Source organism: Choloepus didactylus, chromosome X, assembly GCF_015220235.1.
Source record: "Choloepus didactylus isolate mChoDid1 chromosome X, mChoDid1.pri, whole genome shotgun sequence".
Lineage (NCBI taxonomy): Eukaryota > Metazoa > Chordata > Mammalia > Pilosa > Megalonychidae > Choloepus > Choloepus didactylus.
In genome coordinates this window covers 38,969,325-39,113,503 of record NC_051334.1, presented here as the reverse complement: position 1 = coordinate 39,113,503, position 144,179 = coordinate 38,969,325, and positions in this window count along the sequence as shown.

The following is a 144,179-nucleotide window of genomic DNA, read 5'->3' as shown; positions in this document are numbered from 1 at the left end:
TCTGTCTGAGAAGAAGACACTAGTCCGTTCTGGAATAAAATCACAGCTCTGATTTATTTCAGAGCTATTTATCTAGCTCTGTGGATCTCCTTCCAGCTTGTCAGGTGAGTAGGACATTGGGGGGGGGGGCATCTTGTTGATTTGGGCCCCAGTGGAAGATCAGTTGCCCCAAGCAGACACTGCTGCTGCCTTGGAGAGTGTGAAGGTTGAGATTCTGAGCTGAGAAGGTGGGCTGCACTACGTTCATCATAGCCAAAGCTAGCCCAAGGTCAAAATTATTATTTTGCTTCAAACTGAGTTGTCCAGGAAATGGTGAGGTGAGCGATGACCGTGTAACTGAGTGGCTGGTGGGAGGGGGAAGAGGTGTGGATTTCAGTAATTTTTGCTCAGGATCCCCAAAGTTTCCAACAATGGCACTGTTAGCAAACATCCGATTTAATTATAACGTCGGTGAAACTTTACTGAGCATTTACTATGAATCCAGTGCTGTGCCACCACCATTTTATATGACTAGTATCTGGGAAGTAGATATTAATATTATTTCCATTTTTCAGAGGAGGAAACTATAGCCTAGAGAATCTAAGCAATTTGTCCAAGATATACAGCTAGGAAGTCAGGAGCCAGGGTCAGGCCTGGGAGTAGGGTGGGGCATGCGAGACACTTAGGGTGCAAAATTTAAGGATGTCTTCATTCTTAGGGTTGTGCAAGTGCCAAATCTTAAGGCACCTCGGCTGCTTCACCCTAGTCCAAACCCCAGTGAGGATTCAAATCCAGGTCTGGGCAACTTCAGCATCCACACTCCTAAATGAGTGCCCAGGGATTTTTCTTCTTTATTGGAGTATTGATTGGGTGGGTGGGTGGAGAAGCAAGAACTTCAACTTGGAATTGGTGGGATAAAGAGGGTAGGAGTGGAAATAATCCCTTTGTACTCCCTAGTGAGGGGCTCATCCCTGGTATTGATATTTTAGGATTATAGTTTTTACTGCAGGGCTCTGTTCTCCCTATGCAGTAACACCTTACCAGCCCCTTGAGTCTGGATACTGGAGGTTCAAGGGTTCTCAACCTATGCCTGTCCAGCCCAGCATCTCAGCAAATAGAGTACTGGGGAGGGAGGACATCTTTGGGGCCATCACCGCAAGCCACCCTTAAACAATATCACTTGCACTGATGATCCGTCATGGTAGTTGGGTCTTCCCAACTGTGTGTAGCTATTTTAAAATTAGGCAAAGACCATTGACTAGGTCTTTTGCCCTATACATTGCTGGTGGAAATGGAAATTGGTTCAACCCCTAGGGAAGGCTGTTTAGCAATATCTGCTAAAGCTAATCCTATACCTACCCTATGACCCAGGAATTCCATTTGTAGGTGTGAAGTCATAGATTGTTCTCAGCAGCTGTATTCATAGTATCCAGAGAACTGGAAACATCTCAGATGTCCATCCATATGAGGATGGAGAAAGAATTTGTGCGGAATACTACACAGTGACGAAAAAGAAGGGATTCCTACAACTTGCAACAGCACAGATGAATCTCAGAGAAACAAACATTGAGCCAAGAAATCGGACCCAAAATAGTACATAACGACTGACTGATTCCTTTCATATTAAATTCAAAAACAGGCAAAACTAATCTGTAGTGATAAAAGTCAAAACAGTCATTACCTTTGGGGGATTATGGCTCAGGAATGGGCACAGGGGAGTTTTCTGGGCTGCTGGCAAGGTTGTATCTCTTAATTCTTATATCTTAAAAGAAACTCATGGGTTTTATCTCTTTTGCATTCAGAGGAATATTCAAATTGCCTCTGCAGTAGCTCAAGTTTCTTGCTTGCAAACAACAGAGTCCACCCTAAATTATATAAGCAGAAAGGGACTTATTAAAGGATATTAAACAGCTAATGAATCCCCAGGAAGACCCAAGAACTGGCCTTGAATGCTTCAGAGCCAGGACAATGCAGCTAGGACGATGCCCACCACATCAAGTGGAATGTTCTGGTGGAAATGTCCCTGACCCCTCTGCCTGCAGCTCTGCCTTTGACCCTCAGGACTGGGAGCCAGAAGCTCTGCCTCAACTGTTCCAAACCAGATGCCTCTGCCAGAACTTTCACCAGAAGATCTGATTGATGTCCTTGAATGGGTCTGATGCCTCACATGGCTCACATCTGCATCCAAATCTTAACTGACTGTGACTGATTGGTGGAATGTAGGTCATATGCATGACCCCTGGTGCTAAAGGATCCTGGGAAATGTAGTTTTTAGCTTCTAGGGCCTGAAATAGAGGAAGGCAAGCTGGGGGGCATTGGAGAGAGTGTCAAGTGAGTCAACTACATCTCCCTTTGCCTTGTTCTTTTTCATGGGGAACTGAGCAGTCAGTACTAGGGAAGTGCTACAGCAAAGTCCTCGTCCCTAGGGGGGAGGCTGGCTGTCCTTTCGCTGTGGGTCTTTTCCACATTGAGCCCCACGTGACTTTCTCCCATTCCCTGAAGCAGGCCTTGACTGGCTCCCGACGAATTCCTCACGCGGTTGGCTCAGAACTACTAAAAGTCACTGAGTTGGAATACACAGTAGAACCACAGGCCAAATTTCACCCACAAGAGAGAATAAGAATAACTCCCAGGACACCTCAGGGAAATTTCAATGAGTATGATCTTCTCTTATTTCCTGAAAAACCCAGGGCCTTTTGAACTTAGAAGCCATATTTGGCAATCACGGCTGGTTTTCGCCAATGCAATAAGATGGATAGATTTTTGTTTGTTAACGTGCTTCTTAGGGAGTGAACTATATTTGTGTGGGAGTGTCTCGAGAAGCCTTTTGAGGTAGAAGCTGAGTTGGAGTGGGGAAGCTACTCTAATGAGAAGAGAGGAATCTATTTGCATCCAAGGGGGAAGGAGGTTTAAGGGAGACAGAAGTGTGCAGAGAGCCAACCAGATGGTGCAGACCGGAAGCTGCCCAATGTAAAATCTTCTGGAACTTTACTAAACCCATGAAGTCGTTGGTGAGAACGAATGGTTTGTGGACTCCCCAGATTCTGATTGTGTAGAAATGAAGGAACCTCAGCATCAGTATTTTAACAAATCTCCCTGGTTATCGTGATGCAGCTGGTTTGGGGAAATAGTGGAATGGAGGTCCTGTAAAAAATATTGGCAGTATTAGAATCCCTGTTAGGCTGACTTGCCTCTAAGATAGTTCCAAGTGCCTTTACTTCCCCTCCAAGGAGTTCTTTAAGAGCCACCCCCAACTACCACCTCTCACGTTTTGTTCAGGGCTTCCCAACTCTCCTCCCTCCAGTAAGGCATTGCAGAGAATGGAGGGGTCCACATTAGTGGATATTTTCCACCAAACAGATGCTTTCCCAGTATATTGTAAGAATGCTTTGGGCTGTAAATAATAGAATAGCAAACTGAAAGTCGTTTAAACAATGAAAACATCTAAGGAGAAGTCTGGTTTTAACATTCCATTAAGCACTGAAGCTCTTCCCATCCTCCTACTTACCATCTTCAGAGTATTTGGTTTTAGCATCACCTTGTCTCCTCTTGATCACAAAACGGCCACCACAGCTCCAGGCATCATATCCTCATCCAATCATGTCCAAGGCAGGGAGGAGCTTCTTTCCCAGAAGCTCTGCAGAAGTCTCCTCCTCAGGTCCCACAGGGTCATATGGCTGTGGTATTGCCATAAGGGAGCCTGGGAAAGTGAACATCTAGTATTTTCTGTCTTTTGAGGTAGGTGGGCTCTGACAGGGAGAAAGAAGTGGGAGGGAAAAGGGTTGTTGAAGAGGCCACCAACGGTGTCTGCAGTAGCTACTTCTTCAGGTACCGATGAAATATTTCAACTGTGCCAGATGGCTGCATTTCCCTGTCTTCCTGAACAGAGATACTGAATCACACCAACCATTTACATATGGATGTAGGTTCAGTCTAGAGAAAAGAGAATACATGTGGCATCAGTGGATTGTGCTCCACTGCCAAGTGGCAGTGAGTCCTTTGAAAAGTCACAACCTCACTCTCCTTTTCTGTGGAATGAAGACCTTTGCAGAACCTCGATTTTTAGGTTTTAACGTTATGACATCCATTTTAGTACTGAGGTTTTACAGTGCATCTGCATTTTAGGGGTGTTTCAGTTTGCTAAAGCTGCCAGAATGCAATATACTAGAAATGGGCTGGCTTTTACAATAGGGATTTATTAACTTACGAATTACATCTCTTAGTCCGTGAAAATGCCCAAATTAAGGCATCGACAGGACAATACCGAGGCTCTGAAGACAGGCTGCCAGCATCTGGGGTTCCTTTGTCACATGGGAAGGCACATGGCCAGTGTCTGCTTGTCCTTCTCTCCTGGGTTTCGTTGCTTTCAGTGTCTGTCTTCAGAGGCTTCCTCTCTGAGCTTCTGTGGGTCTTAGCTTCTCTGGGGCTTTCCTCTGAGTTCTCTGGGCTTTTTCTGTGTGTCCTTTATCTTCTTATAAAGGATTCCAATAAGGGGATTAAGACCCACCTTGAATGGGCTGGGTCACATCTCAATTGAAACAACCTCATCAAAAGGTCCCACCCACCATAGGTCTACACCCTCAGGAATGGATTAAAAGAACATGTCCTTTTCTGGGGAACATAACAGCTTCAAACCAGCACAAGGGGTTTTTCTTTTTTTGTCCCTGTCTTTGATATCCAGCTGTCCCCTCTCATTTCTTCTGTTGTCATTATGCCTGCCACAACCTCCTTCTACTTTTTTATTTCTAATTATATTCTGGGCTCAAACATCAGCTAACCAAGTTTGTTAGAACTCTGTGTTGAATATGAATCAGTAAGGTCTGAATGAGGTACCATCTTCAGCTTTAGTACAGAGTTAATAGTGGCTCACAGGCTCGGAGACATTTTTGAGGGGGTGGGAGGATTTTTTTATTTTTATTTTTAAAAAAACTTTCATTGTGAAAAACATCAAGATTACAGAAAAGTATGAAAGCAGTATAATGCACATCTCATCAAGATATACCCATTCTTAATATTTTACCATATTTCCTTTAGTCTCAGTTCATGCACATATATACGTGCTGTTGTTATTACTATTATTGCTTTTATTTTTATTATTGTTACATTTGAGAGTAAGTTGCAGACATCATGACATTTTAATCCTAACTACTTCCCATGTACCTCTTAGGGAGATGGACATTCTCCTACATAACCACAGTACAATGATCAAATTCAGGAAATTTGACATTGATGCAATACTATTATCTTATAGACCTTATTCAAATCTCAAATCTCGCCCCAATGATGTGCTTTATAGTGTTTTTTTTTTTTTTTTGAACCAGGATCCAAACCCACATCATGCAGAGAATGTAATCAGAGACCTTTCCAAATCATAATTGAGTTGGGAATCTGTATTCCGAGAGCTGAGGGTACCGGGAAACTCATTCCTGGATAATTAGTGCCTCTCTGGGGTTGACATCTATAGAGGACTTTCAACTTTTTAAAAGTTTTTCACTTATTTCGTCTCCCTTGATCCTTACAATGGCCCTGAGAAGTAAGGAGGGCACAGGTTAACATCTCCATTTTCTGGATGAGGAAACAGAGCCCCAGGGGGTCACGCCGCGGGCTGAAGCCAGGAGATCTGTGTGATCGCCCTGGCTTTGCACAAAATGCGTGGACCTTTCCTCCACTCCCAAGCAGATTGACAGGCAGGTGAGAGCTGTGCGAGGCCTCTCCCCTGTGGGGGTTTGGCATTGCCGTGGATGACACAACTTGTCTCCCAGTTGGCGATTTTCCCTCTGATCCCTGGTTCTAGGTGAGCAGATGTCTAGAAGAGTGTCAAAGGAGGGAAGGCAGAGAGAGCCACGGGGAAGAGTCCTTCCCCCAACCCTAACCCTGGCCCCAGTATTTCTCAATTACATTTGAGCACTACAGTGGGGGCCATGACTTGTTCAGGAGCCAGTTTCTCCATCTCCGGCAGGAGAAGGGGCTGGCTGGTTGGCTTTTTGAGGTCCCTTCCTGCCGTAGGAATACGGGATGCTGTGGCTACCCCACCCGTATCCCTTTGGCCGCACTTCCCTGCACTTCCACCTGTCAGTACCTGAATCTACTTGTCCGCACCCGGGCTTTTCTGTGCCCTGCATGCCCAGCGAGAGAGAACGTGTGCCAACCCTCCATTCCTGCTGCTTCTCCCGGGAAGCAAGCCCCAACCCACGTGTTGGTAGATAAAGACCCCCAGCGCCCTCTCTCCCTCGGGTGGGCTAACTCTTGAGGCATGTGTTCCAAGGGTGACCTGTGGAGCCGTGCCAGTTCTGGAACTGTTTAGTGCTGGTCTGCGTGAAGTACAGGAATTCAGAATAAGCCTTCAGGAACTTCTATAGTAACCTGATAGTGCAGTTGTCTGTCTCTTGAATCTAATAATAAAAACTAGGGCCTCATCTTCTGTTGGTCTTTTTTTGTTTGTTTGTTTTGTTTTTCATTTAGTTTCTCTAGTCATTCATTTTTTTTTAATGGTATATTCAAAAGTATCAGGGAGAAAAAAGTAGCAGTCTGCAATGGTTTGGAAATTAAAAAGAAATTTTAAAACACCTCATCCTTCACCACAGCTGGTTTGAGGAGAACTGTTCTACATTGTTACCCAGAGGTCCCCCGTGAATTTAAGCTTCAATTGCCCAGCATTGCATGCCTTGTTGGCTATCTTTCCTTCCCTGTTTCCTTTTCCCACCATCCCACCTCTTCTTGGGGTTTCCTCCTAAATAAACTGTTTACACTCAAATTCTTGTCTCATGGTCTGCTTCTGGGGGAACCCAGCCTAAGACAGTGCCTTGTATTGCTTTCCAATTCCTTCCAGAATCCAGTCACATCCTGTGATTTTTCACATGTTTATAATTTTAAAACTAAACGCTTAAAGTTTCTATATGGAAATAACGTCTTAAAATACCCTGGGACTTTAAGAGTGTTTAGAATACTTTGATGCAGTTTTTTTTTTTTTTATTCCTCTCATGTCTTAATTCATTAAAAAAATATAATAAAGATTCTGAGACTTCCTGAAATGTGATCACCTCTACCTGGCCCCGCCCTCATTTCACCAAAGCATCTAATTGCCCCCCACCTTCTCCTCTCTTTACTCTCCTTCACCCCTACAAAAGGCGCAGGCATCCTGTGTACTTTGCATCTACCTCTTCAGCCCCAGAGGTTCGCAGGAGCCTGGGAAGGGCCTGGACCAGGAAACGGGATCATTTTCATTCTCAGAGTCTTCTAAATACACGGGATTTCAAAGGAGCTGATCGCAAATCAAAGTAAAGAGCCACGGTTTTGGCTTTGTTCCCTGTCTGCTGTTTGTATATTTTATATTATGCATGGGCTGGGGGGCGCCCATGGCGGGGCCTGCTGGTTATAACCACAATCAATCAATCCCAACCTATTTTCAGGACCTGGCAGCAATCGGGACAACTTCCAGAACCATTGGAGCCCTCTTTTCTTTAAAGACTGGCGAAAGGATGCAAAACTACTTAATGAAAGCGTCAGTCTGCTCGAGTGACAGAGCAGCTCAGGGCTCGAGGCCCCGGTTGTCAGAGAGACATCAGCACCTTGGGCTCCGAGGTGGAGCAGGTGGACAGGGCACCCGGCATTGTTTCATTTCTGGCGGTGGGACTGGGCAGTGCTGGGTAAAGCCTCACCGCTCTAGAAGAATGCAGATGTGCCAAAGGGGCCAACGAGACACTTAACATTGCCTTCCCTGCTGCCTTCGCAGTCTAGAGCTTTGTCCCTAGCCAAGGCACATTGGCCAAGAATACAAAACGCTGTCAGCAGTGGTCCAGGGTGATCCCAGGAGTTCCGTGGAGCGCCATGCATGGCCACATAACTCGGAAACAGGGAGCCGTGAAGGTTGCCATAGTCACCTGTGCAGTGCCTCTCTGTGAACAGCCAAAAGTGGTCCACTCCTCTTCTCAGGGCAGGCACACAACTGTCAGTGCCCCAGCAGATGCCCACGGGCTAGGATTGCCAGATAAAATACAGGGCAGCCAGTTACATGTGACTTTCAGGTGAGTAACAAATGATATTTTGGAGTATAAGTATGTCCCAAATATTGCATGGGATAGACTTATGCTTGAAAAAACTATTCATTGTTTATTTGAAATTCACATGTAACTGATTGTCCCGTATTTTTATTGGCTAAATCTGGCAACCGTACCTGGGATCCTTGTTACCATTTCTGCACGCCCCTCCCTGTAGCTTTGGCGTGGTTTTGCTTCCAATGGGCAGCTGCTGTGATTCTTCTTGATAGAACTGCTCTTGGGCTCCTGGAGGTGCTTTGACTGTGGTGTAAAGATGGGGAGAGCCTAGGGGATCACATCCACCACCCCACACTGGAGTGGTCCTTAGCCAATAGCCAATGATTGTCTGGCACCGGAGTCTGAAAGCCCAACTCTCTTTCCTCGGGTGTAGACAGCACTCAGGCTGAGCCTACCCCCTACAGAGCTGGATCTGAAACCGCACACTCGATTGGCTTTTCCCTCTTCCCTGTCTTGCTTCCCCTGCTCCCTCACCAGTTTCTCCCGGGAGTGCTTCCTTCATAAATCACTTGCACGTGAATCCTCATCCCAGGGTCTGCTGCTGGGGAACTCTGCCTAAGACAATGAAGCACTGAAGGGGATTGGGGATGGAATCACCTTCCCCCATAGAAGACATGTTCAGATCCTAGCCCCTGGACCTGCAGGTATGAACTCATTTGTAAAAAGTATCTTTGGGGTGAGTCAGGGTTTTTCAGGTGAACCCATGTGTGAACAGGACCTTGGAAGATGCTATTTAGATGGAGTCAAACTAAATCAGGGAGGGCCTTACTCCATACCACTGGAGTCCTTACAAGCAAAGGAAATTCAGATGCCATCAGTACACTGAAGCCGGAAATCAGAAGCAGCTAGAAATCAGCAGAAACCAGAGGAGCAGAACCAAGGAGAGGGAGATGGCCATGGGATGGAGGTGTGCCAGAAGGCTCCAGACTCTGAAAGAAAGTGAGCCCTGCTGATACCCTGATGCTGGACACTAACCTCCAAAACTGTGACATGACAAATGCCTGCTGTTTAAGTCAACCGGTATGTGTCATTTGTCATAGCAGCCCCGGCAGACTAAGAAAAAGAAGTCCTTATGGGGATGGAAGGATGCAAAGAGGAGGCTTTTAGTGAGTTTTGAAGATGCAATGGGCCTGGCCAGGAACAGGAAAGGCAATGGAGCAGATCTCCGGAGAGTCAGGCCCTCACTCCCTGTGACTCACATGGGAGAGGGGAGGGAGGCAGTGAACGTAAGCTGCCCAGTCTTGGAGTCAGGAGCTGGAGGGTTGCCAGCTAGCCAGTCTCCAGAGAGGGGCCTGGGCACCCGCGTCCTGGCAGGGAACCCACTGCTGCCAGTCGGGCTTCCTGCACGAGCCATGTGGAGAGCCTCTCAGCCAGAGATGGGCCCTCACCCTCCACGGCTGCCTAGCTCAGTTTTGCCACTGATAAGACCTGCATGAGGTCAGCCTGCTGCCTGGCATGCAGAAGGCACTCGGGATATATTGAGGGAATAAATGGCTAAATGAAATTAGTTACCCCGTGCCCTTGCAGGCCCTGCTCTGGGCTTCTCCAAGGCCTACCTGGTTGGACCCAGTCTCTTAATTTTTGCTGCAGATGCACTGAGGTGGAGGACAGGTAACAAGCCTTTGGGTTCTTCTTAAGAGCTGGGGCAGGGTGCTCTGCACAGTGAAGAGTGAAGGCAGGTGTCAGCGAAGAGTGAGGGCAGGTGTCAGCAGGGAGACCCATGCAGGGCCAGCCACAGTCCCTTGGCCGCACACTGGAATCACCTGGGACATCCAGGGTGTCACCCTCTGGGGTTTCTGCTTTAATTGGCCTGGGTGTGGTCTGGGCATGGGGATTTTTTAAAGCTTCCAAGTGATCTTAATATGAGAGCCACTGACCTAGAGAGTTCTGCGCCTGGGTACAATGCCTCAAGGCACTTTAGTTTCAAATAGGATGGTGGTGTTGGAGATGACCAAAGCCTGAGGTTAATTGGGCTCCATCATTTGACCTTCCAAGGTGTCTGCATTTCAGGAACTGAGTGGTTCCTAGATTGAAGGAAGCTGTTCTATTTCAGCAGTTACTGCTGTGGTCCTCAAATGTAATCGCCTGGAGGGCTTGTGCAAACACAGGTTTTGGGGTCTCACCCTCAGAGTTTCTGATTCAGTAGGTCCAGCGTGAAGCCCAGGAATTTGCATTTCTAAGAAGTTTCCAAGTGGTGCATATACTGCTGGTCTGGGGACGACACTTTGAGAGCCACTGAGTTACTGTGAAGTATATATGGGACTGGGTTGGCTCTCTTGAGAATGGGTTTTGCTTTCACTCATTCCCTCATCATCGATTTATCCCTCAAAAGTGTATGTAGGGACTGTGTATTAGTTTTTGCTGTGATCATGCTGTGTAACAAACAATCACCTCCCCTCCAAAAAATATCAGTGACTTACCACTGCAAACCTTTGTTTCATTCAAACCTTAGCCACATTCCATGGGCTAAAGTAATTCACCTGGCCAAGCTCCAAGTCAGAGGATGGGGAGTGTTCTTTTTTGCTAATACTGCCGTTATGCAAAACACCAGAAATGGATTGGCTTTTACAAAGGGGGTTTATTTGGTTACACAGTTACAGTCTTAAGGCCATAAAGCATCCAAGGTAAGGCATCAACAATAGGGTACCTTTAGTGGAGAAAGGCCATTGGCGTCTGGAAAACCTCTGTTAGCTGGGAAGGCGTGTGTCTGGCATCCGCTTGCTCCCAGGTTGTGTTTCAAAATGGAGTTCTCCAAAGTGTCAGTGTCAGCTTCCAACGGCCGTCTTCAAAATGTGTCTCTCAGCTGCAGCTAGCTATGAGTTCCTTCTGTCTGAGCTTTTATAGGACTCCAGTGAACTAATCAAGGCCCACACTGAATGGGCGGGGTCACATCTCCACAGAAACACTCAATCAGAAGGTTCCAACCTAATCAACACTAATACGTCTGCCCCCACAAGATTGGATTAAAAGAATGTGGCTTTTTCTGGGGTACATAATACATCCAAACCGGCACAGGGAGATGCATTCTGCTCACAGGAAACAGTGTCGGAGACAAGGAGGAAAGAAACGATAATGGGCAAATGATATTGCTTATCACAACCTGTTAGGTGTTGGGCTCCCCTATGAAGTTCCCAGGAGACCCAGACAGATGAAACAGGGTCTGAACCTCCGAGAGGCACAGATTGGCAAGACAGACAGTCAAAGATGCAAGGTGGTGCTACAAACGAGACATGGGACAAACACGCAGCATCAGGGGTACCGAGGTAGGAGTGCCTCGTGTTGCTGGGATGTCTGTCTTCCCACACTGTGCAACCAAGGTCCCTCGGAGCTGGGCCCAGGCTGCAGTTCTGGGAGCCAGGATGGGGTGTGGGGGCCGTGGAGCTGGCCCACAGCTCCAAGGCATGGAGCAAAGGGGAGTCGAGTCTGTGCCAGGGCTGGCGCAAGTTTGTTCCAGGAAGTCCAAAGCACCTAGTCCAAAGCGGAGAACAACAGAGAGGGTGAGCTGACTTCTTCTCAAAGGGCTGGTGACAGAAAACAAGAAACAAGAGTGAGCCATTGGGGGGAGTGTAGACTGCAGTGATTTGTGGGGGCTGGGGGCTTGAGGGGGAAGGACTGTTTGATGGGGTGCCTATTGCACTGAGCTGAGGACAGAGAAGGCACTAAGAGAAGTATCAAGCTGGAGGACAGGGAAAGGGAAGTGGATCCAGGCAGCTTTTCCAGAGGAGAGGGCATTCCAACTGGGGCATAGTTGGTGAGTAGGAGTTTGTTTAGCCAAGGGAGGCTAGGTAGTGGGAAGAGGAGTACCAGGGGTGTTAATTCCAGGGGAAGCAAGACTCCTTCCTGTTCCATAAAGTTGCTGCTGTCTCTGGCCCAGTCCACTCCCTCCCCCAAATTGGCATCCAGCCCTGTGCTCCAGACTGCCCTGCTGCCTGCAGCTGTCTGTGTTTTGCAGGCTGCTGAGGTTTCATCACCTCCGCGGTATAAGGATGTAAGGATGTTTTCCCCCCTCGAATAATTACCCTTGCAATTATGTGATTTGATCTCTGAGTGATTACAAAATCTGGAGACCCCCAAACAGCATAACTTAGATGGATTTTTCTGGGGACTGGGCTCCAGAACCAAGATCCCCAGTGCTGGGCTCAAACACAGCATCTGTCTGAATTCTCACTCTTCTACTTCCCTCCCTTGTGTGGCAGGGTGGAGGAAAGCCCTGCCTCCTGGGAGGCCTTGCTCTACTCCACCAGAAGCTGGGTCCTCTATTTTTGGAGAAGCACAGTAAATCCCCCAGGGCAGCACAATTTCACACCCCAAGGCCTTCAACTCATCTTTCAAGGGACCTAGAGGCCCGCCTGAAAATTAGACTTCTGGGATTCTGCCAGGACATCCCTAAGCTCCTGAGTTGGGTGAGCTGATGAGGTCAACAAGACCTCAACTCCATAAAGAAGGTCATTTGAGATGGAAGGACAAGCTTGCTCCAAGGCACGAAGGGGCGAAGGCGTAGGTGGTGTTTGGAGAATGTGCCTGCACAGGGAGGGAGGAGCCAGATGGCTCAGGAGGCTGGGCTTTGTCTCATAGGCAGCGGCAACCATGAAAGCCTTTACAGAGGGTGTCTATGTTTGCCGGAGCTGCTATGACAAATACCCACATGGTGGTTGGCTTAACAGTAGGGATTTACTGGCTCACGGTTTGAGAGGCTAGAAGTCCAAAGTCAAGGCCATGCTCTCTCCCAGGGTCAGCAGCATTCTGGTGTTGACAATCCTCCATCACCTGGTTGTGTCTTTGGTCTCCTCCTGAGTCTTTTGTCTGTGTCTGCATTTCCAGTGACTGACGACATGTGGCTTCTTCCTGTGCCTTTCTCTTGTTTCTGACTCCTCTCTACAGACTAAGACCCATCCTGATTCATGTTGGCTACCCCTAAATTGGATTTTAGAAGCTCTTATTGACAAATGAGTCCACATTTGTGAATACATCTTCAAAGGGCCCTATTCATGAATGGGCTCATGTCCACAGGAACTCGGATCGAGATTAAGAACACGCTTTGTATTGGGCTTCATGGTTCAATCGACCACAGATGGAAAGTGGAGCCTTCCAGATTTTTTCAAGTTTCCACCAAAAGTCCCATGGAAGATGGGCAAGACCAGGGAGACATTAGAGGGAACCCTGGTTAGGCTGACACAGTAGGGAGCTGGGGAGGAGAAGATGAGTTGAATAACTTTGTCTTTTCAGCAGGAGTAGGGCAGGTGAAAAAAGGGAACGAAGAGGGTTAGGTTTCTTTTTTTTCTTTTTTCCCTCATGATGGAGGCTTAGCCAATGTTGGGTCAGGTACAGGAACATCACTCCCATTTTCCTTTCAAGACGTGGCCCTTTTTTCTCCTCATTTTTGATAGAGACGTGGAGATAAGAATGATTTCACTTTCCTCTTCATAGCACCATAGCAGAGCCCCAAAATGACAATGATAAGAAATGATTTGTGGCAACTAATTGCTGGTCTCAATATTAGAGAGTAATAGGGAGCAGTGGGGGTTATGGAAAATTATATAGATCTGTCCATACCTAAAAGGGGGCACTGACTTCTCTACTTCAGTTGATGAGACCAGATTTTCTAATTTTGAAAAAGAAACTGGAAAAAAATGTAGTTTCATATAAAATCTTCCAATTTTTAAGAATCGGCTACTAAATTCACATTTTGTACACTGCTGTAGAGGTTAGGCATGAACTGTGGACCCTCAATCTGCATCTGCTTCCCGGATCTTTCCTGGAAATAGTACCCTTAGAGGTGGGATGGTTGACTTTCCCCAAAAGCAATGCTTTCGAGTCAGACAGGCATGGTCCAAATGGCCAGGCTCTATCAAAGGGTCGGAAGATTGGGTGAGCGTGTTCAAGATCGAAGCCCTCAGAGACTGGAAGAGGGGAGAGGCCTTTTGCCTCTGTGATTTGGGCCATCTACTTTCCCTGGGACTGCTCCCCTCGTAAGAATGCATATTACGCTGAAATCCAGAGCAGTCAGGGGTCCACGGGAGGCCAGGCGGAGGCGCGGCTGAAATGTTCCGGAGCTGCATGGGGGTGTGGGCAGCCAGGCCCACCAGGTTGAATTCCTGACCTGTTCATCCTCAGCTGGACATCTGGGATGGCCAGGCCACTGTCCCATCAGGTCGTGCTGAGCCTCGCCTCCATGTCTCAGGCATGCGTGTGGCACTGATACCCTGGATGGGCAAGAAGGACCCCAGGGCCCTCTGGGGCCAGACCAAGCTGTGGGTGAGGGCTGGAGTGGAGGGGAGCGGCAGCTTGCCCTGTTGGGTGCCTGCTCACTCGGGATGGCTGCTGGTGCTATGCAGGGCATGCGTCACCTGCCCCCGTGGCTTCTGCAGCCTGCGTCAGACCTGCAGGCTGCTACCGCTTTGGAGCTCTGTTCCGACAAGATGAAAGGAACGGCCACGCCACAAGGGCCTCCGTGAAACTCCAGTGGCTGGAGAAGGCTTCACAGGAAGGGGGACAGGGGAGCAAGCAGATTAACCCACTTGGCAAGGCCTTGATTGCTTTGAGGCAAGTCCCCAGAGGCCGAGAGAACCTGTGCCTTGGATGTCCCCTCCATCCCACGTTTGAAAAAACTGCAGACACAGGGCCCTTGCTGCCTGCAAGGCGGCCCAATTCAGTTTTAGACAACTCGAATCTTTATCAAATTCATCCTCATGCTGAGTCAGAACCTGCCTCCCCGGCGCTTCACCCCTTAATCTTGCTTGATCCTCTGGGACCCGGAGTGCAAGTCTAATTCATCAAATCATCAGCTCTCAGAGCCAGAGGTCACCAAGGCTAACCCCGCATCTTAGGCTCCCTCTCTGGCTCCAGATGCCACTTGGAGATGCACCAACCTGGGCCGGAATCATCTGCAGGTTGTATTTGTCTGCCTTTTCCCTGGGTCTTCACAGCATTTATTTTTTTGTTTCTTTGCCAGACTTGGGTGCCCGTTCTCAAAAGTCGGGCTGGCCTGCTCAGCCCAGAGAGGAAAGGAGGGTGGCAAATGGCAAATGTGCTCTATACAGGTATAACAAATGGAAGACTTGGGGCCCAGAGGTTGGAGCAGGCAGGAGATGTTGCTCACCTGCACGTGACCCCTGGCTGCAAACAGCTGCTGCTCTGCCTGCACGTTACCCACCCCTGCCCCTATATAAAAGCACTCCCACCATAGTATTTATAGAACTAGTAAATAAAGAATAAAATGGCAAGTTAAAGTAGGTTCTGATTGCCTACGTGTTGGTAAAACCCAGCTGGAATAATTTGATTCATGCGTGGAAAAAATGCCTCCGAAGCAGGGCCTTTTTTTAGTGTGTTGAAACTGAATCCCTCCAGCCGCAGATATAAATTTCTGCTCCTATAGTTTGGCTCCGAGACTGAGAATTAAAATCTAAAACAAGATTCTGAGCGAACTAATTATTTGGTCCCCTGAAACACGCCAACTGGCCTTTTCCCGATCTTGCAGAGAAAGATCGCTGAATGAAGGAAGTGATTCTAGCATCCGGTTTGGCACCTGGCCTCTCTGTAGGAGGCACGTGCCCACCCCGATGGAAGGAAACAAAGGCGGTCTCATCTGTCAGACTTCTGGACACAGCGCTGTGGCACAGAGGGCTGGGTTTTGAGGCAAAATTAGGCACCATGTGAAGTTGATTTTTATTTCCAGTATCGAGGGGCTGTGACTGATTTTATATTCTGCAAGTGGTTTTTAAGGAATGAAAAATCTATCCGTCCCACCCCCAACCGCCCACTCCCTCAAATAAGGGTTTCCCGTTCCAAAGACGCCAGATTGCTTTGCAGACAATGCCATTCACTTGTTATAGGAGATTCTGTCTGAAGTTGGCATGGCGAAGGCCTCGTTTCCACTGTTCTGGGCTGTTTCTCTGGCTTAACAGACACTGGACTTATCCGTGATCTGTGGCTGCTGACAGCTGTTACTTTTCCTGCTTGCAACGTATCCCGCTCTCACCCCCCAACTCCACAGGAGACCCCAGTCTGGTGACCTTAAGAGTTGGTTTCAAAAATACTTTTCTTTTAGAGACTATGAGGCTATGTGGGCTAGTGGAGAGATGGAAAGAAGCTGTAACAATTAAGGAGTGTGTTTTGGGGAGCTGATCCCAGGAGGCAGAACGATCAGAAAACATTCCTTTACTACTCTTGAGAGGTTTTCTTTCCCTTTAATACATCTACCAATTAGGCATCTGGTTGGATTTATGAGACTTATCTTTAAAAACATGAATACTTCCGAGAGGATGAAGGGCTTCCCAGTCACTCACATTTTAGTGAGAATTAGTCCAATAAAGCTGCTTTCCTCTGAACACATTTCTTGATTCAGCTGACCGGGACACAGATTTGAAATGAGAAAGAGGGGTGATTTTAGCAATAGGGCGCCTCGTGGATGGGTAGAGGCTCACAGAAACAAAGACCCTGGATGAAGGCACAGCGGGAGGGAGGTGAGAAATGGAAAACAGACGAGAGAAAGCCCCAAAGGCAAATTTCCTCTCTCCTCTCTCATTGCTTGGACCCCTACACTTGGCTTTCAGCATTTTTGAGTGTTCAAATGCATTCAGTCCACTCTGGTGGTTTGACCAAAGAGGTTGGTCACCATTTAAAACACAGCTTTCGGGGGGGGAATTTGTTCTCAGTTCTGAATGACAAATGTGCACTTGCATTTTTTTTTCAGCCAATAACACAGACTGCACGAATGACGAATCTGATCTTCAAAAGGGCACAGGTCTCACGTGTGTGGGAGTGAAGAAAGAATTCATTCCTTCGGATACAGGGCACGTGGTGTTACAGATTGGGAAAGGGCTCTTGGTACAAAGATATCCATGGGGATGAGCCTCTGGGGTCACAGGCAAGTGTGGTGTCACTGGATTCTTGTTGTTCCCCTATTCCCTGCCACCCCTTATTTTCTGTTTCACCCTGCCAGGGCGGGGGGTGGTTCTGAGGTACAGCCCAGGCATGCCTGAACCCCTGTCTGCTGCAAAGGACAGTCCTGCAGAGGTTAATTCCCACCATCGGGAGCTTCTGTGGAAACTTAATTGTCCATTCTAACGTGAAGATACTCTTCACTTCTGCATCCGCGCCCACCATCACTCCGGCGGCGACAAAAAGAAGAGGCCCAAACGGCTCACGGGTTGGTTAAGGCTCCACCCAGATGCTTCCCATTTATTTGGCCAAAATGACTCCCGTGGCCTTGAGTAGGTCCAAATCGGGAGGGGGGGCATCCTGTGCAGCCGTGTGCCCAAAAGGAGTGCGGGAATATGCGTGAACAGCCTTAATGATTAACCACTCTGATCTAAAATGTGTTGTAAGAAAACCATAAAGTATTCAGCTCATCCACTCTAAAAATTAAGAGCAAGGAACATAAAACTGTATTCAATAAATACAGGAGATAATAAAAAGAATTTCAGCTCCATGTGATGACCAATTAAGATAGAAAAAGTTAGGGGGAAAAGAGGTTGAAAGAGAGGGAGGGCAAGAAAGTGGGAGAAGTGGAAAAAAGAGTCAGGAAGAAAATGAAAGGGGTTGGTGGTGGGGGGAAGGGAGAGGGCAAAGGTCAAAGGCCAGAGAAAGGTCAGCTTTTTCTGCCAGCTGAACCCCCCACCCCCACCCCCGTCTCATATCATCCCATCCCCACCTCCTGTCCCAGGCAGCCAGCTCCTCAGGGAGCCGGGCAGTCTTCCTATTTTCCCAGCACCCCCATATTTCTGGGGGCTGTTCCCAGTAAACAGCAGGGCCTCCAGTTTCCTGCATGGGGCTCCTTGCAGGAAACTCCCCCCACTGATGCCTTTCATGGGGACAGAAAAGTGACGCTAAAAGCTGGGCATGGCATGTGGCCCAGAGTTCCCACCCCATGTCATTCCCCAGCCTGCCTGACACCAGTGCTCCTTGTGTGTGAAAATCACCTGCACAAAGGCTGCAGATGTACCAAAGTGTGTCAAAAGCAGCAAAGAAAATCTCCTTCCCTAATGCAGTAACTCGATTCAGTGCACGTGTTGAAACTATTACATAAATATGCTAAGCACATATTTTATAATAGAAAAGGCTCATTCTGTCTCTGTACGTCTGCATGTTTTAAAGGCATAAACTAGCCCCAAGGGCAGCACCATCAGAATCTCCCCCACTCCTTTCCCTTGTCTCCTGCTGCAGAACCTTCCCTTTGCCCTAGGAAAGCAAGGCTCATGTGGCTCTCCTCCCAAGGCCGCCCACTACTCCCACTTACTGTCCACTGCTGAGCACTGAAGAACTTGGCTGGGACTCCTCTCTGTGCTCCCTGGAGGAGGGATGAATCTAGCCGAGAGAGAGATCAGACTGGGGGAAGTGTCTGGGGCAAAGGGAGGACTTCTCATGGTAACATAGGGTTGGGATGTCTTCTATTTTCCAGATCAATTTTGGTTCCTTCTTCGCTGCCATTGCTGCCGGGTAAGGGAAGGGGGACTTCACCTTTTAAGAACCACGATCCCTGCTGTCTAACAAACAGTCCCAAGATTTAGCAGTTTAAAAATGACCACCATTTGTTCTTTCTCACTTGACTATGGCTTAGCCAGATGGTTCTGGTCTGGACTGGGCTCCACAGATCTTTGCTAGTGCTTGCCCGAGCTTCCCTCTGCATCAGCTGGTATGTTGGCTGGGACGGGCCGGGGTGTCTCTCTCTGTGCTCTCTCATCTTCCAGCAGGCTAGCCTGGGCTTGTTCACACAGCTGACATGGGGTTCCAAGGACAACAAGAGGGCTAGTCGCAGTGTGCTCAAGTGCTTTTCGAACCTCTGCTTGTGTCTACTCTCTCATTGGCCAAGTAAGTCCCATGGCCAACCCAGATTCAAGGGGTGGAGGAAAATGACACCATCTTGATGGGAGGAACTCTGAAGTCACATTGTAAGGGTGAGTATATAGGGAGGGGAATAGTTTGTGGTCATTTTTAGTCTACCACGCCTGAATCCCAGCCTTTCCACTCTACTTCTTCTCTGGTACATGGTTGTGCTGATGTCCTTCCTCTTGGCCCTATGGACCAAGGCAAACAGCCAGTATAGGGCCAACATGCACAACACTGTGAGAGATTTGGGGTACCCTCACACACAGCCAAAGGGAACCTCTCTGGGTTCGACTCGGCAGTATTTGACAGAAAAACAAATAATAATTCAAAATAACAGTGGGTTTAAGCAAGCCAGAAAGTTCTTTCTCTCAGGTTAAACAGGCAGTTTAGGAACCTTGATGAAATCATCAGGGACTGAGGCTTCTTCCAGCTCACTGACTTACTACCCCCAGACAACTTCCTTTGTCCTCATGGTCTAAGAAGGCTGCTAGAGCTCCGGCCATCACATCTGCAGGCAGCAACATGGAAGAAAGGATGAAAAGCATAGCCCTCTCTTAAAGGAGACCTTCCAGTAGTCTCACTTCTGGTTACATCTCATAAAACAGAAATGAGCCACATGCCTAAGTAAAGTGCAAACCTCCTTGCAAGGGAGGCTCAGAAATGTGAAGCTGGGTGCATTGCTGCTTCAAATAAATTTTCTGTGACTAAGGAGGAGGAGCAGACTGGATGTTGGGCTCTTTGCCAAATGAGGTCTTTCACAAACACATTATATGACTGTGAAATCAGGAGACATCTTTGCATAAGTCTCATTTGCTTAATCATCACACCTGGGATGGATTCATGTTCTCTAGTTAGTTTCATTCAGATAAAGGTACACAATCCCCTATTGCCAACCCAGGCAGGTCATGTTTCCCTTGTGGCCCAGAGGACTGGCTCACCTACTTCAGCCCAGGGTTGAAGTTCATTTAAATTTTTTCCCACCTTTTAATTGAGCTATGATAGATGGCCAGTGAAGTTCACTAAGCTTAAGTGCACAGCTCAGTGGTGAATTCTTGCATATATGTGCACCCATGTAACTGCCACCGAGATCAAGCTGCAAAACATTTTCAGCCTTCCGGAAGGCTCCCTCCTGCCCCTTCTTCCCCATCAATACTCACCCTGGGTGGTAACGGTGATTTTGACTTCTCTCACTATCGGGATGGTAGGTTCTTCCAGTGGAACCCGTGCTGTTTGCCTCTGCCCTCTGCCTGGTTTTCTTCTCTTACCCTGTCTACCAGGCTGCAGAGAATTAAGAAGCAAGGTGGCTGCATCTGGGTTGGAGGGTGGTGGGGAGAGGGGTGACTGGGTATGAACTCTTCCTGCTGAGAGTTAGTAGCACTACCTTTCCACAATGCCCTCCTCCACCGTGCTGTGGTTTAAATGCTCCCTGTCAGCTGTCTGGCTGGGGCCTCCCAAGACCCTGGTTATAAAATAACACGAAGCCGTCACACTTAGCTCTCCAGCCCCTCCGCTCTCTCTTGTCATGCAGCCTTTATTTGCTCTCTGGCTCTGCTCTCACAGGCTCCCAAGGCTCTTCATGTGTCCTGAAGGAATACGGTCTTTCCTTTTTGGCTTCCCCTCCCCTCATCGCGGTCCTGCCCAGTCATGTTCTTGCTGCTGGCAGCCGATCAAAGGGGCCTGATGATTTATAGGACAATTTGACAAGCTCTCTGTGGCCTCCACTGCTGATGGGTGGAAGTTATATGGGGACCCACTTTGGTTCAATAGAAATAACTTTATAGCTTTTGCTACTCAGAGCGCCGTCTCGGGTCCGGCACCATCGGCTTCTCCTGGGAAATTGGAATCTGCATTTTAACAAGGTTCCCAGGGGATCGGTCCGGACATAAAGTATTGGTTGTCGCACCACGAGCTGCTCTAAGGTGGCTTGGGTACTTTCTCGGGAAGTGGGAGCCACAGAAAGCTGGGGGTCTGGGTGGCCCCTTTCTGGGTCTCTGTGCCCTGGGAGGAGCCAGACCGAAGGGCCCCACCTCCAAAGCTGTATTATTCTACGAAGGCTTAGCTACTGCACCCCTATTAGCCTATGACCCCCCGCTCTGGTTTTAGAAACTCTCATTTTCTTACCACCAACCCGCAATCCCTTCTTCACAATGAAAACCCAGAGTTTTTATATGTTTGGCACAAATGTATTTGGCAACAAAACTTGGCTTGAACTGATGTGAGGCTTTTTATAGTCATTATTTATCCCACTTTGTGTGACTATTCATATGCTTCAGCAGAGAAATATTAATGTGTTTGATTACCCGCCAGGGGCATTTCGTAATACGCAGTTTGAACAGGTCTTACCTTTCGAACTGACGAAAACTCCTGAATTTTGAAACTTACCTGGCCCCGAGGGTTTCGGATAAAGGCCTGTGAAGCTTTGTCTCCTGTCCCCCTCCCCCGATCATGCATTCCATTTCTTTAAATTTGCCCCTCACTTTACCTTTTATTATTATCATTATCATTGTTAATTACAAAGGTAAAAGTTCTTTGGAATGTGGCCAGAGAGGACCTGCTCCTCCCCTTGAACACGGCCACGGCTTGCTGTCTGTGCTTCTCTTTTTCTTGGCTTTTATTTGCGTGCACAAATGCAATCACGCTTTGCACAGTCCTCTGTGCCCCCCGCCCCCACCCCAAACACACATACTTAAGCAATATATCCGGGATTTTTTTTTCCACAAGCAAGAAGGGCTGGGGCACCAACAGCCCCGGGCAGCAGCCCTCAACCAATGAGTCTCGGGAGATGGTGTATAATCCCCTCACCCCTGGGTGAGGATAACTCGGAGGCATTTCCCAGAGGTCCTTAGCAGATAAGCTCCAATTACCCACAAGCGGTTCCCCTCTTACTGTCCTATTATCCGACGATTAACGGCGCTGCTAGCTTTTCCGTGTGGCAGAAGACGTGGTAGGAAACCTCCTTGAGCATATATTTTTTGGGGGCGGGCATGAGTGTTTCTGAAAGATTCTTTGAAGTAGAGTGTCAGGGCCAAAAGGGTAAGGCACGTTCAAAATTTCAATAGATACACAGGCATTTTCACTGAAAATCTTTTGGACGTGGTCTCTTTTCCTTTTTCAGTTTGTCTACTCTGTCTGGGTGGGCTTTGTCCTGCTCCTCTGCTTGGAATATCTGTTCTCTTGGGAGCTCATGCCAGAGCATGTTGGCTAGGGTGCCCACTCACAGGACTTTTGGTCCTAAAACTGGGACAGTCCCTGGCAAACCGAGATGGTTATTCACCCAAATCGCAGCTTCTTCAGCCCTGCTCTGGGGTCCCAGAGCTCCTGCTTTCAATTCCTCTATCTTGGGCTCTGCATCCCGGATCTGGATCTCCTGCCCATGCTGCCTCCATGAGCCAGCCCCATCACTAAACACACGCCTGTGTGTCTGCAGTCGTCCCTTGGGCTGTGATTGCCTTGCCCTCTTATGAGTATTTGTTTCGAAGCGCAAAAGTCCGGCCGCCTCCCTTCCAATGGCCCAGTGCCTTTTGACAGATCAGGTGTTAAGGGGAGACATTTCGTGTCCTCCACTCCTTTACCTAATCTGCTCGCTTCTGTCCCCTGCGTGTGGTGTTTGTCTTCCCTTTCCAAAGTATGTTCTAGAAGATGCCCTGTCTCTATCCAGGAGCTGAAACATAGTTTTTATATATCTTCCTGCAAATTCTTTGAATATATCTTCACCTCATGGGATGGGGGTAAAAGGAAGAGAGAGACGAGCTGAGAGATGGAGAGAAGAGCAGATCCCCAAGGAGCTTGTTTAAGCACCTGGAACTAGCCAGACCTGAAGCTTCAGTCCTTGTCTTTGTTTTTGTCCCCCAGCAGCAGACCCTGAGACAAGGATTTGATAGCAAGTAGTTTATTTGTGAAATGATCCTGGGAAGCATGTGTGGGGGAGAGGGGAAATGAGGCAGGGGAGGGAAGGAAGCCAAGAGTGGCTATGTCATCAAGCCAATTATTATGGGGGGCCACCAAGGTTGAATCCAGCTGGGGAACTCTGGGAGCTAGTGTGGAACACAACTTTAAAGTGCTCACCCAAGAGCGAGGAAGCTGGGGGCCTTATCCACTATTGTCGTGGCCATCAGTGGTCCAGGGCTGCTTCTGAAGGCACTGACCCTCCAGCACTTCAGGCTGGCCCTGGGCACAGGCCCAGGGGTCTTCTGTGGCCAGAAAATAAAGCTCCGGGGTTTTTCACGCCATCTTCGGCATGCAGAGCTGAGTGCCACTAGGATATGGGTAGATCACTGACATGTCTGCTCTAGGACTCCTGTCCTTATCAAACACTAAATTCCCTTCATTGCTAGCACCACTGCAAGCTCTGCTTCTGTCACTTGCAACCACGAGAATCCTGATTTACATGCCTTCCCTGCCTGCCCCAGCCCTGGGTACTTGCTCCCTGTTTGACCCCTGTGCACGTGTCATCCATGCCCTTCCTTGGGTTGCTGGTTCTATTTGCCCTCACGGGATGACTGGAATTTTCACATGTGCATCCTCTTTGCCCCTGAGCAGACTGAGGGCCTAATTCACTGTGCACCTACCAGCAACCCTATGAGGTAAGTACTCCAAGTGCATTGGAGAGAGGAGCTCTGGAGAGGTTAGGCAACTTGCTCAAGGTCATGCAACCAGAGCAAGAATTGGACTCAGGTCTGTGTGACCTGAACACCCGTGTTTTTCTGCTTTTCTTACTCCAGTCCTGCTGTCCTCCACCCTCCGGCTCTTCCGAGCCATGGTTGTAACTCCCTAGCATCTTCTCCCTTGTAGGCACCACTCCCTCAAGCTGCTACCTGTCCAGTTGAAAACATTTTGTGTTACCTGATTTCCTTTTCCTGTCCCAGATGATTCCTTTTCCGGATCCCTGAACTCACTTAATCCCCAGCATTTTCCCCATTTGGGTAGATGCTGCTTTCCCAGTTCTGACATCTCCACCTTGGCTGCTTGGAACCCACTTAGAGCAAGAAACAAGTCCTCTTGGCCGCGAACAAGGTAGGGGCTATTATCATTATCCCATGTTACAGATCGGAAAGCAGAGTCCCAGAGAGGTGGCGTGAACTGTGGAGGCCACACAGCACATGGCGGGCCAAGCCTGGCTCAGAACCCAAGTTTGCCTTGAAACCTTGGGGCATCCCCTTAAATACCTCGCCTTTACGAAATGCCTCGTACTCGGACCTGCTGTCCCGATTCCCACGGGCAGAGAGCCACACGTGACCTCACCACTTGGCAAAATGAATGACAGTCGCCCCAGATGTGTCTGTGAAGGGGACTAAGGGAACAGTTCCCTGGGGAGCTGGGAGCCTGAGAAAGGTCTTGCTCCACCTTCCAGTTATCCCCGGCGGATCTGGCTGGCGCAGCCTTTTCTCCAGGATCCAGGCACAAGCCCGTGCTTCTCCAGGCCATGCCTCCCATGGCGGCGTTGATGAACGAAGCCTGCAGAGCCCTCGGAGGGCAGGACCTGTCAGGGGCCCAGGGGCCAGGAAAATGCAGGGCCTGTTGAACTGTCGCCCAGCAACGCCACACACAAACATTCGCTGACAGGAAGAGGCGAGCGGCATTAAAGCCTCCTGACAGGGAGGTGACGGGGCGGCAGGGAGAAAGCGGAGGTAGACAGTATGTAACTGCCAAGCCAGAAGGCTGGCCCGTGGCCAACGCCTTGAGTTTAACCGCCTGTGTCACTGCCCTCCACATCCAAGGAGGACGCTGCCTGTGGCCATGTTTCCAGGCCCAGCGCTCTGTCGTGGTCTGGCCTGGGCTGACCCTGGCACATGGGTGGGGTCAGATTTGGCGTGGATTCCCACCCCACCATCACAGCCTGGGTAACTGTGCCCGTGCGGACGGCCGAAGGAAAGACCCGTCCCCTGCCTTCGTCTGAACCACTGGCCGGTCCTGGGCTTCCTGCCGTCCACTCTGTTGCTCTTACCCTCCTGCCACAAGTGCACTGTTCTGGGAACGGCCTCTGAGGGAGAAATGGGGCCTGTCCAGGGTCTTTTAGCCACCATAACCCCTTTTCCGTGACACTCTCTTAGCAGAAGGCTTACAGGCTCAGCTTAAGCCAGGAGCCAGCACAGGGGATCCTGGGACGGGCAGGTGGGTTTTGACGAGGCAAGACCCCTCTTCCACTGGACGGCTGAGGATTCTCTCCCACCCTGCCCTTTTATTACCCCTCCATCTCCCACCCACCATCACTCAATGAAGCTCCCGCTTAGCCCTAAATTGGCCATGAAGCCCCTTCAAACATGCCCACGGTGACTGCGCGGTGGGGATCCACGATAGCAATGGGGGGGTGGGGTGGATGGAGGGAAAGCTACGCTGTCCCTCCTCCAAAGCCAGCCAGCCCCTTGGCCTAGAGAAGGTCGACCCGACAGCAGGCGGTGAAATCTGATCGCGGACCCGTCGCTTCCAAGAAATAATTATTCCCAGGAAAGCGTTTTCAATTTTTAGATAAACTGCTGTTTAAGAAGCAGAGAGGACAGAGCTCCAACAGTGGCAAACGTTTGTGGCTTCCCCCAGCGGGCCTGTCATTAACCGTTGCTCCCGGAGCAAAAGGCTGCAGCTCTATCCCCAATTAACAGCCGCATTCCGGCGAGCTCCGTGTTTATCAAGGCATTAGTGCTGACATCTGCGGCCGGCGCCTGCCCGGGCCTGCCGGTGGGGAGGACCGCGGCTCCCCTCCATCCACACACAGATGGACGGCTCCGTCCCTCGGTCCCCTGGTCCCCCGGTCCCCCGATCCCCTGGCGAGGGGCAGGCAGGGACGAAGCCACCACGGCCCCCTCCATGGCCGGCTCGTGGTCCCATTGCCGAGTGTGAGCCAGGCAGCCCCTTCCCTGCGGGGGACACGTGGGCCCCTGTGTGACTGTGTGTGTGTGTGTGTGTGTGTGTGTGCGCGCACGTGCGCCCGTGTGTGAGAACCTTCTGTTTCTGGAGAACATGGCGTCTGTGAAGGATTCTCCAAGGAATTCTCTGAGAACAGAAACAATTTCCCTCCCCTTCTCAAGCCCGTGTGTGTGTGTGTGTGTGTGTGTGTATGTGTGTGTGTGTGTGTAGGAGGTGTCAAAGCGCCACCCCCCCTCCTACTTCTCCTGTTCATTACCCCCCTTCTCTTTCTTCCTCTCCAATCATTACCATGCAGGCGTTGATGAAACACCCATCTGTCCCCTTCTTTAGACCAAGTACAAATTCTGTTGGCCCCTAATGCGCTGGTTGGAGTTGCACGAGCTGTGTCGCCCCCAACACACACACACACACCTTGTTAGAGCAGGAAGCCCACCAGCTGCCTTATTCCAAGGACCCGGGACTGGTGGGGTTCAGAAAACATTCATTCTACAGCAACAGCCCTTCCCATGCCACTGTCCCCACCCCCAGCGCTGCTGAGCCCGTTCCCCTTCTCCGTCTGCCTTTCATTACTCCCGCTGAGCTTGCACTGTCTTTGCAGCCATATTCCTTATCTGACCCCCTAAACGTGGGAAAAGCCCAGTTCTGAGCCTTTCTGCTTTCTCTTTCTGCACAAACATCCCAACCCCCACCCCCTACCCCGGGAGCCTGATCAAGCCACTCCCCAGGGGCTCAGCGGCGTGGCCTGTGGTCATTTTCACCTGGTGCTCTCGTGGCACTTCTGATTCAAATGAAGAAAATCAACTTTCACCTCAGAGAGGTCCCCATTTTGTCGGAAACCTCACTAACCTCTCAGCCGGCACTTCGGAATCATGTTTGACTGGCCGGCCCCCTCCTTCACCGGCAGGCTTCCAAATCTGACCAAGTCATCATCCCCTCAGGCTGGAAAACAGTTTCCCCACCCCCAGCCCTCTGGGCTCTCGACCTTTGAGCCCTCCACCACGCAGCTGCTAGATTAATCTCTCCCTGCCCCACCTCTGGGCCTTTGCGTGGACAGTTTTCCCCTGCCTGGAATTGATTTGAGCGAGTTAAGAGATTAGATGGCGTAGGTGCCAGCCCTTTTGCAATCTGTGGCTTTGAGCAAATGCTGGTTACTATTTAAACAAGAGTAGGAGGGGGTGGAGTGGGTCCAAGGCCCCCTTCCTTAGGGAAGGGGCTATTTGCTATTTTGCCTGGCCAGGCGGCAGCCATTCTCCATCGCCTCTCCAGTTTTCCTTTGGGAAGCCACCTCCCTGTCCTTAGTCTGCATGGTTCAAGTGGAGCCAGCCACACACCCTGGGTGCTGAGTGGGCCTTGGCCCAAGCTGGCCAATTCCAGCCAGGGAGCGACAGTCCTGGGGATTTTTCTCGAACAGTTGGGAAAGAGTGCCCTTTCCATCATGGGCATTCTGAAACTGCCGGTGGCCATCTTGTCACCACTTGGGATGAGTGCCTGGATTCAGCTGTGCCTGAAGCTAACACCCTTTTAACTTATCAGTTTCCTGAGCCAATAAATTCTTTTTTTTTCCTTGCTGAGTCTGTTTGAGTTGTGTATCTCTACCTTCCGACAAAAAGAGTCCTGCCCGCCCCAGTTCTGAGTGATCTTTCTCTGTTTGGAGCTGGAGCCCCAGATCCTTGCTCTCTGTGCCTCTCATTTGGCCCTGACCACATTCAGCTTTGCAGTGTTATTTTGCTCTTCACATGGGGACCCACGTCTCCAACTGGAATGGGGCCCATGTCCCCTGGCACTCTGTGTGCCAGCACCCTGAAGGCAATCATTACCGATGGAATTGCAAATGGCCCCCTACAACTTCCAGACAGTTCCCTCCCCCGGACACAGTTATTACGGGCCTGTAACTGTGCCGAGCACTTTACTTATGCTAACTCAGCCCCCACAACAACCCTGCAAGGTGGGGAGCAGTACTGTCCCCATCTCGCAGATAGCGAAACTGAGGCACTGAAAGGTTACATAACTTGACCAAGGTAACACAGTCCATTAGCCGCAGAGGTGAGGTTTGAATCCAGGCAGCTTTGCTTGCTTGTTGCTGAAATATCCCTCCTTTCAAAGCCCCTTCCTACCCCCAGAAATCCAGGGGGCTTTGGGTTTCTCCTATGTCTCCAAAGTTTAACTCGGGATCTGAATTTCTCCTTCTGCCAGACTGGCCCAGGTGCATCGTGTCTGCTCTCAAGACTTGTGTTGGGCGCCTCACTGAGCCTGCTTTGGTACAGCTAGAGGACCTGCATTAATTTTCCTCAGCCATGACCAGTTTCTAAGGGAGGCTGGTCTGATCCTTGAGTCTTGGTTGCCTCACGCAGGGGCCCTCTCACCATTGTACGTGTGCTGCAAAGCAGCTATGATTCCACATTGAACTGCTCTGGTTTTGCTGTCCCTTAGCATCTATACATCTGGGGCTGGAGCTTGCAGGAGAGCTTTTATCTGGTGACTTGGGTGGTCAAACAGTTGGCATTTCCAGGCAATACGGGCTGGCTTTAGGGTTACCCTTGGGATTTGGCAAATTGTCCCTGGCCTGACACTTTGGTGTCTGCCTAATTTTGGAGAACTAGGTAGCCAGAGTATTATGTGCTGAAAGCAATCCCTTAGAGCCACAGACAGACTCCACTGATGGAAACGTTTCCCCATCCCATCTCCAATAATATAACATCGACATCACAACTTACAGGTTTTAAAATAAGATATCATTTAGTCGTCACAACAGCCCCATTTGTTGTTATTATTATTCCCATTATATGGATGGGAAAGGTGAGGCTCAGGGACGCTATAAGCAAGAGATGGCAAGATTGAGACTCAAAGCCATGTTCCCTGGCTCTGGAGGAATGCGTGTGTTAGGTTGACATCACCAGGATTTAGCCCCCTCAGGAAGCTTGTCAAAGTAAGAATGATACACTGGGCATTTTCTATGTGTCTGGCACCATGCTGGGATTTGGGGGTACAGAGATGATCACAGAGCTTGGAGCCTCAGGGGAAGGCAGCAGAAAAACAGTCACATTCTATGTGGTAAGAGCCACAGAGGGAGCACGGAGGAGGAGACTGTGAATTCTCCCAGTTGGTGACAGGGACAGTGTTAAAGAAGGTTCTGAAGAAGTGATAGTCACCTGCTTGCTTTCTGTGATGCACAGACAGGCCAGTTAGTTAAGACACAGATGTGGGCCCCCAGAGGACCTGGAGGGGAAGAGAAAGTTCTAGAGTCTTCTGCAGGCTGGCTCTTACAGTTATTCATCTCCTACGAGTGGGGCCTGCATATACATGCTCTCTTATCCTTACTATATGTGCAAGGTCAGTAGCATACCCATTTCACAGATGAGAAAACCAAAGCTCAGAGAGGTCCAGAGGCTCGGCTCCCTTGTCTCGATGGACGACTATAAAGAGTCACCCCCGCCCCAGAGTTCCCTGAGGGATCCACTGAGACTGTGCTTGTGATTGCATTGCAGGTCAGCTTTACCCGTCAATTCTTCTCTCACTCCCTCCCAAATCTTGATCTTGAGACCACACCCCAATAAAACTCTCCTATGTAAGTTTCCATCTCAGAGTCTGCTTCCTGGGGAACCTGTCTTAAGACACCACGTCACATCTCTTTATTGGTTAGATTTTGGTTGGCTGTGAGTAACAAAAATGCCAGAATTGTGATGACTTAAATAAGCCAGGAATTTATTTTTTTCACATAAAAGTTCAGATGTCGGAAGTCCAGGGCTAGTAAGATGGTTTCACAGTGTAAAGGACACAGGTTCCTTTTATCTTGTTGTTCTGCCCAACATGGCTTCCATTCCCGAGGTTGCCTCATGGTCCAGAACGGCTGCCAGAGCTCATCATCACATCCTCCATTCTAGCTGGCAAGGAGAAAAGGGCTGAAAGGGATGCATTTACCCCTTTCCAGAACACACTCCAGAAGTTGCTTCTGCTTACATCCCGTCGGCCAGGACTTTTGGCCATATGGCCATACCTAGCTGCAAGTTGATGCTGGGAAATGTAGTCTTCAGTGGGAGGAAATCGGGGGTTCTATGACTAACGGACAAGAGGAGGATGGATATTTGCAACAACCAACAGGCTCTGGACATGCCCCCGCCCCCCCCCACTCTCCCCACTCCCTGCCATCAAAGCTATCCAGGGCAGCCCAGACACCCAGGGAGGGCAGAGGCTGTGTGTGTGGACCGGTAAGGATTTGGGGCACTCCTGCCAGTCTTTGGAGCTCACCCCTCATCTCCACACCTCGGTTTGGACCCTTGAGGACAGTCAACTCTTGCTTCAAGGGCTTCTTCACTTTGCTTTATGTCTCCTCGAAGGCCAAATCGGCTCACCCCATCCTCCCAGAGAAGCTTCTGGGGACAGAATGACTTTTCCTCCAGCTTCCCCCCTCCCTTTCTCTTTGATCTTGTCATTCTTTAACCGGGAGGGGGGGAGCTCCTTCCAGTCTCTCCTGGGGCAAAGAGGCATCTCTTGTTTATCCACAAATAATTAACTGCTGTAGTCATTTAACATATACACAGAAGGCATCATCATAATTACAGAAAATATATCACACATCAGGCACATGTAATGGGGGCAATTCACCACGCAGCAGGCCTGGAATCCGAGTTGTATGGCTGCATTGGTTGGCCCTGGGTTTTACGCCTGATCCCTTTGTCCCTTTACAGCTTTCTCTCCACACCCACTTGGAGGACCCTGCTCGTGGCCAAGGACCACCGACTGCACCCCTCAATCAGTGGTCCTTGGCCACGAGCAGGGTCCTCCAAGTGTACATATATTGTAAAATGTGCCTCCCTCCCTTTCCTCTTTGCTAAGGCAGTAGAAAGGGTGGGTGTGGCCAGCGCTGTGCCACTGGCCAGAGGAGAGGAAGCAATGCAGACCTCTGGGTGAAGGGACTGGGGAGAGGGAAGGGGGAAAGGAGGTAGGGAAGACAAGGAATAACTGGGAGGAGCAGAAGAAGTGGCAAAGGGAGTGGAGTGATGGGACCATGAGGTGGGACAATTGAGGGAAACTTCTACAAGGGTGGAGGGATTTGGCTCAGAAATACTACCCTGGGGTATAGACTGGTGGGGAGAGAATAACAGTTGAGATCTAAAAATCAGAGAGCAAGGCTTGTCAAATGTTAATGTGCACATGAATCACCTGGGAGAGGAGGGTAGCCGTGAGCCCCCGAGGGCACGGATTCAGTGGGTCTGAGTGGGGCCTGAGAATCTGCATTTCTACCAAGCTCCCAGGTGATGCGGCTGCTGGTCCAAGGACCACATTTTGAGAGGCAAGAAATTGCGTTAATTTTCAAACCCATTCTCTCCTTTCACCCTCGCAATGACCCTGTTGTACAGAGAGGGAATGATCGAGGCTGTTGGATGCCAAGCCACTTGGGCGAGCTCCCATGGCCATCCAGCCTGTGGCCTCCTGTTTAGTATGGAGAGTTGGGTCTCAGAGTTGCTGAGTAACATTTCTGGCTGTGGGGCCAGGGAGGATGGATCAAGCTCTGAGGATTGGGGGCTGCTTGGGATGTGTCCTGGATGGGAGCCCAGAGGCCTTGTTTTTTCAAGGACCAAGAGGCTGAGACACGCAGAGGAAAGAAATGGCTTGGGATTGAGGGGGGTGGGTGGTGGGGGGAGTGCATAAAACAGGATAGGATTGAAAAGAGGAGTTGAGTACATCAACTGTCAGCCTGGCCCCAAGCTGGACTTTGTTACTAAGCCGTATGCCTGGAATTTCTCAACCTGGGTATCGGTGGTCTCTGGAAAATGCTCACATTTTATAAGATCAGATTATTGCGTTCTGCCTGCAAATTTCTTGATTTGGATTCTCAGTGGAGGAGGGGCTGCGGGTGGTGGAGAGAGTTTTGGCTTGGTGGTAGGGGTACGTGCTAAGAGTTGAGGCATTAAACGAATTAAATGAGCTAATGCTTGTGAAAAGTTTAGCATCGTGATGTGGGCTCTTTGGGCTATAGTTATTGGTGATTATAGTAATTCATCTTAGAGGCATCTTGGAATATGCTGGAAGAGTTTGTTGACAAGAAACTCCCCTGCCGTGGGTCAGCAATACCTCCTGAGAGCCAGAAAAGAGAGGAGCTTTATGTATGTCCTAAGTTCTTACAGAACTTGGAAGCAACCAGAGAGAGGGCAAATTTATAAAGAGGCTCCTAACGTATGAACCAACTGAGGTGTGTCTGCAAGGGGTCCATATTGGCTAGAGCTGGGGTGACCCATCTGGGAAGGCTGCGTTTCGCAGGTGGAGGAGGACCTGGCAATGCCAGGATGGGATTAAATTAGAAAGGATTTATTAGGGAAAATGCCCGTGAGAGCGAACAGGGAGGCTGCTGGAAAAGGTTGGGAGAGCTGTCAGCTGACCATGTGAGTCTAATGGTGAGTGAAGGAGAGAATGGTTGGGTGGGAGGGTCCTAGGCTGTCCACAGGGTAGGGTGGTGGTTTGGCCAGGCCACTGAAGAGTCCTCAAACCAAAGTCAACTCTCAGAAGAGTCCCATATCTCTCAAGGATGGACCTGCCTTAGTGACCACTACACTAAGTCATTGGCTGGGAGCAGCCAACAGGAGGTGTAGCCTTGGCATAAATTCTGGGGTGCATTTCAGAGCTCTGCAGCTGGGACCCTTGGTTGATTTTGCTCCCCACAGTAAGAGGTCTGCAAGGTGCATTCTCATGGCCACCACAGCTTCCACCACAGTAACTTTCTACTTAGTTGCTGATCCATAGGAGAAAGACCTTGAGCTCTATGGGGCCAGGGTCCCCAGTCGATTGCAGTGGCTAGCATGTCGTTGTCACTCAATAACTATTGCTCACTAGGTATTCATTAAGCAACTACAAAGCTGGGACGCTCATGCCTCTACGAGGCCTTTGTTTTCATTTTGCTAAATGCACCCCCTAAAATGAGATGAATTTCTTTATTTCCTAAATGTTTCCCTTTTGCCACATGGCTGTCTTTTCTTGATGAACCAAGTCACCAGGGCCCGGTGCCGCCCGCCGTGAAAGGACTGCAGGGTGAGGGCTGGGCAGCCAGGGGCCGCTCCGCTCTCGGGGCCTTTTGTGCTACGTGTGGATGATCTCACGCCAGGAGAGTCTTGGCCCAGCAGAGCCACCTCGGGGTCAGATTTGCCACGAGACAGGAATCCCAGCAGAGGCTCGCTCGTTGCTAGAGGGAAAGGCCGTGTGCATCTTTCATCCCCGCCGCTCACTCCAGTCCCTGCCCCTCTGTCTGACATGCAGCGCGTTTGTCCCCTTGGAGACGGCGTCCGCAGCAGAAAGCCCGCGGTAGATACAACAGCCAGACGAGGGAGGGAGGGGTCTTTGGAACCGGGCAAGCGCCAGGAGATCGGGCTTGTGATTAGAAGAGAAGTGGCAGTGACCCCTGGGACCCAGCCTCCCAGGCCTCCCAGGCCTCCCGGGGTCAGGCCCCCAGGATCAGCCTCTGCCCCCCCCCCCCCACTTCCCTGGGGGCTGCTGAGCCAGCGCAGACGTGCTCTCCTCTGACATTGCAGGCAGATGCTCTGCATCCATCTTCTACACGTGTGCTTCTGCCTGGAGAGGAAGATAAAGCTGCTTGTTCCTCCTGCACTAATATATTACTGTGGTGTGGCCTGTGGCAAACAAGGACTGATTATTGAGCGCGTGTGTGCACTCACGTGTATGTGTGCATGCATTAAGGAGGGGAGTCAATGCTGAATAGGGAACAGAGTAAGGAAAGCCAAGTTTCTCATGTGAGACTTAGGTCTGTGAGAATAAGCTGAACATTATCTTTTAGTTTCAGTAATGTAGAATCCCCAAACGACAACAGTAATAACAATAATAAGTAGCACTTAAATAGCACTTGCGGTATCCCTGCTTGGAATCCCTGTTCTAAGACCTTTAAGTCTATTAACTCATTGAATTCTGATGATACCTGAAGAAGAAAATCCCTACTACTGCCCCCATTTGACAGGTGGGCAAATGGAGGCCCAGAGAGGCTAAGTAACTTGCTTTAGACCTGCCTTCAGGTCTTTTGCGTGTTCATTACTTCCTGGGAGTTAAATGGTCAGATGATTCTGATCACACAGGCTTTCCAGTTTTCTGGATTGTTTATAAACTGAAATAGGGTCCGGGAGCTGTCGTGGCTTCAACATGTCTCTCTCTGATACCCGGGCACCGTGCTCTGCGATGCCCCAAATGCTTTTTGATCATCAAAGAAAGATTGGATTGCTAAGCCTGCTTTTGGTGTTTACTTTATGTCTTAATTGCATTTTTGCTGTCTTCAGACTCATCGACTTTGAAAACTGTCTTTGTGGACGTGGATGCTGTTCAGGTTCCTGATTGTTGTATAACAAATCACCCCATAACTTCAAGGTCTTAAAAAAAAAAATGACAGGCATTTTGTCATCTCCCATGGTTTCAATGGGCCAGGAATGCAGGACGGGTCAGCTGGTTGGTTCTGGCTTGGGGTGTTGCATGCAGTTGCAGCCAGGAGGTCGCTGGAGCCAGAAGAATGGGGAGGCGGTTGGGCATGGCTCGCTTTGGAGGGGATCCCAAGGCCTCTCCATGTGGCCCTTCTCACAGCATGCTGACCCCAGGGGAGTGAGACTTCTTACATGGTGGATCTGGGCTCCAAGCCCAAGCGTGCCACTGAACCAGGCAGAAGCTGCACCATCTTGTATGACGTGGCCTTGGAAGTCACCAAGCATCACCTCCACCCTAGTTACGAGCCTGCCTAGATTTATGGTAAGGGAACATAAACCTCACCTCTCCATGGAAGGACTGTCCAAGTCATCTTGGAAGACGAGCAGGTGGGCTAGGAGATATTCTTGGAAAGTACAATCTGCCCCAGACAGGGAATGGGGAGGGTCTCCAGGATAGTATGAGAGCTCTGCAGGGATCTCTTAACCCAGACTCTATCCCCACTGGTTACACATTAGGCACCCAGCTTCCCGAGGGACTGCCCAGCAGTGCTAAGTGGGGGTTGAATGGAGACTTGCTTGGAGCAGGAGCCCTGGGAGGTAACGTCACTGCTGAAGGAAGGCAGTGAGTGGTGGGTTCCCAAGGGGCAGGAAGAGCCCAGCAGGAGGCAGCCAAGCAACCAAGAGGAGGTGCCTGAGTTGCAGCCATGCGGGAGGGACAGCAAAGCCTTCCCAGATCAGAGGGGCAGAACGGTGGCTCATGGGGGCCAAACAGCAGCTTGGGGCAAGAGTTGCCAAGCTCATGCTGCCCAGTGGAGACCACAAACCCAGCTGTGGGCAAGGGAAGAGGGCTAAAGGGAGGGTGAGTTAGCATTGAGAATGCCCCTTGCAAGGGGCAGTGGGGAAAGGGCTTTGGTGGGAGGTGGGATTGGGGCCACAGGGTCAGGGCCCTGGACTTTTACACTTGATTGAGCTGGCCCAGCATTACCCCTGCCCTGCCCCCTGCTGCCTGTACCCCAGGCAGATGGAAACATGTCCCCCTTCTGAGGGGTTGCCAAGGACTCCGGGGACAGAGGGGCTGCGTCCTGAAACCCAGCCTCCACGAGAAATTGATTACTTGGCCAACTGGAGCACTTAAGGCCTTGGCAACCGGAGAGTGGAATCCATAAAGCACCGTGCCCCATGCCGGGCGCCTCGGCCGCCTCTGTTTGAAGGTAAATCCATCCATAAGCCTGCCATCACTCCGGGCTTAATGTACATGATTTCTGGCATTTACAGCAGCACAGCTCCAAACGCTGGAAGAAACTCCAGCAGAATAATTTGCCAGGGGAAGGCGAGCGGCATGGCGATTGCTCATGGCACACCCGAACAGCGACGGCTCCTGGGAAAACGAGACCCTGATAACGCACAAGCCCCACTGGTCCCTCTCCAATGGTAAACCAACCCCTTGCCAGCCCTCTGGCTGGAGAGGTTAGGGGACAGTCACCACCCCGAGCTCTGGGAGCTGCCCACTCCCCACTCTGAGTCCCTAAGAAACTTCCCTGGAGCCTTTCTACGGCCTTCTGGCTATTGCTTCTGCAGTCCTCTGCCTCCCTTTCCCCAGCCATACCCCCCCCCCCCCACTGCTTCTGTTTCTCTATCTCTTCTTTTTCTGTCTCTCTCCCTTTGTCTCTCTCTGCCTGCTTTTCTCTATCTCACCATTCTCCCCTTTTACTCTGTGTGTCTCAGCTTCTCTAGTTGTGTCCCCAACTCTCCCTACCTTTCTGGGTCTCTCTCCTCTCTCTCTCTGTCCGTGTTCATTTCCTTGACTCTCCATCTTTCTCTGTCTTTGTCTTTGTCTTTCTCTATCTCTCTTCCATCTCTCTGTCTCTGCCTGTCTCTGTTTATTTGCCTCTGTCTCTGACTCGGTCTCAGCCTGTTTCTCTCCCCTGCTCTGTTTCTCTCTATTTCCTTGTCTCTCTTTCTTGGTCTCTGTCTGTCTCAGTTTCTCCATCTCTGCCTCTCTCCTTGGCTCTCTCTCTCTCCCAGATCCTGTGGCAGTGCACAGACTGACAATGCGTCCCAGGCGGACCGTGGGGCCAGTGAGCCCCGCACAATATTTTGAATTCGCATTCTTTCCCTCACTGAGTAGCTCCCTCAGCCCCACCCAGTCCTTCCTGCCGGGCGGTGAGCAGGGTAGGGGCCTGCCGTCAGAGTGGGCAGCCTTGTCTCTGGGTGCATGGTCTATTTTTATCCTGTTTCACTCCAGGTCTGCTGGCCTGGAGCTTCAGCTCTCTGAGCAGGTTGGAGAGCTGTGTGCAGATGCGTGCACCCTAAAGCAAGGCCTCCCATTGCCCTGCCCCAGGGCCTGGGCACTTTCCTCCTTTAATTATTTGACGTGATGCAAACACAACCCCCTTGATCTGAGTTAGCCTGGTACAAAAAACCTGGTGCCAGTTCCCCCTTCTTTAAAAACCGTTTGGGTCACGTTCCCAGAAGAGCAGACGGTGAGATGAGGATTCCTGTGTAAGCAGATTTATTAAGGAAGTGGCCTCGGGAGAGAAGTGGGACCAGGAAGGAGAAGACAAACAAGGTGTGCTCTCAGGAGGGGTCACTCAGCAGGTACCTGATTCCCAAAGGGAATGCCGGGGAGTAAGTTATGCTTTCGAGTTGTCCCTCCCCAGGCAATGGACCATGGGGCTGTCAGTTAATAGCGGTGTGTGGGGGGGAACATGGGAGGGAGGCATCAAGTCCTAAACATTTTTAGTTCGCAACACTTCGGTGGCCCGAGGGCAGTCCTTTAAAGACACGGGCAGGTGTAGGCCACTGAATTCTGGCTCAAGAGCTGGGGCATAGAAACAGTGACAAGAGATCCCCGGGGCTCTGGGCACATGTCGTCTGCTCTACTAGCCAAGACAGCTTCATTCTGCTCCTTCTTTATCTCCCTCCATCTTTCTCAAATTTTCCTCTAAAGCCTTCTGTTTCACTTCTGCTGTTCTTAAAGAAAACCAAACAAAAGCAAAGCAAAACCAGGGAGCACTAGCTATCCACCTCTCCCAGGGTATGCCCAGACCACCCCCCCACAAATTCCTATGATAATGACGACGACGACGATGAGGCCACATTCACTGTACGTTTCTCTACATGTAACAGTCTCAAATCTAGGTGCTTTATGTGGATGTCCTCGTCCAAACCCCACAACCACCTGAGGAAGTATTTGCTATCATTATTCCCATTTTACTGATGGGGAAAGCTGAGGTAGAGAGAGGTTGAGTAAGTTTCCCCAGGCCATACTAGGATTAAGTGGCAGTGCCGGGATTTGAACCCAGGAAGACTAATTCTGGAACCCACATTCTTAACCACCAAGTTTCCCCTGTCTCCTCTGACGGGGACGAGTGGTTCCGAGCACATGGATGTGATCCCCATACCTCCAGCATTAGAAATGCTGACTTTTCATTCCTCCCCAAGCAGTCCAGTTTTAGGAGTCAACTTGTAGTAATTCTCGCAGTGGTTTTGATGTTTCCAAAAGCCTGCGTTTCACATAGTTTCTGCTCTTAATTTTGCTACTTTTTGGGACAGATGCCAAATAGCCCAGCACTAAAAGAGACCTCAAAAGGAGACGTCTTCCCTGTAAGTCCAGACCCTGAGAAAAGCCCAAGCCTCATAGCCAAGAACGCCAAGAAAAGCTTCTGCCTCGACGGGCAAAGGGTAGGAGTGTGGGACGGAGGCAGTTTGCTTGGAGGCAGCTCCCATGCAGGGGACAAGTGGGGGCAATTGGAAGCCTGTGGCCACCTGACTGGCCTCTCCATGTCTACTCACACCCCTTCTTTGCAAAGCAGCCAGAATTATGCAAATAAAGGTCATAGCCCTGACCTGCTTAAAACTTCCAATGGCTTCCCATCACTCTTGGGCTAAAAGCCACCTTTTGGCTGGTGGCACTGCACGATCTGGCCCCTGCCAACATCTTCAGGCTCATCCTCTACCTCTGGTTCTGCCCCTCGCCCACTGAGCTCCAGCTGTGCTGGCCTTCTCACAAAACCTCAGACTCTCCCGCCTGCCCCAGGACCTTTGCACATACCGTTCTCCCGGTTTGAATCCCCTTTGACCTAGTTAAATGGTTGCAGTGTGGTCTTGGAAGCATTAGCAGCAGTGACAGGTTGTGGCTTATTAGAAATGCAAATCTTCAGGCTCCACTCCAGATCTACTGAATCTGAAATGCTGGGAGTGGGGCCCAGCAATCTGCATTTTAACAAGCCCTCTGTGTGATTCTGCTCCACCACCACTTTTTTTAAATTCATTTTTATTGAGATATATTCACATACCATACAATCATCCAAAGTGTACAATCGATCACATTACCATCATATAGCTGTGCATTCATCATCCCAATCTATTTTTTGAACATTTTCCTTGTACCACAAACAGTGAAAAGAAGAATAAAAAATAAAAGTAAAAAAGAACACCCAAACCATCCCCCCCACCCTATTTTTCATTTACTTTTTGCCCCCATATTTCTACTCATCCATCCATACACTGGATAAAGGCAGTGCGATCCACAAGGCTTTCATAATCACACTGTCACCCCTTGTAAGCTACATTGTTATACAATCGTCTTCAAGAGTCAAGGGCTACTGAGTTGCAATTTGATAGTTTCAGGTATTTACTTCTAGCTATTTCAATACACTAAAACCTAGAAAGGGATAGCTATATAGTGCATCAGAGTGCCCACCAGAGTGACCTCCTGACTCCATTTGCAATCTCTCAGCCACTGAAATTTCATTTTGTTTCATTTTGCATCCTCCCTTTGGTCAAGAAGATGTTCTCAATCCCACGTCCACACCACTTTTTATACACTCAGAGCACCTCTGACCCCTCCCACCCCGAGTGTAGTTTGGGGTCCTTTGCTCTCAGAGGGATTGTTTCTGTTTGAAACCACAGGATCGTTTGCAGGGATATTTGCTTCCAGTGCTTCTCCCTGACTAGATTGTGAGCTCCAGGAAGGCAGGGATTGTGTCAGTTTTACTCAGTACCTAGGTCCCCAGAACTTTGTATAATGCCTGGCATGCAAATGGTACAATGTTAAATGAATAAATGAATGGACGAAGGTTGCATCCTAGCACTGATATTACTGACTTCCAGGAGTCCTAGTCTCTTGGTCTATTACCTAGGGGTGCTGGTACTTGCCCCTGGCCTCGTCAGCACGCCGTGGCGGGGAGAGCCACCGTCACCACTGCCAAGATCGGCTGAGCACTCACCCTGGGCCAGGTGCTGTTCTAAGCACTTTGCAGAAGTTTCTAGATCAGGGCAAGTGCATTGCAAAGTCTGATGCAGATGTTGGGGACTCCTGCTCCTACTGAGCATGTTGGGGAAAGGAAGTGGGAGCTGAAGTTTAGGTGCAGCCTGAGGCCTCCTGTGAGGTTACCAAGTGACCTTGGTACGTGCCATCTTGAAAATCAAAAGCTCTTGAAAGCAGGTGGCATGCGTCCTGCTTTTGATGCACCCTTCAGGGGCTTCCTGGAGGTGCTGGGGGCATCATAGGGGTCTGGATTCATGACCCCTGGGGATGCCGAGCACCTGCATGCTGGGCAGCACGAGTTTTTCCCTCCTATCTCTGCAGGGTAGGGAGCCCCAGCGCAAGAGCGGTCAAGCCTCCTCAGCCGAAAACAATTCCAAAGACTCTCAGTCAATCCATGAAGAGGTCGTCGGTGCCCTCATGACACTTTTGATCATCCCCAGGACCATAAACACTGCCCCAGAGTTCAGAGGATTATGTGACATGGAGACATGGGAAGGTGGAAGGGGCTGCGTCCATGGGCGGTTTTCAGAAAAAGAAAAAGGTGGTGGTGGGGAAACAGCTTCAGAAAAATCAGCTTCATACTGTCTGGGTCTCCTCCTTAGCAGCTTTTGCAGAATCCTGAGGCTCTTAGGGACTGCTGGATAACAGTCTGGGATGGTTTCAAAAGGATAAACACACCCCAAAGAGACTAGGATGAGGTGGGGACAGGAGGACCAGACGTTTTCTTGGGTAGCGGATGCCCCACCTCTCAGACTCTCCCTGGTACTGGTGGCCTGAGATGCTCGGCCTGAGGGTTTGACTGGAAATAGGTCGGGCCTCTGCCTGGATGGAGGTGAATGGGGTTTCCCTGGCAACCTTTGCCTCCAGCCACCTCTTTCTGTCTTACTGTAGCAGACCAGACTTTGGCCATGTTCGCACGCACAAGCTCCCGGTGTGCTGTCACTGCCAACAGCCAGCATGGGTGTCTTTTGTAGGGTCCCGATGTCCGCTCCAACTCCCGTGGGCAAGTGCCTGGGAATTTACGTTTTCCTGGGGGGCAGCCCTTGACCAATAGCTAATTGGCATGTGTGGGTGGGAGGGTGGGGGTGGTTAAATACTACGGCACCCTCGCTCCTGATGGGGACAGCTGAGGTGTCATCTCCACCATCCCCAAAGCTACCCTCCATGGGATGCAACATCACACCTTTGTTTGGCTCCCCTCTCTTCAGTCCCACTCCCTAGCTCCCCTAATGGGTTTTCCTGAGAATACTTAACTAATAAATCACGTTGACGTACATCTTGGTTGCGGGGTCCCCTTCGGAGGTATCCAACCTAAGACACTTAGTTTCACCAGCCGGAATCATTCAGACAACAGCAACAACCACAGCCATTTTCTGGACACTTGCCACGTTCTGAGCTCTTTACAAATCAGCTAGCTCGTCGCCTCCTTGCAGCACCCTGAGAGGTGGTGAAGAAACTGAGGCTTGGAGACAGCTGGTGACCTCATCCAGACTCAGGTATCTACAGCCACAGACATTGAAACCCCACTCCCTCCACTGCACGGGTTCCCTTTTCAACTCCCCCTGCGGGGGATTGTCCGGCTCCTGTTGGAACACTTCATTCATTCAACAAAGCCTCTCTGAGCACCCTCCTGGGAGCCAAGCATTAGGTAGTGGGGTGAGTGGTGGAAAGATATCTGCCTTCAGTTAGTAGGAAAGACAGACAAGCAAATGGATAATTGCAACAGGATAGAAGTCTATGAGAAATTCTAATTTACTATAGGAGTTCATAGGAGTGGTGCATACCATCTGAGAGCATTGAGGGCTTTTGGGGGTGTCAAAAGAGCAAGGCTTCAAGTCTGCCCTTTGAATACTTGGAGAAAGTTATAGTCCACAAACCTAAGGCATCTCTTCAGCTGGTTGCCCCACCAGCCCCCTTCGCCTTTCCTCATTAGACCTGTTTCCCAGACTCCTCAGAATATGTAGGTTGCCTCCTCTGAATACAGTCGTTTGTAAATGTCCCCCCAAAGGGTGAGACCCAGCCTAGCTCATATCCGCAGGTGTGGTCTGATCAGGGCAGAAAGCAGTGGCTGCATGGAATGTCACCTTCCCTGAATGAGACCCCTTGCTCCTATTACTGCATCCCAGAGCTAGCTCACGCTTCTGCATTTTTTTCCCATTGAAATATGTCTCCTTTCCCACGGAAGTGGGTCCCCTTCATTTTGATGCAAATGACTTTCTTGGCTGGAACCATTTCACATTTATTTCTCTTCATCTTGGCGCTCGTTATTCTCCTTTTGCCCCTCTGGATCCCGGCTGTTTTCCCTGTTTGGGGTTCCGGGAGGCTGATTTCTGCAGAAAGCATCCTTGGGCTCCCAGGCCCTCTGGCTTTGTGTTGGGTGTGGCCGCTGGGAGGCACCTGCAGGAGGTAGGAGTGAGGGAGGAGAGTGAAGTTGAGTATCTGTCCCCCCCTTTCCCTGAAATCTCTCCCTTCCAGGTCACAATATTGGCAGTGGCTGCCTTTTTAAACCTATATTTAAAGCTCCCATCTGGAGGCTCCTCTTCTAAGGCCACTATCTTGTGGATACCATTTCTTCTCCATGCCCTTTTAGGCCGAGGAGTAGTAACAGCTTCCTGCTGTTGCTAGCTGCTGGGTGCTTCACCATCCCTTGTTAGTTTCCATAACCCTGCCCCACTTCTGTAAATAGTCCCTTCATTAAACTCTCTTCAATTACACCTTCTGAGTATGTGATTTGGTTCCTGCTGGGCCCCTGACGGATATGATGTAATTTTCCTGACTTCAGCTCATCATTCCAATTTGCTGAAATCTTTTTGAGGGCTTAGTATTTCATCCATCATAATAGTTTTTACTTCCAGCCTTGTCTTTCCTGGGAATTTGATCAACAATCCTTCTTTCCTGTACAAAGACAGCCAAACCCTATGCTGCCCAAATGTCTACAAAAGTTCACGTTCTGCCTAAATACATATCATAACCAGTCCCTGGATAAATCCAAGAAGCACTCTCCCCCTCCCACTCAGGAGAATTGTTCATCTAGTGGGAGGAGAAGAAATAGATGGACAGATAGACAGAAGCAGAGTCCAGGAGAAGACTTGAGTCACATTTAGGACACAGCATCAAGTGGAGATCAGTGAATTCCAGCTGCTCGTGGGAAGGACATGGTCTCTGTGATAATCCAGCCACCGTGGATGTTCTTGACTCTTCTATTGCTGAAATCATCCAGGTCTGTGAGATCTGGCTGTGTGGCTCTCTCTCTCATTGGAGACTTCCAACAAGCTGCCATTACATAAGATAGCCCAAATGAGTTACACCCAATAGGGATAATCAGGCACATTCTCTGTCTTCATTCAAGTCATTGATAAAAATAATGTGGCTTAAGTCAGTGCAAGAGACAGAGTTTGGCTTGCCACCAGAGATCTCCCTAAAGACTGACATCAGCACATATTAATACCCTCACTTCCCAAAGGCCCTTGCTGCTTGGTGGTCCCATCTGATTGAATTCTGGTCAGTGGGTGGAGATGATATACACCATTTCTAGTCCTGGCTTGCAAAAGTCTCCCACCTGAAATTCTGCTCTGTTCCCCTTCTCCAGAAGACTTAGAGGCCATAAATTAAAGATGGTGGCATTATAAGATGGAAGGGCCCCTCTTGCTGACTACTTTGGGCTGTGATGTGAGCAAGCAATTTTATTGTTTAAGGCACTGAGATTTGGGGGTCGTTCATTACAGCAGTTAAGCTACTTTGACTGATACAAGAATGGAGACCAGAAGTGGGGTTTGAACCCACATAGGTGTACAGTTATTTACCTAGCTATTATTCATCAAACTATGTTACCAGACAGCCCACTTTTGCCCATATTTTCCATGAGGATAAGCTGTGAGATTTTGTAAAATGCTTTTCGTAAATCAAGAATCATTATGTGTTCTATTTTTCCCTGATCCACTGGGAGACTTACTCTGATTTATCAATAACAAGAGAGACAATAAGTTTGTCTTGACTTGTGGAGCGTGAATCCATGCTGGGTCCCTAAGGATCTTTCCTCCTTCCCTCCTTCCCTCCTTCCTTCCCTTCTTCCCTTCCTGCCTCTTTTCTTCTCTATCTCTTTCTTTTTTATCATCCAGGTACTCACAGAATACCTTCAAAAGCCAACTTAAATATGTTTTTCTAGGAAACATCCTCAGGTTTACAGTTCTATAAATTCCTCAAAATCTGTATTTCTCCTCTTTTGAAAAGCAAGATATTTGTGTTTTTTTTTCCCAGTAGATTTGGCTTCCTGGAATATAGGAAAAATATGTACTTCCACCACTTCACAGAAAGTGCCAGAATCTTAGGACAATTTAATACCATCTACTCCTGTTGGTGGATTAAATTGTGTCCCCCAGTTTGGACATGTTCTTGGTCTTGGCCCACACTCTGGTGGGTGTTGACCCCTTGAAAATAAGATCTCTTCAAGATGTACCTTCAGTTAAGGTGTGGCCCAACTGAATCAGGTTGGGCTTTAATCCAGATTGCTGGAGTCCTTTAGAAGGAGAGTGAAAGTCAGACAGGGAGAGAAGCCACGGGGAGCAGCCAAAAGACGGAAGTCAGTGGAACCTGGAAGAGAAAGAAGATGCCGCCATGTGCATTGCCATGTGACAGAAAAGCCAAGGACCAAAGGTTGCTGGCAGCCAGTCCCAGAACACCTGTCTTTGGGGAGAAAGCATGGCCTTGCTGAGCACTCGATTTTGGACTTTTCCTAGCCTCAAAACTATAAGCCAACCCATTACGTGGTATTTGTTTTAGCAGCCAAGAAACTAAAACATTCCCCTCCCACCATCCTAACTTATATTTACTGACTGCATTCTACGTGCTCGTGTTTTATACACATATGCGCATTTGTAGTGACGCATTTAATCTTCAATGTAGCCCTATGAGGTTGGTCATTTCTTCTCCCCATTTTGCAGTTGAGAACACTGATGCAATAGAAGTGGAGCAATTTGCTCAGGGGATTCCCAGTTTTATAAGTAGCAGAGCTGGGATTTCAATCCCAGCAGTCTGCCCTCGGAGGCTACATGATCAACTACCATGCCCTACGGTGTCCTCTGCTGATGTCTAGGCTGGGTTTGTTTTGTTTTTTTAATTGTATTTTGCCTCCTTTCCCAAATGTGTCATCTCTGCTTTCCTCTCCCAAGTAGTGTCCTGGTGATCACAGAAAAGGCACTCCAACCCAGCAAGATTCCACCCTAACAAACTGGAAAGGGAAACCTAAGCCACTGGGCATTTTAAGCCAAGTCACCCCCCCCCCACACACACACCCTGCCATGGCAGGAAGAAAGCACCCTTAGTCCTCCCACAACTCCTCAGCTCTGCCATCAGTGGGACCCATCAAAGGCATTCTCACAGACACCCACTCAGTTGCTACCTGGTAACTTCCCTTGGAGCACTTGGGGGGCAAAGGAGAGGGAACACGCCTGCAATGTAATTAACACTATAACAACTTGTTTCCCCCTTGGAGAATTACACCATTAGCTGCTTCAATTGTGCATGAAATATAAATTACATTACTTGGAGGCATCATGTCTGAGCAGACGCGATGCTAAGTGACGAGACGCTCTGCAGTGCATCCCACACTCCAGCCAGTGGGTCAGAAGGAATGTGAGCCCCAAAGCCTAAAGCCCACGTGGATCTGCCCACCCTCTCCCTGGTTGCTCCAGCCTCAGTGTCCACCAGGGAGAAGCTTTCCTGGGCAGTCCAGGAAGCTGGGTGCCCAGAACTTTTTCTACTTTCTTAAAGGGTTTGCAGCCTTGGATTTCTCTCTTCCCAACCCCAAGCAGAAAAGGGGGCTGCTTTCGCTCTTGAAGGGTGTGTGTGTGTGTGTGTGTGTGTTGGAAGGCTGGAAGAGTACGTCCTGAGTATTCTTCTCTCAGGCTGAGCTGGAAGTGGGTGGGCAAATCCACCTGAGAACAGAGGGAGGTAATCCTTCACCAGTCAGATCCAAACTCGGTCCCAGCATTCATTCATCCTTTCAGTCATTAATTTGTCTTGCTGAAAGTGCATCCTACCCTCTTTTTCGTACACCAGCTCTCTGGGTCGCTAACCTAAACCAGCTTAGGATCTTCTGAGTATAATTCAGGCTGGGTTGATGAGCATCTGAGAAATGTGATGCAGGGTTTTGGTCCTTCCCGTAGGGCTAGCGAGGGAACTTTCCAAATCCTGGTGTCCTGAGAAGGCGTCGTTGCTTTCTCCGAAGAGACACAGGTTAATTTGTGTCTGTTTCCTTCTCTGGAGGGGGAAGTGACATTGGGTACAACCAGCAGTGACTATTGTGCCATTTATGAAGGCACCACACCTCCAATCCAGGGGACCCCGTTCTGCCACTCCCCTAGAGCCGGGGTGCCTGGTCCCATGGGTGTCCCTCGGTGGGCTGCCCTTAGGCGATCAGCAGCTGCCGGGAAGGCTCAGAGCCAGTTCCGCTCTCACCAGAGCCCCTGTTAGAGCAGGAAGTTTGGAAACGCAGCCCGAAGCTGCAGGAGAAATTTGTGAAAATATCGTGCAATTACCCTAATGACAGCTGTACAAATCACACAGCCACTCCTCAAATCCCCGGCCGCCGAGCAGCGCCAAACAACAGGAAGAGCCAAAACCCACATATGGATTCAGGGAGACCTCTGGAAGCTGTCCCTGTGGAGGGCCTGGGTGGGGGTGAGGAGGGAGGGGAGCGAGAGCCAAGGAAGCTGGGGGAGTGGACCCCTTCAGGACAGCCCCCTGCCGCTCGAACCCCTTGGGGTCAGACACATCCCGTGGAGTTCCACCGTCTGCCCTCTCTCTGCCCAGCGTCCCGCCTTGCACTCCTGCCCAAACTGTGACAGTAGAGGAGACTTTTTGAACAGGGCAGAGAGGAGAAGGGGTGGCAGCTGTCTGCTCCCGTTATTACCCTGCCTTGGGAAACCTCTTCTGTTCTGTAAATCCAAATATTTTCTTGGCCTTTGATCAAGGCTCAGATCAAGGCTTTCCTCCTCGTTTTCTCAGGGAGCCATCCTCGGCTCCCTCCCACACTCTGGCCAGAAACACCGAAAAACACTCAATAGCACGATGCAGTTTGCCTCTTGCGACCATTTGCCGTGAGAAATCACCAAACTGCCAGATGGGGGGCAGGGAAGTGCTTCTGTTTCAGATCTCTCTCTCTCTCTCTAGTTTGCTCGCTCCCTCTCTCTCTCACTCTGGCTATCTCTGGCTGAACCGTAATTCTAGGCACACGGGGTGTTTAATCGCAGATCTGCCATGCAAGTGGGAAAGGATGGCTCCTCGATTGTCTGACTGTGTAGCATAGGGTTCTGGGGAGACGTGAATGTCTCCATTTTGCAGATGGGAAAACTGAGACCTAAGAGGCACAGAGGTAAATCACATGTATCCAGTGTTTATTGGACACTTGTGCCAGGCTCTGGACTAGGCCCCAGGGATCTGGGTAGGAGTAAGTCATCCTCCCGGCCCCTGGGATGGGGAGGCTTACCACTGCATGCAAAGGTGGGAGACTTGATGTCCTCCTTCCATGTTAAGGCAGAGAGTCAGAATTGCAGAGATGCCTATCCTTGGGGTCCAGCCCCTGGGGGAGGCCAAAACAATTTACTGCAAAGACAAGAGAAGGACGATTCTGGCTCCCAACACTTGGTTGGAAGGGCTGGCCCTTGCCTTGAGATTAGATGAGAGCTGGGTGGGTATTAGAAGCCATCAGTTTAGTGAGGGATCTGAAAACATTGATGATTTTCTCCTAAAGAAGGGGGCTTCCGACGTAATTGATAATGACAATGGCTACCATTTATTGAAAGGTCACCATGTGGCAGACCTGGCACTGAGTCCTTTACCCACGTTACCTTTGTGGCAGAAGAGGGTCATCACTCTGGCTTCTGTTGCCAGGTTGCCCTGGGTAACCAACCCCCCATGCCCACCCCAGTTGTAGCACCCCATGCCCACCCCCTGCTCTATCACCTCCCGGTTTGTGACTTTGGCCACAAATCCCCTTTGCTCTGGCTGTAGAATAGGGTTACCAATAATTCTCACCTCGTTGGTTGTTGGGGGCATCCGATGAATTCATATTATGTAAAGAGCTTAGAACCCCAGTATTCAAAGTGTGTTCTGTGGACCAGCAGTTTCAGCATCACCCCATCACCCAGGGAGCTTGTTAGAAATGCAGAATCTCCATATCTGCATTTTTACAAGATCCCCCGGGGATTCGCACGCCTGGTGGGAAGCACCGGCTGTGAACAGCGCCCAGAACGTAGTGAGTGCTCTATAACTGTTGGCTGCTAATTAGTGTTATTATTTATTATCCCATTTAATCCTCACAGTACACCCACGGGTCAGGCAACCGCGACTAGGAGAAAGTTAAGTACGGTGTCCCCGGCCCCACGGCCGGGAGGAGGCAGGATTCGTGCACAATAGTGTGAGCACTGTCTCGGTTTGCCCAGAACGGAGGGGTTCACAGTGCCAAAACCAGTGCAGCCCCAGGAGGACTGGGACGGTTAGTCACCCTAAGTGCCACTAGCACCTGGGTTCTGGGGAACTGGCCACTAAGGGGCACATAGCCTCATTGCAACAGGCATTTTTAAGCTCCGCTATGTGTTGGGCACTGACAAAACCCTTAAGATCAAGAGAGAAACAATGCTCAGACACCCTTGGACGGCCTCCTGGGTGAGGCCCAGGTCACCCCACGGCTCCCCTTGGGTGCCAGCCTGGGCTGAAGAGCCCCTGTTTCACTTTGCCCCTCTCTGCACCTTCCCTCAGGGAGCTGGAAGGACATTTACTCTAGGCCGAGCCAGCCCCAGAGATGCCTGTGGCTCTGTGAGAGCAACGGACATGTGTTGTGTTCCCAGGTGGGCCATGGGGCCATCAGCATCAGCTGAGTTAAAGGAAGGGGGAAGGAAGACAGTGGGGAGAGGGGTTAGAGTCCATTTCTGGATCCATCCTTGGGGAAGGAGGAGGAACTTCAAAGCAAAAAAAAAAAAAAAAAAGAGGAGCCTGCACCTGTCCCTGAGCGTGCCAGGTGGAGGGCAGAGGGCATATGGCGGCATGTTCCATGTCTGGGTGGGCAGTCACGGTTCAGGGCTTCCTGTGTATCCTTGACCCATTCATGACCTTTGGGAATTCCCCTGATACTTTGGCAGGGACCTCAAGTCCCCTCAAGAACGATGCTGGGTGAAGCCCGTTATGGAGAGGAGGGTGGGTGGGGCCGGGAGAGACCCCCCTCACCCCCCCAGTCTGTGGTGGGGGTGGGTGGGGGGAAGCTGGGCAGCCTCCCTCACCCAAGGCCCCGCAGGGTGGGAACTGGGCTTTGCTGATTCTCTCAGGTCAGAGGCCAGGACGGAGCTAGCAGAGGAGCCGAGGGAGGAAAAGACGAGGAGGAAAGAGAGCTTTTCCTGAAGGAAATAATGACCAGAAGGGCTACAAGTCAGGCCGAGGGGTCTGAGGTACACAGATGCTGCAGCTAAGGCTGTGTGTGACGAACGAAGCCAGAGTGGAGGGCGGGAGGTCGGCGGAGGCCAGCCTCAAAGCTGTCTCGAATAATGTTTTCCACTCCCTGACCCACTGAAGAGGCTAGTGCTTTTCGTTGTTGTTGTTGTTTTTATTTATTTATATATTTTTTGCTTTCTCGCCACTGTAAACACTCCAGCCCTCACCTCCACTGCACACCGAACCCCAAAGTGGGGCCCTTCATCCGTCTGCCCCTCCCACCAACCTGTCCCTGTTGCCATGGAAACTATCTCAGGGGTAAGGTGATCTCTCTTTACTTGCAACCTCCCTGCTTTCAGCACCAATCAATCAAAGCCCCCAACCCCATCTCTGAGGGGGAGGTCCTAGGGGAGCGGAAGGAAGGAGAGAAATTAAACACAGGGAAAAGAACAACAGTAATGAAAAATGAACAAAGAGAGGGGGTGATGTAATCCCGGCTGTTGATCAATTCCTTTTGTCCCCTCCAGCAACCCCACCCTTCCTGTGCTGTACTCCCTGGAAGGAGGAAGGGACTCTCGGTGGGGGGGAGGTTTCCAGAACCTTCCAGCCTGGGCCCAGGGCAGTATTTCTGGCCCTGGAGACCTTCTGAGGCTCTTCCTTTCCAACTTTTCATGCCCCTCCTCTAAAGGAAGGTCACTGGAATGACAAATCAGCCTGGTCATGGGTAATTAGAGGTGGACTGGAGCTTACCTGCCAGTGAGCAGGGCCATAACTGGGTTGACCATTGAGGATTTATTTCCTGTGGCAGATTGCATTTCTCAAAAAATAGCTAAAACAATATTTTCAGCCTTACACACTCTTCCAGAACCTTGTCACTCCTCCATCCAAAGGTGGAGTCTATGGTCTCTCTCCTTGAATGCGGGCAGGCCTTGCGGCTGCCTCTATGAATAAAATATGGCAGAAGTCAGGTTATCAAAGGCAGTACGGTTCCTTCTGGTTGTCTTTCAGGTAACTATGCTTGGACTCCAGCCGCCATGCTATGAGGAAGTCCAGACAACTTGGAGAGGCCACATGGAGATGTTCTGAGAACAAAGCCCACTGTGAGGGTCTAGCTAACAGCCAGTATCAACTACCAGACCCACAGGTGAGGAAGCTTCCAGGGCGACCCCAGCAGCAGTCTCCTGACAAACCATACGGGTGATTCGTCTAGCCGAGCCCAGCCAATGCCCAGAACCACAGGAGAGAATAATAAAAATAATTGATCGTCGCTGTAATTTTAAGCCATTACATTTGGGGTGGCTTGTTTCACAGCAGCAGAAAACTAGAGTGACGTTGGACATTAGGAATTAGAAGTCTGGCTTCTATAGCGAGATTGGCCACAACAAACTCATTTTAGCATCTCAACTTCTCTGCTTCTAAAAGCACAGAGGTTCAATCGTTTCTTGTGACCTGGTTGATGGTTGGTTTTGTACTTGGAGCACAGGGCCATAATCAGTCACTGCTCCGATTGTAAAATGCTGAGAGGGATCAAAGTGAAAATTATGGTCCATGTGACGATTTTGTGCTCCAAAGGATGTCACATTTCCACTGGGCACTTATCTTGGCCATTTGCGCATGGATGTCAGTCAACCATGCCAGCTGACAACCTACAGATTGCCTGTTCTTTGTTAGTTGCAAAACCAATGGACCACCTGTGTGTTCTCCCAATACCTCCTTCTCTCTTTGAAGTGCCGTCCAACTTTCAATCCTAACTGGGTACTGGCTTCCCTGTAGGCAGCCGGCGTATGGCTTCCCATTCACAGGCAAACTTCTTGAAAGTTGTATACCTCCATGGTTCTCATATGTTAGCATGCATTGAAATCACCTGGAGGGCTTGTTAAAACAGATTCCTGGACTCCACCCCCAGAATTTCTAATTCAGTAGGTCTTGAGGGCCACCCAAGATTTTGAATTTCTGATAAGCAGACAGATGGTGCTGATAACTCCTGGCCCACAGACCACACTTTCAGTAGTACTGGTATACATGACCATCTCCATTTATTCTTCTATTTCCTCTTCAACCTCTTACAATGTAGTTTCCCCTCCATTTTTTTTTTCTGTGAAGGTCCCCAATGCTCTCATAATAGTCAAGTCTAATGGCCTCTGCTCCTCCCTTAACCTCCTTTGACATCTATGCATCATTAGATGCCATTGACCGCTTTTCGTTCCGGCAATTTCTTCCTCCCCTGCCTCCAGCTACATGCCTCTTCTAATCCCAAGCATATCTTACTGCTGGCTCTTATCTCTTTCTCTTGCTCCCCTCAGTCTCTCAAGGATATTCGCTAGTCATTCTTCTCTTGATCTTTTCTGACTTGCCTTCTCCACTGTCACATACCGTCAGCACACTAGTGCCTTCCAAATTGATGACTCCAGCTGTGGCCTGTTTTCTGACCTCCAGCCCCATGTTTCCACCAGCCTACTGCGCATCTCCAGTGGGGTGTCCTCCAAGCATTCACCATGGTCAAAACCATCCTCCCATCTCCCTCGATAAACCTGCTTTTTTGTCCCTTATTCCCTCAGGCACACAAACTAGTTCCCTCTCCCTCATATCCAAAAGATCACCCAGTCCTGGCCGTAAATGTTTCCTTAATTTCCATTCTCCTCTCCAGTCTCCCCTTCCCTGTGTCTTTGTTTACATCCCCAGTAGCTCTTGCCGGAACTCTTGCCAGGGCTTCCTAAATGCTTTCCTCATGGCTCGCCTGTTACCTGCCATTACATTTGTTCATGACATTGCCAGTTAGATTTCTGATATAGAACGGAGATCAGATTGTTGATTTCCCTGATTAAAAATTTTTTGTGACCCTCCACGAGTGTAGCAGGCACTGTCAGCCATTTACTCATTGCCCTCCCATCTGTCTACCATTTGTGTGGACATGGGCTTCAGGTGTGCCTTCCCTCCTGATGGCCGGGGACTGGGTCTTTCTGTCAAAGAACTGGCCTTGGGGTGCCAGAACCCCATCTTCGCCTGTGCCATGGAGGATGGATAGCCCAAAGTGCCTGGGGGCTGTCCTTAACCAGTGCTTGATGGGTGGCTGGTATGAGTTCCCCAGCTGCCTTGCTCCCATCTGGAAAATTCTGAGGCATGGTGTATGCTGCCTCCACAGTTCCCTGCGGGATGGAGCTAAAGTTGCCTTTGGGTGGGAAGCTTGGCTTTTGACCCTTCCCTACTCACTTTTAATTTTTCATGGTAACGCCTCCTAATAAATCATTTCCACAGAATCCTTATCCCAGCCTCTGCTTCTCAGGGCCTTGATCTAAGACAAGTACTTATAGGATAAGATTAAAACTCCTTAACCTGAAATTGAAGGCCTTTGGAAATCTGGTCTTAACAATGTTCCTGGAATTGTCTTTCCAGTGTCCCGTCTACCATTACAATAAGGACTTGCATTCCAGAAAATGCCACATGCTTCCAGCCACCTGTGGAACCGATAGGGTGTTGCCCTTTTGGGGAACGCCAATCCAGCAAATCCTCGAAGGTCCAGCACATGTGTTATCTCCTCTGTGAAACCCTCTAAAATCCCTCTTCTGGCAGCACTGTCCCCTGTTCCTTTGGTCCTCATACTTTGTGTATTTCTCTGGTACAATCCTTCTCAAATTAATGGCAGATAAGTCTGTTTCTCATGTTTGAATGTGAACTCCCTAAGGCATGACTACGTTTCGTTAATTTTTGTATTCTCAGCACCTTGCAGAATGCTTGCCCCTTAGGAGGTGCTCAACAAATGTTTGTTGAATGGATGAATTTTAGGTAATGCTTCTTTCACACTCACCACGTGCCAGGCACTAATCTAAGCCCTAAACACATATTAACTCCTTTAATTCTGCCATGAGGCAGGTACTGTTATTATCCCCATCTCACAGAGCAGGAAGTTGAGGCACAGGGAGGTTAAGCAACTTGCCTAAGGTTACACAGCACCTAAGTGGTCGAGTCAGGATTCGAAAGGCAGTCTGATTCCAGAGCCCAAGATCTTGACCACTGAACTACGCCCAATTAAGACAATTCTCATAACCGGGTTTGCAAATGGGGTTCACAGGACAGGTATTACTTTCACTTTGGGTCAGACGAGGAAATGGAGAAGGGCCAAGCTTCTCGGGGGTCCTAAGTGGCAGGGGTGGAAATCACACCCTTTTCTCTGAAGCCAAATCTAATCTCCTTTCCTCAAAGCAGAAGAGATGGGCCTCGAGGGTGTCTCATGATAAATACTCTCGTTTGAGAGTCAATGCCACTCGTCTGGGCACCAGCCAGTAAGAACAGGGCGGAGAGCTGTTGTCAGGGAAAACTGGCTCCTCAGTGGGGAGGACGCTCCGGCGCTGGTTATGGGCTAACAGTGGTCGTGTAAACTCTCCTTCTCGGCGAGTGTAACTTCCATGACGGATGGTCATAGGTAGAATTGCTTGGGCTTTAGATTTGTGGACCTGATGCCCATAAACCACATTTTCGTATAGAATACATGTCTGAGGAGAAGTGGGCATGTTTTAATCTCATGAGTTATGGCACTGCATCTCTCTAAAACCTCTGAGCCAGCCTCCCAGCCTCCCAGCCTCCCTCCCCCACTGCTTCCTCCTCTCGGAGACCAGCATTTATTTACTCTGTAGGAGGGGAGGATGTTCTAATCGTTTTTTAAGGGTCCTTGCTGCCTTGGAGTAGCAAGAAGAGAAGAGATGTGCACGTGCAATTTTGGCCTCTTCAGTCCTGATTCCCAGTGGCTGTTGATGGCTGAGTGGCTCCACAGTGGATTTGGTTGTGAAGGACGACGGTGCCGGCGGTGGTGTACGTGTGTACACGTGGGTGTGTGTTTGTGTGTACTTCTTCCCAACCAAGTCTTTTGAATGCTCGGTTACTTTGGGGTTGGCCTAGCGGGAGGAAAGCAGGCATGCTTGCTGGAAAGCTTCCGGAGGAATGGGGCTTCCTGCCGATGGGCAGAACCTGTTGGCCAACAAAGCACAGAAATCACAAGCCAGTCTTGTGCCAGGAGGGAACACTGCGGGCAGTGCTGATAGGTGATTTGAGGTGGGGGGTAGCTAGTGGGTTCGGAACTGGATGGGAACCAGAGTGAAGTTGGGACAGACACATGCAGTCTGGGACTCGTGGGTGATTGGATGGGGATTGGGCCAGATGGTCGGAGACAGGACACAGGAGGGTGGGGGAGGGGCGGGGGTAGAGAGTGGGGGTGTCTGAGGGCAGGGCATCAAGCAGGAGGATGTTGAAAGGGACAAGGAGCAGGCAACTGGGGGTCCAGGTGTAGCTCTGTCTACAAGGAAAGCCTTGAGGCAGGCAGAAAGATCCCCGAGCAGTTTGCTCTCCCTGGAAAGATTTCCTGATGGTTGTCGTTGTTGGGGGACCTTTCGTGGTATTGTAATTCTCACAGCCCACAAAGCCTTACTCCTAAGGTCACCCCATTCTTCACCTGGCTTGCCAGTCATCCTCATCTCCTGGTTTTTCCCCATCTCTCTGGCCTCCCCTTCTCAGTCTCCTTTGCTGATCACTTCTTACCTTGCTCACTTCTAACCCTTGGAGGGCCCCAGGAGCCCCTCTTAAACCTTTTCTCTGTCTCCACCTCATCCAGTCTCACGGTTTTGAATACCTCTATACCCCGAGGACTGCCGAATTCATCCCTGCAGCACCGAACGGTCCCCTGGTGCTCCTCGGCCACTCCACCTGGTTGCTCAACAGCATCTTGGACCCAACCAAGCTCCCCATCTCCTCCTGGCTCAAGTGCGCTCCACCCACAGTCTTCTGTACCTCAGTTTTGACAGCATCATCCTTCCAATTGCTCAGGTCCAAAACCTTAGCTCCATCTGGAACTTTCTCCTCCCTCATCCATTCCAGTGGTAAATCTTGCTAGCAGCACCTTAACACAGACATGCAGAATCTGTCCACTTCTGGCCCTTTCCTCTGCCACTGCCCCGGTCCCACCACCATCCACTCTCAACAGTAGCCTCCCAACTGAATGCCCTGCTCCCAGCTGTGTCCCCTTACAGCCTCCTCTCCACACAGCAGCTAAAGCGCTCCTTTTAAGAACATAAGTCAGACCATGTCACTCCACTCTGCTCACTACCTTCCAACAGCTCCGTGGCCTCCTTGACCCTACATGGTCTGCCCGCACCCCTGCTGCCCCTCGGGGACTTCATTTCCTCCAGTCCTTCCGGTTGTTCTTTTTGCTCCAGTCACAGCTGCTTCCTTGCCTTTCCTCCAACAGGCAGGGCCTCCACCCTCAGATGGGCCTTTGCACTGGCTTTTCCCTTTGTTTGGAACATTCTTCCCCCAGAAGTCCACATTGCTTGCTTCCTCATCTCCTGCAGCTCTCTACCCCAAATTCACCTTTTTGGTGACATCTTCCCAGGCTACCCTACTAACAATTTTAACCCTGTCACTCTCCCCCTCCTGAATTCTTTTCATCCCTAGTGCTTTACAGACTCACTACACATTGTCCTCTTCCACTGGACTATAAACTCCGTGGGGGCAGGAATTGGGACTGTTGAGTTCACTACCGAACCTATAAGACCTAGAACAGGGCCTGGTACAAAGCAAGGTACTTAATAAAAACTGGTTGGATAAATCAATTTATTAATCTCCTTGGGTCTTCTTCTATCTTGTAACCGGTATATTTTTCTCTTTCTTCCTTCTTCCTTCCCTCCCTCCACTCCTCTCTCCCCTCCTCTTCCCACTTCTTCTCTTTCACTCTCTCTTTTATCCTTAACCATACCTCCAATTTCTCTAGTGCTCTGCAGTTTTTAACACCCTCTCCCACACATGATCTGCCATCTTTCAAACAACAACCTGAGGTCAACTGAGCAAGTCCTTCCATCCTCCTATGACTGAAGGGTCAACCTCGGGCCAAGGGAAATAAAGCAGATGCTATAGATGTCCCACCCCTTCCTCTCTGGGCCCAGGTGGAGGGTTGATCACCCGCAGCTGTGGTGGACATCTTCCAGAATACTGCCAGCTCTCCGCTGCCAGCACCTGCCCCTCCCTGTGTCTCTGCCCTGAGCATGTCCAAGTTAAGTACAGGAGCAAGCAAGTGGGAAGTGCAGTGGAGTTACTGTCCCCAGGGCAACTCTCAGTCATCAGGGGTGGGTGAGTGGCCTCATCTGTCCCCTCCTGGGACATCTCTAAGGCTCTTTCTTCCTGATTTCTGGGAGGTTCTCCCAGGGAGATGGAGCCCTGGTTGTCCACAGGGCTAATCTCATCATTCACGTCCGTTTATCGCCTTCCTTCCCTTCCCAAGCTCATTTCCCTGACCCCTTGCCATGCTTCCTGGGACTCACCTCCCAACCAAAACACCTGCACCCAAGTTCTTTCTCCGGGTTGGCTTTTGGGGGCACCTCAACTGATATCAGAGAGGACCAGGTTTCTTTGTTGATAATGACACCCCTCCATGGCCCTGGTCTAGGGGTGCCAGATTTTGCAAACAGAAATGCAGGGTACCCAGCTAAATTTGGATTTCAGATCAACAGGGGATACGTGTATAGTGAATGTTCAATACAGTATGGGGGATACACATATACCAAAATATTATTTGTTGTTTATCTGAAATTCAAATTTAACCAGACATCGTAAATTTCATCTGGCAACCCCACACCTGAATTCTGGTTGGAAATAAGGGTGAACTAATTAGGAAAACTGGAAATGATTACAGGGGCCTGGATTATATGTGACTCTGGGCTGGATAAGACAGATCTGCAAACCTTTAGCCTTCAACATACCTAATCTGGGAATGGTTTGCATCCCATGATCCCCTTGGGCACCCTATACTGCCCACTGTCTAGGGACGGGTTAAGGGGAGGGCCATGACCCCCAGGTCTGTCTCCTTCGGAGAAAACCCTACTGGCCTTTGAGGCAGTGATGATAAGAAGTTTCCAGGTGGCTGTTGTAGGAGTAGCAGCGGCTCAATTGGTGAAAGCCCTGGGCCTGGGGCCTGTGAGTCATCACAGAGCTGGCAGCGGAAAATGGAAAATTTTAGTCATACCCCTCACCTTTGCCACCAAATGTGTGGAAACAGTAAAATCATGCTGCAGGGGACAGCAAAGTTCTCGTGAGGGTCCAGGCCAGCTGACCAGCCACTGGTCACTTCCCCAGAGAGCCAGTGGCCCTACTGGCCTGAGATCTGTCCTTCCCAGATATCAGCCTAGAGAATGCACTAACAACTCGATGAGGCAAGTACTACGCTTAACTGCATTTTACAGATGGGGAAACTGAGGTGCACGAAGTCACAGAGCTAGGAGGTAGAAGATGCTGTATCGGTGCCCAGGCAGTGTGATCTGGGAGCCTGTGCTCTCAGTCATAATCTACCATACCCCTCCGATCTCTTTCCAGAACCACGAAATAGTGTGCCCAAAGGGCCTAGCCCCAGGTAGATTGTGAAGTGGAAGTCTGACATTATCTGTTCTTGGTACTACTGGCGTTTTAGCATTACTGTTAGCCCCGTCTTCTTGCGTGCCCTGAAGGGAACTGTCCTTGGAGTGATGATACTGCCAGTAGAGTGGCCAGGCTGGTTTGGCTTCTCCCAGGGGATACCTGGGCAGCCCGGAGAGGCTCTTCAATCCCTTGATCTCCCTTGATCACCTGCAGCATCTCCCCCCTCCCCATGCCTCCAAACTTGCAGGCCAACAGTTGATCATGGGTCCAGAAATAGCTGCCACCGGGACCCCAAGGAAACCAACCTGCAGAAGGAAGAAAGAGGAGGCATGCAAATCAAAAGCCCCAGGAGGAGCAAATCAAACCACCCAGGAGGTCAGGGTGGGGGGTGGGGGTGGGGAATAGCCCCTGGGCATGTAGTGCCTTATCAAAGTGACAGTGAGGTGCTGAGGCTGGTTTTGGTTTCTGCTTTCTTTTGAACGGGAGCTTGGTTGCTTCCATTGGAAGCTGAATTCAGATGTGCAGCTGAGCAGCCAAGTCGGTCCTATCCAGTTGTGCGTCCCCATTGACAACTGGTCACTGCACAACCCTGACTGGAGACTGGAGCTCCTTGCTTGTCTGGCCACTCCCCTTTGGCTTTTTTTTTTTTTAATTTATACTTAGTAATTTCTTTTTTTTTTTAAATTCAGTTTTATTGAGACATATTCACAGACCATACAATCAACCATGGTGTACAATCACCTGTTCACAGTACCATCATATAGTTGTGCATTCATCACCCCAATCTGTTTTTGAACATTTTCCTTACACCAGAATCAGAATAAGAATAAAAAATAAAAATAAAAAAATAAAAAAAGAACACCCAAATCACCCCCCCATCCCACACTATTTTTCATTTAGTTTTTGTCCCCCCTTTTCTACTCATACACTGGATAAAGGGAGTGCGACCCACAAGGTCTTCACAGTCACACTGTCACCCCTTGTAATCTACATTGTTAAATACAATCGTCTTCAGGAGTCAAGGCTGATGGATTGGGGTTTGGTGGTTTCTCCCCTCTGGCTTTTGCCCTGCTTTCTGCTCAAGTCCCAGAGTGTTGCTACTGGGGGAAGGATGGAGCAAAGGACTGGGGGTGGGGTGGGGGTAGGGGATCCCCTCTGTGACAGATGCTGTCACCTCCCCCAGCTGACTCCCAGCTGCCAGTATCTGTACCTCTTTGCCCAATGGCTTTCTAGAAACTGCGGATGGCCCTTCCGCCCGTGCACATGGAGGAGGAATTAATGCCACCCCACCCCCAACCCCTACAAACCAGCCCCCTAGGACATAGCCTTCAATCCCCGACCCATGCAAGGTGGTGTATAAATAGCCCAGCTCCCTGGGTGGGATAACTCTGAGGTGTGTGTTCTACACCGGCGCTACTGAAACTGACCTCTGCCGACCACTGGCAGGCTGCGCGATGTTTATTGCCTTGTCCGTTTCAAGAGAAGTACAGAGAGGGAGAGCAAGCGTTTCGAAACTTTTCTAGCAACTTGACATTGCCGTGACATTTTTATTGTATTTTACAAAATGCTCATCTACAATGGATTGATTGAAACACCAAGCAACCTGCTCCCTCCCCACAGATAGCTTGAGAAGCCCTGTTCTCCAGGTTGCCTGGAGTTTTCCCCAATGTGATTAAGCGCCAGTTGCCCCCAGTTCCAGCTGGCTTTGATAAGGTACCCTCTGTTGGCTGCCTTCCCTTCTCTGTCTCTTTTTCCCACTCCCCTCGCAGCCTTTTTTGCATTTTGCAAATAAACTACTTGCACTCCTCTCCTGATCTCAGTCGGGTCGGCTTCTGGGACAACCCCAAAGCAGACACCCTCCCTTCTAAAAGGCAGTTCACGCTGCCATCTGCTGCCCCGGGCGTGTCACTGGTGGCTCCTCTACCTCCCCCCTCCCCCACCAAGGAGTTAAGTAGCCCATTAAGGATGATAAAGTTATCTGCCTACCTCTGCATTTCTTCCTGCTTCCATGGCCTAAGGCCAAGGTCACTGTCCTCACCGCCCCTTGCTTCTTTTGGAGTACCGCAGACTGGTGCGGGCTGATGGAAAACAAGCTTTCGGGCAGCTGGCAGCCAAGCAGCGCCAATATTCTGGCTAATTTCAACACCTCCACCCCCTTCCCCTCCGAGACCGGCTCTTCCAGGGGCAATGCTGCTTTAAGGTAAAGGGCTGGAGCATTAATTTATAGGCCAGAGAGGCAAGTTGGGAAAACCTGTTCTTTTTCTGAAGTCACTTTAGCACGCACGTGGAATGCTTTTGTTCGGATACAAAGCACCCAGGCGCAAGCTTTTATGCCCGAATCATTTCCATGTGGCTCAGAGCCTCCCTTGACTGGAGGGCTATTATCCCTCTGCCCGTTAGCCCCCGCGGCTCTGTCTCCGGGCTGGCTCCTCGGTTGTTTACGGATTTCTCAATCTGCCTGCTCAGGCTGAAAGAGGCCCTGCTGCCCATAAAAACCCCGCGGTTCTAAATCATTTCTCTCTCTTGCTCTCTTTCACTCGACTCAGTCCCCAGGACTCCCAGAGCGCGGAATTAAAACCATCTTGAAATCGAATTTTTACTTCTCCATCTAGCAACTGATTTACCTTTGGCTTTCTGGTGTGCTTCTGCAGGCACTTTAGACGTCCTCGTCTGCCATCAGCCCTCACGCCTGCCCTGCTCAAGGGGCTCTGGCGTGGGGCGGTTCTGTGGAAACTCTTTTACAAACTCTGCCAATAGGATCCTCCTGGCCCAGCCCAGGAGGGGGTCAGTGGGTCAGTTGCACAAACGTGCCCGCTGGAGATTGTGAACGTGGTTGGGGGTTGGGGGTGGCTGGCACAAATGTATGTTCGTTTAGAAATCATGCGATGAGCGTTGGGTGAGCTTTGCACCATGCCAGGGCCCACGGTGGAGCCGAGGAGTGCAGCCCCTCTGTTTCAGTCTGGATGGGGAAGAGTTAATTGGGATAAGAGCTACCAACAGACAGGATACGCTGTGTGCCCCACAGACTCAGCTGCTGCTGATACCCTGGGTTCGAAGCCCATCCTGGCCTGATTGTTAACTGTGTGGCTTTGGCAAGTCACTTCCCTTCTCTGGGCTTTGCTTTCTTCAACTGTGAACAGGTGCCAAGAATAGCACCTACCTCCCGGGGTGGTCCTGCAGACTGAGGAGTTAATATATGCAAAGAGTACATGCTTTATAATTTTGGCTGCTGCTGCTGCTACACTCTGTTCTTAGAGAGAAAAAAATAGTGGTTAAAGTGGACTGCGGTGATCAGAGAAGGCTTCCTGGAAGAGGAGGACTTGCTTTAAGCATTGAAGGGTGTGGGCGAGAGGGTATGAATTGTGGCCAGAGAGTAGAATTTGACTGACTGTATTTTTCCAAAGACGGCAGCCAACAATATCTCGCACCCCTGCTGGCTCTTCTCCAACCTGATGTTGACAGTCCTCCCACTGAGAGGTGGGGTCTATGTCCTTTCTCCTTGGAATATAGGTGTGACTGTTTCAGTTGACAGAATACAGTGGCAGTGATGCTGGGTGACCTCGAGGCCGGATCATGCAGCTTCCACCTTACTCACTGGAACACTCAGGCTCGGAGCCCTGAGCTGCCACGTGAGAAGTCTGACTCTTCTGAGGCTGCTGTGCTGCAAGGAACTTCAAACTACATGGCAGGTGTCCAGCCAGCGGTCCTAATCTTTGCATACCCCCAATCTGATGCCAGACCTGTGAGCAAAGTTCCAGCTATCAAGTTATCCCAGCCTCTGAGTCTTCCCAGCTGAGATTTCAGACATCACAGAGCAGAGGCAAACCATCCTCGCTGGACCTTGTCTGAATTCCTGACCCATGGACTCTGAGAGCATGATAAAACAATCGTTGTTTTAAAGCACTACATTTTGGGGTGACTTGTTACTCAGCGATAGTACCTAGAACAGGAAGTGAAAGGGCACAGGGCAAGTCTGGGGGGAAGGGAAGCTATGAGGCCTGTGTTCTATTCCTTCCCACTCCCACCCAGCACCTTCCCATTACCCTAGAGCAGATAAATATGATCAAGGTGAACCATGGTAGTTTATGAAATCATCGGTGCCAACTGTCGAACATTAACCTTGGTTCAATTCATTCTCTGACAGGGTGCAATTGCAAAGCATCTTTGGCAAGAAATGAACTGAGAAGTCATGATGAACTAACACATAGGGACACTCACCTCCTTCAAGATGTCAATAGCTTGTCCTGAGACTGGGCGCACAAGTCAGTCTACTTGGGTTCAAAGCCTGGCTTTCCCTTCCACTAATAGCTGTGTGACCTTGGGCAGATTACTTAACCTCTCTGAGCCATTTTGATCATGCTGTATATCAGGGCTAGGCAGGGGTGTTGGGGATCCCTGGCACATGAACTGGAAAGGACACAGCCGGATCAGAGTGTTCAGGGCTGATGGCTATGGCTTTCTCTCCATTTTGGGCATCAGAGCAGCTTTGGTTCTAAAAATCTCTCAGCCTGAGCCTTCAGCCCTCACCCAGATTCACAACATCTCTCATCCTCACGATTCATTCAGCTTTGGGTTCTCACACCTCTACTTGGTTGGAGAGGTTGACAAGAGATCAGAGGCCAAACTTTTCCCTTCTTCCTTCTTTCTCCTCCAGTTACAACTCAAATGCTCCTTTCCACATGAATGAGTATTACAGTGAGTGTATGTATAGGGGAGGACATCTGCATTAGCACAACCTGAGCCCCAGGGTAACTGGCCTCCTAAGATTCCCTACTCCAAAGACAATGCTAAGCTCATCTATTTTAGTTATCTACTGTGCATAACCGAATATTCTAAAACTCAGTGACTTAAAAACAGCAATCCATTTATTATTTACCCAAAATTCTGCAACTGGAGCAAGGCTTGGCCAGAACAGCTCGTCCCTGTTCCACATGGCATCAGCCAGAGCTGCTCAAGCAGCTAGAATCCAGCAAGAATGGCTTGACTTGGTTCATATGTCTGGGGCCTCAGTTCTCACTGTTGGCTCAGTTTCTTAATTTTTTTGCATGTAGCCTCTTTATTTGATTAGCTTGAGCTTCCTCACAGCATGGTGGGCTTCAGGACAGTTAGATATTTTCACATGGTGATTGACTTCCCCCAGAGTACAAAAGTCAAAGCTTCCAGGCCTTTTCCGTGGGAGTGGTTCCTGGTAGCTCTTCATTCTACCATCTGACTCACCTTCCCTTTGCCATAATACATTTTAATGTTTGCATCTGAATAGCTTCACCAGCCTACTTCCTCTCCTTAGGAAGCTGAAGGCACAGAGGCCTCTTTTGATTTCAAACAGTCTCTCCTTTTAGTCCAAGCCAATATAATTCCTTTCAAAATGTAGTGGGTTTCCTGTGTATCAAGTTATATTGTACTCCATTAGACAGAAGCCATATCCAGCCATCTCTTTGAGACAAGTCCCTCTCTATTTTAGGCTGCAATTCAGTGTGCTGTGGCAGACCCTTATCATTCATTTTTAGGAAACTTTTTGATTAAAAAAAAAACTTTTTTGATTCAATCTTTTGTGACCTTAACAAATGGTCTTCTGGCTGTACCCTTGACCTGATCTTACTGTGAGGCCATGTTTTACTGGCAGCCTGGAAGCCATTTATTCACTTTGAGACTCTTTTGCCAAGAACTACCAGGGATGAAAAATAGATTAATAGTTGAACCTGGCTCCTTTATATTTTGTCAAAATTCTGCTAAAAAGCTGAACAGTTCCTTCTTTAGCTCTTCTTTCTTCCCCTGTAGTTTATTGCTCTTTATCTATTGTCTAACTTGTTAGTGACTATGATAGTAGAGATTTTAGATATAGCAGAAAGGAGAATGACATTGCAGCCAAAAGGAGCTACCATGGTTAGTTAGGACCCCTTAAATCAATAATTAAATGGTGGCGCACAGGCCATCTGCTTCAGTGTCATTTTTGACGCCTGTTAAACATCTACATTCCCAGGCCTCAGGTCCGACTCATTGAGTCAGAAGGGGCTATGAGGTTGGACTCTGCATTTTCCAGACATTCTTATGCGCCCACTAAATGTGCAAACACTGCCTTACATCAGGATCCCTGGGCATCCATTTCTCTGCCCGTGTGCAGATTCACATCCTAGATCTGCTCTCCCTGGCTTCTTCTTTTGCCCCCAGTATGGATCTGAGTCCCAGCAACATAGAGCTGGCACACTCAAATAGGGCATGAGTTTAATAAAAAGACTGCTTACAATCCTCTGGGCAAGATGTAAAGGCACCAACCAGGGTTGGTTGCACAACCTCGGGCTAAGTAACAGAGGCTTGAAAGGGAAAGTGAGCAGGAGGTTATCTGAGCTTGGAGAAACTCAAGGTCATTTGGCCTGTTCCCTAGAGTTCCTTTAGTGTCCCTGGGTTGTTTCGTGGGAAAGGGGTTCTCACGCTGTACCGTGGGATTCTTATTCAGTGGGACCAGATGGAACGAGACATCTGCATCTTTAACAGACTCTGATGGGGGACTCTGATGAGACACACTGACCCAAATTGTCCTCAGCCTCTCTTGCTGCTGCCCTTTCAGGATTTTTCTGTGTTTTTTTATTTTATATTTTTGGCAGCCCTGGAGACCCTCCCATCTAGGCAGGACAAGGAGCCAATAAATAAATTCACACTAAGGTGCTAGAGAGTGATAACGGTTAATCCCCTCCAAAGGCAATTGCCTTTGGAAAAAAGGATGGCTGATGAAAAAAAAAAAAAAAGAATGATTTAACTCTAAAGAAAGAGCGTCTCCTGGAAGAATAACACACTTTGGAGCTGGGGTGGGAGGAATGTATGGGCAGGGGTGCCTGAAACCCCTTCAAAGCAGCCCCTTCCGCTTTTCTGTGACTCTGGCTTTAAGTGCTTTCCCAAGAGGCTTTCATATGCTTCTCCGTATGGAAGCTGCATGAGGGAAGGGATAGTTTTGTCTCTTTTGTTCACCGCTGTATTCCCAGAGCCCGGTACATAATAGGAGCGCAATCCGAGTCTGTTGAATGAATGTATGAATGTATGAATGAATGAATGTATGAATGAATGAATGAAACCTTCGGTTTGGAGACCTCTCCTCAGGAGCCTGGCTCTGTTCTAAAGTGAGGCACATTTGGTGCCCCCCCTCCCTTTCAGGCTTCCCTGTGGCCTGCCTGGGATTGAGCTGAAAAATGATTTTTCATCCACGTCGCCCTCATTATAACATCATTCCTCAGTGTGAAACTCTGACCACCCAGAAGACCTGTATTTAATGTGATGAAAGGTGATTTAATGGAGTTGAAGAGAGCGAAGCATAAAGTGGACAGACATTTCAGAAAAGCCGAGCTGGCTGTCCCTCCAAGGAAGAAATTTAAAAAAAAGAAAAGAAAAGAAAAGGGGGAAAAAAACATCCAACACCCTCTCCCAGAAGAGATTGGAATAAGAAGACATTTTGGAAAACTCCATGGGAAGGCAAAAAATGAAAGCCAGATAAGCGCAGAGCCATCCTCTCCCCACCAGCAGATAACTAACTTACCATTTATTTACCTTAGAGCTGATTATGTACTGGGTTGAGGCAGGCAGGGAGATTTTATTGACATTTGGTCTCCCTTCACACATTTTTGCAACAGCCAGACATCAGGGACTGAGCTGCAGGATATTAAAGGATTTGGAAAAATTATCAAGGAATGGGACATATTTATCAAAGCCACAGTGATATTAGAAAGCTGGGCTGCGGCTACACCTGGGTCTGTTACTTGATTAAAAAAAAATAATAATAATTCATCCTCTGGCTGACTTTTGCACCTGGGTGAACGCTGAGCACTTCTGCAGGACCACCCTTGCCCAGGGATTCATGCATAATGACCCTCCTTGGGTCCAGCAGAAAATGGTGGGTGATAGATCACACCACGCAGGCACCTGGGCAGGTACACATATGATAAATTAGAGGATGTAAGCTAGAAGCTTATGGAGGTGTTTGACCAGACCTCCCTTGGGCTGGGCCAATTTCCACGGAGAATTTCAAGTACACCTGTATATGCTGAGCATCTTTTATCTCCAAAAGAGAACTATTGAGAGTTGGTTGAGTGACCTAAGGCCTGGTGGGAATTTAGGGACCTAAGGCCCTTGGAAGGGGCCATGTGAAGGGTCCCTAACTTCTTCAACTGTTGCATTTTCGGTGAATAATATTTAGGTAATACAGGAGACTCTCCATCTTCTAACAGCCAGTAAGGAAAAATACACCACTAGTCACCTCTATTTAGCTCTCCCCCAAATTTTTCCACATGAATTATTCAGTGTATGACTGTTTCAATATGTCTGTCTTTAAAAACAAAATGTTGCATGAACTTAAAGCAGCAAGAAGAGGTGCCTGCATTGCAAAAAAAAATTACCTACCTGCATATTTATCTTAAAAGAAAAAGTCTTTAATGCATTTGCTTTGGGGAAAACACCATTAATAGCCAGGACTGCCCAATGGCCACCAGGATCCCAGGGGTTAATCCGGGTTTTGCCATCTGATTCCAATCCATCAGGCCTGGCTATAAATTGCTTATATGTCTGGGTGATAAAAAGCAAATATAAATTTTCAAAAAATTTAACCTTGCATGGTATATAAAGAGAATACATAATATTCTCGGGCATAAATACGTCTCAAGACAAACTCATTGCATATATCCAGAATGCATAATGGAGCTGCCTGGGATATATTTTTCCCCCTAGCAAGAAAAAGCTGGGAATTCTGCAGCCCAATGATTGTGATTTTTGCCACTCTGAGATGTGAGCTGTGTCCCTGGACTTGGGGCTGTTCACACTGGGGAATGGGGATCTCTGAGGACTCTCAAGGCCCTTCTAGAATGATACAAAGTCCAGCCAAGCTGGGAAATGGGAGACCTTCTGGGGAACCTTGGCCAAATCATTTCACAGGACTGGGTTCTGATTTCCGCACCTGTAAATGGAGGAGGCTGATCCAGAAAGCAATGCTTTCTAAGGCGGTGCTTCTCAAATATTAATGTGCAAGCAAATCCCCTGGGCGTCTTGATAAAATGCAGATTCTGATTCGGAAGGTGTCGGTGGGGCTTGGACTTCTGCTTGTCTGACAAGTTCCTGGGTGATGCTGACGCTGCCGGTCCAGGGACCACACTTTGAGTAGCAAAGCTCTGAAGTCCTTTCCAGATCTGATGGGCTATGGCAGTGGCTCTCTACCCTGGCTGCACCTTGGAATTACCTGGGGGAGCTTTAAAAAGTCCCATTGCCCCACCCACATCCCAGGCCAATTAGATAAGAATCTTTGGGGGTGGGACCCAGGCAACAGTATGTATTAAAGCTTCCTAGGCGGTTTCAAGGTGCAGCCAGGGTTCAGTTGAACAGGTAGTAGGCTCTACACTTCTCCATGCACTTTGATGAAGCCAGCTATTTGTGGGAGGTTTGCAGAATTGTCACCCATGTAGGCTTGTCTGTGACAATCCATTAAATAGAGCAGATGCAATTCATTGATATGGTGGTCTGCACCGAGCAACTGTGTCATAGTATCACAACCACCTTCCCGAACAGGTGAGGATGCAAAACCCATTTGTCCAGAAGATCAAGGCTGATGGGGTTCATGAATTTTTGCAGGGGAATGGGCTGACACATGTGGAATCTTTTTTTTTTTTTTTTTTTGAATAATTCTTTACTAAATCCCAGATTAGTAGGTACTTACATGAGCTGGGTGAGGGCCACAAATCATAATCAGGGCTAGGTGTTGGCATATTTAAATACACAGGTATATTATTCCCTTCCTCAAAGAATGCTCTTTTGCATTTTTCTTAAAACGAGTGGCCCACTTTTCCTCTATTTTCCTATTTTCAATAGAGACAGGGGTACCAGAGAAATATTTGTCTACTCCAACAAATAGGGCAAGGGTAGGGGCAACCCAAGTTTTGGTAGGGCATGAGCTTTCTACAAATTGGAGAGCCTTTTTTATTTTTATTTTTTAAAACACAATCATTTTACTGTTGCAAATTTACAAAAATGTATAGCCATGAAAACACATTCCTATCTACATCTTTGGTCATTGAAAGGGGCTTGTGCAAATGAGGGGCCCTGCAGTTTAAGCTTCATTAGCTTCACCAGAAATCCATCTCTGGCACAAGTGGGAGAGAAAAGGACAACACAGGTGGAGTCGTAACACACAGCATGGCACACCTCAGACCCAAAATTTACAGTAAAATCAAACAAACAACAAGACACGGATGAGATGGCTGGGGAAATTTGATCCCAATAATCCCAGGAAAAAGATGAGATCCTGCTCTTTCGTGATCTTGAACTGTGACAACAGCCATGATTAGGACCCAGGAGAGCCTTTGCTACTCACGGTGTGGTGCAAATTAGACATTCACGATCTCACCCCCCCCCCCCGCAGGCCTACAGAATCAGAATCAGAATCTGCTTTTTAACAAGAGCCCTGACCAAGTAAGTGTGCATGTTAGAGGTTGAGGAAATGCCATCGACCAACTTAGAGAACACAGAAAAAGCAAAGACAGGAGGTAGCGCTGAGTCAGCTTGCTCATTAGTTCATTCATTCACTCATTCCTTCCTTCCTTTATGCATTCATTCAACAAATAATTCTTTGAGTGTCTCCTCTGCCAGTAAAGAAATCTGCAGCTGTGATGTAGCACTCCGGCTTTTTCCACCTCCAAATTTGCTCCCCTGACTCCCCCTAACCTCCAAATACACATTTTCACACATACAATCTTATCCCCAAGTACATAACATTTGGTTGGGACAGGAAATAACTTGTTGGACTGTGAAGAGGTACCTGGTGTGTGTGTGTGTGTGTGTGTGTGTATGTGTATTAAATTGCTTAAAGAATTTAGCACAGAGTGTGGGGTTGGGGTGGTGGTGAGAGGACATCCCCCAAAGTTCGTGAACACTTTACAACATCAGCTCTCGGGTAGGTTTTTTGAGAGTCCAAAGGCACTGGGAACTACTGCTCTCTACCCTCAGCCAGCACTAGGTATCTACCCCAGCTCATCTTCTAGATAACTCCTCACCCCTTCATTCCCATGACTCGAAATGCAGGGGCGTGAGGGTTCAGGGTTCAGCATTCAGGCTCTGAGGCCTGATTGCTTGGGCCTTTGGATTGCAGTCCCACCACTTTCTGGATTTGCGACTGTGGGCAATCTAACGTAATCCTCAATTTTCTTTTTTTGTAGTGTGGGCCTGGGAATAGTACTTCTTATGGGCATTACGAAGACGAAATGAGGTCGTGCACAGAGCATCAGGAAAGCAAGCCCCACAGTAAACGTGAGTACTTACTTCCCCAGGGGCTGCTAAAGCCATATTAGTCATTTACAAGTTAGTATGAATTAGAGCTTACAGTGAGGTTTGACTCGGGATGAAGGAAGGGGTGAGGAGTTATCTATGTAGTTATCTGCCTACTGGGGGAGGGCACAGAGATGGACAGAAGGGCCATCTTCTTGCCCATGCCAGTTTTGAGGGGGCTGACCCAGAGAGCAGGATGTGAGGTGCTCTTTGGGAAGGTGAGGGAGAAACAGCAGGCCACAGGATTTCAAAGGCCAGCCTCTGGTATGTTTGCAGCTTGCTGACTCTGTGTTTATCTGATGGAGCATCAAACTTCTGTCCTTTCATTAACCCTTTGTGTCATCTTTGTTCCTGATTTAGAAACCCCATGCTCTGATTATTTTTAGAGCCCTGAGGAGTCAGAAGTCACTTCTCTTTAGAGAGGGGCCCTGGCTGCCTTCAAAGGTGGGAGTGGAGGGTGTCCCCAGACTGCAGGTCCTGCCCTTTGCAATCCATTCTGGGGTGCTTGGCTCGACAGAGGGAAAAACACAAAGGCGAGAAATCTTTTCTTTCTCTTAGATGTTTACTTTCCCTGTGACCTGAGTGAGGTGACACACACACACACACTTTAATGTTTTTCCTGGCGAAGTGGGAAGGAACGAGGCAGCTGCCTTTGTGGGTCAGTGCTTGTGAAAACACCGTGCGTTCCCGTCCTCTCTCGCCAACTTCTTGTTTTCTTCCCAGTTTCTCCCAGAACCCCGAATTGGCAGCACCCACACCCGGCCCGGGGTGAGACCTTGAGTGGCTCTCAGAATTCTGGGAGTTCTTTGGAGGACAATCCCAACCAGATGGCAGGCCTCCCGATTTGAAGAGTGACGACGGTACTACATTCTCACATCCATGGCTAGAAATTTCTGATTTAGTGCTGTAGAACATGGACACTCATCCAACCACTCTGTTTCCCAAATGAAGATGCAGAAGCCCAGAGAGTGGAGAGAACTGTCTGAGGTCACAGAACATGACAGTCATCACCGTGGGTCCTTCTGACCCCCCACAGGGAGCTTTGCACAGAACTGAGCTCTGGGTCACCCCTACGACCCTCGGAAGTGTTAGTAAATGAAGCAGCTTCAAGCACAGTAGGGGACAAGGAAAAGCCACCAGAAAGATGCGGCTGTGTGATTAGTGCTATTTTACGGGGAAGGTAGGTGGGATCAAATTTCTGTTCTGCTGGTGATCAGTTCCCCCAGACAGCAGGGCCCTGAAGCCTCTGTCATTTCCCATCCAGAGAAGTAGGATCTCATGCTCTGCTTAAATTATGGCCGTGCTGGGAACACATCAGGGTGGTTGAATGTGACCAGAAGATTTGAGCACTTCCTTTCAGTGTGTTGTGTCCACGCTGCACCAGGGCAGGGCTCTGGAAGTGATAGACCTGTGGCTCTGAGACCATCTATGTGAGAGAGTTTTTTTTTAAAATTCAGTTTTATTGAGATATATTCACATACCATAAAATCATCCATGGTGTACAATCAACTGTTCACAGTACCATCACATAGTTGTGCATTCATCACCCCAATCTATTTTTGAACATTTTCCTTACACCAGAAAGAATCAGAATAAGAATGAAAAATAAAAGTAAAAAAGAACACCCACATCATCACCCCCCAATCCCACCCTATTTTTCCTTTATTTTTTTGTCCCCATTTTTCTACTCATCCATCTATACACTGGATAAGGGGGAGTGTGATTCACCAGGCTTTCCCAATCACATTGTCACCCCTTGTAAGCTACATTGTTATATATACGTTTTCAAGAGTCAAGGCTACTGGGTTGCAGTTTGTTAGTTTCAGGTATTTACTTCTAGCTATTCCAATACATTAAAACCTAAGAGGTGTTATCTACATAGTGCATAAGAATGTCCACCAGAGTGACCTCTCAACTCCATTTGAAATCTCTCAGCCACTGAAACTATTTTGTCTCATTTTTCATCCCCCTTTTGGTCAAGAAGATACTCTCAGTCCCACGATGCCGGGTCCAGATTCATCCCCAGGAGTCATAACCTGCATTGCCAGGGAGATTTACACCCCTGGGAGTCAGGTCCCATGTAGGGGGGAGGGCAGCGAGTTCACCTGCCGAATTGGCTTAGCTAGAGAGAGAGGGTATGTGGGAGGGTTTTGAAAAGATGCACACACGCACATGCACACACACATGCACACACAAACACGCGCATATATACATGCACACACATGCACCCACACACATGCCTTTTGCGGTCGCAGTTGATTCGTCGGGGGGGGGGGTGGCGGCCGGTTGCTAAATCCTAGGCTCTCAGGATTGCTTGGAGGGTACCGGCGGCGGGGGCTCTTTCCCGGAGGCGAGGGCGAGGCGGGGGACTTGGCCAGGTCCCCGGCGGGGTGGCGTGCAAAGTATGGAGGGCGGCGAGAAAGGAACAGGCGGGACACGGTTCTTTTAGGGTGAAGAAGCCAAGAGAGAGAGAGTTTATTAGGGGAGAGTACAAGCTTATATCGGGCGTTTAGAGGGCGGGGTAGCTGTAGAGGTTAAAGGCTTGGATTGGTTCTGAGAGGGCGCGGAGGTTGATTGAAAAGGGGCGAGAGTTGCTCTGGTAACGGTGTCTGGCAACAATGTATGCGCACTGGTGGTGATGGGAGTTGCACTGGCAACGGGGAGTGTCCGGGCAAGATAAGGGGGTGGGGAAAAGGCGGTTCCCTCCGGCAAGCCTCCCCTAACAGTGGTATTTTGGGTGAGGAAATGGGGCCTGCCTCCGGCCTCACTTTCCCAGGCCCGGGGGGCTGCGGAGGGCGCTGTCGCCCGTGCCCACCACCCTCCCTAGGGGCTGATCAGGTCCCCCAGCCCAGGCCCGCCAAGTTGAAGCACGTAATCAGTGTCCCGCATTTCCCCCTTCTTTTCTAATTAAAGGAAGAAGCTTACCGGAGAGGCCCGCTAAGGGATGAGGGAAGGGGGAGGCCGGGGAGGGGAAAAGGGGTTGACGGTGGCTCAGCGAGGCTGGAGCTCGGCGTTGGTGTGGCGCCCGGGCGCTCGACAGGGGCCTTGCTGCTTGCGGGATGGACGAGGGTGGGGGGTTTAAAGTTGGAGGTTCAGAGAAGCTGGAGCTCGAGGTTGGTGCGATGTTCAGGCGATCGAGAAGGGCCTCGCGGTCGGCGGGTTGACCGGTGGCGGTGAGGTCGCGGAGGGTTGGTTGTCATCTCGGAGTAGGGAGCGTCAGAGGTGGCGAGTCGCTGGTACTGGACTTGCACGAACGAGGAGAAAATAGCATCCGTTTGTTTCCTTACAAGCTGGACAATTCTGCGGATAATGCAGGGTCCTAAGGTGAGAGCTAGAATAATCATTAGTAGGGGGCCGAGGAGAGGGAGGAGGTAAGGGAGGAGGGGGGAAAAGATGTGGGACCAATAGCTGGTGGCTTCACGGTCTCTTTTGCGTTGTTCCAGTCCCTCTCGGACCTTTTTTAGGCTGTCCTCGGCGAGACCCGTGGAATTGGCATATACACAGCACTCTTCTCCTAGGGCGGCGCAAAGGCCTCCTTCTTTGAGGAGGAGAAGGTCGAGACCTCGGCGGTTTTGGAGCACTACCTCAGAGAGGGAATTGACAGAATTTTTAAGATGGGAAATAGCGTCTTGTAGGTGACGAATGTCCTCGTCAACAGCCGCCCGGAGGTGAGTTAGGGCGGAGCCTTGACTGGCTAATGCAGCGATTCCGGTGCCAGCACCTGCAAGACCTAGGAGGGAGGCAATCGTGAGGACGGTGATGGGCTCTCGCTTTTGCAGTGGGGCAGAAGCTGCAGTTGTTTCCAGGCGGAGGAAGAAGTCTTCCTTGCTGTGGTACAGGACCCTAGGGATAAGGACAATTAGGAGGCAAGTTTCATGAGTTGTATTGAGGGTCAGTACGTTAAGGCAGGGGGTAAGCCCTGTAGAGGAGCAGAGCCATTGGGAGGAGTTATGAGGAATGAGAAATTTTGCAGAGCTGCTGGGAGATGAGTAGTCGGCGCAAGCTGTGAGGTTGGGAGAGTTACTTGAGCGAGGGCGGATGCACTTTCCTGTAAAGGAGACTGAATGAAAGGTTAGGGGGACGGCAAAGGTATTCCAATTGCATTCCGAGGGGCTGTCCTCTGTGTTTTCTGAAAAGGAGAGGTTGGAGGCTACTGGCTCATACAGGGGGGAGGAAGTGGAGAGGCAAAGCCAACAAGAGGAGGTAAGATTGGGATAGGAGACATTTAGTGAGGTGAAGGTTGCTTGGATAAGGCTGAAGAGGGGAGAGGAGTAATGAGAGGGGGGTAGAAAAGGTTGGGGTGGTGGGGTTGGCGATGCGCTGTTTGTAGCTGAGGTGCGGTTTCCGGATGCGCTGCTTGTACTTGAAGTGCGGCTGGAGGGCTGTGGAAAAAGGGGGTTAATGACTTGGTTGGGACCTATGCCAGAGGGTGTTCTTAATGCAGTATTTTGGCCTGGTTGGTTTACAGCCTCCTTTTTTATAAGAATAAGTGATCCTCGGTCGGCTCCTTTCTCATAGATTCTGAAGCCCCAAGTTTGACCGAGTAACCAGGAGGGATCAGTGGGGAGCTGCACTGTAAGATTAAGATGTGTGCAGGATTCCTCGCTTTCTTGGCCGAGCCAGTTAACTGTAGGGAGTTTGCACCCTGTAGGGGTCCATTTTAAGGTAAGGTAATGATTAGGAACAGGAGGCTTCCAATTAGTGGCTAATGTTTTACACCCCCAGTATGCACAGTAGTACTCGTTGGGGGAATTACAGTACGATTTTCCAGGATTTGAGGATGGGCACATGTAATATTGGGTCTGGGGATCACTTACCTTCCTGGCGCAGGTTTCTTCGACTCTGGAGACAAAGGTGGCGAAAGGCTCACTCGGCTCCTGGAAGAGCTTGGTGAATTTATTAGGCCGACAGGCAGAGCAGTTGGCAAAAGCTCGCAAGGCGATTCCCCGAAGGATAGGCCAAAAGGTGGCAGGCGCATTAATATAGGCGGATGCATTTATAAACGCTTCCGTGCCCAGGTAAGCCTCGGGGGGATGAGTGGCCCCAGTGGCTGCGTCTTGCTCGCTCTGCCTAGCTGCTTCTGCCTGGAAGTGGGCACGCCAATCAACAAACTGGCCGGGGTTAAGAATGGAACGGGCAAGCGAGGCCCAGTCTTGGGGGAGGCAAAAGTCCATGGCGAGATCCTGCAGTATTTGGGAAGCGTATGGGCTACCTAACCCGTCCTCCTTGACGGCCCTGCGAAGCTGCTTAATAGTATCAGAGTCAATGGGATACCAGTCATACGGTTTCTGTGGTGTGGGGGTAAGGTTAAGAGGAAAGCAGCGAAAAGCACGAGAGAAAGGAGGACGCGCTTGCAGAGGGCTTGGCGCGGGAGTGGGGGTAGGGGGAGCGTTGCCCCAAGGGTTGCCTTGAGGTGTAGAAGGCAGCCAGGGGTTGTTAGTCGGCAGGGTGGGAGGAGCGGGGGCAGCTGCCGGTAGCGGCTCCGAGGGGGAGCTTGACGGAGGGGGAGGCGGAAGTGGGAGGCCCCAAGCGTCGCAAGACGGCGGCGCGGTGGGAGTGGCTAAGGCATAAGATGGTGGACTAGCTCCGCCCTGTGAAAGGGCGGGGTAAAGCGCTTGCGGTTTCCGGCCCAGCTTAGGGCTGACGTCATCGCCGGAGCACTTCCTCCCCTCGATGGAAGAAGAAGGAGGAGGAGGAAGTTCGCCATCTTGGCGAGGCTCAGTGTTATTTTGTTTTTTGGGAGTCACTTCGAGCGCGTTGTTAATCTGCTCGACTAAGGACTCTGTGTCCGAATCGTGGTCTACATTAGTATCGCTGTCTGAATCTGTTGACTGGGTTGATAGGGCCTCCTTGGATTTAATGGGGCCTCGATCAGGGGGGAGGGAGCCTTGAAGGCAGGAGCGGACGGTTATTAAGGTGGGGAGCAAGCCGGGAGGGAAGCGCTTGCTCTCATGTTTCATGGCGTTGGTGACCCGATCAATAAGGCGATCATAAGTAACAGGGTCCCAAAGATGGCAAGTGGTGAGCCATGGGTTAAAGGGCAGCAGGAGGTCCCAGTATACTTGCAGCTGCCGGACAGACACCTTACAGCGATGTGTGTCTAGGAGACCAGCCAGAGCATGAACTTGGGGTGCTTGGCGTGCAGATAGACGATTACCCATAGCGGAGTGAGAAAAGAAAAAGGGGGGTTGATTATTGAGTAAAGAAAATGAGGTAAACCGTGGTCGCGAGGCCGAAGGAGACGGCGAGAATAGAAGGCAGGAGCTTCTAGTAGCGAGAGCAGTTTGGGAGGGGCGGTCGCAAAGAGGCACACCGCGCGAAACAAAGAAACAAAGACACAAAGGACCACAGCAAAGTAATGGAGGGGAAGAGGGAAAGCTACTGGAGGAAGAGTGTTAGGAGGAATGGGGGGACATAGGAAGAGAAGACGAAAGGTAGTTGGGGGTAAGAGTTAGGTTAACACGGGAAAGGAAGAGCGGCCCGGGCGCGGAGCGGCATGGGAGAGGCGGCTCCGGACGTGGAGCGGCGAGGGAGAGGCGGCTCCGCGGGGCGGCGAGGGAGAGGCGGCCCTTACTTTGCAGGCGAGGAGAAGGGGAGCTGGAGAGGCGTCCGGGCGAGCGGGTGGTTTTACTGGACCGCTGCATGGAGAGGACTTTTAATTCCAGGGGCCCCACGTTGGGCGCCAGTTGCGGTCGCAGTTGATTCGTCGGGGGGGGGGGTGGCGGCCGGTTGCTAAATCCTAGGCTCTCAGGATTGCTTGGAGGGTACCGGCGGCGGGGGCTCTTTCCCGGAGGCGAGGGCGAGGCGGGGGACTTGGCCAGGTCCCCGGCGGGGTGGCGTGCAAAGTATGGAGGGCGGCGAGAAAGGAACAGGCGGGACACAGTTCTTTTAGGGTGAAGAAGCCAAGAGAGAGAGAGTTTATTAGGGGAGAGTACAAGCTTATATCGGGCGTTTAGAGGGCGGGGTAGCTGTAGAGGTTAAAGGCTTGGATTGGTTCTGAGAGGGCGCGGAGGTTGATTGAAAAGGGGCGAGAGTTGCTCTGGTAACGGTGTCTGGCAACAATGTATGCGCACTGGTGGTGATGGGAGTTGCACTGGCAACGGGGAGTGTCCGGGCAAGATAAGGGGGTGGGGAAAAGGCGGTTCCCTCCGGCAAGCCTCCCCTAACAGTGGTATTTTGGGTGAGGAAATGGGGCCTGCCTCCGGCCTCACTTTCCCAGGCCCGGGGGGCTGCGGAGGGCGCTGTCGCCCGTGCCCACCACCCTCCCCAGGGGCTGATCAGGTCCCCCAGCCCAGGCCCGCCAAGTTGAAGCACGTAATCAGTGTCCCGCAGCCTTTAAGTGCAAAGAGGCTTGTGCTAATATCCTTGTGGTAGGTTGAATTGTATACCGCAGAAAGAAACATGTTCATACTCTATTTACTCATTGTAAATAGGACCTTTAAAGCTGTTATTTTTCGGTAAGGTGTGGCCCGCTGAATCAGGATGGGTCTCAATCTTATTGCCAGAGGCCTTATAGAGAAAGTGCCATGGGGAGGAGTCAGAAGCCAGAAGTTGGCAAGAACCCAGAAGAGAAAGAAGAGGGCGTGGCCATGTGATAGGAAAGCCAAGGAACCCCAAGGATGGCCAGCCAGCCAGGGTGCTACCGACCCCAGGGGGAAGCAAGCCTCTAAAACCGTGAGCCAGTACATTCCTGTTGTTAAGCCAACCTACTGTGTGGGTGCATAGCAGTTGAAACTAAGACAAACCTGATACGCCAACCCACAGCTCACTTACATTATCACAGCACTGCTGCATGTTCTCCTCCCACCCACCCACGTGTGTGTAATTTGTGCAGGGAAAGCTGTCTCCTGCAGATTTGTAGGTCAAGGTCACAAAACGTCCATCTCAGAAATGGAATCTAATAAAAGCCTACCTATTATGCATAACTTCAGCTATCTGCAGAATCTTCCGAGCCCATCACATCCCAGGCACTGTTATAAGCATTTTCTGTGTTGTAACCCCTTTAAGCTGAGCTGTATTTTCTGCCACACAGTAGCTTCATGATCTTGGGGGAAGTAGCTTAAATCTCTGTACCTCAGTTTCCTCATTTGTAAAATGAGAGTAATAATACATATCTCTTAGTAGCAGGCTGGGGGAGGACTCACATATAAGAATAAGGTCCTTGCTGTGAACACAGCTAACCTGTGCCTGGCACAGGGAAGGAGCTTAACAAATGTCACTTCTTTCCCCTCTCTTGGATAAATTAAGATTGTAAATTGTGTTTCTGGGATATTAAGTTGGATTTTCCATTCTGTTATCTCAATAATTAACTATGCAACTTTGGGGAGGTCACTCTCTCTGTGCTTCAGTTTCCTCATTCATTCATTCTTTTCTTCAGGTAAGCAGGTGATTAATAAATATTCATGGAGTGCCTACTAAGTGCCAGCCATTGTTTTAGGTGCTGGGAATACCGCAGGGAACCAAACAGACAAAATTCTGGCCCCTGTGATGTTTATAAATTGATATAATTAATTATAATTATATATAATTATAATATATAATTAGTTGTAACCCAACCAAGTTGATATTGCTCTCATTAGAAGGGAGGTAGTCTTCAAAGAGTCTAAAAGAAAAGGTTATAGGAATGCATCAGGCTTAATACATCCAGAAAGATGCTGAAGTAAGTTTATTTCTCTATGCAATGATTCATGTTCCTAAGGTTTATCTGTAAGGAATATTATGATTTTAAGTGACAGAAAACTTGGCTAAAACTGACTTAAACCACAATGGAATTTATTGGCCCATGTAACTGAAACGAAGTTGAGGAGCAGGATGGACTTCAGGCAAAGGTTGATCCAGAAGTACAAATTATGCCACCAAGAACTTGTTTTTTCTTCATCTCTCTCGTCTGCATTATTCTGTGTTGGCTCCATTCCCCAGAGTGGCCCCCCACTTGCTCCAGTTATCCCCTTAGGGTAGCAAAATGCTACCCAGAAGCAGATCCTAAGCATCTTCACATCATACTGCCCAGAGGACTTTCTCAGTAGTCCCACCAGATTTATGCTTACATGTCATTCTCCCCATATCCGGAGGTAGAGGTGAGATCCACCCCATCAAACCACAGTGCCTGAAAATGGGGGAGGGGAGTTAATTTCCCAAGGGAAAATCAGGGTATTTTTGATGCAAGGATGGGAAAAAGCCTGCTGGGGAGACAACCAGAGCTGCATAGCCCAAGAGGAAACCAAGCACATGCCTGGGGCACCAACAAAGCAGGAGCAACAAAGGTGATTTTTAAAAAGTAACAATTTTATTTTTAATATGTATTTTTAAAAGCACTGAAGTAGTCATAACGGGAAAAATCGGAACATTGTTTTCACTGCAATTGTTTTAGAGTTGAGTGTTACTTTTATTTTGACTAACACGTGGGATGGTGAAGGGCACCATAATCTTTTTAGCACTTGGGGTTCCTAGAATCTTAATTTAACTATATGAGCATATGACAAGCCCCCCCCCACCCCTCCTCCCACCACTCCTCCTCCCCCCACCCAAGGTAGAGCCCTGGTTTCCAGAGTAAGGCTCCAAGTTCCCTGGGGGTAGGATCACTAGAAAGGGGTAAGAATTAGGAAAGTGGTCTTTGGTTTGATCCATCAGGTTCTCGTGAGTCTGGTTAGTGTGGGTCGGTTCTGCCGAAGCGGATTATCCCTGAGATAACAAAAAGCATTGATTTCTAGTTCAGCCAATTGGAGGCCCTGGCTTTCACCAAGGTGACCACAGGCAGAGACAGACCCAGAGAGAGCTGTCAACCCCCATCTCTCCATCTCCACTCAGTACCCTCTTGGTGACCACAGGACTCCTACTTAACTCTGTCAAAAGGAGGCTCAATAGAAAGAAGTCTGGAAAGAAATACAGTCAAGCTTTAGCAGTGGTTATCTTTGGGTGGTGGGATATGGGTGATTTTCAATTCTTTATTCCTTCATTCTTGCATTGCAAAAAAATATTTATGGAAGGCCTACGTTGTACCAGGCACTATACTGGGGATAGAGCAGGGTCCAAGGCAGTCAAGAACTCTCCCACCTCCATAGGGCTTACATTCAAGTGGAGGCCAATAGAGCATAAACCCAAGAAATGAGGAAAGGTCTATAGTATGGTAGATGGCAATAAGTCTATATAGAAAAGTAGATTGGGGAAAATGGATAGGGAACTTGGGGGAGGGGTATGACGGTTTGGATGTGTTATCTCCCCCAAAACGCCATTATCTTTGATGCAATCTTGTGGGGGCAGACATATTAGTGTTGATTAGATTGGAATCCATTGAGCATTTCCATGGAGATGCGCCCCACCCAACTATAGGTGATAACTGTGATTAGATAATTTCCATGGAGGCGTGGCCCCGCCCATTCAGTGTGGGCCTTGATTAGTTTATTAGAGCACTATATAAGTTCAGACAGGAGTGAGCTTGCTACAGCCAAGAGGGACACTTTGAAGAATGCACAGGAGCTAAGAGAGGAGCTGCAGCTTACAGAGACATTTTGGAGACAGCCATTGAAAGCAGACTTTTGCTCTGGAGAAGCTAAGAGAGGACAAACACCCCAAGAGCAACTAAGAGTGACATTTTTGCAGAGCTGCAGCCTAGGGAGGAACATCCTGGGAGAAAGCCATTTTGAAACCAGAACTCTGGAGCAGACACCAGCCACGTGCCTTCCCAGCTGGCAGAGGTTTTCCGGACACCATAGGCCATCCTCCAGTGAAGGTACCTGATTGTTGATGCTTAATCTTGGACACTTTATGGCCTTCAGACTGTAACTGTGTAACCAAATAAATCCTCTTTATAAAAGCCAATCCATCTCTGGTGTTTTGCATTCCAGCAGCATTAGCAACTAGAACAAGGGGTGACAGTGCAAATTTAAATAGGTGTAAGGGGAAGACCTCACTGAGCAGGTGGCCTTTGAATAAAGGCAAGAAGAAGATGTGGTTGCAGGCCATGTGGCTGTCTGGGGGAACAGTGTTCCAGGCAGGGGAGACAACTGGTGCAAAAGCCCTGAGGCAGGTGTCCCAGGCCTATTCCAGGAACCGCAAGGAGACCAGTGTGGCTGGGGCAGAGTCATGGGTGGGGTTGGGGGTAATAGATGAGGTCAGAGAGGGGAGGGATGGTGGGCAAACTGTGTAGGTCTGGTAGGCCTTGGTAAGGACTTTGGCTTTTGTGTTGAGATGGGGAGCATTGGCGAGTTACGAGCAAGGAGTGCTTTGATCTGGCTTTGGGTTTCAGCAATCCCCCTGGCTGCCTTGTTTAGAAGGGACTACAGAGGGGCAAGGGCAGAAGCAAGGAGACACATCAGGAGGTCTTTTTACAATACAGGAGAGAGACAGTGGAGGTTTTGAGCCAGGGCGGTAGCAGTTGAACCAGTAAGAAAGTTCTGGATCTATTTCCTTCTTGTTCACAATGACATTTTTCAAATTTCCTCCAATGGACATGTAGGGAAAAAAGGACAAATACGAGCTACATTCATGTATTAAAGCATTTATGTAGCATGATTAGTGTTGTGACCACGGAGGCCACAATATTCCGGAACCATGACCCTGGGCCAACCCCCTGACTCTCTTAGAGCAGAGAGGTACAATGGGGACTGGGTCTGTCACTATGCCTCCTCTCTCAGGCTTCTCAGAGGAGATGATGGGGCAGGAGGAGGTGACATGAAAGCAACTGAGTTCTAGCCCCACGGATAAGGTGATGCTGGAGAACAGTGAGCAATGGAAGCAGCTGGACCTATGACCAGCCCTGTCCATGATTCTGCCCCTTTTGCCCGTCAGTGTTCCAGAACTGTCCAAGGACCACCCCTGCAGAGGTTGATCGGCCATCCTTTTGCAAGCTTAATGCTGGATTTCCATCTCTCTGCTGGGGGTGACTGATATAGTAGCCACTAGCCACATGTAACTTTTAAAAATTTCAACATAAATTAGTTACAAATAGACAGATTCAGAAATCCAGTCCCTCCGTTGCACCGGCCACATTTCAAGTGCTCAATAGCCACGTGTGGCTAGTGGCTACCATTTTGGACAGCACTGATATAGAACATTTCCATCACCACAGGAAGTTCTGCTGGATGGCACTGAGTTTATGCATGGGGCAGGCTGTTGGACATTCACTCGCTGATGTTCGCAGCCAACTGGCCACCCAGCAGAAAGCCTGAGGTGGAAAGATCAGTGCCACCCGATCATTCTTCCCCCTTGTACGTGGGCCAACTCAAATGTCACCTTCTCTATGAATGAGCCACTCTGGCTCTGGGCTCCCATAACACTTGCCTTATACGAATAAGATGATATTCCACACTCAGAGTGATGTATAATCATGTACGTTACAGTCTGCCCCATAATGCCTGTGAATCAATCTTAAGGGCAGGGGCTGTGCCTTTTTCAGCTGGATACCCCAAAGTTTAGCACCAGCCTGGCAGGTCATGGATGTTCAATATGAATTTGCTGAAGGAGTGGCTTTGCTGGTGACTTTGCCTGCTCTCCCTCCCACTCTGTGGCTGTGTGTCTTTCCCCAGGTCACTTAACCTCTCTGAGCTCCAGATATGTCATCATTAAAGTGAGGGTGAGGCTGGGCTTGGTGATATCATTGGGGCAGGCAGTCAAAACCATGAATAAGCTTGACAGAATCTTCTTTGGGTGGGACAGCAGCTTTTTTGGGTGATGTCATAATAAGACAAGGTGGACAGATCCTGGCAGCAGCCATGTTCCTGCCACTCACAAGCTGTGTGACCTTGAACACTGCAGCCGGCAGCTCTGAGCCTCTCTATTCGCACCTGTAATGAGGAAATAAGAAGGGTTATTATGAACTGGTGCCTGGCACAGGGGCCCACTTAATATCTGTTAAAACCCAACCTGATGGCAACCAGAGGTGCAGTGTCTCTGGAAACCCAGGGTGGAAGTCCTGAGGCAGCCCAGGACAGGGCTTGGAACAGGGGGCCATGGCTGCTGAGGTGGGGACCCCCAGCCTCCTCTCTTGGAATTCCCTCCCTGTCCCTGTCAGGCGGCCCCCCTGGGAGCTGCTCTTCTCAGTGAGAATAACTCATCCTTGCTCGCCGCTAATGGCTGGTGACATTTTGAAGACGGCCGCCTGGCTTTGGCTTTGGCTTTGCAGACAGCAGGGGGATTTTTTTTTTTTTTTTTTGTCTAAGAAAACTATTTACTTTTTGTATGCAAAGGAAATAAATGTCTATATTTTCAATCCTCTGTGAGCCCCCCCCCCACTTTGACTTTGCAAAATAACCACATGAATGTAATTAATTTCTTTTAAATACTTCCATTTGTTATAACTCGATTTGTGATCCTGAGTTTGGTTTTGTAGATTGTAACTTTCATATTAATTTTTTTTTTTAAGATGTTTAAAGTTTTTATTGTTTGACATTTCCAAACATGAAAAGTAGAAAGTTCAGTAGATTTAACAATTAAAAATATTCAACCATATACGCTTCGCTTAGTTTCTTTGCTGGGTATGGTAAAGTAAATTGAAGACAATGTGGTATTTTTGCCCCTATTGGTTAAGTATCCATGTCTAAAAACTTAGGAACTGTTTCTTACCTAATTGCCATTATCACACCTTACACAGTTACAGTAACTTTTTTTTTTGAGAGAACAATTTCTTGTTACAGTGAACCAGAAATACGAAATTTCACTGAAAGTGGAACAACTGACAGAATATGTTGAACTTAAACCTTTAAGGGAAATAAGTGGGTCAAACAGTCAGTGAGACGGAGAAGCCCAAGTTTGGTTTGGAATCATAAGGATAAGAGCCTTTCAGCATGGGTACCTTCTGGCCCTTCCCAGCATTAGTCTGCCATCGTTTTCTCATCCCTCTCCCTTCTGAAGCATCTGCCAAACCAGATGGCTTCTTCTCCGTGTTGCAGTTGTAAGCTAACCCAGTAGTACCTCTTTGGGCATGTTAGAAAGTCAAGAGGAAAGTTTGTTAATCACATTCAAGGGTAGACAGTACACACACCCAACCCAGCACACCAGTTATCATCTATGTAGTGTCAACATAGTAGTAACTTTAATAACTTTAACCGGATCAGAGCTGCTACCATCTGTAACTTGTTATGTGGCCCTGAAGCTAGTCAATGTTCCCAGTTTTGCTATGCTAAATTATAAACAGCAGTATACATTTTTGAGATTCAGGTTTTTCTATACACTTCTAAGAGGATATTAAAGATGTAGAACAGAACTATACCTCAGAAACCTAGACAGTAGGGAGGCACATTAATCTCCCAGTTACATTGATTGTAAAGTGTACCCTAAATGGCTCTTTCTGGAGGCACAAAGATGAACAGAGGAAACATTAGAATGACAGTACATATGAGGGGAGGCAGGTGGGAAGACACTGTCCTAGGCACAAGACCATACATTTGTATTTAAAGAGAAGTCTAGGCAGAAAAAATATAAATATATAAAATCAAGTCAAAGGAAAAAAGCATTTCATACAACACAGTATCAACAAGTAAAAGGAACAAATTGCACAAATTGGTGGCAAGTCAGTAACAACAGTATCAACAAGTAAAAGGAACAAATTGCACAAATTGGTGGCAAGTCAGTCCATAGCCTGTTGTGATAGGTCTTTCCAGCATTAATCAGAATAGTAACTTCTTAATATGTCTAATACCCAGTCCATATTTAAATTTTTGGATTGTCCCCAAGATGACTGTTACAGATAATTTGTTTTAACCTGATTCTATGCAAAATGCACGTGTTATGTTTGCTTTTGGTTGGGACTTCTAAGACTCTTAATCTAGAATAGTTTTTCCTCTGGCACTACCCACCTCCACTTCTTTTTTCCCTCATCATCTTGATGGGTTGTCATGTATAATGTCCAACCTTCTGGATTTTCTGATTTCTTCCTTGTGTTAAGCTAGTTTTTTTATCCTCTGCATTTTCTATAAAATGGAAGTTAGATCTCAATGTATATTAGATTCAGAGTAATCTTTTTTTAATAAAATTACTTCGTACATGCTGTTGTGTGCTTCATATTATATTATTATAGATAACAGTTGTGCACATTGCATCAGAGAATTGTCTTAAAACATAAAGGATGAAGCAGAACAGCCAAACAGAAATAAGTTTACTCTTGAACAATTCTTTGCAGATTGAGAAAAGTCTGCTAGCTAGCTAATTGTGAACAGGTGGATGAGTATTATTAGAATTCAGCCTAATATAGTGAAGCAAAATGAGATTACACACACAGTGTTGTGTTCTTTATTTTCTTATTATCTTAGAGTGTTTTTTTTTTTAATCTTCATTTTATTGAGATATATTCACATACCACGCAGTCATACAAAACAAATCGTACTTTCGATTGTTTACAGTACCATTACATAGTGGTACATTCATCACCCAAATCAATCCCTGACACCTTCATTAGCACACACACAAAAATAACAAGAATAATAATTAGAGTGAAAAAGAGCAATTGAAGTAAAAAAGAACACTGGGTACCTTTGTCTGTTTGTTTCCTTCCCCTATTTTTCTACTCATCCATCCATAAACTAGACAAAGTGGAGTGTGGTCCTTATGGCTTTCCCAATCCCATTGTCACCCCTCATAAGCTACATTTTTATACAACTGTCTTCGAGATTCATGGGTTCTGGGTTGTAGTTTGATAGTTTCAGGTATCCACCACCAGCTACCCCAATTCTTTAGAACCTAAAAAGGGTTGTCTAAAGTGTGCATAAGAGTGCCCACCAGAGTGACCTCTCGGCTCCTTTTGGATTCTCTCTGCCACTGAAGCTTATTTCATTTCCTTTCACATCCCCCTTTTGGTCAAGAAGATGTTCTCCGTCCCACGATGCCGGGTCTACATTCCTCCCCGGGAGTCATATTCCACGTTGCCAGGGAGATTCACTCCCCTGGGTGTCTGATCCCACGTAGGGGGAGGGCAGTGATTTCACCTTTCAAGTTGGCTTAGCTAGAGAGACAGGGCCACATCTGAGCAACAAAGAGGCATTCGGGAGGAGGCTCTTAGGCACAACCATAGGGAGGCCTAGCCTCTCCTTTGCAGTAACCGTCTTCAGCAGGGGGATTTTTAAATGCCCGATTGATGTTGGGCTCCAAGGAAATACAAACCAGAATTGCACGCAGCACCTGAGAACAGACGCAAAGTCAAGGGAGCGAGCTGTGGGCCGCTCAGACGCGTCCCGCATCCCCTCCCCATGCCCTCCCGAGCCGGCGTGAGGGCCTCATCTGTCCTAGCTGCAGGGACACGCTGAAATGGTGGGTCAATTCGCCACGGAGCCAAGCACTTCGTGGGAACTTGGGGATTAACATTCCACACGCCTGGAATCAATATTCTATGTTTGTGTTATAATTCACTTTGTGAGGGAGAGGACGCAGTTCTCCAAATTCTTGGGGGCAGTAAACCACGCAGCCAAGGGGATCAAGGAGATTTCTGTGCTTGTGGGTCGTGCCCGGCAGTGAATGGGTGGGTGGGTGGGTTGAGAGTGTGGAGCAGAATGGGGAGGGGGGAGGATGGTAGAGGAGATGGGCAGGGGAGGCTCACAGTTTGAATGGCAATGCCTTGATCACGACGTTTCACAGGAGGGCATTGTGCCACCCTGAGTGTCAGACTGACGTGATTTTATAATAGGAAAGACACCCAAAGATGGCCTTATCGGGCATGACTATAAAGTCACTCAGATGGCATAGGTAAGCCCTATCAGCCGTTGGGTCCCTTCCCAACACCAATATAACCTACCGCATCCTACAAGAAAATAAAAATGGAGATCTTTGCAGAATTTTTTTTTCCATTTTAACCCTCAGACTTGCTCCTGAGTGGACGCCTCTGCTTGTTTGGTTTTGTTGCCAGGGAACTAACGTCGATCAGAGCAGGCCTTTTCACACGTGGACAGAGGCAGTTTGGGCTGCCTCCAAGCCCCATGTCTCCCAGTCTTTCTTCTTCCTCCCAGGCTGTCTCTGACACCTCTGTCCCTTGGGGAGAGAAACCTGAGCAGTCGCTCTTCATTGCTTGGCGGAGGTCTGGGTCCCAGGCACGAACTCCATCGGGGGGAAGCCAAGTCCGCCGTCCCAGGGAGGAGTGGCAGTCGCCCAACAGGCTGGGGTGGTTAGCGAAACGGCTTTCCCGGGGTCACCCGTTTCCCCAACGGGTAACCTCTGATGTCACGAAATCCCGTCACAGCGTGGTTAGAAGGCACTGCTTCTCAGGCGGGCCTCAGGGTCCTGGCCCGACGACAGGGTCAGTTCTCAGCTCACCCAGGGAGGAGGTCAAGGCCCACTGGGAAGGAAGCCCCTGTCCCCACTAAGGAAGCAGGAGTTATACCGAATATCCCTGCCAACGCCCCGCCTTCTCCTAACCTTGTCCTGAACCGTGCTTATTTTGTTCAAACAAGAGCTCATGCAGCCCGTCTAACTTTAATGAAAAGCAGACCCTCACCCACCGTTGCCCCTCCTCTAGGAGATAAAAACCGAATGGCATGTCAGATCCTTGATGGCAAACTCGCCAGGAAGACAACATGATCAGGCTAGAGCGGAGGCAGCAGACCGTGTCTGCTTTTGTGCCATAAAATAACATAACCCGATGACCCCCCTCATTTGCTGACGGGGCACTGGGCTGGAAATGCCTGGTTCTCTTGCAAAAGCTCCCGCTGTCCTGGCTGGCTCTGCTCTGAAACAACCTTACTTGGCCTGTCTTCTTCTTCTTCTTTCTAAATTCCCCTCGGGCATTTCAGTCCTCATTTCAATATTCCAAGGCACAAGCCCTTGATGACAACCCGTTTATCACCACACAAATTGTGAGACTCTGACAGGAAAAGGTTCTCAGAAGGTTTCCTAAGTGCAGGCACACACATGCGCATGCATGCACACACACACACACACACACACACACACAAGCACCCCTATTCTACATTTAAAGAAAAAAATTCCCAATTGCCATTAGACAACAAAATCAAAGTCTCTTACCTGTCAAGGCACTGAAGGACTCCTCTGACAATTCACACAACGGTCTTTAATTGCATCCAAGAGATGTTTTGAAAGGACTTCAGATTGAAGAATGGCGAAAGCCATCTTGGAGCAACCCTCTACTCTGACTTGGGTAATGACCCCAGAGGGCTGTCTCAAGTTGAGGGGGCGGCTGCCATGCCTAATTTTCACTTCCTTCTTCTCTCTCTCCTTTCCTTCCACCTTTTGCAAACATTTCTCCAGCACATTCCATGAGCCAATGCCCAAGATAGGCACCGGAGAAAATTCATTGAGCATTACAGAAACGATTCTCGCCTGATTTCTGGGGGGTACCCGTCTGTTGCAGAGGCTGCTACTTGCCCCCCCCCCCAATACCCACTATTCCCTTCTTCTCCAATAATAATCCGCTGATTTTTAGCTTGGCATGTGGCTCTTCAAAAATAAAATTTACATGTCCCGACCTCCCTCGCAACTAGGTGTGACCCTGTGACTATTGTAAGCAGAAGTATTGTGTGAAACCTCCAAGAAGTGTTATTAAAGGGAGGGACACATACCATTTGAGCTATCTTCCTTCTTGTGGGTTGGAATGTGGATATGATGGCCGGAGTTTGAGCAACCATCTAATACCATGAGGTAGAAGTCATGTATGGAGGATGGTTGAGGAGCAAGATAGAGCCTGAAATGATGGAACCACTTTGTGAAACTGGCAGTTTCTTGTAGAATTAATCATATACCTACACCACATCCAGCAATTCCACTCTTAGGTATTTACCCAAATGAAGGCCTATGTCCACAGAAAGATTTGCATGCAAAATTTTTTGAATGTTTACAGCAGCTTTCATTGTGATAGCTCAAAACAATTCAAATGTCCATGAACTGGTGAATGGATAAACAAGTTGTGGTTTATACCAATAGAGTGTTCTGCAGCAATGAAAAGCAATGAGGTCTTCAAAATGCAAAGGCCAGGATGACTCTCAAAATAATTATGGTGAATGAAAGTAACCAGACCAAAAGGAGTATTATTCCATTTATGTCCACAAGTGTTTTGACAGCTTTTTTCATAATAGTCCCAAACCGGAAACCACCCAAATGCCAAACGTTCATCAACAAGTGAATAGATAAACAAACTATGGTGTATTCATATAATGGAATACTACTCAGCAACAAAAAAGAATAAACTACATACAACAACATGGATGAATCCCCAAAATACTATGCTGAGGGAATGAAGTAGGATGCAAAGGACTATAAACTGCATGACTCCATTTCTATGCAATTCTAGAACAGGCAAAACCAGTCCATGGCAATATCAGGGGTGGAGACCAAGTGGAAAGGGACATGAGGCAACTTTCTGAGATGATGAAATGTCCTAGATCTTGATTGGGCTGTTGATCACACAGTGTATACATTTGTCAAAATTCATCCAACTGTATACCTGCTAGAGCTGTGAATTTCACCACATGCAAGTTACATAATAATAATAATAATAATAATAATAATAATAATAATAAATAGCCTGTATTCTGTTGACTTTGCAAAGCCACCCTTTCAGTACTGAACTTCCCACTTCTGAACCTTATTTCTAGGAAGAGAAATAAGCTCTAGCCAGTCTTATTTGGCCTTTTCCATCACTTTTTGCTAATCCTTTCCAGTGGCACAATGTCTTCTCCACACCAGTCACCAGTTGGGTGGCTGACACCTCTCTCTACTCTGGGCATTTGAAGTCAACCAGGGAGCTGGTCCCAGGAGCCAGGTGGGATTTGACAGCAGGCTTAATCCAAGTGCCACAGTTTAGAAAAGACTGCCCCCGTCCTTGTTCCAGGATTTCCCCAGCCTGAGCCCACAGCGGAGGCGCCGTATCCACCCTCCACCCGTCGGGAGGGGGGCTGTCTAGCAATGCTGTTTCCCTCCCCTCACGCCTGCAGCTCATGCAGCAAGCAGGATCCCACTTGGTGGGGCTCACTTTGGTCATTCGATTGTTCTTGAATGCTGGTGCTGGGTCTATTCTTAGCACACCACCAATCCCCAGGAGGCTCTGAAGATGCATGAGGCTGAGTAACAGCTGCTTCGCTGCCATTACCAAGGCTATTATCATCATCATTATTGCGGAGATACGGCTTTTGTGGTATGCCAATCAGGGGAGATTTGGGGACCTTTTCCATAACTGGAAGAATGGGTCCAGGGCATGTGTGGGTTTCCATTCTGAGGGGCTGTGACCTCCGGGGAAGCAGACTTTCCTTGCACGCGGTGGGAGCTGGTGTTTCTGGTGGGCCCGGTAGGGAGCTGCTTGCGCGGAGGGAGGTCAGTCGATTCCCTCCCCTCCCCTCCTCCCTTGCCCAGCCCTGCCACCACAGATTCTACTATTAGAGATTCATTCCTTGGGCTTTGTATTTTCTCTGCTATAAAAATGGAAATCTTCCTGCTGTCTTTCCTAGAAGAGTATTTTCTTTCCATTGTCCCTTTTTAAAAGAAGGAAATGGAATGCCTAAGGGGCAGCAGGAGAGGGCATTAGTGTGGAGCTAAAAGCAGGCAGGCAAGGGAGGTGGGGGCGAGGCCAATGAGGACAAAGGAAGCATAATAAAGGTGAGTGCTTCCTGTGTTCCCGTGGGCCCTGGGTGTTTGCACACCTTATGTTCCTTGCTTCCTGAAGTCTTATTTAACCAAACACTTGGCGCTTACTAGATAACCTGGCCCCATAGTGAGTGCTGTACAAATTGTAACTCATTCAATTCTCATCACAACCCCCATCAGTGGGTATATTATTATCCATATTTGATAGAGGACAAAACTTAGGCACAGAGAAATTCAGGATCTTGCTCCAGGTTACACAGCTGGTAAGGAAGAGAGCTGGGGTCCCAACCACGGCCGCCTGGCTGCAGAGGCCGTGCTCCCAAGAAATGGGAGACACGAAATAGCAAGTCAACCGCTGCATCGTTCCTGGGTGACACTAATTGCCCAGCTAGCTTGCTTTTTCATTCCAATGATATATCCTTCAAATAGATACTTCAAGGCAGATCTTGCTATTCTAATCTTTTCGCCATGAAATGTTTTCCTTTTAAGGATACACCTGCATATTCTCAGCATTTCATTTCCCTCCCAAGGAAAAAAAGACATTGGTAGCTGTTTCCTTTAAAAATGTCTAAAAGCAAAACACAAGGGCAACAGCAAAAAAACAAAAAACAAAAAAAAACAAAAAACACCCTGGCTAGTTGGTGTCATGACATCTTCACAGCTCAGGGACCCTGGGACCCAGGGCACAGCCGAGTCATGTTCCCTGGGATTTTAGGGTGAGGGCTCTTGAATTACAAAGAGGAAGAAACCCACAAATATTGCTTGGCTAGGAGGCACGGCAGAGCCACTGGTGATGAAAGGAGATGCAACGCTGAGAGGTGCAGAAGACAAATAGTCAAGAGTTTTTGATGGAAGAAAAGCTGGCGTGTAGAACAGGTCTCCTGTGTTTGTTGTGGTGGGTGTGGAAGTTGCTGGAAACTCTTGCCCCTCCCCCTCCCTGCACTGACACTATTGCACCCCTGGGCAGTTGGGAGCCTGCCAAGGTGGGGGCGGGGATAAGATTTTGGACAGCAGCAGCCGAAGCCTTTTTTTCCCCCCACCCCAGAGAAATCAAAACCACATGTGTAACTAAGGGAAGCATTTCATTCCACGGAGAATTTCCTGTGCATACCCGAGCAGAATCAGAATCTTCTGTGAACTTGGTTCCTGCCTCCGTGTCCTTATGCTAATGACTGATGTTTCATTGTTTGTGGTTGCCGCGACAGGGGCCTCCGGGGAAAGAGGAAAGAAAGGACGGTCTTGCTTTGGAAAGATGATGGAGGGAGGGGATGAAGGGAAAGAGGGATGCAGATTTGACAGCCTAGAAGCCCATCCCCACCCTAACCCTTTTGCGCCCTAACACTTCCTCCATCTGTGAGATACCGCACCCACCCCCGCTGCCTATCACCACTCTCCCTGGTGGCCGCAGAGTTCAGGGGGGACTTTCTACCCCTTTTTATAGCTGCTCCACCTTTCAGTGCCTGCCCAATCCTATGTGTGAAGCCCTGGTGTCCCGAGTCTAAGGAGCCCTCTTTCTGACTAATAGGGGTTCCAGACTGACTGCACTAATGAATGAATGGACATCTTTGTGGCACCTGGCCAAGGGCAGCAATGATGCACCCACTTTATCTCATCTGATCACCTCTGAGTGATGAGTTGAAACATACCAGATACCTGGGGCTCAGAGAGGTAAGGTGACTTGCCCATGATCTATGGCGACCTTTCCTAAAGTGGGTTCTATCGGACACTAGTGGCATAGTTAAAGAAAACACTAGAAAAACATCACGGGTCATACCCCCCAATTGGAGATTCAGAACGCACAGAATGCAAGCATTAAAGATGCTGAGGACTGTCCCCCCACCCCCTTTATTTGAGACAGCCTTGTCCCAACTTATTTGATCACAGAACATTTTCCCCTGTGCAATTTGTAGTAGATTTAAACTATTACACAGTCAGAATTCACTCCATTGGGAGGGGTAAACTTCCCTGGCCCATAGGTGAAGGGCTTGGCCATGTGACTTGCTTTGGCCAATGGAACAAGGGCAGAGGGGATAGTGTGTCGGTTTCTAGCCTAGGTCTTAAGAGACATTGCGTGTTTCTGTCAGCCTCATTTGTGTTTTTCCATCCTCTGTGTAGAAGAGCCGCAGGTGGCTGCTGCCCCTCTATCCTGGGCCCCAGAATGAGACACATGGAGCAGAGCTTCCACAGCCAACCTGCAAATGAATGAAAAATAAATGCTAATCACTGTATGCCACCAGGTAGCGGGGTTGTTTGTTACACAGCATCATTACTGATGGCAATAGCTAACTGACACACTATTCCTATTTAATATGTCCTGGAATCCTAGCAGTCAATGGAACCCTCTTTTGGAAATTTTGAGTCACATGCAAGTTTTCTCATTCCAAAGCCTGCTTGTCCCACTGCATCAATCTGAGATAAGCAACAACTGGCTCCAAAGTCAAAAAACTATCCCGAGATAGAGTGCTTTGGGGATTTCTTACAGCAAGGAGAAATATAGGTGATGGGGCAGGTGAGGGTCCTAGAGTCTCCAGGTTGTCATTTTGAGGCAGGTTTTGAGCCCTCAGGCAGGGACACCAGAGGCAGGAAACACAGACATGGCTGATGGTGGTGCTGCAATACCATCCCAGGACAAGTCCGTGGAAACACTGGTTGGCAGGGGTTACGGTCTTGGGCTCCATTAGAATTACTTTAAAGTTCTTCCCTTTCTTAAACCTGCAGAAACCACACTGTTTTCCAAGGTCCTTGTCAGTTGCCTAGATTCATACCAATCTGCTGAGTCAGTACAACGTGCAGAATTGATGGTACAGAAAGACATTAAACCACCTACAACCCTTTAGACCATGTCAACAGATCATCCGTAGCCTCAACTGCAGAAACATTTCATTAAATCCTTGCAGTTTCTCCCCAAAGAGCAGAAATGCCCTTCTATCTCTGAAAACCAGATGTAAGCCTGGCAGGATTCTCACCCCAGCTAGGATGGTGGGTTTGCCTGAGCTCAGCTCTAGAGGGGGTTGGTTACTCTTCATTCAAGAAACATGTCACAGACCCCCTAGGCCTTGGAGGGGCCGCAATATCCACCGTGTCTGCAGGTGGTGTGGATTGTCCTGGCCCAGAGGGGAGAGAGGTGGGCCAATGCCAATTATAGGCCAATATGCTCAGGGTTTCTGGGAGCTCTGAGGATTCATCACAGCAGAAAAAGTAACTCTGAGGGGCCACACAGATATGGAGGCAATCGTGAAGCTTCCCTCCACCCCACCAAATAGTGGATATAGGTCTGCTTTCACATTTAGGCAGGCACAATTTGCACAGGATGGGTATGATCACTTATCCATGGGGTGAAGTCCCTCCCAGGGACTGTGAGTGCCTGACAGAGGAAGAAATGAGCCCCCCAAATGCCAATCTGAGCTTGAATGGATGGCGAGAGTGCCCTGGCAGGCAGAATGTGGTAGGAAATGATGAAATGCTAGATTAATAAGCCTTATGCTCTGCCTTGTTTGGTGAAAGTCTGTGGAAAGCCATGGAGGCTTCCAGAAAAGTGAGACCTGGAGGCAGAGGCTGATGGGGCCCACTGGACAACTCCATGGGAGAGAGGGAGAGTCTTGGCTCTGGGTCCTTGACTTGAGCATGCCGATTTCCTGGCCCAGTAACAAAGAGCAGGGATCCTGGGTGAGGCCAGAGAAGCATTTAGGGTCCAAAATTTAAGGGGCATGTGCTCCCAGGGTCATGCAAGTGCAGGGATGGCATTTGAGAGTAAATGCTTCCTTAAAATTTGCACCCAAGGCACCTCACTTGCCTCGCCCTAGTCCTGGCCCCAGCAAAGAGGCTCAAGGCACCAGCTCCAGCTACTTGGGAGTATTTTGAATCTCAGCTCTGTGACCTTAAGCTGGTTCCTAAACTCTCTATAAGCTCTAGTTTCCACATCCATAAAAGAGGGATGCAGTCACAATCTCGGAGAGGGATAAATGATGATGCTTGCAGAGAACCCTCAGTAAGTGGTCATCATTGGTCAGCAAGGTGTCATTTCTGCCAGCAGAGTCCCCATTCTGGCTGATTTGAAAGAAGTTTCTTAGTCTAGGTCCCTCTTTCAGGGACTGCCTCAGCCAAAGAAGCTGCCTCATCCAGGGTCTGCTGTCTTCTCAGGGCAGCCAGTAGCCAGTGACTGATCAATGCAGAGGTACAAAGGGACAACTGTGAAGAGCCAGCATAGGTCCAAAGCACCCCATGGGCTTGGCTGAGGCCTCCACTGGGAATGCATTGAAGTTCAAGTTCCTTCTCTGCCCGATCCTGCTTCCCTCACTCCCCATAGACATTGGCTTGCAGAGCCTTCCTCAATGAATTCCCCGCAGGCAACCTGCTCACCCTGTCTCAGGAGCTGCTCCCCGGGGACCCCAACCAGCCGTGATCACTCCACTTTCTTGCTCTATTCATAAGCTTGCAATATGAACCAGGCTTCTTAGGGTTGTAAATGTAGGCCAAAAAGACCAATGCATCGGATCACAGACTCCCCAGAAAACTGAAAGGTAGGACGAGCAGGAAAAGTGCTGAGATGCCATACCAGGGATTTGAGTGCCACCTGGATGCTTTCCTTCTTTTGTATCTGTGACTCTCTCTGTCTCTGCATGTTATTTGCTCTCACTGCATAGACTGCTTCTTCCACATGCTGGGATCCGTGCTTCTGCATTTTTGCATCTCACATCCCAGGCCACTTGAGAAAAACTCTCTTTCTCATTTTGAGGTTGAAAAGCTCCAGGCAAGAGCTTGGACTGGCCCATCTGGGGTCAGGTGTCACCCTTGGGCCAATTAACAAAGCCCAATGACCCGTATTAAAAAGTGTTCACTCCTTTGGGGACCGCCAGGTTTTGGTGGGGGGCGGGGCAGTTAACAGAGGAAGAGGAGGGAAGGAGAGCTTGGCTGATAAAGTGAAAGGTAGCTATTTGTGGAGAATTTTGTCATATTTTCGGTCACCCGGCTTCTGCATCCCCTTTCTCTGAATCTAGGTAGGAGGTAGAGCCCACCTGTCACTCAAGTGGCTAAAAATGCATATGGCACTTACTGTAGCAGATGCTACTGTGCCCACGCTTAAGCACTTGGCACTTACCACTCCCGAACATGCCAACAATTTCCCACTGTAAGCATGTGGAGCTCTCCGTACGGGGAAGGCTGGCCGGGCAGGAAAGCTAATGTCCCCGGGAGTTAAGGCCATCCTCAACCAATGACAGATGGGAATTGGTGGATCCAAACTCCAGTCTCCTCACTCCTCAGTTGGGACAACTCCAAGATGGCCTGTCCTGACTTCCAGAGATTTCTGGTAAGAACGAGGCCCAGTTGCCTGTGGCGGTGACCAGCTTGGGTCACCCATCCTTTATTGGCTTTCCTATCTCAATACTGCATTCCCCTCTGGGAACTTCCTGGGATCACCTTCCAAGCAAATCACTTGCACCCAAATCCTTATATCGGGGATTTCTCCAGAGGCAACCTAAAGTAAGACACTCGCCTTCCCGACATTCCTGGTTGTTAGGCCAGGTGCACGTGACTTGGACTCAGTCAGTCAGACACGCCTGCCAGAGATTTGAATCTGAAGCTAGAGACAGTGGAGTAACCTTTTTTGGCCGCAACACCCAATTTTCAGCAGACTCCAGCAGAAACCAGTGGACAAAGGAGTCGAGTATCTGTCGTCTGCTGGTGTCCTCGCTGACGTGGATCTGGCTTCCCAGCTGCCCTCTGATCCTACTGCTTTCCAAGGCTAGTTCATCAAGTTTTCCAGCAACTTCATGAACCGCCTTGTCGTGCTTCAACAATTCTTTTAGTGCTTCAATTAGCCAGACTGTTCTAAACACTTAGCTGATGTGGCTGCCCATATCGTTTGCTCATAAGCAGAGAATGAGATCGCCAGGCTGGCGGGAATGTTTGGCATCATTCTGCATCAGTCTTAGTAGTCATCTGGTTTGTATATTTAAGTCTGTCGTGCTGGATCTGTGAGCAAAGTGTGGTGCCGATAGCATCCGATAGCATCCGACTGCCAGGCTGAGGATCTGACTGTCGCCAGCGGTGGATGCACCAAAATGCCACCTCAGAGGAGGGGCAGGGGTGGTTTCTGTCTGTTTCCCAGACATCACTCCGGATCAAGTCCCTTTGTACTTGAAAGAGTGACATTAAGATTCCCACCTGTCACCCCATCAGACTCAAGTGTGAGCTTCCTTTTTCAGAGCAAGACAGCAAGGGCAGTGAGCTGGGGAAGAGGCCAGTAGGAAAATCTTTCTGAAAATATGCCGCAGAGAGGAGAGTAAGGACAGAAAGCTAACTGTGTAGCTTTGAGATGCTGCTAGAACCTCTTTGGTGCGGTGAAGAGAACAAAAAGAAAATATATTTGGTCTCTCTGCCGTCTTCCTGGTATTGATAAAATTAACGCTGCTAAATGCCAGACTCCACTGAAGATGTGCCAAAGAGGCATGGGAAGGGAAGGGAGGGGAAGGGAAAGGAAGGGAAGGGAAGGGAGGAGGGGGAGAGGGAGGGGGGAGGAGGGGAGGGAAGGGGAGGGAAGGGGGGAGGGGAGGGGAGAGCAGAGGAGAGAAGACAAGAGAAGACAAGAGAAGAGAAGAGAGGAGAGAAGAGAAGAGAAGAGAAGAGAAGAGAAGAGAAGAGAAGAGAGAAGGGAGAAGACAATACGCTGACCTTATGATACTCAAACAAAACCTTCTTAGTCTTGTTTTGGGGTTCCTGCATCAACATTCCTGTTCTCCCAGGAAACAAATGCCCTGTAATTTTACCCCCAGAAAGAGGGTGAAAATAGGTACCACAAAAAGGGTGAAAGTTGTTGCCTCGCTGTGACCATGGGAGGTGGGTCAGAGAGGCCCTCGTAGGCTGACGCTCCATTTACACACGGACATGCTCCTCCCTTGTTAATATTTGCATTGAACAAGCCATTTTCTGTGCTGACATTTTGCATCTGGTTAAATGCCAGCAAATCCAGAGAGAGGTGGTTTTGACCTGTGGTTCTGCCCTTTTGGACAAGCCTCTGTTGCTGTGGTACTTTCGTTCTAAACTCTTTTATTCCACGTTTTAGAATTTTTCACCTCAGATATTTTTAAAAACTGGGTGGAATGCTTCAGACTTCATATTATCTCGGCTGAATATTTAATTGAGAAATGTTGTTAAAAAAGCGTTTGGCTTAAATGATCTAAATGTACACCTAGATATTTCTTGTCAGACAGTAAAGTGGCTTTGAATAATTTTTGTTATTAGGGAATTAAAGAAAATTTGCCTTAAAATGTCAAATTTAGGATTGTTTTAGAGATCATGGCTTTGCTAAATTTGAGGGAGAAAGTGCTGCTGAGTATTACATTAACGAGCCTGGTGGGGGGCAGGGTAGTGTAGTGATGTCACTACAGGCACTGGAGGCAAAAAAATGTTCAAACCTCGTGTTCTCCACTCACTACGCCTCAGAGGAAAATGAGGCTCAGAGAAGTGAAGGGCATTTTCTGTGCTCTCACAGCTTGTTGGTGGCAGAGTGGGTAGCGGGGCCAGGGTTTCCAACGCCACGGTTGGTGTTCTGTGACCACTCCCTGTGGCTATAGCCTGGCTGTCAGCTACGTGGACATTTGGCTCCAGCTATGCTCCCTTTCCCAAAACGTTGGAATTGGAACACAGGGAGTTTAGTTGTCTTCTCAGTTGGACGCTTGTCCAGACAGCGGCTGGTGGTCTGGTAGACCAGAAGGCCCTGACCCCTGGCTCTGAATCTCCAAGCTCTTGCCTGCAATTTCTTGGGAAACCTGCCTGTACTGTGTGTCCTTGGGGCCATTGATCTATCTTGGCTTCCTTACCTGAAGCCCCCTTACTATAGCTAGCTCTGGGAGATTCCGTTTTCTGAAATCAAGCAATCTCTGAATAATTCCCAGAGAGCTGTGTACCAAATTGCTCTCAAGCAATTTTCATTACAAAGAAAGAGATATGTTTTCCTAAAAAGAGGAAAAAGGCTTTCAGTAGACTGAGTTGCATGCATTTTGGTTTATGAAACTTTAGAATTCAGGCTATGGAAATCTATGAACAATGTAGGAATGGTCCTTTATTATTTTTTATTTTCATGGATCTGAAAGATTTCTTCTATGCTGACATTCTCCTAGCTACACATTTATAGGTTCTGTAGCTTGACTTTTTACACTATTCATTCAATCATTTATTCATTCATTTGTTCAACAAACCTTGAGTGCCTACTATGCACCTGACATTTTATTGTGCACTGCGGATTCAGAGATTAGTAGGAAAATGTCTCACCCCCAAGGAACTCAGCTATTGGAGGAGACTGACAGGAAATTAATGAGTATAGCAGAATAGAAGTGCTCTGGCTGAGGTGTTTACAGGGTGGTCTGAGAGTCAAGAGAAGGGACATGGAGAATGAGGGAAGAGTGGGTCCCTCCCTCAGCTGAAAAGAGTTGGGGGAAGGTGATCAGGAAATACCTCCAAGTAGTGAAGCTTGAGCTGTGCCCTGACAGCTAAGTATGTCAGCTCAGGTCCTCCAGGAAGCAGATACCAAGACGGAATGAGAGTTGAAGGAGACGTCACACCTGTTGAGGATTGAGGAGGGAAGGAGCAGGATAGGCAGGGAGAGACTTCAGACCACCATGCAGGTGTGAGCCGGGTGAAAGGAGAGGGGGAAGGAAGGAGGCGGATAGGGTAGGAGGAGTCTCTGGTGGCTGCCTGCCTCTGACAACATCTCAGCCAGGCCAATGGGGACCCCAGTCCCAGGTCAGCAGGGATGGCCTGGCTCTCATCTCCCCACCTTGCTGGCTGGGACTGGCCTGGGGAGAGTGTGACCTCGGCAGGAACGCTGCAAAGGATCCCAAATTGTGTAGCTGCCACTGGAGGCTGTAGCTTATGGCACTCCATTGAAGGGAGGGCCAGATGGCACCCTCCCGTGGCTGCCACACTAAATGAAGGTTACCTTGGTGGAGAAGGTGGGGAAAGGTGTTTCCGGAAGGGGGACAGCATGAGCAAAGACCTGATGGCAAGGGTGAGCAGGGCAAGTCCGAGAGGACAGTAGGTTGTTCTGTAGGATGCCTGTGGGCCAGAGGAAGTTTAAACTTTTGTCCCCAAATAAGGGGAGTCACTAAAAGACTAAAAGGAGAATGACGTGATCACATCTTCTTGACCAGGAGTTTAAAATGTCAAAGTTGGGCTGCGAGATTTATACTTTAAGCCCCCAGATGAACTACCTTTTCATCATGGCTAAAGGCTAACATGTATTGAGCATTTCATATGCACTAAATGCTCAGTGTTTCACACGGGAACCAGATGGGAAGAATCGCAATTAGCCATCATTTATTGAGCGCCTAATACATAGCAGGCAGTGTGAAGTCGCTTACGTATAGGAACTCATTTAACCCTCACGACAATCCTGTTGGGAAAGTCCTGTTGTGTCCTCACTTCACAACAGTGGAAACTGAGGCACAGAGAGGTGAAATAACTTGCCTGAGGATGCAAAGCTGAGAAGTGGCAGAGCCCAGATCCAAACCCAGACACATCGTCCCCCAGCCTGCACTCTCAACTACAATGCTTAACTGTTTTGCCTCAAAATGTTGGCTTTCTCGAGAGGGGTGCAAGTGAAAGAATGCCCCACAAACATCTCCCTCCAACTCCCATCAGTCTATGTAAGCGAGCTGCCTAAAAATGTGAGCCATGCTGGGGGCTCTAGTGATCTCACCTGTGAAATGACAGCCTGTCAGAGAGGTACCTGGCAACTCTCTCTTTGGAGATCTGATAGTGAGCTGTGGAGACTTGTGGAACCTGCTCACCTCGGTGCACTGGGCTTTTTGGGAGAGCCTGATTTGTCCCTAGGAGGCTGGGGACATGTACCTGCTTCCTGCTTGGAGAATCTGGAAGGAGGAAGGGTGGCTGGAGTCACCTATGTTGGCAGGTAAGGGAGAGAGGGAGGAAGGGGTAGCAAGTCTGCACATCCAGGACAGGGGGTGGTCAAGATAAAGGAGCTTCCAGAGGACCCAGTGAGTTCTGAGCAGGGTGGCCCTGCTTTGAAGAGACCCTGCCCAAGAGAGCTACCTGCTGGAGAGAGGGGCCCAGCAGGGGGGCGCTGTGGGGTGACCCAGGGTAGGCAGGATTTGAGAGGGTGTCATGTGAGGTCAGCCAGAGGGTGTACCACCCACCTCCAACAGGGCACAGCTTTGGGCCTCGCAGGGCTTCCCACGCACCCACGGATATGTCCCCACAAGAGAGCATCATTTGGGCCTTTTCCTAGAGAGAGCCAGATGGTGGGATTACTGGAGGGCCAGCCAGTTGTGCCTGTATTCTTTTCTCCCACCCCTCTTCTCTGACTCTAAAGTGTCAGGGAAGGAAGGAAGAGCCAGAAACAGCCAAGGAGAGGGAGCAGGAGGAGTGAGAGATGGAGGAGACATGAAAGGACAGGCTGTTCTCCCCCATTCCCAATGGGTCCCCAGATCTCTGCTCAGGCCTGAGCTCTAGAGCCTGGAGTTTAGAATGGGATCAGCCTGGGCAACTGAATCCCCAAAGGTGACTGGAAAGTATGGGAGCTGATGAAGATGTCAAGGGATGGAGAAGGGGGAGCCCATGGTTACAGGTGTGAAGGTGGGTGTTAGAGAAAAATTACCTGTTTCCTATTATTACCCCATCAACTTCAGTCCATTTCATAGGTGTGGTGGTTTGAAGCTATGTACCCTAGAAAAGACCATGCTCTTTTAATCCATTCCTGTGATTGCAGACCTAATGTAGGTGGGACCTTTTGATTAGGTTATTTCAGTTGAGACATGACCCACCCCATTCAAGGTGGGTCTTAATCCCCTTACTGGAGTCCTTTATAAGAGATAAAGTTCAGAGAAGCATACAGAGAAGCTAAGAGAGAGAGAAGCTAAAAGAGAGAAAGACACAAGAGCTCAGAAAGAAAGCCACAGAAAGAGCAGCCCGAAGCTGAAAGCAACGAAACCCAGGAGAGAAGGACCAGCAGATACCGGCCATGTGCCTTCCCGTGTGACAGAGGTGACCCAGATGCCGGCGGCCTGTCTTCAGCGTCCAGATATCGTCCTGTTGATGTTGTTGGACATTTTCACAGCCTAAGAACTATAAATTTGTAAGCTAATAAATCCCTATTGTTAAAAGCCAGTCCATTTCTGGTATATTGCATTCTGGCAGCTTTAGCAAACCAAAACAATAGGCTTGTTTTATGTACATTTATCAACCAGTTACACATATATTTAATTCTTTAAGGAAGGTGATATTATTATCCTTATTTCACAGATGGGGATACTGAAACTCAGAGACTTTAGGGCACTTGCCCCCAATCTTTACATTCCAACCTTTATATTTCATTAAATCATTTCCTTCTTGGTCATCTTCATAATTTTAGAATTCATTATGTCATAAAATAGGCAATGCCAGTCTTATGGAGTCAGTGTGAAGTTGAGGGAGACTCTAAGATGGGGTGGCAGAGGACACCCTGGACAGACAACTGGCTGTGGGGCCCATCTGTGGCAGGTGGGCCATAGGTTGGGGGACAGTCTTACCTGCCTCTTTGATGACTCAGCCTCAGTCAGTGATGGGCACATGGACACATGGAATGACTTCAACTCTGATTTTTGTGGTGACAGATGCCACCGGGCTTTCGGTTGTGGGAGAGGTGTGGTGGTGGTGGGGCACTGTGTGGGATTCATGGCTTCCCTGGCAGCCTGCCTCTCTGCAGGCACCTGGGAGATGAGCCTTTGCCTTCCCTCTTTCCCTTTAGGCTCCTTTGCTATCTGTTATGATGCACATGGATGCACATACACACTTTTGTACACACTAAGGCACACAACTCTAATGCAGACCCACCTGTGCACACATATGCAAGTGCATATGCACACAGATGCAGGCACACACACCTGCACAGACACACATATGCACGTGTGTACACACGTGCATATGCACAGGTGCAGACCCATATCTGCCACACATGCACACACAGGCATGCATATATGTGGGCAGACACTCAGCACAACCCTCCACACACACATGCACCCCCCCATGAATGCACATCCATGCACATGCGTGTACACACACACGCATGCCAATTGATTTTCACTGGAGTCTGGAAATCTGTTTCATTACCTGATAATCAGACCTCCTATATGAGTCGAAGTGACATACTGAGCATACAAGGAGGAATATTTTCCTTCCGGTGGTAGCAGAATGGTTCCCCCTGTGGAAATGATGCAGAAAAATGTTTCCTTCAAAAATCAGAGCATTATTTAAGGGAGATTTCCTGCCAAAATATTTGTTTTCTTGACGTGGAGACAAGTGAAGCAGCCCCCTCACTCCTCGTTGGCTCCTCTTCCTCTTGGCATCTGATTGGGGCAGCTACGCGGTTCTAGGCCCTGGGAGGATGGGCTCCCTCTCTTCCAGAGGCTCTCACAGGGGTCCGCCAGAATGGGTGGCTGTCCCGCTGAGAAAGACCTGGCCATTGAGTAGCCTCCAGCAGGGTCCATGTGGTCATTGAATCCCTCTTCTAGCTCATCTCCTCCCTCATTATTCTCAGATTGACATGGGACTTGAATGTTCTGATGCTCCTTCTCAAAGGAACCCCTCTTCTTCAAACATACCCAAGAAGGATGATCTGAAGCCTGCGGCAGGAACCGAAAACTCCCAAGCCAACTATGGGCATGGCGGCAGCCTCTCTCATGCCAAGGGGGCTGGACCTGGTAGCCAAGGGTTGAACATCAAATATGGACATGAGAGAATAGTCAGTTGGTGGACACTGCTTGCCCACTGTTGAGTAGTTGGCTGCACTTTGAGCAACCAGTCTGGTGGGGGCTCTGCTGCTTTTTCTGGCCTGGAAATCAGTGTGTTCATAAACACACCAGGCTGAGCTGGGAAGGTGCCTCAGACCTGGAGCTCCTCAAGAGAGCTGACCACCCAGCCCATATGTGATACCATTTCTGCTTTGTCCAGGACGCCTTCTTCTGTGTCTATTATACCAAAGATTGTATTTTGAGGTACCAAATATTTCATTATTTCATTGGTTATCATGTAGAAGTCCAACAATTAGGAGAGAGAAAACTTGTTTTAACTCAAGTAACATTTTAAGACTAATAAAGAAATCAATCCAGCATTATTAACAAGAATTGATCAGATTGCCCCATTCTCCTGCTAAACTCTTGAAAGAAAGGGAAAGAAAGGGAAAGAGGGAGAGAGGAAGAAAAGAAGAGGGAAGGGGAGGAGCAGAGAGAGGAAGAGAGGGAAAAGGAGAGAGAAAGGGGGAAGGAAGGAGGGAGGGAGGTGTGAGAACAATCAACATGACCCTCTTTGGTGTGTATTAGAAACAACATAGGATGTTTTCAATGTCCACACACACACAAATGCTAGGTTCCATTTGTCTTGAATACTTGGCCCCCTTGGCCTAGTGTTTTGTTCTCTGGCTTTTGATAAAGACATGGTATCAGGATAAATGTTTTTCTAACTAAAACAAAAACACAAGCAAGAAAAGACAGTCTAGTGGAATCATGTGAATAAATGGCTACAGACAGCCAATCTCAGTGCTAGGGGCAATAGGGAGGGGTAGGGACTATGGCTTAATGGATGCATATCAACCCTACCTAAAGGGGGCAGCACCATTCAGCTGTTGTTGCTTTGAGGGAATACAGGGTCTGTATTGACAAATCTCATTTTGTTCAGAGATACTAAATATGCAGAGTTTCATGTGAAATATCCATAAATATTTTTTAACACATTTCAGGTCAAATAAAACGTATCAGCAGGCCAAATTCATATTGGGGGCTTCTGGCTTGTCCCATGTGCCCTAAAAGGACAAACTGAAAGATAGGAAATGAAATGTGACATTCACTCATCCCCTCAAATCCCTCCTGCCCCTGCTTCCCCTCCAGAGGCTGACATTAGTGGCAGAGACAGGCTGGTTGTTTTACACTTAGCTTGATCAGGGCCTTGAAGTTAAATAAAATGAACAGAATTTTTTTTTTAATTCACAATAACAGTTTTAATATATGAACCCCAGATTCTTTGGCTTTCCTCCCCTCGAAAGTTAGAGTCTGCATCTTCTCCCCTTGAGTCCGGATGGGTTCTGAGACTGCTTTGATAAATACATTATGGAGAAAGTGGCACTACGTGACTTCTGAACCTGGGTCAAAAGAGGTTATGCAGCTTCCACCTGATTCTCTTGGATTGCTTCTAGAACACTTGTTCTTGGAATGCTCAGCTTCGAGTTGCTCCCACTTGGACACTCTCTCAGATTCCAGCCACCGTGCCGCGGGTGGCCCAAGCCACAGGTAGGTGCTGTGGCTCCCAGCCCCAGCCGAGCTCTTGGCCGACAGCCAACACCAGCCCTATGTGTGCGCCATCTTGGACGTCCAGCCACCGGGGCCCTCAGAGGTCTCCAGCCCCAGCCACTATCTGGCTGCAACCACTTGAGAGACCCCGAGTGAGAACAGGTCGGCTGAATCCAGCCAAGATACCATAAGACTTGAACCCAAGAGACAAAACACTTGCTGCTTTGAGCTACTAAGTTTTGGGGTGGTTTGTTACATGGCAATGGTAACTGGAACCAGTGTTGACTGAGTACAAGCATGCAGGGGGTCACTTATTGTTCAATTCTTTGGTCTTTTTTTTTTTTTGGTTGCCCCAATTCTCATAGAGCTGGAGGGAGGAGGGAAGCAGTCTGCAGGCGCCCCAAGCCTCAGCGAGCTGGGAAGGCTGCCAAGCAGACTGTGGGAACCCCAGCTCAGAGCAGCCTCCACGTGAGGCAATTAAAATGTGAAATTTAATCTTTAAGAAAAGAGCCTGACTTTACCTTTGCATCTTGGAGATTTGGGATGCAGAAAACCTGTCAAACCCCTTCCTCTCCCCAGCCCCGATCACATTTCTATCATATGTTTGGACACAGGACTCAGACTTGTGTACACACGGAGGATAGGGGCTGGCGCCAAGTACACAGAGCGGCTCAGAGCTGCGGTTTCTCCTCTTAGGAAAAGATGGCAGGGAAGAAGGAGAAAGAAAAATAGAGGGCAAAGAAGGGAGGGAGGGAAAGAAGAAGGTGGGAAGGAAGGAAGGGAGGGAGGGGGAGAGGGAAGGAAGGAAGGGAGGAAGGAAGGGAGGTGTGAAGGAGGAAGGGCGAAGGGAGAGAAGGAAGGGAGGAAGGAAGAGAAACTAATTGTCAAGGTAGCACTACGCACTTTTATCTCCTGTTTTATTAAGGCATTACCTTCATCAGAAGCAGATGTACTGCATCACGTCAAACTCTACCTAGGCAGGAAGCATTGGTTTAATTTACCCAGGTCATGGGAAATATATTGTCATTCAGCATGTGAAACTGTTTGAACTTACAAGGAGTAACCCGGCAACAGCAATTACCCCACGTGTCCGATGTGCTCTGATGATACAAACGCAACCGGAATGGAGTCTCATAATTTCACAAGGTGACAAAAAATTGGATTCTGATGTTTCACCTCAACCTGAGAATGAGCCGGGGGGGGGGCACAGGGAGGCCACCTGAGTCCACGGGTTCCTTGGGCTCCTGTGCACGGCTCGGAGGCCCGTCTCCACCCTGAGGAGGCCCCTTCCCCTCCTGGCAACCTCAGGACCGCAGCCAAGGCTGGCCTGGCCACCAGCCCCTTCGTGGTCTTTTGTCTGGTGAGAGCACACACCCTGCATTTCTTATCAGATTTACTGTGACAAGGGCTGGGAGAAAAGCAAGATGCTGTTAAGAGCTCGCCAATTCCTACCTCACTATTCAGAAATCTGGATTTATTTTTTTGTCACAGAGAACCAGAACTGATGTTAATCTTTGTGCTACCCTTGAAAAAGAATTCATTCATAATAGTACAACAATAATATATAACATTTGCTCTGCTCTGACTATGAACCAGGGACCGTCTGGAGTGCTTTCTGTGGATGTCTCATTTAATCTCCAAAGTGACCCTGCACAGAAGCTCTTCTTACATTTTCCATTTTGTAGGGCATGATTTCGACGCACAGAGAGGTCAAGGCTGGCCCAAGGTCACACAGCTCTCAAATGGTAGAGCCTAGATTTGAACCCAAGCTGTCTGATGCAAGAGCCACGTTCTTAAGCATATGTGTAAAGGCAACTCCCAGCTCAGACGAGAATTCCAATTGCTTCTAGATAATTTTAACAGTACCCATTTCTGTCCTTGGAAAAAAAAAAAAAGAAAGCGACCCAATCGATGATTCTTATCCATTCATTTAGACAGAGCTGTCCCTCCTCTCGGGAACAACGTGAAATGAATAAAACTTCATTTCTTTCAAAAAAAAAAAATTAAAGACCCTCAAATTCCATCTGGCCACCCTCTTAGACTGGCTTTCACATTATTATTCAAAGTCACTGAGGTTTTTCTCAAAGGCCGGGGAGGCTAGACTAATCATAGCTGCGTTTGAAGGAATCACTGGGGATGGACTCTTTCAAAGCACCATCTAGATTGGCAATCAGGGGCCAGCCCGTGTCATTAGCTGCGGACTCTCAGGGCAGCCCTGGGAAGGGCGGTTGAGAACCCTCGATGCCCACTTGTGCTGATAGGCACATTTGGAGGCCGCTGGGAGTTGGCTTTGAGGCAGCGATTCATCTCGTGCTGGGTCAAGCCAATACGGAGCTGCAGGAGAATGTGGGAAAGAGTGGGGGAAGGGGTTGGGGATTGAGATCCTATATTGGGCCCAGACAAGAGCTGTTCTTGGGTTATAGAAAACATCCCTGGCAGTGAGTTTCAGGCAACTGTGGAGGGATAAAGATGGTCTGCCTGCCAGCGGATGCTAAAACATCCTGGCTCTAAAACCCTGGCAGTGCTTTTCCAGAACTTTGAACTACTACTTTGTCTGGGTGGGCTGGAAATACTAGGGAATTAACACCCACCCCCTGGAGCAGCGCTCAACCAATGACTACTGGAGGTTGGTGCATAAATGCCTCAGCTCCCTCGCCCCTTGGGTGGGATAACTGAAGTGCATGTTCTTTTACACCCTCTCCAAGAGTGTCCCTGGGAGATTAAGCTCCATTCGCCCACGGAAGTAGCTGGATTAGTAATGAACCCATGGTGGGCTGCCTGCCCTTCCTTGTTTCACTGCCCCATGTCACTACTGCTGTTTCCTGCAATTCCCAAATAAACCTGTTGCACTTGAATCCGGTGTCAGGGTCTGCCTTGAAGAGAACCCAAGCTAAGCCCAGGTCTGAATAGCTGTGATGTATATAAAGAAGAAACCCCTGTCTCTGGAGTGCCTTTCAGCACAAACATTACAAGTACGGGGGTGGAATAGTTCTCTGTCCTAGATTTAGGTACCCCATGACCAGTTGGCAAATGCAGGGCCTAGTTAAGGGTTCCCCTTGGTTCCAGAGGGGCCAGGGGAAGAAGACAGAAGAGGTTGTCTGTATCTCTCCATGGCCTGGGGAAAGGCTCTGGCTGCCAGGGTTGATGCTAGCACCAGCCACATTCAGAAAAACCACATTGAGAAAATACTGCTCTGCAATCACATCCAGAAAACATGCAAACCATGTTTAGAAAAATAGAACATGCTGGCTCAAATAATTACAGGGACCATGTTTCTGAATATTCCTTAAATGCAAAATAATGAGCATGCCATTTCCATTTAAGAACACTTTTGTTAAAAGTAAAGTTCAGTTCGGTGATGGGAAGAAACGGGGAAAATTATCTTCCCGTTTCTTTCTTTTTCCTTTTTCCTCCTTCCTTCTCTTTGCTACTTTCCTCTCCTGTCCCTGCAGGATCAGGGTAGAGGACATCACAGTGCTGGGGTCACCATTTAACTCACTCTTGTCCAGTTAGGATGGTGCAATGGAAAGTCCTAATTGGGAATTTTCTCATGAATTCTTTTGACTTAACATGGTAATGGTAAATCCTATTTAGGGAGTCTTAACTTTTGCTATGCCACGGACCCCTTTGGCATCTGGTGAGGCCTACGGACCTATACGGTATACTATAGAATAATAGTTTTAGGTACATAAAATAAAATACAGAGGATCACAAAGGAAACCAATTAAGTTGAAATACAGTGGTAAAAATATTTCAAAACACCAGGTATATCATAAATGCACATTTTACTAATGCACTAGATGGGATCTAGCAGCGGCTCTAATAAGTACCATAATTTCCAAGTAGCGATGAGCATACACTATATTTCAAGATACCTGCAACTATAACGTGATGGGAAAATAGCTATGATTTCTCTTGGTGATAAATTCATTGGTACTGCAAATACAACCATGGACACACTAAATTGCAGCGAGAGGTTAATGAAAATAAATACATGATTTCCCCCCCATGCAACCTGGCAGACCCCCGTGGGGGACCAGTGACCCAAAATTACCCCCCCCCCCCCCCCCCCCCCCCCCCCCCCCCCCAGATATCAGGGGTGGAATGAGAACCGCCATTCCTTTGTTGCCTTCTGGTTTCTAGGGGAGATGTCAGGCTTGAGTCTTTGTGGAAAATTACTCAATTTTCCCTGCAGCCACATTCTTAGCAACCATTTAATGAAGACCTACTGTGTTCCAGACATTTTATTCACTTAAAAGAAGCCTATTTAGTCCCTTGGGTACAGGGAAGTGGTTAGTCAGACACCGCAATTCATAGCACATAACGAACCCTGGGCCATGTGAAGCCCTGTTTGCATTTTATTCCAACCCTGCCCCATCATCTCCAATCCTCACTTTTGTTCCAGCCCCCATCCCATATAGACAACCCCCCTCTGTCCTTGGAAGATATCCTTCTATCTGCATGCATCCATGTAAAATAGACAATGCCATTCTGTGACTGGGCTTTTAGTTTACCTGAATGGTATTGTGCTATAAATCTCATTCATTTTCTTGCCTTTTTTCGCTCTGCACATTGTCAAGAGCCATTGCCATTGCTGTATATCAATTTCGTGCACCGCTTCCTACTGCTGCATGGCATTCCGTAATGTACATACACTTTCTTTTGCGTATCCCTTCCCCTAAGGATACACACCCAGGTTGTCTGCAGCTCTCTACCACAAACAACAGCTCAGTGGACGTGCTGGTTAGGGACCTGTGCCGGGGGCAATTCCTCTGGGCAGGACATCCAGGAGGGGGTCACTAGGTCATAGGGCATGTGCCAACTAAACTTCACCAAAGCCCAGCCCGATGACTTTTCAGAAAAGTGGCAGCGGTTTACACACCCATCTGCAGTACATGAGAGCTCTCCTCGCCCCACATCTTCATCAACACTTGGAATATGCACCTCTCTAATTGTTTGCCATTTTGATGGTCATAAAGGGTCAGGCACTTTACGCCCTGTAGCAGAGGCTTTGGGTGTCCTGTGGCACATCCCAACTGCCCAGCTCTGATAAGTTGCCGTTCTGTGTGAGTTCAGGCTCACGCTTAAATAGTGTCGCAACTCAAGCGTGCAGTGTTCCTCTCCCCGTTTTTTTCTGCCTCTAGGCCTTCTCCAAAGGGTAGGGACCTGCTGAACCTGGAAGCAAAGTCCAGAAATATGGGGAAGGCAACTGTACTGGGGGAAATGCTCAAGTCAACTAATGGGGAATAAAAACCCTAGCCTACTTGGTTTACAGCAGACAATGCTACGAGGCATTCAGTGTTTCTCAGAGGTCCTGGTGGAATTAAGCCCCCCATACCCTACATGAAGGACCTCCATAACACATTCTTATTGTGGGTTCCCCTCCTTCCCCTGTGCCCCCACTCTTGCTGCCTGATATCACTTCTCAAATAAATTACCCATGCCCTTGGGGCAGGCTCGGCTCTCAAGGGCACCCAATCAAAGACATATACTTTGTTCTAGACCTCTACCACAACCTTGGTGAGGTAGATGTTAATTCATTTAACAGAAGAGGAAATAGGCTCAGAAAGAGTAAGTGACTTGCCCAAGGCCACATAGCTGGTAAATGACAGCAATATTCAAGCCCATGCCCTTCATTCAAATATGACTTGCCCTTGTGATGTGGGCTTTAGAGAAGGCCAAAGAAGACTGAGTCTCAGCACCTGAGGAATAATCTTCTTGGGGAAATAAGACAATATATACAAGTCAGAGATAAGTACAATTCTTTCTTCATTTATTCATTCATTTGACAAGGGTGTATTGAGTGTCTACAGTACTCAGCATCAGAGATACAGCAATAAACAAACAAACACATTACTACCCTCACCAAGATAATATTCGAGCAGGGGATATCACTAAATAATTACATTAATAATTACAATTAATTAGCTGGGCATTCTTTCCACTACTTTCCTATCAGTCTGGATAGTGTTTGGCTACATGGAACAGAAACTTGACTTCCATTTAGCCACAAAGGGGTTTACTCTTCATATATAATGAGTCTTGAAATTGGCAGCTTATGCCTGGGCATTCACTCAAGGAAATCATTGAGGATCTCGGCTGCTTCTTGCTTCTTGGTCTGCCAACCTAACGTGGCCACAAGATGGCTGTTCTACCTTCCTACCTTGTGACCATGTTCCAGGCAGGATGACAGTAGAAGATCCAAGGACAAAAGTTAAAGATTTGATGCCTGCTAAGTCTTTCCCCATAAACAAACTAAAAATAAATAAATAAATAAGCTTTCCTGGGAGATCTGTTCATTACCTTCTACCTACATCTCTTTGGCCAAAGTTGGGTCACATGCTTCTGCAGAGCAGCAAGGGAGTCTGGGAGCAAGCAATTTAACCAGGTACCTTTTCACCTCAAACAAAATTGGGACTCTATCAGTAGTAAGAAGGAGAACATGGATATTGGGTAGGCATCTAGCAGGGTCCAGCATGAGTCTCTCTCTCAATTTGCATTTTGAATGAGCACAGAAAAAAGTCACCACTTGTGGGACAAGAGGATGTTTGTACAGCTGGGGACCTCGGCTACTCATCTCTGCTCATGCTGAACCTCCTGCTGCCCTGAAGATTACTTGTCAATAAGTCTGAAGATCTCGGGGTGAAAGGGGTTAAGTGCAGAGCAACACATCTTCAATCAAATGACAGAGAGGGGTTCTTGTCTCTCTAATTACCCTCCAAAGTTACAAGACCATCTCTCTCCAAGATGATGTCAGTGTAGAGGACTCAGTGGACCTCAACTGCCAGGACCTGTGTCTGGTAGCTTGCAGACTCTCTCGGGCTGCTGTAGCTCCCTCTGCTTGAGTAAGCTTGGAGGATTGATGCCCACCCCCTCCCTGGGGCAGCCCTCCACCAATGACCATTGGGAGTTGGTGGATAAATACCCCAGCTTCCTCACCCCTCAGGTAGAATAACTATAAGGTATATCTCCCATACTGTCTCTCAGGGTTCCCTAGTGGGATTAAGCTCCAGTTGCCCACAGTGGTAACTGGCTTGATAATGTACTCTTTATTGGCTGCCTTCCTTTCCTTGTCCTACTTCCCCACTCCTTTATTGGTGTTTCCCAAATAAAACACCAATGCCAAAATTCCTGTCTCAGGATCTGCTTCCAGGGGAACTCAAAGTAAGTCAGACATGTCATCTGCCAACTCATGGACTTGATGGTCATATTTATTATCAGTAAGAATTATAGGAGAGGAGAATCTACACCAGCCCTTTGGGTAGCCATTGAGAGCCACAGCTTAGTTTCCTCACAGCTGTCCCGGACATCAGAACTCACTGTCTCCTTCCCACCAGAAGTCTGCCATTAACGCAACTCAACAACTAACTTCAGTTTCTGGCTGTCTCTGTTCATATTTTGAAGAGAGAGACTCCGGCTCAGTTTTTTATTACGTGTGTGCCCCCTGGGAAGGTCTGCCATGGCCAGGGAAGTGGAGTCAGGTGGAAAAAACATGGCTGCCATGTGCATTGGAAGCAAACCCTGTGGGTGAGGTGGGCGATTTTTAGAGAACAGGGACTGAATAGATACATCAATAAGTGTCTCCTGCACCACCATGCCAATGTTGAAGCTTTCTGCTTATTCTAAAACAGAGCATTATTAGCAATTACAATGACAAAGAACAGGAATGAGGCACTATGTAAATGGGGTTACTTATGGATAAATCCATATCCTTATAAATGTGAAAGGACAACTCTCTGTGAGGATGGACTCGTTGTCAGGAAAGATAAAATTACTGCAGATTTCATCCAAGGAAGGAACCTCCACATATCTGGGCTTCCTGCAAGTGAGAAGTATTATACATAAGGAAATGGAAAGAAAGGTGAAGGAAGTAGTCCCTCTGCATGTGGAGAAAATATTATAAATAGATCTCAAGGCATTCTGTGGGCCTGGGCTTTTATACCTGTTATTATCAAATGTATCTATAATATCTAGAATCCTCTTACACAAAGTTAAGCAGATATGGTCTTTCTCATTTGCCCTCCATGATGTGCTAGTCATCTTTGATGGTGCACATCATGTCGGGACTCTGTAATCAGGTCAATAATTTTTAAATCTTGTATAGCAGTTTAATACTTTTGGGCCTTCTTTTATGGGCAAGCTGTTTTCTCTCCTAGCATCCCATTTGCCATTATGGCCCTGATGAAGGGGACAGGCATGTCCCTTCTTGGGAAGGAAGAGGCTTTGATATGGGGGGACCTCCTTCCAGATAGGAAGGGAAAAAGGTAGGGGATGTGCAGGGTTAGACTCCTGCCTCCCCACTCTTGGCTGAGATCTGGAGGTTGAGGGGAATGACAGTGACGGTGGGACTCTTGTGTTCCCCATTTGGAACTCTGAGGACTGGAGACTCCCAGGCAAGGTGGCCCCATGGCAACTTGCTATAGCTGTGTAGACAACAGCAGGGTGAAAATGGCAATGCAGCCTGATTAGGCAGTGTTCTGATGCTCTACTGCTATGTAACAGAAGCATCCCCAAACTCCGTGGCTTAAAATCATGACAACATTAGTTTTGCTCATAAATCTGCAAGCTGGGCAGGGCTCAGAGGGGACAGCTTGTCTCTGCTCTGCATGGCCTCAGCTGGGGAAGTGTGAAGGCCAGGGGCTAGGATATCTGGAGTTTCATTCCCTTGTATATTTGGCACTTCTTCTAGTTTGCTAATGCTGCCAGAATGCAAAACACCAGAAATGGATCGGCTTTTATAAAGGGGGTTTATTTGGTTACACAGTTACAGTCTTAAGGCCATAAAGTGTTCAAGGTAACACATCAGCAATCGAGTACCTTCACTGGAGGATGGCCAATGGTGTCCGGAAAACCTCTGTTAGCTGGGAAGGCACGTAGCTGGCGTCTCCTCCAGAGTTCTGGTTTCAAAATGGCTTTCTCCCAGGACGTTCCTCTCTAGGCTTCAGTTCCTCAAAAACGTCACTGTTAGTTGCACTTGGGGTATTTGTCCTCTCAGCTTCTCTGGAGCAAGAGTCTGCTTTCAATGGCCGTCTTCAAACTCTCTCATCTACAGCTCCTGTGCTTTCTTCAAAGTGTCCCTCTTGGCTGTAGCAAGCTAGCTCCTTCAGTCTGAGCTTATATAGTGCTCTAGTAAACTAATGGCCCATGCTGAATGGGCAGGGCCACACCTCCATGGAAATTATCCAATCAGAGTCATCACCCACAGTTAGGTGGGGCACATCTCCATGGAAACACTCAAAGAATTACAATCTAATCAGCACTGACATGTCTGCCCACACAAGATTACATCAAAGATAATGGTGGTTAGGGGACATAATGCATTCAAACTGGCTCAGCACTTGATGCTGGCTGTCGGCTGGGAGCTCAGTGGGGACTGTCAACAAGGACATCTACATGTAGCCTCTGCAACGTGGTCCAGGCTTCCTCCCAAAATGGCGGCTGGGTTCCCAGGGCGAGCATCCCTACAGGACCAGGTGGAAGCTGCATTGTCTTCTTATGCCCTCAGAAGCCCTATGCTTGACTTCTGCCAGAGTCATAGGCCTGCCCAGTTTCAAGGGGAGGGCACAGAGACCCTATTTCTTGAAGGATATGAACTTCACATTGTAAGAAGACCATGTGGGAGGGGATACATTGAAAAATATGACCTGCCATAGGCAGAGAAAGAAATGCAGATTGAGCTAGCTCCCAGAGCCACCCTCAACTCCCTGTTGGTGTATAAGGAGCCCATAAGTTCCCACAGGTCCTAATGGGACTTCAGAGGACAACTGAGAGCCAGTCTGGGGAACTGATGCTTGATCTGGGAGCGGAATGGGCATCATGTCATATCTCATGGTGTCTGCAGCACCATCAAAAACTGAGGTTGGGCCCAGTCATCCCTGAGGAGGCGAGGGGTGACTGACTTTCCCGAGAGTTGAAGAAGGCCAAAGGTAGGTATTGAATTGGGGTGGTTAAGGGAGTTGGAGAGATGCAATAAAAACAGTAGGAAGCCCGGGACTGGGGCTGGGGTTGCTAACAGAACACCCAAGCCAAATTCCAGACTAGGAGGTCTGGGGAATCAACCCTGGGCAAAATAGGTGAGAGCAACCCAGTAACAACAGCTCTGGGAGCAGAAAACAGGGAGGAAGAAGGAATAGGATTCTAGCAGGACGGAAAGCTGGAATGGTCCCCCAGGCTGAGTGCTGATGAGCCAGCTTGCTTTGGGGGAGCCCAGGAACTGCCTTCCCGAGAAGAGCTGGTGGTTTTTCAGCATTCCTACTATGTGCAATGCACTTTATACACATCATCTGCCTAAACTCTCTCTCATGCACAAAATTATTGTGAGGCAGGCACAATAACCTCCATTTTACAGATAAGGCAAAGGGAGCTTGGAAAGGTTGTGAAACTCGCCCAAGTTCAGTTACTAAATGGCAAAGCCAGAACTTTTTGCTCTTTCCTTCTCAGCCCTGTCCAATTGAACTTTCCGCAGTGATGGAAATGTTCTGTGTTGGCACTGTCCAATACAAGAGCCGCTAACCACATGTGACTTTGGAGCACTTGAAATGTGGCTAGTGAGCCCAAAGAGGTGAATTTTGAGTTGTATTTAATTTTCATTCATTTAAATGTATAGTCACATGTAGCTAGTGGCTATCATATTGAACAGCACAGTTCTAGATCTTGTAACTTCCTTCAGCAGGGCCCTGCCTGCCTTAGAGGGATAGCATCCTGCATCAGTATCTGATGGTGAGCTTTTAAATATGTTGATACACACTCATACATATATACACATGCACAGACATATATATATATATATATATATATATATACACATGTATATGTACATGTGTACACACACAAGCTTTTTATTTTGAGAAGTAAACTTACAGTAAATTTTCAAGAGTAGCAGACTGAAATTCTAGATACTCTTCACTTAGTGAATACCAATGGCCGATAATTTGCCACACTTCCTTAATTAGTCTCTCTGTATATAGACATAAACATGAACATATACGTATATACTATCTTGGTTCTCCAAAGTTGCTATGACAAATACGGCACAATGGGTTGGCTTAAACAGCAAGCATATATGGTCTCATGATTCTGAAGGCTACCAGTCCAGAATCAAGATGTCCACAAGACCATGCTTTCTCCCAGGGTCAGTTGCATTCTGGTGAAGGCAGTTTTCTGTCACATGGCAACCCCTCTCTCCTCTCTGGCTCCTTCTGACTTCTAACTGCTTCTACTTCTGGCTTCTGCTGACCGACTGCAAGCAAATTTCTTCTCTTTATAAGGTCTCCAGTCACATGAAGGAAGGCCTGCCCTGATTCCATTTGACCTCATCCAAAATAGGGTCTTTGAAGATCTTGTTCACAAAAGAGTCCACACCTTAACAAATAATAACATCATCAAAGGTCCTATTTACAAATGGGTTCACTCCCACAGGAGTGTGGATTAAGACTTGAACAAATCTTTTGTGGGGGTCATGATTCAATTCCCAATATATTCATATATACTTATACTTAACACTTGTTATTATTGTTTTGATGAGAATAAATTGCAGATATCAAGATCCTTTATCCCAAATACTTCAGCATGTATCTCCTAAGAATAAGGACATTTTCTTCTATAGCCACAGTATAATGATCAAATTCAGCAAGTTTAACATTGATGCAATATTATGTAACCTACAGGCCATATTCAAATTTTGCTATTTGCCCCATAATGTTGTTTATGGCAAATTTTTGTTCCTGATCTAAAGAGCCATTCCAGGAGCATCTATTGCATTTAGTTATCATGTCTCTTTAGTTTCATTGGACTTGGAAAAATTCCTCAGCCTTTCTTTGTCTTTCAAGACAGTTTCAGAGAGTTCAGGGCAGTCATTTTGTTGAATGCCCCTCAATTTAGATTTGTCTAATATTTCCTCGTGATTAGAATCAGGTTGTGTAGATTTGGCAGACATACCCCAGAAGTGGTGTCGTGTTCGTCTATCAGGAAGCATGTCATATCAGATTGCCCCATTATTGATGCCGTTAACTTTGACCTCTGATTAAAGTGGTGCCTGCCACATTTCTCCACTGTAGTGTTTTCATTTTTACTTTTATAATTAATAAATAATCCAAGTGGAGATATTTTGAGACTGTGTGACTATCGGGTTCCCCAACAAACTTTCACCCCATAGTTTTGATCATCCAATGAGGATTATGGCTGGAATTAATCATTACTATCATGGTTACAAATTGTTGGTTTTCTAAGCCTATCAATTCTTCTACAATTATTGGTTGCTATTCTATATAAGGAGGAGTCTTCCCTTCTCCCCTTTGCCTTTGTTTGCTTTGTTTGTTTATATCCGTATGGACTCATGGGTTTTTAATTCAATTTATTCAATAATCTATTGCTGCCATTGTGTATAGATTGCCTCACATAAGACCAGAGGGAGTATCTTCAAGCTGGTCTTTTGACACATCTCCATCATTCTTTGAGCACTGCTCCAGATTTATCTTGTACTTTCCCAGCCCCAACCCTAGAATCATCTATTTCTCCATTATATATAATATATAATATATATAATATACGTGTTATATACAGTGTGCACATAATGTATTATGTACATTATATTGTATATTTTGTATATATTATATATACACAATAGATAATATATAAATCACAATCCCAAACATTTTTTATTCTGTCAGTGGTGCATTTGTATCCTCTGGAAAACTGCTTAGAGCAGGTAATCCTGCCTGTATACCTCTTCTATTGCTGCTGGTTTGGAAGGAGCAGCTCTAATATCAAGTCGGGATTGGGACTTGAGAAACTGATCATGAAAGAAAAGAGAAGAATTTGACCGCATTAAAGTTTAATAATAGGTGACAACAGGTAGATGACATCTTGCAAAAGAATGACAGTCTAAACCCAAATTCAGTCTGGAACGTACAAAGCAATCTATGGTGGCTTGAATGACACTCACCCACATGAGTTTCCCTGTTTCTAAGACCAGGCATCAACAACCCTCAAATACTAGGAGGGAGAGAAAGGAAAGGGAAGATGTTCAAAAATCTCAAACTAGAATCATGGCTTAAAAAGCCCCCATATGAGAATGCATACATTCAAAAGAGGAGTGCCTTTCCAAGGAAGAATTCTAGAAATGCTGAAAGCAATAGCAGCATCCTTGTGGAAAGTGCAGCGATTCACTTGAGTGTTTCATTTCATTTATTTATTGACTTACTTAAAATGCAGGACTATTGCTTTAACTTTACAACTTTTATTTATTAAAAATAAATTAACATCGCTTGATCAACAACATAAACCCTGGGACATGTCGGAAAACAGCAGTTATTAGAAACTCCGGGCCAAGCTTACCTAAAGACAGCCACATCTGATGCAAACAGATCAAATTTTCAGCAACTCCATACATCGCACAGCTTGTCCAGTGATGCTTCCCTCAGCTTGAGCTCCTTCTCTAGATCTTGCAAACAACAGATTTTCAAAGCAGCAGAACTGTTATGCTTTTCTCTGCCATGTCCAGATGATATCATTTGCCCTGCCAGCCTCCCCCTTGCCTTGCTGTCCCAGACTGCTTGTGGAAGAAATATGAAATGGTCCTAAAGATAAGACCACAGACAGAGAAAGACCCAAGAAATATGGAGAAAATTAAGGCAGGGACCTGGGCTGGTTATACTTGGTTGAAGACTGGGGTGCAATCTCAGGGCTGAACTTGGATGCAAACAGGAACTTGTACAAGTCAGGACCCATGAAGTTCTTGAGTAACTTGAAAACCAAGTCAGAAGGGCCGAAGAAAAAAGAAAATGCATGGGCTAATGAAATTAGGGTGTTTGGTGGTAGATCATCAAGAATAGCTGGATCCAGGCAGTCAATTGATGTCATCACACTTCCTTCCCTTTCCTTTCAGCTCTCTGTGCTGGTTTGGATGTATTATGTCCCCCAAAACACCATGTTCTTTAATGCAATCTTGTGGGGGTGATGTATTAGTGTTGATTAGGTTGGAAACTTGGATTAGTCTGTTTCCATGGAGATGTGACCCACCCAACTGTGGGTAATACCTGTGATTAGATTATTTTCATAGAGGTGTGGCCCCACCCATTCAGTGTGGGTTTTGATTAGTTTACTGGAGTCCTGTGAAAGCTCACAAACAGAAGGACCTCAGAGCTGCTGCGGCTTTGAGAGACATTTTGGAGACAGCCATTGAAAGCAGACTTTTGCTGATGCTTTGAAGATACCAGCCCAGAGTTTGCCCTGAGAAGCTAAGACCAGAGACATTTTGGAGAACACCAATTCTGAAGCACAACCTGGGAGCAAGCAGACACCAGCCAAGTGCTTTCCCAGCTAACAGAGGTTTTCCAGACTCCAATGGCCTTTCTCCAGTGAAGGTACCCTATTGTTGATGCCTTACCTTGGACACTTTATGACCTTAAGACTGTAACTTTGTAACCAAATAAACCCCCTTTATAAAAGCCGATCCATTTCTGGTGTTTTGCATAGCGGCAGCATTAGCAAACTGGAACACTCTGTTTCCTTCTGATTTTCGGGCAGGCTCTTTCTCCCTGGTGGCAGCCACAGTCTTATGACCCAAGCTTAGAAAGCGTTTTGAAAGAGACATTTTCCTACCTAATTGTTTTTACTGAAAATTTCCATGATTAGAGCTCATTGACCTAGGTGGGATCATATACAAAATCTGACCTATTCCCTTTGGCCAGAAGGATGGACTGCTCTGCTGGCCAGATTTGGAGCTGGGGGATGGAGTCAGCCCCAACAACATGATGGGGATGGAGAGTGGGGGAGGGGTGATCTGCCCAATAAAATCCACTTGCCATTATAGGGAGAAGGGAGAATGGATGCTGTATCAGTAGGCTATTGCCACAATAATGCTGCTTAGCAAGCCACCCTGAAATTCAAGAGCTTAAAAAAGCAATTCTTTCGACTCAGTCTCATGGAGGAGATCAACCATAACTCGGCACTTCCTGGTCCAAGTGTTGGAAGATGGAACACCATGTGCAAAGGCCTTGAGGCAGGAGAGCTCCTGGTGTGTTTGACAAACCAAAAGAAGACTAATGTTGGGGGAGGGTAGTGGTAGCAGGGAGAGGGTTTGCAGTGAGAGTCATTGAAGACCTTTAAGCAAGAAGTGACTTTTCCAGATTTCTGTCTTAGAGGTATCCCTCTATCTGCTGGGTGGAGGACTGGCTAAGAGATTAGAGTGGGGAAAGGAGAGGGGTTCTGGCCCCATAGTTGAGGCAGGGAACCAACTGGGGCAGCAGAGATGGTGTGAAGTAGAGCAATTCAAGATGTGTTTTGGAGGAATCAGGGGCAAGAGTTGCTGACTGGGATTGGTAGCAGAGGGGCAAGGCAGGGACACCTGTGGTTCTGGGCACCAGCGCTAAGACCGGGATGCCAGAGAAGCTGGTGGGGCACGGGAGAATTGCACACTCCTGGGGGATGGTGGGAGGCTTAATTAGTTCATATTTGTCTGCATCGTCTCAGATAAAAGAGGCTTTCTAATCCTCAAATGAAGCATGAAATTTTGAGCTGAAAGACGCCATGTAGTGCACCGAGGATGGCGATGGTTGGGATGGGTGGGCCGAGGTTATTAGTGAATTACGAGGAGCTCGGACGGATCTGGTCAGTGCCTTTCAGAGAGTGGGCAAGTCTGGTGGCCCCAGAGGGTCTTTTCTTTTAATGACCAACCTTGCACTCCAGCTGAGATGAGTTCTTTCATTTCATCCTTAAAATCAAAGCCCTTTCGGTGAAGACAGTGCCTGCCGTCGGGTTAATTCCTTCAAAAAGGAAGGAAAAACCAAAAGGAAAGACTAAAGATTTAAGGGATCTTAGGCAGACTATCAGACTCATTAAAACTTCGTTTAAACCTGAGGCAGCTTCAACGTTATTCAGAGATGTTCTCCCAGCTGCGTGTGCGGTGGAGGCGGCTGGAGATAGGGGGTGGGCTGGAGGGCCTGGGGGCAGGTGAGGGGTGCAGATGGGAGGTAGCAAAAAATATATAATAATCTTCCCCTGGAGCAATTCCGGTGGACCAAGATGAGATACAAGTTTCATCTTCTGAACATTTGATGTCTGCCCCTCTCTTTTATCCAAACATTCTTTCCAGGTTGTTCAGAGGAAGCATCAGAAATTATATTAAAATGCTAGTTAGGAAACATCACCCCCAACAAACCCCGTCCATCAAAATGTTTGCGCTCTCTCCGGGGACCCTGCGTTCAGTTTGTCAACAAGCTGAAGCCGTTGAGCTGGGGCTCCGTGAGACCCAGGAGCATGATTTAATTAATATCCTACCCATAATGCCTTGCTGGGTTTATGGAAACAAAGCCCTGTCACTCCTCACCTCAGGATTTACCCTCTCCTTGAAGCAAGCATTTATTTACACACAGTTTGACCTCCTGATGGTGTTCAGCAGATGTGGATCTTACTTATTTGCATTGTTTGGTGACAGTTGCAAAATTCATTAGTGGCTCAGGGATAAATCCTCTGTGGACTGCCCCAAAGATAGGTGAAGTAAGAGGCTTCCCGCTAATTAGTCCCCCCTTTTCCACAATGCTGGATATTGATGATAACGTCGTGTCCTTTCAGAAGCTGCCTGTGTGAGTTTAACAATCAGGGGGTCACAAGTGATAGGAATGGTCTCTTGGCTAACTTGGGCAAAAAAGGGGATGCTGTGGGATGATGGTGGGAGATGGGGTCGATGATGGGAAGGCAGGAATCCTGGAGAGTTTCAGGGCTGGGAAGTAGGCACCCTGGAAGTTGGAACAGGGTACCTCTCTTAGGGCAAATCGATGCCCTCTCAGCCTTCCTCTGGCTTCCTGTCACTCTGCTCATCACTCCCAGGCCCTCCCAGAAGGTCGGGTCACGTGACTTCCCCTTCATGGCTCAAGGTAGTGAAGGAAAGCTGTCTTTGGCTTCCATGGGAGTGAGATTACTCCCATCCCACCCACATAGCATGACAGGGGAGAGGAAATTCCCTGACAGCAAACTGGAGGGCTGCTAGAAAAGGGAAGAGGTCCTCATGGCCAAAGTCTGACAAATTTCCAGCACACGGCATGCTGTCTGTGAATCAATGCCAGTTTCCAAGTTCTGCAGGCATCAGATGCTTTGCTACAAATGTCAGATCTAAGGAAGGATGAGGGAAACTGGGATTATTCCCTTCAATAAAGAAAATGCAGGATGGGGAGCGGGTTAATGATGGCGTGTGAGCCCATCCAGAAAAGCAAGAGCGTTGTCGGGCAGGTGGTGTAGGGTTGTCATCTTGCTTTATGCAAATGAGGAAGATGGGCCACTCTGCCCATGTGTTTCCACTCTGTAGCAAGTTACTGTTCTGTGAGGAACTTTCAATGGACAAGTACTTGCCTGGAACATAATGGCCGGCTTGTTTTCATCTATGCTGACAGGTAAAATCAAAGAGTTGGGTTTTACAACAGGCATGCCAATCAGGCCACCAAGTGATAAAATGACCTCATATGTTCAACACACATTTGCAGCATGTCTACCACCTGCAGCCTAGAGATTAGCGGTGGAGTGTTTGATGGGCAGCATTCTGGAATTAGGCAGGTGGCGGGAGTGTCTTCATGAGCCTCGTCTTCCAGAGTCCCTGGATTGCCCTGGGACAGGCACCTCTTCCTTCTCTGACATGGTCGATCACCAGCGCAGAGGGTTTTGACTGTAAAGGGGTTGGGGCACAAGGATTACTGGAAAGACTCATCAGACAAGGGTCTTTTGGTTGGAGGGTGTTTCGGTTTCCTAATGGTGCCATTATGCAAAATACCAGAAATGGATTGACTTTTATAAAGGAGATTTATTGAGTTACAAATTTACAGTTTTAAGGCCATAGAAGTGTCCAATCTGAGGCATCAAACAGATGATACCTTCACTGAAGGATGACCGATGGCGTGCGGAAAACCTCTGTTAGCTGGGAAGGCACGTGGCTGGAATCTGTTCATCCCAGGCTGTGTTCCAGCTCCTCTCTCAGCTCCTGTGTGTTCTTGGTTCTTTCTCCCAGGACATTTCTCTTTAAGCACCTGGGGGTCCTGTCTTAGCATATCCCAGGGCAAACTCTGGGCTTCAACTCATAGCTAAACGTCCTTCTGTCTGCATCTCCAAGTATCTCTAAGCGTCAATGTCAGCAAGCATCTGGGTCTGTGTAGCTCTTTTGAAAGGACTCCAGTAAACTAATCAAGACTCACCTTGAAGGGGCGGGGCCAAATCTCCATGGAAACATTCAATCAAGGGGTCACACCCTAATCAAAAATATTAATAAATCTACCCCCCACAAGATTGCATTAAAGAATACAGCTTTTTCGGGTGGGCATAATGTTTCCAAACCAGCAAAGAGGGCAAGGCTGAGGTTGGGATGAGGGAGTATAAGGACCTTGAAGTCCCCAAAGCAGAAAGAGCAGGGCTGGGTGGACCCTGGACACACTCCATCTCCTTTCCGCCTGAGAAGACTTCATAGAGGGAAATCAGGTTTTAGAAGCTTTGGGGTGCAAAGGAGTAAGAAGACATAGCAGATAGCCCAGAGGGAAGGGGACAGTTCCTTAAAGCCTCCTTGTCAACTCCTGGGGCTTCTGATACCCTTGGCATGTGGATGACTTCCAAATGTGTATCTCCTGGCCAGACCTCTCTATGACTCCAGACCTGTATATCTAAACAGTCTCAAAAATCTATATGTCCAAAACTGGGCTCTTGATCTTTACCCCCCAGTCAATTACTTTTCCAATACTCACCATCTTAGCAAATGGCAAACCCCTCCACCCACTGCTCACCCCTGACAAATCCCTTTCCAACAGGCTCCTCCCTTGAAGATCTAATCCATCATGAAGCGCCACTGATTGTCCCTCTCCAAACACCTAAGGGCATCTAGAATGTGGTCACTTCTCTCCCCTGCCATGGCCACCACCCTGGAGCCAGCCCCCTTTAGCTCCCACTGTGATGAGCTACAGTTTCTCATAACTTCATTCTGGTTCCCACTGACCCATTCTCCATGCAGCAATTAGAATGAATTTTTAAAAGCCTTTCAATGTCTTCCCAATGCACTTGGGATAAAATCCAAACTCCCAACAAGTCACACTTGGTGTCCTAGTCCATGTCACATCACAAAGAACTCTCCCTCCATTTGCCGTGCTCCAAGCAAGATGATCTTTCTGCAGGTTGTCTAATGAGTATGACAAGCTCTCACCTGCCTTGAGGCCTATCCCAAGTTGAGTTCTCTGGAAAGCAGTCGCTGAGATGGAGTTAGGAGTGCCTGAGTTTACTGGGGAGTAGCATCTGTGAAAGGAAAAGGCAGGGGGAGCTAGGAGACCACAGGGCAGGTCTTCCAACATCTCTGCCAGTCTAGCAGGGATCAATGAGCAAAGAGTTGCCCAGGAACTTATCCTGACACTGCCTCTAATTATGTGACCCTATTGCATCTCTACTTACAGTAAAAGAATAAACCCCAAAGTGGGGCAATTGTGATGAAGATCCATTATGTGGTTTGAAAACACAAGGAAGCCAGAGAAGAATTCTGGTCATCTTCATGTGGATTTGTTTGGGGTTGCAAGGATCATGTGGAGAAGTACCCAGAAAACCAATGGAGACTTTTGAAGGACATGGCATTCACCCGAAGTAAAGCTATTACTCATGAACGAATCTAGGCAAAGGATGAACGTGTGGAAAGCCGTGCTGAGAATTCCAGTCCACTTCCACCCCGGATGATACCCACGAGAAACCATTTTTGTAAACATGCTTCACAAATTAAGTTTGCATAATGATTTAGTTTTAAAAAGTCATCTGAGAAACAGTGAAAGTGAGAAACCATGTACAAATAATGAAGGTGGAAGACTTCCCAGAATGGCTCCTTCTCCAACTTGCAAGGAAATAAATCCTATAAATTGTTGAGTACTGTTCAATCTTTTAACCAGGGCACAACCCTAGGTATACTGTGGAAATTCATATAGAAAGAAAACATTTGAATGCAAAAGATGTGGAATCCCTTTAGGAACAACAGAGAATTCCTACTGAAGAGACTCAATGTACATATAGCAGAAACTTCCAGAGGTCAAGCCCTGCTCTATTGCAGAGAAACCCTACAGATGCAAGCAATGGGAAATCCTTTCTTATACTTTCCCCTCCGAACTCTGTATTTTCTTTGTTTTCTACCATTTCTCGAATTGCCTCTTCCAGTTCACATTTCATCCCCTTTGTCTCCCCACCTCCTCCATGAGCTCTCCTGTCTATCTCCTGCCCTTGAGATTTAGGCTTCATTACATTTTAGTCATTGATGGTGAAATATTTAATATCAGTTTTTGTTACTGTGGAAAGGAATGAATGAATGAATGAAGGAAGGAAGGAAAGAAAGAAAAGAGGAACCCAATGTTGGTTGGAAATGGCCAGGCCCGAATATCCCCACCTTGCTCAGCCATTGGCCAGGAGCCACCCCGAGGGAACTGTGTCCTTGGCAAAAGCTGACGTAGCCCCTGATGAAGCCGACAGCTAGAGACTGACAGCTGACCGCACTTCTCATAGTTGGGCAACAAAGCCTTTCTTGAAGGGAGAGCTGATCAGTGTTTCTCCATGTCTGCCACAGGCACTTGACACATGCTTTTTCTCTCCCTCCCTTCCCTCCAGTTAATACCTGGCCCTCCAATAGACTGTCAGCTTCAGGGGAGTGTATGGCCAGTGCCTAGCACAGTGCTTGGCTCCTAGTAGGTGCCCAACAAATATCTGTCCAAATAACTAAGGAAAGGAGGGAGAGAACAAGGGATGGAAGGAAGGAGAAAGAGAGGGAAAGAGGGAAGGCGAGAACAGACGTATCGGCAACTGAAGGGGATCCAAGTTCATGATGGCAATCCTTGACCTTCTCTTTCCCCACCACATCTGCCCCCAGGCTCCATGTTCTCCCAGCTCTGGACCTTTGCACATGGTTTTCTCTCAGCCTAGAACACATTAACCTGCGCTCTTTGTTCCCTCATCATTCAGGTATCGGCTTCATCTCATTTTCACAGGGAAGCCTGCCCCTGAGCCCCTTATCTGTTAGGATAAGGTTCATTTGCAACAGAAACTCAACGTAATGTGATTTAAACAAGGCAGAGGTGCATTCTACTCTTGCACAAATGTCCAGAAGTAGGCGGTGTATAATAGGTTGGGCAGTTCTCCAAGAAATCCTTGGGGACCCAGGCTCCTCCTACCTTGTTTCATCCTGAGTGGTCTCCATATTAAGGTCACTTTATGGTACAATATGGCTGCTCATGCTCCAGTTATCACATTCCTATTCCAGTCAGAAGGAATGATGGGGGCAGTGGGGACAAGGGCATGCTCCTTCTCTGTAAGGATACTTCCTGAAAGTTATATACATCATTTCCACTTACATCTATTGGCCAGAACTTGGTCAGTCATTTTAGGTAGCTGCAAGGGAGGCTGGGAAATGTCTTTATCTCAGGTAGCCATGTGGTCAGTTAAAAGTGCGGTTCTGACCATTCAAAAGGAGAGAAAGGATATTGGGGCACAGCCCCTAGGAGTCTCTGCCAAGCCCCAATCTAAATAAGGTACTCCTCTTATTTGTTTCCACATCTTCTTCCACCCCTCTTTCTAGAATTCATCCCAGTTATGATTGTTCAAAGTCTGCTTTCACTACTAGAGTTTTGAGTTGCATGAGAACAGCAATCTGTTTATTCCTCTCTTCCCTGCCAATGCACACAGTAGACATGAAGTAAATATTTGTTGAATGAATGGATAAAAGAATGGAAACTGCCTCTCATATGTAAGACATACTTATGGTATAGAACCCCCTGCAATGTACTATTTTTAATGCCATTTTATTGAGATATACACACACCATACAATCCATCCAGGGTATATAATCAATGGCTCATAGTATCATCACATAGTTGTGCATTCATCACCACAATGTAGTATTTTTTAAATTGAGTTTTTATGTTAAAAGTAATAATACATGCCTATCATTTAAAAATCAATCATGCAGATATTTCACCATGAAATCTGAAGCTCTCTGGGGTAGATCTGATTATCAGATACAATTCTTCACCCCTTCTGTATCCCTCCCTACCTTTTGCTGAGCTCCTTAACTTTGGGGGAGAGCCTTGTGACCTGCTTCAGTCAATGGGATGTCGGCAGAAATGAAGTAAGCAGCACCTTGAAATGTGCTTGCATGTTTGGGCTTGCCTTCTTGTGTCTCTGTCATCACCACAAGAGTGGTTTCCCCCAGAAAATGGGTGCCCCTTCAGCCTAACCCTAGGAAAAAACACATGATTAGCAGACCTGAGCCCATCCCACAGTGAGGACCCAAGCTCAGCTGATTTGCGGGGCCTAGGCCTGATCAGCCAACCCACAGCCAATCCGCAGATGTGTGAGCAAGAATTGTTGTTTTAAGTCACTGAGGTTTTGGGTTGGTTGTTATGGCAGCAACAGCTGACTGATACACTCCCCTTTCTCTCACTCCATTTCTACCCCCTAAAAGTAATTGTGTTTCTGTCTTCTCAGACCTTTACTCTGTTCATGTGCGTATATTTCTGGGTACATAATCACCTCTGCTCCTAGATGGTGAACTTCTTAAAAGCTGGAACTGGGTTCATATTAATTTTTGCCTTTTACCCTTAGAACAGTGGTTGAAAATGCAATGGAGTGGGAAGACAGGCTTTGGTATTTGCCATTTCTACTCAGTAACGTACTAGCTGAGTGACCTTGGTTAAACTGTGAGCCTGCTGTATCTCATCTTTCTTATCTGTAAAGTGGAAACATTCAGATCTACCTGACATGCTTGTGGAGATGATTTGATTTGATAAGTGTAAATGTCCTAGCTGAGTGCCTGGCCTAGAGCACACATTAAAAAGCTGGCTTTCATGGTTGATACGGAATACAGGTCTATCATTGCTTGAGTACATGCCTCTGGGATTAGCAAGGAGCTGATGTGGGCAATGAGGGTTTTAGGGTCCCTGTGATGGGAAGTTACTGCCCCCCACCCCTTGAATGCCCTCCTTGTCCTGTCTCTGTCCTCTGCTTTGAGCGCAACTAACCTCACAGTCAAGTGTGATAGGAGGACGAGCAGCTTGACCTCTGGCTCCCAGTTTGTGGAGTGGAAAGTGCACACCAGTCCAGCAATCCAAAGACCTGGGTTCTGGGTGCTGCTTTGGTCCACTGGGCAGACCACTCAGCTGTCATTGCCTGAACCCCACACCAACCCGTGGGCCCCAGTGATGTCGTTTCTCCTCCATTTTGCAGACAAGGAGACTGAGGTACAAGAAAGGTTTAATGACTTCCCAAAGAATGCAGTGTGTCAATTACTGGCAGAGACAAATGTTGACTCTTAATCTAGTGCTCTTTTAGTCTACCACACTGCCTCCTGGACTGTCAGAAAAATGATGTAATCAGACCTAAGAATTCTCCTCTGGAAGCTCCCCGCCATACCCCCAACCCCACGCCTGTCTTATCTGAAGATGAAAACAACCACAAATTCAGTTTACATCTTCCTTTAATCCCTAGCCTGTTTGAGCCCAGGCCGAATGGTGCCAATTTGCCTGTGGTGGTTTTTATGGCGTGGGCTGGGATCACTGGGGACTGTTCTGAAACCATCAAGTTCATTTCAATTAGAAGTGTAACTTAATGTCCAATTTTCCAAACCAGATTCCCTAGGTAAAAGGAGGCCATTTTGTTTGCGGCACAGCCTTGACCCGATGAATGGTATATCTGGGTATGGGTGACTCCCAATCGTGCGCTCCGGATGGAGTATTTTTTTTTCTCAAAGTTAACAGAAGGTGCGACTCAGTCCAAAGGGGGATGGGAGAGTCAGTATGGAAACCGGGAGGATGTGTGAAATTTGGACCAGTAGAGATCATCCCAGAACACTGCCCAGGGATTCCTAAAAAAGAACCCAGGGAAAAATAAAGACAGCTCCTCCCTATTAACACTCCAAGCCCTTAAATGAGTCCCGATGTTAATCCCTAAGAGATGCCTAAATGCCTATTTGAAATTGCTGCCCCACTTGTCTTATAAAACAACTTGTACTTCTTTTTATTCTCTCCATGTTCAAAAATAAAGGAAATTCCTTTTGCAGTCTAGGGCCAAGGAGCAACCCAGGCCTGACTTTGATTACTGAAAGCTGGAGAATTTTGAGTGAAAGCTGCAGCCGGCTGCCAGCCTTGTTATTAGCAATAAGCGTCAAGCCGTTCTCGGGAGAGCAGGAGCCTTTTGAGAATGTCAGACAGCAGCCTGCACCTCCCCTTTACAGCACCTGCAGTCACTGCTGGAGGTACAAGCCTGTCCAGAACTCCATTTCCCCTTGGCTGAATCAGCAGCCGTAATCAACAGAGAAATAACCCCTTATATTTATATAATATCTACCTACAAGCAGCTCCAATTGCCATGCTCCTGTTTAAGATTCTACAATGGCCGCCTATTGTCCCTCAGACCAAATCCAAATGCCTGAGCTTATTGTCCCCGTTCTTGTGACAACAGACCCTACCTTAGTTATGCAGGAGCTGTTTTTTCCCCTCCCCCTTTCTTTTTTTCTTTTGGAACAGCTTTCCAACCCAGGCATTCTTCTGCAGCCTAAGAGGGTTCTTATGGAGATAGTGGAAAGATCTTTAAACCTGGAAGACTTGTGACAAACCCCAGCTCTACCCCAACTACAGGACTGGGGCAGGCAACTACTCAACCTACCCAGGATTTGTTCTTTGTTTTTTTTTTTTTTTTCATTTATATAATGATATATTTGGAGTAGATGATCTAATCTCACGTGTCCTTTTGAGTCTGAAATCTTCTAATTTTTCACTCCATCAACAGCCATTTCCAATCCTTTTCTCCCCTCCCTTCCTCTAGGCTAGAAGCTGGAAGAGCTAAAATGCTCACTTCCCAGCTTCTCCTGTACCCAGCAGTGGCCAAGTGAGACAATTTTGACCAATAAGACATGGGGAAGTCTGCTGGTGTGGCAGATGGCTGTGGCGCCCAGTGTCACATGCCTTCTGCCCAGCTCTGACTTGAGTTCCAGCAGTGGTGGACAGTTCCTTGAGGGCTCAGGCTGGCCTGAGGTGGGTACTGCTCATCTTCCTGCCCCCTGCCTTTTCCAACACCATGTGATCCCACAGGGCCTGCACACTAGCAAAGCCTGGGCGTGTGGGATCCGTGCCTTTGAGATCAACCCTTAATCAATGGGGGACAGGACCTAGTGGGTAGATGTCCCAACCACCTGTCCTTCAGAGGTACAATTCTGGGAGGCATTGCATATGCTTCTCTGGAAGTCTGGGGGTTTTTCAAGGCAGCGACTTAAATTGCCTTTTTTTTCTTTCCTGTTTCACTTTGTTGCTTCTTCTCCAGGTTCCAGGAATTTGTTGCCAAATAAACTATGTGCACCCAAGTGTTTGTTTCAGGCTCTGCTTTTGGAGGAAACCAAACTGAAAAAGCTTGCATTACCTTCCCTCTTTCTGCTTTCTATCTTGAATGCAGACACAGATGTGAGGGCTAGAGCTGAGCAGCCATGTTGTGACCAGTAGGAAGGAAAGCCAAGACAGTGGCGGAAATGCTATCTCTGACATCCTTGAGTGACCAAATCAACACCAGCAGTCCGCAACTTCTAGATTTCTTATTATATGAAACTAACCCCTATTTGTTTAAGCTACTAGGGTGTTTTCTTACTCGCAAGTGAACATCTTCCTAATTGATACATTAATTGTGACCCAACATACTATGGTCATTCTTAACCTCCGTGTCTTTACCTGAAGCATCCTTGCCACTCCTTTTTGTTTCTCTAAATTGCCTTTTTTTTTTCATCACCTAAATCAATACTCATCATGACTTCCTAAGGTCTTCCTTCAAAAGAACCACTGTCTTTTGCATTCTATGAAATTCTTCGATATCTGTCTATGTGAAGAAAAAATGCAATCTTGCATTCATCCCTAGGTAGCTCTAGAATTGCTCTGAGTCATGGTTTTCAGGCTGAACTCACTTAAATGGAGAGTTTCCTCAAAGTCAGGGTCTGCAGTTTCTTGCTTCTTCCAAAACTTTCCACACTAGCTAAAAAATCCTTGTATAAATACAGCAGAGTCCAATTACACATGCATTTTATTTAAGCAAAGGAAACCACACGTGTGCACATATTTGTGAGAGAGAGGGAGAATGATTTCAGTAGTGTGGATGATTCCACACATATTGTCTGAGCTGGGAGAGGTTCCCAGGCTCACCGTTGCTTCCTGCATTTCTCTCCCCATCTCCTCATGTGACTGTCTCCTTCCACTGAATATGACTTTAACATCAAAAGCTACACCATTTCTCATATAACATATGAACGACTCATTGCCAGGCAACGACCTTATCTGGTGGCCCATGGAATAAATAGCCATCTCTTCCCACACAGCGTGGACGATAGCTGTGTTAAACTTTCCAAGAGAAAGAATACTGCTCTCCAAGCAGCTGCACTTCTATAAGCCCTATCTTGATGGCACATGATCTTACTCACCGACTCAAGAAACTGAGCCCCATGCGCAATGGAACCCCACTTTTCTCATACCCTCTTTTTTCAATTATAGCCTTCTCCCTGGGCCATTCCATCCATTCTCAAACTTGGACTCTTCTCCTAAGCCTTGCTCCACGTTGTCAGGTCCCTGTGGCTATTTCCCACATGGCCCCAGCCATTGGACTAAAAAATATGGAGGGACTTGGTCAACTCTTCCCTCTTTTGGTCCCTGTGTCAGTTTGAATTTATTATGTTCCCCCAAACGCCATTATCTTTGATGTAATCTTGTGTGGGCAGACCTATTGGTGTTAATTAGATTGTAATTCTTTGAGTGTTTCCATGGAGATGCACCATGCCCAACTGTGGGTGATGACTCTGATTGGATGATTTCCATGGAGGTGTTGGCCCACCCATTTGGGGTGGGTCTGAATTAAATTACTGGTGCACTATATAAGCTCAGACAGAAGGAGCGAGCTTGCTACAGCCAAGAGGGACACTTTTGAAGAAAGCACAGGAGCTGCAGACGAGAGACAGTTTGAAGATGGCTGTTGAAAGCAGACTCTTGCTCTGCAGAAGGTGAGAGAGGGCAAACACCCCAAGAGCAACTGAGAGTGACATTTTTGAGGAACTGCAGCCAAGAGAGGAACATCCTGGGAGAAAGCCATTTTGAAACCAGAACTTTGGAGCAGACGCCAGCCACGTGACTTCCCAGCTAACAGAGGTTTTCTGGATACCATTGGCCATCCTCCAGTGAAGGTGCCCGATTGCTGATGTGTTACCTTGGACACTTTATGGCCTTAAGACTGTAACTGTGTAACCAAATAAACCCCCTTTTATAAAAGACAATCTATCTCTGGTGTTTCGCATTCCGGCAGCATTAGCAAACTAGAACAGTCCCTTTGCCCATGTGTGCCACCTCATGAGTTATCACTTGGTTCTCCCTCCATAATGTGGCTCAAGTGGATCGGTCTTTGTTTATATCCCTACAACTCCTGACCTAGATGAGACCCTCACTGCCTCTTGTCAGGGCTACTGCAATACCTCCTGACTGCTCGCCTTGCCTCCCCTCTTTCTCCATGCATCAAGCCATCCCACACACCAACAAGTTATCTTTCAAAGGGAGGAGCTGTGCAAGACGCTGACTTGCTGGAAAACTTTCAGTGACTTACCTTTTCCCACATAATAAAGTACAGATATCTTCTTTATTTTATTTTATTTATTTGCTAGCCAAAACAAACACTTCACTATTGTAAGAAGATGCTTTCTACTTGCACACTTATAGATCTTAGTTTGCCTGAGCTGCTAAGACAAATACCACACAGCGGGGTGGCTTAAACAATGGGAACTTATTGGCTCATGTTTTGAGGCTCAGAGAAGTCCAAAATCAAGATATCAGCAAGCTTGCTTTTCCCCCAAAGACTGTAGCGTTCTAGTGCTGGCTGCCAGCAATCCTTGGGGTTCCTTGACTTTTCTGTCACATGGCAATGTCCGTTTCCTTTCTGGCTTCTGTGACTTCCAGGTTGTCTTTTTCAGGCTTCCAGTCATCCAGATTAAGTCCCACCCTCATTTAGTTGGGCCACACCTTAACCAAGAACATTATCTTCAAAAGGTCCTATTTACACACCCACGGAGACATGGATTAAGATTAAGAATGTGAGTTTGTTGGGGTCCATAATTCAACCTACAACCTCACACTGCCCTCAGTCCCCTTTTCAAAAGGAATGCTACTGCTCCATTTCAACCTTTGGAAGTTCTTCCCATCCTTCAAATGCCATGTTCTGCCCTGGTGACTTTCCAGATATCTTCAATCAAATGAAACTTTCTCACCTCTGCTCACCCAGAGTGCTATCCACTTCCACTCCAACATTCATCAGGCTTTCTCTTGCATCGAGAGAAAAAATGGAGAACTCATTTTTGTATATCCTACCTCATGAAGCATAGACCCTTGCACATATAATAATATAGTTAGTGATTATTATGCGCCTACTGTGTGCCAGACACTGAGCTAACCTAGCATTAACATAATGAGTTCCACAGTAGTCCTGTGACGTGGCCTGCTATCCCCAACTTTCAGATGAGGGAACTGAGACCCAGAGAGGGGGAGCAACAAGCTCACGTTCCCTCAGCTTGGGAAGTCATAGAGCTGGGCCTCCAGCCATGAACTATTTCCTCGCAAGGCTCAAGCTCTGAGAACTCCTCCTTTTAGCAGGTGGTGGATTTTTCATGTGGAAAAGGAATGAATGAAATGGAAAATTTTTGGGGGGAGCACTCTACCAGGGCTCGGACTCTCCAGGCCCTAGAACCAGCTCTGCCAGTTACTTGGCCGAATGAACTTGACCGGGTGACTTCATATTTCTAAGCTTCAAAATCCACATTTACAAGTTGGGGATAAAAATAACTCCTGCCCTCCTTACCTCAAGAGGTTTTGCTGAGGATGGCCTGAGCTTGAGTATGTAAAAACATTCAGTGAAGAGTAGAGCGCTACAGCCACAGGGGGTTGAGAAGAGGCCTGGAGAGGCAGACGACAGTGCCGTGTTGATGGTGTGGAGACCAATGGCGGGTGGCAGCACACGGTCCTCGATGACCCTGAGTCACAGAGTGATCCAAATATTCAAATTCTGACTGCAAAGAAGGTTAATGATTATTACCTCAACCCATTGCTTTTGAGTGTATTTTCCTTTGCGTGAGAGTACTATATCACACGCATCTGTCTAAATAAACTTAAAAGTGCTCCTTTAATAATGATAAAATAAAAATTCTAGGAGTAATGAAAGCCTTGTGTTATAGTCAAAGCGGCAGCCTATTTTTTTCTGACTGCTACATAATATTGGCGGGTCTTTTAACTGATGGATCTCGGATTCAAGAAAAAACAGTAAGGGCTGCGAATGAAAAATGTAAGGGGTATGACAGCATGTATCAGGGGACCTGTTCCTGTCTTGGCATGAGGGAGGGCTTCCCTGGGGGAGTGACATTAAGCTGAGGGGCTCTGCAAGGACAGGAAGCTGGGAAAGGACCCCTCAATTTTCTTTCTTAGAAAGAAGCAAAGGAAAATACAGCCCCAGTTTCATCCTGCTCTCATGGGCTTTCACCCCAGGATTCAGGGGAGGGCACGTGGCTCCTCAGTAGGCCTGACTTCCAGTTCCCTCCCATACAGTTCAAGGTCAACCTTAAGAGATGTCCCTGCCTCCCAATCTGGGCAAGAATGACACTGACCGAGGCACAGAGAACCCAGCTTTTCAGGGCAGGCAAAAAAGTGAACTGGCTCTTTCTCCAGCTTATACTGTCTTCATTTGCTGCTGTTAATTCCATGCTGGTCTTTGACATTGATTTTTTTGGGATCTTAAGCCTTCCTTTGGTTTGGGGCTTCATTTCTTTGCACTTGCCACCTTGGAAGGTACCACTAGAAGCAGGATTTTTTAAATGCTGCCTTGCAGCAAGGGGAAGGGATTGCTGATTTTGGGCACATGCAGGAAAGAGTCTGCCAGGGTCTTTGGAGGCCTCTGAAGTGAACTTCAAACAGGGAGCTAGATGAAGATGAAATAAACAAAATGACATCCTTGTAATAAATGTGAGCCAACAGGTTAACCAGCACAAGCAGCCAGATGTAGCAGAGATGGTGAACATATTGCACACTTACCCCTACTTTCTTCTTCTTCTCTCCTGGAAGACATGGCTAAGTGATCACCGCACTCACTCCTCCTAGCTCAGATCTAGCCTCAGAATGCTTCTCATCACACTGGTGCTAGGCAGCCGCTACCTGTCAATTATGGAACTGGAGTTGAAACTTCTTGGGGAGGGAGCATTGAAATCACCATCAGGAGACCTGGTCTCTATGTCGAGCTCTGCTTCCATCCAGCCACGTGACCACGTATGTGTAATTTAATCTGTCTAAGCCTCAGTTTTCTCAACTGTAAAAGGAGGGAGTTGATATGATCTAAGTTCTCTTCTAATTCACACATTCTAAAATTACAAAAAGTAAAGAGCAGTGGCATTGGAAATTAACACAAATAGTCCATGCCACATGGGCTTGGAAGTCACATCAACATTTTGAAGGTCTACTGCAAACTCTGTGTGGCTGCTAAGTACTCTGTAAGGAAACAGAGAAATGTAAACATGAACACTGAAGAACCTGCAGTTGGGTCTGGGAGGTGAGATTTGTGGATATGAAAGAATTAGGTAAATGAAAAACTCGGGCACAGAGAGAACCAATGAGGAATTCACGAAGGACAGTTCAACTTGGGATGGAGTTCTGTATCAGTCAGCTATTGCCACAATAATGCTATGTAACAAAAAAAGCCCCCACAGAACTACAATGGCATATACCAATAAATATTTATTTAGGCCCTAGGTCTGCAAGCTTTGGCTACTCCAAGTTGGGCTTTGCTGATCTCAACTGGGTTTGCTCATGCATCTGCAGTCAGCTATGGGACATCTGGTTGGCTCTGCTGATCTTGCCTGGGCTTACTCATGTGCCTGATAGTCTGCTGTTATCAGCTAATCTAGCTGGCTTTGTGTGGTATGACTGGGGTGACTTGGCTCTGCTCCACACATCTTTCTCCCTCTAGCTGGCAGGTCTGGGCATGTTCTCATGACACTAATATTGGTACAAGTGCCCAGACAAACAGCACTTACTCAAGCTTTGCTAGCATCACTCTGCTAACTTCCTAGAGGAAGTTGAAAGACATTTGCAGACTGTGCTTTGATAACTTAAAAGATGTTATGCTCTTGGGCTATGGGACTATTTTCTTCAAACCCAAACTTGTGACAATGTGACCCAAACAAAGATTGCCGAGCCACTCCTGTACCTGAGAACCAGTCCACATGGGTGGTTCGGATGCTAAACTCCAGAATTTTTGAGCATCATCAGATAATTTCAAGGGTCAATGGATGAGGAAAGGTGACACTTTAAGCTTTGACACTACATGAGGATTAGATGAAACAATCTTAATATTCACTCTTCTGATTTTCTGAAATGACGCTCAATAATTGTTCCAGAACAAGTGTCTTAGCTTGTTAGGGTTGCTATGACAAGTAGCACAGACTGGTTGGCTAAACAACAGAAATTTATTGGTTGTGGAGGCTACAAGTCCAAAATCAAGGTATTGGGAAGCCATGTCTTCTCCTAAGTCTGTAGCATTCTGGTGGTGGTGGCTTGCTGGCAATCAATCTTCCCCTAAGTCACACGGTGATCTGGCTCCTTCTGTTTCATCCTCTGGCTTCTACTCCTGCTCAGGCATCTGTGTCTCTGTCTAGATGTCCTCTCCTTATAAGGACTCCAGTCATATGGATTAAGGCTCACCCTGATTCAATTTGGCCTCATCCGAATAGGATCTTCTAAGATCCCATTTACAAATGAGTTCACACCCACAAGACCAGGGGTTAGGATTTCAACATGTCTTGTGGAGGGCCATGAGTCAATCCTCAACACCAAGTTTAAGTACCACCCTAGTGCTTACCTCTCCCCACCCACACTTCTTGGCCACTTGTGCTCCAGCAACTGCTCCCTTTCCTACAGATGTCATGCGCCACCACCCTTGCCTCACTAGGCTTCAGTGAGGCCTCCAACTTATCCACTGTGGTTTCTCCAGCACCAGATCTGAACTACAGAGGCGAAGGTGCCCCCTGAAGCTTCTGGAGAGGCCAAGGAAAACTGTCTGGACGTACAGGGGAGTTATCCTCTGGGGTGAGCTGTGACAAAAGAGAAGGGACAAGCATCAATTCCTCTCCCCCTGTCAGATGATTCCAGAAAGTAGTGGTTTCATACTCCTTCTCTGTAGATGTCTGCCATGACTGACCTATCAGCTGTGTATCTTATGAAATGTACTGCCTTGCCTTTATTTTCCTTCCTTCCCTGCTTCACTTCTCTTTTCCCTTCACTCACCCTGTCCTGGGATCACTTCCCTCATAAAGCATCAGCAAGTAAGTTGCCCTTGGCCTCTGTTTTCTCAGGTATCCCACCAATGACACCAGCTGAATTTTACTTCTGTAGTTTGACTTTTCTTGTACATAAAGGCAGGGTAGGGGACCCCAGATTTACTGGAAGATAATGTTACACAACCCCTCCTTCACCTTGAGCATACAGACACTTTTTTAAAACAGCATTTGGATTTATAGATGGGTTTCCTATGAGGCTAGATTAGGAAGGAGCACTCATGGATGGGTCATTGGCCAAGGGATGGGAGCTTCTGAGCCAATGAGACCAAGTTCAGACCCAAGCCTTATGGTAACTTAGATCACAACTGTGAGGTAGTGTGAGGCTTTTCCTTGGCATTTCCTTACTTCCCTTCACAAGCTTTTCCTTGGCATTTCCTTACTTCCCTCTCTTCCTATCAGTGAGTCCCCTTTCTTCTTTTGTTCTAAATTCAGGCAACTGACAAGGCTAGAAAGAATATGACAATCCTTAGTGGAAGTGTGTGCCAGTTTGAATGCGTTATGTCCCCAGAAAAAGCCACGTTCTTTGATGCAATCTTGTGGGGTAGACGTTTTAGTGCTGATTAGATTGGAATCCTTTGAGTGTTTCCATGGAGATGCGACCCACCCAACTGTGGGTGATGACTCTAATTGGATAATTTCCATGGAGGTGTGGCCCCACCCATTCAGCCCTATATAAGATCAGACAGAAGGAGCGAGCTTGCTACAGCCAAGAGGACACTTGGAAGAAAGCACAGGAGCTGAGAGAGTAGCTACAGATGAGAGACAGTTTGAAGACAGCCGTTGAAAGCAGACTCTTGCTCCGGAGAAGCTAAGAGAGGACAAATACCCCAAGCGCAATTAAGAGTGACATTTTTGAGGAACTGCAGCCTAGAGAGGAACATCCTGGGAGAAAGCCATTTTGAAACCAGAACTCTGGAGCAGACGCCAGCCACATGCCTTCCCAGCTAATAGAGGTTTTCCGGACACCATTGCCCATCCTCCAGTGAAGGTACACAATTGTTGATGCGTTACCTTGGACACTTTATGGCCTTAAGACTGTAGCTGTGTAACCAAATAAACCCCCTTTATAAATGCCAATCCATTTCTGGTGTTTTGCATTCCAGCAGCACTAGCAAACTAGAACAAAGTGATAACTCATCCTAGCTTGAGGTATAACTACCACTCAGGCTATTTTCATTTTAATAAAAGACCCTTGAAAAATAGAAGATCATCTCCATAAAGAACGGAATATCTAATGGTGGAAATTCAGGCACCCTAACAATTGGGCAGGTAAAACACTCTGTGGCGAGCTTTTCCTCAAGTGACCCTCAGAAGTGACTCCCAACTGAGCTTTTTTTTTTGTAAGGGGAATCAGATAGAGGTCTTACCAGAAAATTGAGGCTCAGAGAGGTAAAGTAACCTGTCTAAGGTCAAGCAGCTGACCAGTGGCAGAATTAGGAATAGTTCTGCCCCTTCTGTCCCTACCCCAGGGTTAAAGGAAGGAGACCAGAAGGTGGGAGGTCCTTCTTGTGATCCGTGAACCCATGGAACGTTCTCTTTGCAGTCTAATGGATCAAGAGGGTCAACAAATGGGGAGCCAAGGGCAGGAAGGCATCAGGGAGTTGTTCAATCTTAAACCATCACCAAGAGTGGTGCTAGCGTGGCTGTCATCCCCCCTGGACCAAATCAATGATTCTGAAAGACAAGGCCTCAGGAAGCAATGTCCTGAAGGTCTTCCAAGTCCCAGGCAGTAACTACAAGCTTCTAGCCAGGGCTGCCACTGAAGTGGGGGCTTTCAGACACAAAAGACCTGCTCCTAGTTAGAGAGTCCATAGCCACGTGGGCCGTGTAGGGCCAAGAGTGGAGCAGAAGTGTGGGAGCAGAGGAGGCTGTGTTCCTCTGCCAAGGTGTTGAACTGTTTTCCTTGGCCTCTCTAAGGCCTTGGTTCCCTCACTAGAAAAATGGTGGCAAGACCTTCTTTACATACCCCAAAGAGTTGTTGTAAGGTGCCACATAGGGAAAATTCTTTCTAAATTTAAGTGTGGCGCACATACAAGATGCTGATGCAAAAGATAAACTTCCTGCTGGCTTGATGGAAGGGGCCTGATCTCCCCTCTCTAACAGGGCTACTGTCCCCTTCCATTCCCAGAATGTTTCGTAGCAGATGCTGTCGGTGTCCCACATTTGGTACTTCACATTTTTGTGCATACCAGCCCGACTTCTAACTTCCAGCACCTCTATCTCTGCCCGAGGGCTTTCTTTGCCCACTATGGCCTGCTCCACATATGTGATGGCTGGAGGGAAGTGCCAGGGAGTTAACATCCCCCACACACCCACCAATGCCCACCAGGATTTGGTTAATAAATACTCTCGGCTCTCTTGCCCTGGGTTGGGTTAATTGCGGTGTGTGCTTTATACTGCCCCCCAGAGTTCCCCAGTGGGTTTACTCTCCAGTTGCCCACAGTGGTAACTAGTTTGATAACATGTCCTTTGTTGGCCTCCTCCTTCTCTGTCCTGTCTGTCTTCCCCACACTCCTACTGGTGTTTCCCAGAAAACCTGCCCCTCCCCAAAACAAATTACTTGTGCTCGAATCCTTGCCCTTAAAGTAAGACATGGATCTTGCTAACTTTTCTTCCAGACTTTGCTCATGGAGTTCTCTTGCCTGAAATACCCCATTTCTTCTCACGTGCCCATCTACTTATCTTTCCCAGCTCTCCTGCCTGCCAATCCCCCCGCCAACCCACCCACCCAGGGTCTTCCCAGGTACTTTTGTGTCTGCTAATCTCTCCTCCTCCTGCCTAACCCAAGTGGTCACAACAGGTTGTCATCTGTCACAAGTCATTGGGACTGACAATGCAGCATAAAGGTTAAGACCACAGATTCTGTAGTTAGACTATATGGGTTCAAAACCTTCTCTGCCACTTCCTAGCCAAGTGATAGCCAGCAAGTTACTTAAGTTCTCTGTATCCCCAAATTAGAATCATGCTAGAACCTACCTCCTATGCTTGTTGTGAGAAATACATGAGCTTTCCTCTGCAGCTTTCTCAGAACAGTGCTTGGCACCTAGCAGACACCTAACGAGTGGTAGCTATTCTTAGTCACCTTAACAAGTTAGTATACTGTGCACTTACAGAACTGGGAGAGCCTCTTTCCCTTACTTAAGAAACTTGTAATTAAACGATAATTTTGCTGATAGTTCAATATCATTTCCTCCTCTAGAAGGCAAGCTCCGTGTTTGCCTCTGTCGTATCCCCAGGGCCTGGAGCCATGAATGGCACATTGTTGGTGTTTGATAATATTTTTAGAATGACTGCTCTTACCTGGAGAGAGGCATGAGAATCTGAAAAAGGAGGGGGGGGGAGGTGCCCCCTGGGAAAAGACAAACGGCTTCTTTGTCGTTCTGCCTGGAGCTCATGGGGATGCCTAAGAGGAAGTCCGGGGCAGCACTTAGAACCAATTTTGCATGTGGAACTGCGATAGACAGAGATGTGCAGCCCAGATCCCCCTGCAAGGAAGGACTTGCTGCCCAGCCGCGAGGAGCGTGGTCAGCAGATGGCCTCCAGCTGTCATCTCCTTCAGGGAGCAACTCAGCTGCCGGGAGCTGGCTGGCCCCAGGTCCTGCCTTTTCTGGGTTGTCCATATCCCATGACTGAGCAGGGTGGGTGTGTGGTGGCAATAAAAGCCAGTCATTTTGGCCCGATGTTGGACATTCTCTGGACCATCCTTGCTCCAGAGGGCCCTGCTGGGTTGGCCAAATCTCATTTGGGTTTGCATTGCAGTTTGACTTCCTCCTCTGCCCAATCCTGCTCCCTTCCCCATCCTTTCACCGGGGTTGGTCTCTAACCAGCAGCGGGGGACCAGGGTCTCTACCTCTGCTTCTGGAGAGCACAACCTGGGACATGAACAAAGGCTCAGCTTCCTTTCAAGTTCAAGTTAATGCTTGAGCTTCTCTTTGGAAGTTCAGGGGCCCAGAACCACCTTATTTTTTCCTGTCTGGGAACTTAACCCCTCAGTGATGAGAACTATCCTGACTTAAGCCTGGGAATCTTCTGGGCTTCTTGTCCTGGGGTCCAGACAAATGAGAGTTGTTTATCTTTTGACTTCACTTAGAAGAGTAAATATAAAACTCTCATTAATTCAGACTGTTCTTATTTGGAATTTGTGATGATCCAGAGCCGGGCCTAACTGGTGTTTGTTTACTTTTGCATTATCTAGGGAAAAAAAAAGAGCTTGCCAAGCAAATGGAGAATGTAAGCAAGATTGGAAGGGAACCACTTCGATAACTTTAAGGAGGGGAAAAAAATTCTATCACTTTCGAAGGACCAGTTTATAGGCAAAAAAATTCATGTGCCATTCTTATCAGTTTAGTAAAACTGATATCAAAATACTTTTAAAGCAACCCATGGGTTGTCTGGTTGACATCACTTTCTGAACTTGAACTTGAACTTGACATTTACTCCCTGTAGAGCATGAGGTAGGAATTATGAAGTAGACCAAGACGAAGTCATTGCAATCTCTACCACCAAGGAGTTTACAATCGGAGTGGATACTATAAGCACAATGAAAATATTTTTCTTTTGCATTTCTCTTAAAATATTTAAAAATGTTTCATGACTATCTAACCCTTGCCTCAAACCTGGTATGTTCTAGTTACACATTAAGTACTCGTCAAATGAAAGAATTCTGAGTCAGATTGCCCTTCCCCAATCACTGGTCACCCAGCATCTGCAGAATTTGGTCCTTAGAGCCCCAAATGGGAGGGTTGTGTGTTCACCACCGTGGTGCTATGGGATGCCCCAAACGGTGCACTGACTCTCCGAAGGCTGTATATATACTTCAGCGGGGAAATCCTCACCCACAACAATCAGCTGTGATATAAACCTTTTGGAAAAAAAGACCCTGTTTAAAATGGCAGTTGTGACCTCGTATCGGAGCACTTCCCAGGGACGCAGAGCTGGCTGGGTTTCTGGCCTGTGGCTCAGCCTGCAGGCATCCAGAACTTCCAGACAATTATTCCCCTGGAATTGCCCTCGCTCCTGATAGCCATTGGTTAATTAAAGAAATCTAGGCTCCAGACTATATTACCCACCGATATGTCATATCCGATGTAACTAACGAGTTCTCAACGGAACGGGGTTTGGTGTGTGTGTGGCAACGTTGTTAAATTTGATGCACTTAAACGCCGCTGCAACGCTTCTCTCCGCAGAGAGGGGCTCTCTTTCTTTCCGGTGACTTTTCAGCTGCTATTCAAAAGCTTGAGTGCTGCCAGCTGTAATTCTGCCAATTTCCTCGTGTCACCCATGAGGTCTTTGCCTTAGTCATGCCACCTCTACTTTTTTGGCACTTCGTAACTCCTCGTCCAAAGAGCCTCAGACAATTCCTAAACTCGTTAACTCTTACCAGTCTAAGGAAGCAGTCCTCCCCTACTAAAACGTCTGGTCTAAGGAGACTCATCTAGTCAGAATCAAGTCTGTTCTATTAATTCAATTCAACTAGAGCCTGGCATCAATCTAAGTGCTTTGGGGACAGTCAACAGAGGTAGGGTCTCTGCACTCAAGATATGGTCTTGTTGGAGAAAAAACAAACAAAACAAGATCCCTGTAGTATTTGCTGAACAATATGGTTCATGCATTTGTCCAATAAATATTTACTGAGCATTGTATTAGTTAGGGTAAAGGCTAAGCTGCTGTAACATCAAGACCTCCCAGTGCATTGGCTTACAGAACAGAAGGATCTGGTTCTCTCTCATGTAATGGTCCCAACATGAGTGGTCCAGGTTTGCAGGGCAACTTGGCTCCATGTGGCTTTTCAGGAACTCAGAATCTTTTGCTCTGTGCTCTGCCAGCTTCTAGGGTGTTGCGCTTGTCTATAAGATCAAAGCAGGGTCAGGAACACATTTGTGTCCCAGCTTCCATGAAAGAGAAAGAAGAATTCAGGGCAAGTGATTTTTTTTAAAACGAGTAAGGCAAAGTTGCATGCTGGACTTCCTCTTTCATTTCATTGGGGAAAACTTAATTGTATGACCACATCTAGCTGCAAGGGAGGCTGGAAACATCATCTCTAGCCAGGTGATCATGTTTCCAGGAGAAAAGGGAGAATAGATTTGGGGGATCAAACTACAGTCCCCGCAAGCATCCACTATGTGCCAGAGATTTCCAGATTACATGGTCACAGCAGTGATCAAGAAGACATGGTCACTGACTTTAGAGAGTTTAGGTTCTAGTGGGAAAGATAATAATTCAACAACTGATTCTGTAATTGGGAAGCAGGATGGAATCCCGATCTGATACCGGGGCTTGTATTCTTAAGCAATATGCTCTAGGAGTCCTGGACTTTAAAGCTATGTCTTTTAAAACATTCTTCTGCTGAACATTTGCCAAAAACTTCCCACAAGTTCAGGATAAAATCCAGATGTTGATAGCACCACCTTGGACAGATTTCCCTTGCACCTTTTTCTTCAGTCACGACCAAGTGCTTCTAGTTTCCCGAAAGCAGGCTAGGCTTTCACCTCTCGGTGCCTTTGCCCAAGCTGTCCTCTCCAACTCTGACGCCCTATCTTGAACAAAGCTTGGTGCCCTCTCACCCTTATCTGCCCCATGGCCTTTAACTCCAGTGCAATTTGACCTGCTTGCTGTGCTCTCCTTCCATTGTACCTGGTGCATATCTTAGCAAGGCATTGGGCCATTGTAGGAGGTGGTGGGAAACACCGGGGCTTGGGAATCAGACAGATCGCAATCCAAATTCTAATTCTGACCTTGAGGAGGTACTGAACTTCTCTACGTGGCAATAATGCTATGAAGGAGGGGTTGGTTAGAACTGGGTTTCTTTAGACAGTGCCGGGAACTGGCAGATGCTCAACAAAGGGCAATTACTGAATTGTAAGTATACATCTCCCCTAAGAGATGGTGAGCTTCTCAAGGGCAAGGACTTCCTCCTGGGTTTCCAGGGTCTGGAGAAAAGTAGGTGCTCAACACAGATTTGTTAAATGAGTAGATGGATTAATTATGTTAATTCATACTAGGATGTGAATTAATTACTTTGTACACTATCAGAGGCAGCTATATTTTTAAAGGCAGTTTTATTGAGATATATTCACATCCCCTACAATCATCCACAGTGTACAATCAATTGTTCACAGTACCATCATATAGTTGTGCCTTCATTACCACAATCAATTTTTGAACATTTTATGTACTCCAAAAAATAAAAATAAAATAAGAATAAAAATAAAAGTAAAAAAGAACACCAAAGCATTCCATCCAACCCGTTTTTCATTTAATTTTTGTCCCTATTTTTCTACTCATCTGTCCATTCACTGGATAAAGGGAGTGTGAGCCAAAAGTTTTTCACAATCACAGTCATCTCTTGTAAGCTACATTGTTATACAATTGTCTTCAAGAGTTAAGGCCACTGGGTTATAGTTTGATAGTTTCAGATATTTACTGCTAGCTATTCCAGTTCATTAGAACCCAAAAAGGTTTATCTATATTGTGCGTAAGAGTGCCCACCAGAGTGACCTCTCAACTCCATTTGGAATCTCTCAGCCATGGAAACTTATTTCATTTCATTTCACTTCCCCCTTTTGGTCAAGAAGATTTTCTCAACCTTATGATGCCAGGTCCAGGCTCAAACCTCTGGGAGTCATATCCTGCATTGCCAGGGAGATTTACACCCCTGGAGGACATCTCCACTGTAGGGGGGAGGGCAGTGAGTTCGCCTGCCACATGGGCTTAGAGAGAGAGGTCAAATCTGAGCAACAAAGAGGTTCTCTGGGGGAGACCCTTAGGTACAATTATAAGTAGGATCAGCCTCCCCTTTGGAGTAACAAGCTTCATAGGGGCAAGCCCCAAGATCGAGAACTTGACCTACTAAATTGGTAGTCCTCAATATTTGCGAGAATATCAGTAATAACCCAGGTGGGTTTCTGCATTTTCCCACAGTTCCTCAAGGGGGCCTGCAAATACATTTTTATTCTCAGGGGTAGGTATATATATATTTTTTTATTATTCTCATTTTTATATTATCTCATTTTACTTGAGGAAAGTAAAGTTCACAAAGATAAAGTAATATTCCCAAGGCCATACAACTAGAATGTGATAAAGCTGGATCAAAAATCCAGGCTCATCTGGAGCCAAGGGCTTCCTTCACTCTTTTTTTTTTTTTTTTTTTTTCGCAGTAGCATCATTTTTACTGGCCCCAATCTGGTAATGAACCAAATGTCCATAAACAAGAGAATAGATAATTGAGGTACAGTCGTACAATGGGATATGTCACAGCAAATAAATTAACAAACTACATCTATTTTTAACAAACAACATGTAAATTAATAAACATGGGTGAATCTTATATATTGACCAAAAGAATACATACTGTATAACTTCAAGTTTCATTGTAAGTAGGAAGGGCCTGTTTGGCTTGGTATAAGAGGGATGTTATGACATTGGCAATATTCCATTTCTTCTCTTGGTTTATAACTATTTGTCAATCAGTACATATGTTTTCATGCACTTTCCTATATGAATGCT